The sequence below is a fragment of the Bos mutus genome, chromosome 7 (genome assembly GCF_027580195.1).
Source record: "Bos mutus isolate GX-2022 chromosome 7, NWIPB_WYAK_1.1, whole genome shotgun sequence".
Taxonomy (NCBI): Eukaryota; Metazoa; Chordata; class Mammalia; order Artiodactyla; family Bovidae; genus Bos; species Bos mutus.
In genome coordinates, this window is record NC_091623.1 from 71,468,244 (window position 1) to 71,612,422 (window position 144,179).

A 144,179-nucleotide genomic window follows, 5' to 3' on the forward strand; every position below is an offset into this window, starting at 1 on the left:
TCCCCAGAGAATTCCCAATTTCCTTCATCACATCAAGGAAATCTTATAAATAATGTCATATATATATAGAGTGCTTTGCTCATTAATTACATACGGTTACCTCCAGAAAGAAGATTTGGCTTGTCAAGAGTACTGCTGATTTGGCTCTCACTAGGGAAGTGAAGAGATGATGCAACAGCCATTGCATTAAGGACTTTCAGGTATTGTCTTCCTATCTCTCTCCCTCTGAAACCCTGAACTGGTTCCAGATGTTATGGAAAGTGCAGTCCACAGGTATTTGGGGAGGTATATTCTGTGACTAGTTTAGCAACAAAAGAGTATCTGAATTTTGGAAGACTTTAACAAACTTCAGAAATATAAGTAGATAAAATAAAGCAAAGCAAACAAAAAATTCTTATATGGGATAGAAAAAGGAAAGAAACCAAGACAAAAAAAACAAAAAACTAACTACTTTGAAATTTAAAAACACATACAAAAGCAATAGTAATAATAAATATAGGCTTAAAAGTATTTAATAAGGTAAAATTAAATATAAATGAACTAGTAAATACAAACCAGAAAAAGAACAAAATACACACCCAAAGAAAGTATAAGAGGAGTCAAAAGAAACAATTAAAAGCACAATAGAATATATATTTAATGTCAAATGTCAACTCTCTGAAAATACCAATAAACAACCCTTTTGTAACCAGATCAAGAATTAAAAAAATAGGAAACTGTAATTACAGATTTTTTTTTAATAAGAGAACATTTTTACAAAGTAGCTTTTAAAATTGGAATGAATGGCTTTTCCATAAAAAAAATAAAATTTCAGTGAAGTTAAAAACAGAATAGACCAGCAGCAATGCTGCTAAGTCGCTTCAGTCGTGTCCGACTCTGTGCGACCCCATAGACGGCAGCCCACCAGGCTCCCCGTCCCTGGGATTCTCCAGGCAAGAACACTGGAGTGGGTTGCCATTTCCTCCTTCAATGTATGTAAGTGAAAAGTGAAAGTGAAGTCGCTCAGTCGTCTCCGACTCTTCGCGACCCCGTGGACTGCAGCCCACCAGGCTCCTCCGTCTGTGGGATTTTCCAGGCAAGAGTACTGGAGTGGGGTGCCATTGCCTTCTCTGACCAGCAGCAATAGACAAATGTAAAATATAGACAAAATCCAGGACCAAAACATTTTATAGATAGATTCTACAAAATCAGACCAGACTATTGAGAGACTGCCAAAGTGGAACTCTTATAAAGCTAGATGAAAAAATCCTTCAATATAATATCAGCATTTTTTTGAGGTACAATTCACATAGAATATTGTTTAGTTTCAGATGTACAACATGATTTAATATTTGTATATATTGCAAAATGGTCACCACAATAAGTGACGTTTGTCACCCTACGTGCATGCATGCTTAGTCGCTTCAGTTGCATTCGGCTCTTTGCAATCCTATGGACTGTAGACCTCCAGGCTCCTCTGTCCATGGGGATTCTCCAGGCAAGAATACTGGAGTGGGTTGCCATGCCCTCCTCCAGGGGATCTTCCTGACCCAGGGATCGAAACCACATCTCTTATGTCTCTTGCATTGGCAGGCGGATTCTTTACCACTAGCACCACCCGGGAAGCCCATCTGTCACCACCTACAATTGTAAAAGGAATCAGCACTCTTAGTAAAGAATTTCATTAAAATAATAATATATATCATGATCAAAAAGGGTTTAACACAGTATTGCTAAATATTGGAAAAGTGATAGATAAACGCATCAATGGAACAGTATAAGGAATCCAGAATCCAGAAATGCATTTATTTGTGTATGCCTACAATGGAGTAGGCAAAAAGTGGTGTTGGGACAACTGACTGTCCTTAAAAAAAGGTTAGATTCATACTTCAGACAATTTTTGAAAATTCAATTTGAATAACAAGTATAAAACAAGAATAATATATATTATGACCAAAAAATATTAAAGTAATAATGCCAGATATTGGAAAATTAATAATCAAATTGATTGATAGAAAAAAATGGGCAATTCAGAAACAAATTCTTATGAAAAATGATGTACTATATACATCATGATGTAATATACATCAAATATGTATATATATATCAAATATGTACTATCTAATAAATGGTGCTTAAATAATTAAACATCCTGGAGTGTGAAGTCAAGTGGACCTTAGGAAGCATTACTATGAACAAAGCTAGTGGAGGTGATGAAGTTTCCACTGACCTATTTCAAATCCCAAAAGGTGATGCTGTGAAAGTGCTGCACTCAATATGCCAACAAATTTGAAAAACTCAGCAGTGGCCACAGGACTGGAAAAGGTCTATTTTCATTCCAATCTCAAAAATGGGCAATGACAAAGAATATGCAAACTACCACACAACTGTTCTCATTTCACATGCCAGCAAGGTCATACTCAAAATCTTCCAAGCTAGGCTTTAACAGTACCTGACCTGAGAACTTCCAGATGTACAAACTGGATTTAAAAAAGGCAGAGGAACCAGAGATCAAATTGCCAACATCTGTTGGATCATAGACAAAGCAAGAGAATTCCAGAAAAACATCTACTTCTGCTTCATTGACTACACTAAAGCCTTTGACTGTGGATTTCAACAAACTGGAAAATTCTTCAAGAGATGGGAATACCAGATCACCTTGCCTGCCTCCTGAGGAAATGTGTATGCAGGGCAAGAAGCAACAGTTACAACTAGACATGGAACAATGGACTGGTTCCGAACTGGGAAAGGAGTTCATCAAAGCTGTATATTGTTACCTGTTTTCTTGACTTATATACAGAGGACATCATGAGAAATGCCAGGCTGGATGAAGCACAAGCTGGCATCAAGATTGTCGGGAGAAATATCAACAGCCTCAGATATTCAGATGACACCACCCTTACGGTGGAAAGTGATGAGGAACTAGAGCCTCTTGATGAAAGTGAAAGAGGAGAGTGAAAAAGTTGGCTTAAAGCTCAACATTCAAAAAACTAAGATCATGGCATCTGGTCCCATCACTTCATGCAAATAGGAGAAAAATGGAAAAAGTGACAGACTATTTTCTTGGGCTCCAAAATCACTATGGATGGTGACTACAGCCATGTAATTAAAAGACGCTTGCTCTTTGGGAAAAAAGCTATGACAAACCTAGACAGCATATTAAAAAGAAAAGACATCACTTTGCCGACAATGGTACTATGCTGTGCTTAATCGCTCAGTTGTGTCCAACTCTTTGCAACCCTGTGGACTGCAGCCCATCAGGTGCCTCTGTCCATGGGGATTCTCCAGGCAAGAATACTGAAGTGGGTTGCCATGCCCTCTTCCTGGGGATCTTCCTGACAAAGAGATCGAACCCAGGTTTCCCACATTGCTGGCACATTCTTTAACATCTGAGCCACCAGGGAAGCCCTGTTGACAAAGGTTCATATAGTCAAAGCTATGATTTTTCCAGTAGTCATGTAAGGATGTGAGAGCTGGACCATAAGAAGACTGAGCACCGAAGAACTGATGCTTTCAAATTCTTGTGCTGGAGAAGACTCTTGAGAGTTCCTTGGACAGCAAGTAGATCAAACCAGTCAATCCTAAAGGAAATCAACCTTAAATATTCATTGGGAGGACTGATGCTGAAGTTGAAGCTCCAATACTTAGGCTACCTAGTGTGAAGAACTGACTCATTGGAAAAGACCCTGATGCTGGGAAAGACTGAAGGCAGGAGGAGAAGGGGATGACAGAGGTTGAGATGGTTGGATGGCATCATCGACTCAATGGAAATGAGCTTGAGCAAACTCTAGAAGATAGTGAAGGACAGGGAAGCCTGGCAATGCTGCAGTCCATGGGGTCGAAAGAGTCAGACATGACTGAGCGACTGAACAACAATATTTAAAGTAGAAAAAAAAGTAAAGTTAGATCTCTATTTTATCCAATGCTAAAAAAAAATAAAAAATGAATTTTAGTTTGCTTAATAAGTAAGGTTAAAACAAAACAAAAAGACAAACAAAAGAACTTTGAAAGTCCAACTCTTTTCAACCCCATGGACTGTAGCTTGCCAGGCTCCTCTGTCCATGGGATTCTCCAGCCAAGAATACTGGAGCAGGTTGCCATTTCCTTCTCCAGGGGATCTTCCTGACCCAGGGATCAAACCCAAGTCTCCTGCATTATAGGCAGATTCTTTACCTTCTGAGCCATTTTATATGTATATAATCTTTCGATAAAGAATACTTCTTTAAAAAAAAAAACACACAAAAAATCAGAATTCCTGATGAAAAGACAAAAGTTTTTCTATATAAAACTTATGAACCTTTTTGGATGTTTTGTTATTGGCATGACACAAAAGCTCCATCCACATATACCCCATTTCTCTCACTGACTGAAAATTCTGGGCAAAATACAAAACAACTTGAAGACTGAAAAGTAGACAAAAATAGGCAGATTGTAGAAAGGAGTCATAACTTGGAGAAGTGACTGCACAGGGATAAGATTCTCATTGTTTTGCTTTTGTCCCTCTTTTCTCTTGTGGCTTTGCCCCCTCCGCAAAGTCTTAGAGTGCTGCAGGAGCGGCAATACTGTAAGTGGCTAAAACTCCAAGGAACATCCTGTATTTCTGGCCAGAGGAATGAGGAAAATGAGTGTCCAGGGACTGGAGAGTGAAAGGAGAATCCCAGAGGGACGACCTAGAGAGGAACGTGCCCGGATTCTCAGTGCGAACCGGCACTGTACAACGTCAGGTTCAGCCCTGACGGATGGAAGATGTTAATACCCGTCTCTCACCACATGATAGGACAAGGAGAGAAAACCCCTGTACAGATGCAGACAGTCTGAACAACACTCTCAGCCATCTTGATCTAATTTATAGAACACTGCATTCAAAAACTAGAGAATTCTACACATTTTCCCCCCAAGTGTTCATAGAACACTGACGATGATAGACTGTATGGTGCTGCTGCTGCTAAGCCGCTTCAGTCGTGTCGGACTCTGTGCGACCCTATAGACGGCAGCCCACCAGGCTCCCGGTCCCTGGGATTCTCTAGGCAAGAACACTGGAGTGGGTTGCCATTTCCTTCAGGGCCATATATAACATGTTTTTATCAAATTTAAAGGATGAACATTATACAAAGTGAATTTGCTGACCACAGTGGAAATTAGAAATCAAGATTAATAATGTATCTTAGGAAAACACTAAATATTTGGAAATTAAGTAATAGTCACAGGTTAAAGATGAAATCAGAAGGATAGTTAGAAAATATTTTGAATCGAATGACAATGAAAATACAACATATCAAAATCTGTGGGATGCTGCTAGAGCAGTGGTGAGAGGAAAACATTGCTTTAAACAGTTATATTAGAAAGAAGGAAGATCTAATAGCAAAGACCAGAGTCTCACTTCAAGAAAATGAAGAGCAAAATAAACCCAAAGTAGGGAGAAGGAAAGAAATAATAATGAACAGAAATCAATGAAAGGAAAATGAACAATAGAGAAACTGCTTAGCAAAGCAAAAACTGGTTCTATGAAAAAATCAACAAAATGGACAAAGCTCTAGCTAGACTGATCATAAAGAAAAAAAGAGGAAGAGAAATAATGTCATCCATATGAGCAATGAAAAGGTGTTATCAACACTGCAGATATTAAAGAACAATAATAATGCTAGGAATAACTTTATGCCAAAATAGGAATATTGAAATGAATACATTTCCTAAAAAATACAACATATCAAAATTGACTTAAGAAAAAAAATGATATAAATAGCTCTATATTTATTAAAGCAATTAACTTTGTTATCAAAACCTTCTTAAGAAGAACAAGTTCAGGTCTAGATAAATTTACTGGTGAATTCTATAAAACACTGAAGAAAGAAATAACATGCCAATCTTATTCAAATATAGTGAAAATTAGAGGAGGAGGAATCACTTCCCAACAGTTTAGTAAAGAGAGTTTGTATGTTCAATTGCTCTTTGGCAACATTGCCAATGCAATTCAATGGGAAAAAGAATTTTTTTTTAAACTAACAGTGCTGAATCAAATGGATATCCACAGGGGGAAAAACAAGCATCAGTCCTCACATCATATGACACCCAACATGTAACTCCAAAAGGGCCACAGATACAAATACAATATACAAAAGGACAAACTAGAAGAAAATATCTTTGCAATATTAGGGTAGTTTTCTATCCTAGATAGAATATTGAAAGCATGATATGTGAGGGAAAAATTGATTAGTCAAAAGTCTTCAAAAATTGAAAACCTTTTCTTATTGACAGATGCCAATGAGACAACAAAAAGGCAAGTCATGGATGATGAAAGAAACTATTGGCAAACTAGATATCAGACAAAGGACATGTATCCAGAAGACATAAATCACTTGTAACTCAACCATAAAGACTAAAACCTAAAAAGAAAATGGAAAATTTGAAGAGCTACTTTACAAAAGAGGCTATACAAACATCTAATAAGGGCATGAAATGATGATCAATAACATCATTAATCATCAAGCAAATATTACAATGAGATATAACTATATATTCATTAGAATGACTAAAATTTTTTAAAAAACTGGCCATACCAAGAGTTAGTAAAAATGTGGCAAAACTAGAACTCTTATAGTACTGCTGCCAAGAACAAAAATGGTGTAATTACAGGGAGAAAAAAAAACCACAAAGCAGTGATCCCTAGCCACCTGTTCTCATTCACAGTGAAACCACTTAAAAGAGTCTATATCTGCTTTCCAAATTCTCTGGTGAAATATAAACATCTTATATATGTTGTTTATAAGGCACTCATTATATGGTATTCTGTCTTAGCTTGAATGGACTAAGAGAGAAATTGGTAGCAAAAGTTAGGTGTTGCTATAACAAAGGCCCAAAACTCATTGGAAAAGACCCTGATGCTGGGAAAGACTGAAGATGGGAGGAGAAGTGGGCAACAGAGGATGCGATGGTTGGATGGCATCACCAACTTGATATACATGAGTCTGAGCAAGCTCTAAGAGTTGGTGATGGACAGGGCAGCCTGGCGTGCTAAAGTCCATGGGGTCGCAAAGAGTCAGACACAACTGACTGACTAAACTTAAAAGTATAGAAGTAGTTTTAGAACTTGGTAATGAGTGAAGGTTGGAAGAGTTTTGAGGTGCATGCTAGAAAAGTCTTACATGCTAGAAAAGTCTTACATTGCTATGAACAGACCATTAAGGGTGATTCTGGTAAGAGCTGTTCTGGGAAGGGTGATTCAGGAGAGGAGAGCCTCATTTTTCTTAGAGAATACCTGAGTAATCCTGACCAGGACACTGGTAGAAATGTGAACCATAAAGGTCATTCTGATGAGGTCTCAGACAGAAATGAAGAGCTTGCTACTAAAAACTGGAGAAAAGATAATCCTTGTAATAAAGTGTCTAATACCTTAACTGAACTGTGCTCCTGTTCTGGTGTTTCGTGGAAGGTAGAATTTGCAAACCATGAAATAGAATATTTAGCTGAAGCAATTTCTAAGCAGAGCACTGAAGATGACGCTTGGATCCTTCTGAATGCCCATAGGACAATGTGAGAAGAGAGAAATGACTTGAAGATGGAATTGTCCTGCCAAAAGGAAGCAGAACTTAGAGAATGGACACATTCTCAGCCTACCCATATTGCAAAAATTGAAAAAGTGTGTTCGGGAGAGAGCACTAAGGATGTGGTCAAGCATCTCTTTGATAAGGAGATTGGTGTGTATTTGCACCATGGATTTCATCAGCAACCTTGGCAGGAAAGCTACCAGTTTGAGCTGAGGAGGAAGGAGAGGAAGGATGAAGGAAGATCAGATGGCCGGACTTCTGGAATTTTACAGGATGAAACACTAGAAATATTTGATCATGAACGTGCATTGTTCTTTGAGACAAGGGAATAATAACCCTGAAGACAATTCAGAGATCAACAGGGTCACCCTCTTGGTTTCAAAAGGAGACAATCACCTCACTTTTGAAAGGACAGATAGCCTCTGCTCAAAGCCCTGGGGGTGGGGTTTCCCAGAGCAACCTGGGGGTCCCACCCAGCCCTGGCAAAGCTTCAGGGGCAAGACCATCCCCCCCCACCCCCAAAGTGGGGCTACGAGATGGAACTTCTGCCCTAGTGTCTGGAAGGTGAGACCTTTGTTCCACCTAGACCTGGAGGGCAGAGCATCAAGCCAAAGAGGATTGTACTCAAGCCTTAGATCTCATGGAACATGTCTTAGAGTTTGGACTTATTTGGGGCCTTTTATCCCTTTTTGTCTTTCCTATTTCTCCCCTTTGAGATGGAAGCATCTGTTTACTCTGACCTTCTTGTGGTGCCTGTCAGGCCACACATGTTCCTACCATTGGCCCTTCGCAATCGCTGCCCCTACTGTGTCAGTAGTCTCCATCCCCAGGCCTTGGAAAGGACCGCAGTCACTTCTCAATTTTATGCTCAAATATCTCACAAGACACTTCCCTGATGACCTTGTCTAAATAGAACTCCCAACATGCTCATCATTCTTAGTCTCCTATTCTGTCTTGTTCTTCTTCAAAGAAAAATGTTTATTTTATTCCCCCTTCCACTCTGTCAATGAAAGACCCAGGAGTTCCAGGATTTTATGTTTCCCATTTACTGTTATGGTCTCAGTGCCTGGAACATGGTAGGTACTCAATAAACACTTGCTCTCTGCTCGTTTATTTATTTCAGCACTAGTTGTTTTCTAACGAGAATTGTGTGGTTCACTCTAATTCTCAAATGTTTGCTATCCCCTCCTACTTCTCCATCTTCCCTGCGGGATTCAGACATGGCTGAGGCACCCTCCCTGGACAGAAGCTTTAAGAGCCGGCACACAGCTCAGCATGCCTTGTTTGCTGCTCCACCACAATCACCAGTGATGTTCTAGACAGAGGCGGCTCTGTCAGCCTGAGCCCCAGAGAAAATGCTGTGGAGCAAAGCCACCATCGATCATGTGGATCTGTGGCATGTATAGTAAATAAACTTTGCTATATTAAGCCACTGAGATTTGGGGGCTGTTCGTTTCTACAGTATAACCTAATTTATCCTGACTGGTACAGACACCTATGCAACCATAGGGCCCAAGAGGATTTAAAACATGTTTGACACATTGTGTAAGCTTGCCCGAGTTGGCTCTTCCTGAACAACCTAGTGTTTTGCCATCACAACATTTTCTTTAAAAAGAGAGAGTCAAACAAAGAAAAGCACTGGGACATTTAGTTTGGCATCATCAGAAGTTATTTTCTTTCTTCACGCTTTCATGAAAAAGCATTACAGGAAAAAGCGAAGTAGCTTATGGATTTAAAAACTGTTTCCCACACATGGCATAACTTAAAATTGAATAAGAAACTTATAAATAAAACTGATTCTAAAGCTTTGCTTCAGGCCAATTGAATAAGAATCCCTGGGACTGGTGTCTTCAAATCTGCATTATTTTTAAAGTTATCTAACTGATGATGATGTAGCTAGTCCAAAAACCAGTTCTCAGGGTAAATGTCTCTATACTTACAACCCTAGGACATACAGGGAAATGTACAGATCAGCAAGAGTCCCTAGTCTATCCAACTTAAAAATACAACCATGGAGAAGGAGATGACAACCCACTCCAGCATTCTTGCCTGGAGAATTTCATGGACAGAGAAGCCTGGCGGGCTACAGTCTATACAGTCCGTGGGGTCACAAAGAGTCGGACATGACTGAGCGACTAACACACTTGAAACTATATGACATTTGAATTTGTTTTAAAAGAACCAAGCAAGAGAACACAAGTGGAGGTGAAGAAAAGACTGACCATAAATTGATAACTGTTGGATCTGAATAGGGGTTCAAAGGAATTCACTATACTATTCTCTGAACTTTCTCATGTTTGAAATTTCTATAACAAATTTTTAACGTTTAGAAAAAGGAAAAAATCCAGCATCTTGCAGATGAATGGATAAAGAAGATCGGTACATTATATACAAGGAAATATTACTAAGCCATTAAAAAGAATGAAATAATGCCATTTGTAGCACATGGATGGACTTAGAGATTGTTATGCTGAGTGTAAGCCAAACAGAAAAGGAGAAATATCAAATGACATCCCTTATATGCTGAATCTAAAAAGAATTGATACAAATGAACTTATTTACAAAACAGGAAAGACTTAGAGAATGAACTTATAGATATAGCGGGAGAAGGATGAGGGAAAGAGATAGGAAGTTTGGGATGGACATGTACACTCTGCTATATTTAAAATGGATAACCAACAAGGACCTACTGTATAGCACAGGGAACTCTGCTCAATGGTATGTGGCAGCCTGGATGCGAGGGGAGTTTGGGGGAGAATGGATACATGTATATGTGTTGCTGAGTCCCTTCCCTGTTCACCTGAAACTGTCACAATATTGTTTGTTAATTGGCTACACTCCAATATAAAATTAAAAGCTTAAATACACACACACACACACAAACATCCCAAGATATGGCTTCTATAATCCCTCATTGAATTGCTATGCTTCAAATTGTCAGTGGGAATTTCTGGAAGATAACTTTCTAAAAAGGAAAATATTTGTTTTAGCTTCAGTGGTCATTAAATGGAAATGGCTTACACTGAGCAAAATTTTCAAGACAGCGTCACTTGGATTGTCTCATAGAAGTAGACAGAACTAAGAATTCCATTTATAAACTCACTACAGTTGTTTTCTATTTAGATATTGTAAGATTGACTTGGATCTAGCAGGAGAATTTCCTTTATGAATACAATATGAGTTTGTTTCTTCTATTATTTTATAAGCTATAATTCAGATAAAATAGAACCAGTTACCAGGAGTCTTTCAGGAAACACCAAAATGTTACTGTTAGATGCCAGAAACTGCCAGAGTCAGATGTGAAGAAATAAATTGAACTCCATGTGGATATTTCCATGTTGGTATTTCCAAATACAGGCAATATAATAAGATCTTGAATCTTACACAAAACGGCTTTTTACCCCCATCCATACCTCATCCCAGGAGTCCCTCCTCCTCACAGGGATGAAGAAATGAAAGAAAGGGTTGCAGCTTTTGAACTTTTGTTTGATGGCAGGGTTGTGCTAAGTCAATTCAGTCGTGTCCGACTCTGTGATCCCCTGGACTGTAGCCCACCAGGCTCCTCTGTCCATGGGGATTCTCTAGGCAAAATGCTGGAGTGGGTTGCCATTCCCCTCTCCAGGAGATCTTCCTGACTCAGGGATCAAACCCACGTCTCTTACATCTCACTGCATTGGCAGGAAGGTTCTTTACCACTAGTGCCACAGGGTTGAAGTTGTCATAAAATTAAAACATTGAAGGAGTGGGCATTTGTGCTACCAACAGAGTTGGAGAAAACACACTCACTCTCCAATGCCCTGAAACGAAACAAGGCGTCTGACACCAGTTTGTAATGTATTTGCTTTTAGGAGCAAGGGGCAATCGCACTAAACAATCCCTGTGCAAAATGAGCTGGTAGTGTAGTGAAGGTCACTAAGCCAGAAGCAATATCTGGGAGCCATGTGGTTTGCTGGATTCAAGGATCATCTCTGCCTGGTATGGCAGAAACTCAGCCTCATCCAGGTATCCATGCATCATTCAGTGAAAACAGAAATAAACAACTGCCATTGCTGATAGACGAAGAGAACTGGTCTACCACATCTTGGCTTCTTTGCCTTCATGTTTAGCAATGCAAACACAAATGAGCTTTTTCTTTCCCACGAAGTAACTCATTAGTAGGTAAGTTATTTCAAGTCCTAGTATTACTACAAAGAAAAATAAATTCCTTTCTGGCACCACCTTAAAAGAAAAATTTCAATGGGATTACATTCCTTTAATCTATATGAACATAATAATACCTTCTTTTTTTAACCATTCCTCAGTCAAATCCCTATCACATGCTTTCTTCATTCCCACTTAAAAATAGCTTTTATATCTTGGATTTTATGATTTCACCTTGCCAAGACTAGGCAAAAGTACAGACTTTGGTCAATTATCTGCATTATTTGGCATAAGTTACAAATTAAAACACAATGTTTGAATTATTCTGAAAACTGGGGAGATAAATATAAATCACATGCATGCAAAGAGAAAGAGACAGAGACAGACAGATATGAAACACACACTATTCCATATAGCTCCAGAGTGCTGGGTGATCCTGCCATTGTGCAATTTTTCTGCTCAAATCAACCTGTGAATTGAATGAAGGTGAGCATCGCCTAGAACCTTGTGAAAGTTTCTGCTTTTCCAAAATTTTAATTGAAAATGTTTTTAACTAAGAATTCTTTTGTATGTGTCTCCCTTCTCCTCATAATTTCAAAAAACTTATTTTAAAATTTAACAGATTAGGTGCTTATCATCACAGGCTGTAGTCACCTATGCATGGAGGCATGCTCAGTCGCTTAGTCGTGTCTCTTTCTGACCCTGTGGACTATAGCCAACCCGGCTCCTCTGTCCTTGGGATTTTCCAGGTAAGAATACTGGAGGGGGTTGCCATTTCCTACTTCAGGGCAACTTCCCAGCCCAGGGACCAAACTTGCATCTCCTGCATTAGTAGGTGGGTTCTTTACCACTGAGCCACCCGGGAAGAAAACATTTCTGGGTAAAGTGAAAATGTTCTTTCAGGTCTTTGGTCTGCCTGTCGGTTTGAGACGTGAAATGTGCCTTTTTAGTCTCACGCTCCCTTCAGCTTCTAATTTCCACATAATTGTCAGCAAATTTTGAGTTATCCTCCAAGATTGTCAATAGAGCAACATCTTTCTTAAAATAAATCATGGAACCTATCCCAAATTCACTTTATCCAGGGGGAAATGTTACTTTATTTGTGTAAAATTTTAAAGAATATATACATTTTAGTTCTTATTTCTTACTTATCTGTAAGTTCCAGCACACAAAAAAAGGAAAAAAGATCTCAATCGTTTAAAAAAATTTGTACTTTTGTAGCAGTTATTTGCTAATCTATACTACATTTAAAATTTGAGAGAACAAAAAAGATCTTTATTAAATCCTTTATTGTACTTTATAGTTCTTCAGTGTTTATTTCATTTATGTTACTTATTATTTATCAAATAATTTTATGTAAATATTTGTAATACGTTATTTCTCATTAACCTACAAGTTCCAAGAAGGCAGGAGAATTTGCCTGTCTTACTTGCCTCTGTGAAATGTAAGTTAATGCATAAATTTAATTGGAAAAATGAATGTGTCTGAAAAACTGAGCCATCTATACAGTAGGGACAGAGACAGTGTTTGCATTTTAGCTAATCACAAACTGTCCAGGCCATTTACAGGAAGTCAATCCTTAGTGCATAGATCAAAGATCTGATAATATTTAGAAAATGGTCTGAGAGCTAAATGCTGTTTTGTCACTTCGTAAAATGCTGCCAAAATAATGAAGGAGAACAGTGATTGAGTGAAGCTATGTCGCACGTACAAAGCATGAGTCTCTGAGAATTTGAGGAAGCAGCGAGACACTGAGCAGTTTCGTGTAGTGTCATAGTGGTTAACACACTGGAATCCTTGTCAGAATACTGTATGCCATCACTTACATGTGGAATCTAAAACGCAAAGCAAACTAGCAAGTAGCAGACGCACAGATACAGAGAACAAAGCAGTGGGTACCAGTGGGGGGGAGGGGCAACATATGGGTAAAGGGAAGCATAAACTACGGGGTGTAAGATAAGCTCAAGGATGTGTTTACAACACAGGGAATATAGCCAACATTGCGGAAGCACTATAGAGGGAAAGTAACCTTTAAAATTGTACAAAAATAAATAAATAATTAAAAAAATTTTTTAAAGAATCCTTATCAGAAGTTTTGTACATCAGTAAATCTCTCAGAACCATTTTAAATTTCGAACTATGTATCAAGAACTGAGAAAAGGACTGAGATTTTAACTTATATACAGATGAATTAGTTTGCAGTTTCATGTGCTTAGTCGCTCAGTTATGTCTGACTGACTCTTAGCGACCCCACAGACTGCAGCCCACCAGGCTTCTCTGTCTATGGGGATTCTCCAGGCAAGAATACTGGAGTGGGTTGCCATGCCCTCCTCAAGGGGATCTTCCCAACCCAGGGATCAAACCCAGGTCTCCCACATTCGAAGCGGATTTTTAACCATCTGCGCTACTAGGGAAGCCCAGTTTCATAGAGGACCTCTGGATCAGAGACACAGAACAGTTTGTTATACACAGCAAGAGCAGTAACATTTCTATGCTAGTCACTGAACCCTAGGGCACTGGGAGGAAAACCATACTAAACCCATGCAGGAAATAGTTGCACCCCAGGAGGGGAGCCCCAAGCTTAGGGAACCTGAATCTTTTATGACGGGCAGGGAGCAGGGAGATGCTGTTTCCCAAGGCTGTCCACTGGTACACATCCTCAGAAAACAGTCAAGAAGAAAGAACAGTCAGTATGTCCATTTTAAGATGTGCATGTGAGACTCATGGACAATTGTCAACTAACACCATGCCTCTGAAAGATTTCCCCCCACCCCTGGGCCTTCAGTATATTAATAAATATACAGGGGTGGGCACAAAGATACACACAAAAATATCCTCCAGCACTCTATATGGCTCTCTCTCTCTCTCATACACACACACACACACACACACACACACACACACACTACTGTCAGAAGGTGGAACAAAAACGAGTGAAGGTCTACAAAACCACATGGTCAACTAAGAAAGAGGGCAGGAGACGAGCACCCAATCTATCAACTGGCTTTAGGGTATCAGACGCGAGTCACGAGTTGATGCAGAGAACAGAGATGAGGAAAAACTCCAATAAGCTATTCTGCTCTCCTGTCAGAACCTATTGTCTTGGGTGCAAGTTACATCATTTCTCCTTATTTTATTATGACGTAGAGTTTATGAAAGCCAGACTAGCCCTTTAAAGGCTGTTTTAGCTCCACTTAACACACAGCGGCTTTGTTATCCTCAAAGGCCAGAAGAGACCCAAGGATGAGAGTTCAGATATTCCAGGAGTTGCCAGGGTGAAAGAAAAAGAAGAAAAGCCATTTGTCACCTGTCACACAAGGACCCAACACTGCTGACATAGAAATCCTGAGAATCTAGCCTAGTCCTGCTCCTACTGGAGCATTTAGGTTAAAAACAAACAGGATTTCCAAGGTTTGGAATTGGAGGAAGCCTTAGCTGTGCAGGACAATATGTTTGTTCTGTAAAAAATAAATAAATAAATAAATGCCTGCTTTTGTTCTTTAGAAAGTCCTTCAAGCCCTCAGGGCACGCAGATAGTAAGTGTAAAGGTTTTTTCAAGGATAATAAAAAGCTCTTGAGGATTTATAAACTGTTTCATCTGTCAGAAACTATTTATGCAGACCTTGGCACGTAGAGTGAATTACTCTTATTAAACAAAAATTGAGAAAATTGCTTAAGTCTCACCAGAAGGTACCTGTAGTCCATCAGAAGCTAAGACACTCCATAAGCTATAAACTTAAGAGAAGAGAAATTGCGTGTCTCTGTGGATGTCTGTGGTGAGATGAATGACTCCACAGAGAATGTATCCCAGCTTTATTCCTCAAGCTGCTTGCTGCGTTGGCTGATTTGTCCATCCTCATCCCCCAGGGAGCTCAGAGAGGGAGGGTGTTTGCAAGGACCACATCCCAAGGGCAGGTGCCCTTTCCATTTCTCAAGTTGCCTCTCTGCCCACACACAGTATGTACGCTGTCGCAGAGCAGGAGCAAACCTATTCAAGCATCATGACAGAGTGCAAGGCCCTGTGCAGAGTGCCCTCCACGGATTATCAACTTCTAGCAACAATCCCACGAGGTCCTGTTATTAACTTCATTGTACAGATGGAGGGATGGAGGCTAGAGGAGGGGGAGGATAGAGGATTGAGGATGGAGAGATTAAAGAATTAGCCAAATCCCATAGCTGTGGTGCTAGATCTGAGATGGCACCTCAGGTAGCCTGCCTCCGGAACAGACTTGTCCTCTCCCTAACGCCACAGACACCTCTGCTTCCAGAAGTCACAGGATCACAGATCCAGCTGGTGATTCCATGGACACACGTGGGAATCTGACTGAGCAGTCGTTTCTCACAGTGGCCACTCAGTCCAGACTTAGCTCTCCTCATTTACCTAATTCCAAGCTCCAGTCCTTTCCTCAACCCTTTGTCTCTTTTACCTTTTCCCTCCTCTTTCTGACTTCAGAAGGCCTTAACGGTTCTGATTTTTCATCAGTTTGCCAAATACATTCCCATGAAGTGCTTGGCCCAGGTAGAGGCTCGAGAAATATTTGTTGAGGAAAATTAGAAAGCAGGTAATTCCCATTCTACTGGGCTCATTAGCATCAAAACCACTCATTGCACATGTCCTGCCTCAGGATGTCCCATCTTTGTTCTGTCATCTGAATCCATAAATCCTCACATTTTTACCTTCCAACAACTGCTCCATCCATCTAGGATGACCAGGACAGGATGCCAAACTCACTTGAACTAATGGCCCCATTATACAAACATTTTACAAGTTTTTTTTTTTTTACCCCCAAGTTCTTATTTAAATATTCCATCAACACTTCTAGAACTTCTCCAATCAAAATAATAGTTTTCTAAGACTCCATTGATACCACATATTAGAGCTGCACATGGTTTCTGTGAAATGAGCATCATCCTAGTAGCGATCAGAATAGAGAAAAATGTACACAATCACTAAATGTTACATAACTTGTGTCTGAAAATGTTACCACATCAAACAATTAACGATATTCATTTATCACTATTTTCCATAGCTTTTTAAGTGGACTTAGCTCCTCTTGGCTGTCTGCCCTGGCTTCTCTCTCTGTCCTGACAGAATACTCCTATGAGCTCTTTTTTTTTTCAGTCCTATTGCCAGTCCTACTGCAGAACGCTAAGGTCTGAGCAGTAAGAATGAGGCAGCTGGGGTCAGCTTTCTCACATAAGGATGCTGTCTACCTTTCAGTTGCTCACTCCCTCACAATCCCAATTCTATATTGAGAAAGGTCACAATATGCTGACATTTTCTTCAAGAAACTGAGAATTCACCTTTAACTTTGGCTCTTTCTCACACTCACTCTAGTCACGTAATCCTACTTCAAGTGGACCTAAGGAAGGAATTCCACTCCCTTTTATTCAGTCTTGGAGCTCAGAGTCCTAAATGAACTTCAAAATTCTAGACAAATACCAAGGAAATATTCTGGGGTCTAGACAATGGAATTTCACTGAAGGGTTGCATAGACCATGGAGCAGAATCTGTCCAAGTGAATTCTGCCTTTGCAAACACAGGATCTTCTCCTCCACCAACCCTCCATCTCATCACCAGCCAAATCCTTCCTAGACGTTTATCCCCCTCTTCAGACGTCATTAGAGACTCTTCATCAACTCCAACAAGTCTAAGCTCTTCCTGGCTTGTGGGACACTCCATCACTTTGTGCTACCCTTATAAACTGTCCCTGAGCAGATTTTTGAGGTGGAGATCTGCAGGCAGGAAATATAGGGCCTACTTTGGTAAGTGATACCCATGGGGAAGGAGGGAATGCAAGATTGGGCAGAGAGAGAGATGCCAGGCTATGATACAATCACAAGAGAGGCCTTTGTATCCCACTGGAGGCCTGGAGCCAGGACGCCCTGCAGAAACCTTCACTGCGGCCATAAGGCCCAGCCTTTGCATCAATAAATGACTGGACACACATTGTGCTGGGAAAGAGAATGGGATCTTGTCCCTCAGCTCTCCTCTGAGGGCTCTCAGCTGAGAGACATCATCCATCAACAGTCCCAGCAGCGAGAGGAATGAGTGGCAAGTCCGGAGCGGGGGTCTGAGGGCCTATTATGGCATCTACCATCCATGGTTTTTCTTTCTCCTCTCCATGCCCATTTTTCTCCCAGATCAGCTCTGTCTCATCAACATCTGTAGTCTCATATCCAGAACCCTGGGCTTTTCCTCCCAATAAGCCACTAACCTCTGTTTCACGCATCTGAGTCTCTCTTTCTCTCCTGAGATATTATCTCTTCTTCAGGTCCCAGTTGTTTGCTGCTCTTGCTGAGCACTCTGCTGAACTCCTTCCACCTGTGGCATAAATTAGCACTTAAATAGTGTCTTCAGTGGAACATTACTCAGCCATGAAAAGGAACACATTTGACCAGTTCTAACGAGGTGGATGAACCTAGAGCCTATTATAAAGAGTGAAGTAAGTCAGAAAGAGAAAGACAAATATTGTATATTAATGCATATGTATGGAATCTAGAAAGACAGTACTGCTGAACCTGTTTGCAGGGCAGCAATGGAGACACGGACATAGAGAAGATGTGTGGACGGAGTGGCGGGGAGGGGGAAAGGAGAGGGTGGGACAAACTGAGAGAGTAGCACTGAAACATAGACTTTATCATATATAAAATTAGATAGCCAGTGGGAATTTGCTGTATGATGCTGGGAGCTCTGTGACAGCCTAGAGCGGTGGGATGGGGTGGGAAGGAGGTTCAAGAGGGAGGGGACATACGTATACCTATGGCTGATTCATGTTGATGTACGGCAGAATCCAACACAATATTGCAAAGCAATCATCCTCCAATTAAACATAAATTTCAAAATATATACAGTGTCTTTTAGTTGAAGCACCAATGTCATTGGTTCATGTGCCTGGGGGTGAGGGGGCAGGAAGCAAGGGAAGAAAATGTATATTTTCTCCTCACTTGGATGATGTACTCCTTGAGGGTAAATACCACAGTTTAACTTCTTGTGTACTATACAACATATGAAGAGTGCTGTGCATATTGAAAATTCACAGTACCTCCACAAAAAGTATATATTTAGCACCTAATTATGTGCCAAGCAAGCAGCACTCTATGCACTGGGGTTTCGATTGTAGATAAGATAAAGGTAATCTCAAGGAGATTGCATTCTGCTTGTTAAGAACTGGAGGGGCTTTCCAAGTGACTCAGTGGCAAAGAATTCGCCTGTCCGTGCAGGAGACTCGGGTTTGACCCCTGGGTCGGAAAGATCTCCTGAGGAGGAAATGGCAACAACCCACTCCAGTAGTCTTGGCTGGAGAATCCCATGAACAGAGGAGCCGGGCGGGCTACAGTCCATGGAGTCACAAGGAGTCAGACATGACTGAGCATGCATGCTGACCTGACACTGATTAAGAACTGGAAGTCAGTTACTTATTTTAACATTTTATCAATCATTATCTAGAATTAATACTTGTAAAAAAACTCTAACATTAAAGTCATATGTCTTCCTTACCTAGTGAAGACATCTTGAGGCAATGAATTAACCTGGAAATGTCAGTGATATAGCATAAATTTGTACTCTTACTGCACTCTGATGAGGATGGGGTGGCACCCCATCATGAAGCTCTGCCAGCTTGAACTCACGGCCTCCCAGTCCTCTTCAACAGGAAAGAGACCTCTCAAGGCACTGGTTCTTTACTGCCTCATCCCTTCTGCTCTAGTTCATGAAGTATAATTAGGCACCTGGCCTTTAACTAACTGCAAGGGAGACCGAGGAGTGTAATGGAAGGAATAAATAAGCACCAAGCACCGTCTCTGTCATAATAGCCAGGGTCTGTTGAGAACTTCTTTGCGACAGTGCTGTTCTAAGTGCTGAGAGAGTTTTATCCAATTATTCCACTGTGGAGGAGGGTCCACATCAAGAATTGTTCTCAGACCCCAGCTGGGTGTCCTGCAATTCAACCACATTCTGACACTGTCTACCTGAACAAAGCATCCGATTTCCCAGGTTAAGGGCTCAGTCCTACAAGACTGCTCCCCCCTCCGCCCCCCCTCCAACTCAGAGGCCAATTGCAAAGCCAGATAATCACCTGTGCTCCTGTTACAGATTGGAGTTTCCAATAACCCCTTCCCTGGGTCAGTTAATTCGCTGGAGCAGCTCAGGGAACTCAGAGAAACATTTTACTTACTAGATTACTAGGTTTTTTGTTTGTTTGTTTGTTTTTACATCAGAATGTATACAAAACTCAGGAACAGCCAGATAGAAGAGATGCATAGGGCAAGGAGGCCGTGGAGCTGTTGCCTAGCTGCCCTAGGTCTCTGCTCCAATTGTCCAACATCCCCCTACTCCTCACCTAGGCCACTTAGCAGGAGTTAACAGAAATCTCTTGAGTTAAAGCTGGAGAAGAAAATGGCAACCCACTCCAGTATTCTTGCCTGGAAAATCTCATGGATGGAGGAGCCTGGCGGACTACAGTCTGTGGGGTTGAGTTCAACACGTCTCAGAAACTAACACTTTCCCTTTCCCTTTCCTTTTAAGTTAAAGGGTGTAGAGATAATAAAGGAAGCTACAAACAAACAAACAAAAAAAAACAACAGATGGAACCAGCTGGGACCTAGAGGGTGACAGATTTGACCTCCAACAGTCTCATTATACACTGATTTCACTATATTAGCATATTAAATGACACACCATCAACCACAACCAGACATTAAAGGCCAAAGGTCTTCCCTTGTGGCTCATTTGGTAAAGAATCTGCCTTCAATGTTGATGAGCAGTTACTTGAAAATAAAGATATATAATGAATTCGCATTCTTTGTGCTTCCTAGTTTAATGGCTAGTGTGTGATGACAAGCCCTGGTGGCTCAGATGGTAAAGAATGCAATGTGGGAGAGCCAGGTTCCATCCCTGGGCCAGGAATATCCCCTGGAGAAGGGAGTGGCAACTCACTCCAGTATTCTGGCCTGGAGAATCCCATGGACTGTCCATGGGGTCACAAAGAGTCAGACACGACTGAGTGACTTTCACTTTCATTTTAAGGGCCAAAAACCAGTAAATAGAGGGTGGCACCCTACTCCCTGGGAAAAAGCTACTCCTTCCCTAGCTAACTAGTGCATATGCCACCCCATCATTAGCAACCCCCCCGGCTTTGTCTTTACTCTTCAAAATTAAATTCTTCTCACCACGTGGACAAGAAGTTGATATAAGAACTTAGTTCCCCTCTTCCATTCTTTGGCCACTGAGTAAAGCTTGTGCTGTGTCCAAATTAGCTTTGATTTCCTTATTTGGGGGCTCAAACCAACTCTAATGGTAAAGGAACCCTCCCCCCACCAAGGCAGAGGCTAAAACCATTCTCCCCATTTCTTCATGCATTCACCAACCTGATAGCTCCCTGAATGCCATCTTGGGGTTTTTCTGGGAGGCTCCATTACACAGACATGATTGATAAAATCCTTTAAGTCTCCAAGGTCTCTCCCCTCCCCTGAGGTCAGGGATTGGGGCTGAAAGTGTGTGCTTAATCGCTCAGTGGTGTCCTACTCTTTTCAACTCCATGGTCTGTAGCCCCCCAGGCTCCTCCATCCATGGGATTTTTCAGGCAAGCATACTGAAGTGGGTTGCCATTTCCTTCTCCAGGGAATCAGGGATTGAACCTGGGTCTCCTGTGTCTTCTGCATTGCAGGCGGGTTCTTTACCCCCTGAGCCACTGGGGAAAGTTCCAGCCCTCTAATCACAGTTTGGTTCTTCTGGTTACCAGTTAGCATCCTTGGACGCTTTCCAAAGGTCATCTCACTAACATGACAAAAGGCTCCTTTGACCTTCCAGCTCCGCTTGTGACATCTCACTCCTCTATAAGCAAGTGTTAGTCTGTCAGCAGTGTCCGAGTCTTTGCGACCCCATGGACTGTAGCCCACCAGGCTACCGGAGTGGGTTGCCATTCCCTTCTCCAGGGGATCTTCTTGACCCAGGGATTGAACTCAGGTCTCCTGCATTGCAGGCAGACTTTTTATTGTCTGAGCCACCAGGGAAGCCTAGTCCTCTATGTGCTGTGCTTGAAAACACTTTTTAAATTGTTGCTGTTTATAACCATCATTAGTAGTTCAACCCTTTCAAAAAGCTCCCTTTGAACTAAAAAGTCATACCAAAGTCTGTCAAGAACCTTACTATTAAGCTGAAACCATTGATGATTAAAATTTTATTGTCTGTTCCTCCCAAAATCCTTACGATGGTAACAGACTATAGAAACAGACATGTTTTATGAATAGGAGTCTTCAGTGACAGAGCTTCCCAGGTGGTGCTAGTGGTAAAGAACTCACCTGCCAATGCAGGAGATGTAAGAGACGCGGGTTCGATCCCTGGGTGGGAAAGATACCCTGGAGGCGGGCATGGCAACCCACTCCAGTATTCTTGCCTGGAGAATCCCTTGAACAGAGGAGCCTGGCAGGCTACAATCCATAGGTTTGCAGAGTTGGACATGACTGAAGCAAGTGAGCATGCACTTCAAGTGACAGGAAAGCAAAGTCCTTCGCCAGGGCTTAGGTTTATATACAAGTTTTCTCGTTCCTCCTATACTACCCTGACTCCTCTTATTCTTGTTTGCATGAGAACCAAGAGACCATAGATAATTGAAATTAGGTCTGCCTTAATGACTTGATGGACATGAGTTTGGGTAAACTCCGGGAGTTGGTGATGGACAGGGAGGCCTGGCCTGCTGCGGTTCATGGGATCGCAAAGAGTCGGACACGACTGAGCGACTGAACTGAACTGAACTGAACGATGGGTTAACAAGCTGAAACAGCTTGAGATGCCCACACTAGGTGAGAGAAGAGCCTCTATCGCCACCTGCTGGGCTCCACGGTTTGTATCCGACTACCCAGTCCCACCACTATCAGTCCCTGATACCAAATCTCTAGCTTCTGGCTTCTTTTGCAAACTAAATGCCCTCTGACGTTTGTCAATCTCTCTGTTTCAGTTTGGATGGAACATTGTTACGAAAAATAAATACAAACTTTAGCTTTAAGCATCAACTACTCTTTCAGTTCAGTTCAGTCGCCTAGTCGTGTCCGACTCTTTGCGACCCCATGAATCGCAGCACGCCAGACCTCCCTGTCCATCACCAACTCCCGGAGTTCACCCAGACTCACGTCCATTGAATCGGTGATGCAAGGATAATAACTAACCATGTCTCCACAGCATTCAGTTGCTTCCAAGACCTTTTCATTAAATCTAACTGAAAACACTTCCCAGGATGCAATTTAAAGGGATTATTAACTACATGCCTTGATTAGCCTTGGTTGGTAGAATAAATAAATTGGCTGAATAAAAATAACTTTCTTCTTTGTGAATATCCTCATTTTACAAGGTGGGTATTGCTGAAGGTTTTGGTTTCCTGAAAAATATAGTGAGCTGTTAGAGTGCTTTTCCAGTTGTATATTGATTTGTAATGATTTTTGGCATTTAATTTCATACAGCTTTGTATTTTAGCTATCTGATTATAGAGAAACTATTGATATGGACATCTTCAGGGTCTAAAGCTAAATTTTCTAAGTCTTTTCTGGAGTGTTTAAGAGAATAAATGTTTCAATTTAATCAGATAGATTTAAGAAATGAACAAAAGTTCCCAGTATTTAGAAATTTTCTGAGTGTGATCTTTTGCTGTCCCCAAATTCTCCATTCCTTATATATTCACTGTCACTCAGAGTTATTTGTAAATACATGGCTGGGAAAATGGAGATGCCAAGGGGTTCACAAATTAGTAGAAAAGATGCAAAATGATTGTTACTGCTGAAACAAATTAGCAAGAGTGGGTGAATGGAATTCAGGACTGAAGATTTATAATTTTTAAACACAAACTACATAGTGTTCCTGAATGGAAAGAGTCCATTTTGTAAAAACTCTAATTCTTCCTAAAAATTTTTATCAATTTGATTCAATACAGATCAAAATCCTAGCAGCATTATTTATTTGACATGCTTGATTGTAGAATTCATCTAAAAAATAGGTAAGAAAAGTCAATTAAAAAAATACCTTTTCCATATCATATAAATGTGTACTCTAAAGATACAGCATGTAAAACATGTGATAATGTTTCAGAGATAGGAAAACAGATCAACAGAACACTAATCTGTTTGATATGGGGAAACTTCAGGGAAGAAAAAAAAAGTTAGATCCTGACTATGCACCATATGTGCATATGTGACTGGTGAAGCAAGTAAAGTCTGATGCTATAAAAACCAGCGTTGTATAGGAACCTGGAATGTTAAGTCCATGAATCAAGCTAAATTGGAAGTGGTCATACAGGATACGGCAAGATTGAACATCAACATTTTAGGAATCAGTGAACTAAAATGGACTGGAACGGGTGAATTTAACACTACTATAGGCAAGAATCCCTTAGAAGAAATGGAGTAGCCCTCACAGTCTACAAAAGAGTTCAAAATCCAGCACGTGGGTGCAGTCTCAAAAATGACAGAATGCTCTGTTTGTTTCGGAGGCAAACTATTCAATATCACAGTGATCCAAGTCTATGCCCTGACCAGAAATGCTGAAGAAGCTGAAGTTGAACAGTTCTATAAAGACCTACAAAATCTTCTAGAACTAACACCAAAAAAAAAAAAAAAAAGATGTCCTTTTCATCATAGGGGATGGGAATGCAAAAGTAGAAAGTCAAGAGATACCTGGAGTAACAGGCAAGTTTGGCCTTGAAGTACAAAATGAAGCAGGGCAAAGGCTAACAGAGTTTTGCCAAGAGAGCCCACTAGTCATAGCAAACACCCTCTTTCAACAACACAAGAGCCAACTCTACACATAGACATCACCAGATGGTCAATACTGAAATCAGATTGATTATATTCTTTGCAGTCAAAGATGGAGAAACTCTATGTAGTCAGCAAAAACAAGACAAGGAGCTGACTATGGCTCAGACCATGAACTCTTTATTGCAAAATGCAAACTCATATTGAAGAAAGTAGGGAAAACCACTAGACCATTCAGGTATGGCCTAAATCAAATCCCTTATGATTATACAGTGGAAGTGACAAATAGATTCAAGGGACTAGATCTGACAGACAGAGTGCCTGAAGAACAATGGATAGAGGTTTGCAATATTATACAGGAGGTGGTGATCAAAACCATCCCCAAGAAGAAGAAATACAAAAAGGTAAAATGGAGGTCTGAGGAGGCCTTACAAGTAGCTGAGAAAAGAAAAGAAGCTAAAGGCAAAGGAGAAAAGGAAAGATATATCCATCTGAATGCAGAGTTCCAAAGATAGAAAGGAGAGGTAAGAAAGCCTTCCTAAGTGATCAATGCAAAGAAATAGAGGAAAATAATAAAATGGGAAAGACTCATCTCTTCAAGAAAATTAGAGATACCAAGGGAACATTTCATGCAAAGATGGGCACAATAAAGTACAGAAACGGTATGGACCTAACAGAAGCAGAAGATATTATAAAGAGGTAGCAAGAAAACACAAAAGAATGATACAGAAAAGATCTTAATGACCCAGACAACCACGATGGTGTGATCACTCACCTAGAGCCAGACATCTTGGAATGTGAAGTCAAGTGGGCCTTAGGAAGCATTGTTACAAACAAAGCTAGTGAAGGTGATGGAATTCCAGCTGAGCTGTTTCAAATCATAAAAGATGATGTTGTTAAAGTGCACACTCAATGTGCCAGCAAATTTGGAAAACTTAGCAGTGGTCACAGGACTGGAAAAGGTCAGTTTTCATTCCAATCCCCAAAAAGGCAATGCCAAAGAATGCTCAAACTACCGCACAATTGCACTCATCTCACACACTAGTAAAGTAATGTTCAAAATTCTCCAAGCCAGGCTTCAACAGTACATGAACCAAAAACTTCCAGATGTACAAGCTGGATTTAGGAAAGGCAGAGGAACCAGAGATCAAATTGCCAACATCGATTGGATCATAGAAAAGGCAGGAGAATTCCAGAAAAACATCTATGTCTGCTTCATTGACTATGCTAAAACCTTTGACTGTGTGGATCACAATAAACTGTGGAAAATTCTGAAAGAGATGGGAATACCAAGACCACCTTAGCTGCCTTCTGAGAGACCTGTATGCAGGTCAAGAAGCAATAGTTACAACCAGACATGGAAGAATGGACTGGTTCCAAATTGGGAAAGGAGTACATCAGGGGTATATATTGTCACCTTGCTAATTTAACTTATATGCAGAGTACATCATGTGAAATGCTGGACTGGATGAAGCATAAGCTGGAATCAAGATTGCAGGGATAACATCAGATACACAGATGACACCACCCTTATGGCAGAAAGTGTGAGGAACTGAAGAGCCTTTTGATGAAAGTGAAAGAGGAGAGTGAAAAAGTTGGCTTAAAACTCAACATTCAAAAAACTAAGATCATGGCATCCGGTCCCATCACTTCATGGCAAATAGATGGGAAAATAATGGAAACAGTGAGAGACTTTATTTTCTTGAGCTCCACAATCACTGCAGTTTGTTACTGCAGCCATGAAATTAAAAGTGCTTGCTCCTTGGAAGAAAAGCTATGACCAATCTAGGCAGCATGTTAAAAAGCAGAGACATTACTTTGCCGACAAAAGTCTGTCTAGTCAAAGCTATGGTTCTTTCCAGTAGTCATGTATGGATGTGAGAGGTGGACCATAAAGAAAACTGAGCACTGAAGAATTGATGCTTCTGAACTGTGGTGTTGGAGAAGACTCTTGAGAGTCCCTTGGACTGAAAGGAGATCCAACCAGTCCATCCTAAAAGAAATCAGTCCTGAATATTCATTGGAAGGACTGATGCTGAAGCTGAAGCTCTAATACTTTGGCCACCTGATGTGAAGAACTGACTCATTGGAAAAGACCCTGATGCTGGGAAATATTGAAAGCAGGAGGAGAAGGGGACAACAGAGGATGAGATGGTTGGATAGCATCACTGATTCAATGGACATGGGTTTGAGCAAGCTCTGGGAGTTGGTGATGGACAAGTAAGCCTGGCATACTGTAGTCCATTGGGTTGCAAGGAGTTGGACATGACTGAGAGACTGAACTGAACCGATGCAACATACAGCTACAAAATTTCAGAGGAATTAAAGGCTAAATGTAGAAACTGGAAATTGTTAGAAGAAATATAAGAAACTATAGAGTCTTGGCAAGGGAAAAGGCTCTTGAAATTACACATCATACTCAGAAAATGTAAGTGAGCAGGACCCTGTGGGGCCTTCCCAGAACAAAAAGCCCCCCTACCACCTCTGTTCCATGCCCTCTGCCTGCCTTTTTTGTCTGCAGAAAAATTTTAGTCAAAGGATAAAATTAATCATAGAAGCAAGAACATGCAGAAAGTAAAACAGTCAAACCAGACCCTTAATAAAAGTTGAGCCATTAAAAAAGTCAAGGACCTTTAGTTCCTTCTCAAGATCTACAGATAACATCCTGACCCAGGTGTCCTTCGAGCTGTTTTGCAGATCCTGAAACCTTCACCAAGTGGAAGAAGTTAACTTTATGCTGCCCACAAGCAGATGGACCCCAGACCAGTTAGAACCAGAAGCTTGATGATGTTGACTCTCAATTGCCTCACTACCAACCAATCAAAAGAACGTCCGTGAGCTGATCACACACCCCACAATACCCTCCCTCACCCTGTCTTTAAAAACCTCTCCCTGAAAGACTTTAGTGAGTTCAGGTCTTTTAAACACTAGTTGCACTGGACTCCTTGTTCGATACCCTCCAATAAACTCTGCACTTTTCTTCACTACAGCCCAGGGTCAGTAGATTGGCCTTACCGTACTTGTGCAAATGGACAAGGTTTTGGTTTGGTATTTAATAATATAGGCACACAGGAAAAGCCTAACCTACTTCACCACACTCAGATGTTTAACTGGCTCTCAGGCTCCTAAAAAGATGTCTTTCTTCCAGATACAGCATTGCCTACAGTGGGATTTAAGGAAGGGCCACAAATCTCACGTATCCCACACCTTACGCTACAGCCTAGCAAGGAAATGACTATGTGCCAGGCACCCGCAAACCTAAGTAAGGCCCCGCGTGCTCTAAGTAGACCCACTTTCCAGACCCACAGAACAAGAAGGCCTCTCAAATCAGTAACTTCAGACATCCCAACTTCATTACAACTGTGACCCATCTCTCCCCAAAAGATCATTAGCACTAATCTCATTGGGAATTACACCCCTGTTTACTTTCAACACCACTAGAAATTCAAGCTTCCCAGGGCATCAGGGAAAACTCTTAGTCACAGGCAGATCTGTAAATTCCCTAGTCGTACTTAATCCAAATTTCCACATACTCCCCCGCACCTCCAAGCTATACAAGTTACAGAGCCTAATGTGAAAAGAAAATGGCGATTCCTGTTCAAAAATTAGTAACAATTTCCTATTGGTAACAAGGCATTAAATCAAGCCTAAGTGTTAGTCACTCAGTTGTGTTTAACTCTTTGAGACTCCGTGGACTGTAGCCTGCCAGGCTCCTCTGTTAATGAAATTCTCCAGGCAAAAATACTCGGTTGGGTAGCCATTTCCTCCTCCAGAAGATCCTCTTGACCCCAGGGATCGAACCTGGGTCTCCTGCACTACATCTTTAACATCTGAGCCACTAAGGAAGCATGCTGCTGCTGCTAAGTCGCTTCAGTCGTGTCCGACTCTGTGCAACCCCACAGATGGCAGCCCACCAGGCTCCTCCTGTCCCTGGGATTCTCCGGGCAAGAACACTGGAGTGGGTTGCCATTTCCTTCTCCAATGCATGAAAGTGAAAAGTGAAAGTGAAGTCGCTCAGTCGTGTCCAACTCTTAGCGACCCCCGGACTGCAGCCCACCAGGCTCCTCCGTCCATGGGATTTTCCAGGTAAGAGTACTGGAGTGGGGTGCCATTGCCTTCTCTGAGGGAAGCATGGGGGCCTTCTAAGTGTTGGGCTCCACGTGATACACAGGTTATATAGCCTGTGTTTCTTATTCCAAACACCTTCTGTATTGCCTAATACTGTTATCAGCAATTTATCTGTATTTACCTGTAGCCCCAATCTCCTCTTTAAATATTCAAAAGAATTCTGCTTATTCTAACTAAATCTAGGCTGTCCCCCGAGGACACTGTCAGGCCCTCATGTCCCGCATATCAGTGCTGGGGATGGGGCACCTGTCATCTGTACTCACTACTGCTTTTGCTTTTTAGAACTTCCCCTTCCTTCTTCAAAAATCCAGTTTCTTTCAATCCCACATCATCCATCTACACCACCTGGGTATCTATGGAACTCCCCTTTGTCCAGACAGATGCTCAAGAAATATGTGTTGAGAAAGTTCATGCATGTCTTGTACAATCATTTGAAAAAAATAAACTGGGTAGAATACAAATTCAACTTGCTAGTTGCATAGTAAGAGTCTATATACTTTAAGCAAAGTGCCTCTTTGGCCCGAATTACTCACAGTATGTAGGTATTTGCATTCTGTATTCTAAATTTTGTCAGAAAATGGACCCAAACATAGCCTGTTAGGTATCTATAGCCTAAATATCTATGATTATTCCTTTAAGAAGCTGGGAGGGAGAGGAGACGAAGGAGTCATGTGATGGGACTTCAGGGATAAATTCATGTTTCTTGTCAGAGATTGCTGCTAGAATAAACAGAAAACCAGACCCTGTCTCTGCCACGTGGTACTTGGGTCTGTGCAGTGAGGGCGCTTCTGCTCATGGCTTCCCAATGCTGCCCTCTCCTGGCAGAGCGTGCTTACTGCTAGAGCTGTGCGAAATGAGCCCCCTCAGGAAGGGAGAAGGAATTGGGAGCCAGAGACACTGATACTGTGAGAGAAACAAAGGGGAAAAACGGTAAGGTGGAAACAAAACAGGAAAGGCAGATTTATACCCCTCCTCGCCTTTGTGTTCACTCACCTCCTTTTTCCTCTGTATATCATCTTGTCCAGTGCCCTCCCGAACAAAAACAGACGATGGTACATTCCTTCTGGTTTGCTTTGACAGGGAAGCCAGGCATACTGCAGTTCACGGGCTCACAAAGAGCCAGACACAACTTGGTGACTGAACAGCAACAACAACCTCAAGTTGCGGGTTTGGAAGAATGAATCCATGACCATCCTGGTCTCTGCCTTGTCATCGCCCCTCACATTTCTTGCACAAAATTCCTCTACCTGCCCCTCGTCCGCACTCACCTCTTCCTCTGACTTGCTGTCCACTGTTGGTCTTCTAGAGAACCCCCAGGCACAATAGGCCTGCTCTTGAACCCACCCCACCACACGGGCCTGCCACGTTTGCCCATCTATAAATAAGGTCTCTTCTAACCCTCTGTGCAAATGTTTCACCACCTCCTGGATCTGGGTTCTTCATTTTTGGAAAATACCCCGTTGGTGACAGAAGCTGGGCAGGAAGCATGTTAAAAAAAAAAAAAGAAAGAAAGAAAGAAAGAGAAAGAGAAATAGCAGCTTTATCCAGAACACATTACTCAGCCATGAACCTTAATAACTTCTTTTATGATCAGTCCCACAGTCTAAAGGCTCTTGTCTTCCCCATGGTCACAATCCCTATCAACATAAAGGGTATAAGGACATTGTAAATCAACTATACTCCAATATAAAATAAAAAATAAATGTGAAAAACATAAAAGATTTAGAACTTCCGCCCATGTTTCACTTGGAAAACGCTGATATTAGTATTACACAGAGTGTGTATCACTGAGGCCACTCACACCTGGAGGTGACCACCACAGGCCCAGGCCGACAGCCAAAGGGCTACAGCCAACGGGACGCAAGCGTTAGCACGTCTGTGCTGTGCTTAGTTACTCAGTTGTGTCCAGCTCTTTGTGACCGCATGGATTAAAGCCTGCCAGACTCCTCACCCACAGGAATCAACAGAGGGCATACCAGTGTCTGGAAAATACAACAGATTAAGGCAAAGTAACATGCCTTATGAAGTTATCAGGAAAATCCTGTGGACACACCGCAGGCAGTGACAAAGAAAACTAATTAGGGTAGAAAACAAACAAACATATCCAACTCTACCATTCCCGGAGTAGACCACAGTTTGTGAGCTTCTTCCCTGGGGCATCCTTTAGTGCCCCCAGCTGCCTCCACTTGTTCATCCTTCCAGCTCTGAATTCTCTCTGCTGTGAGGTCTTCATAATGATGCCTGTCCTCCCATCTGCTTTGGCTGCAGGGGTCAGAGCCTGTGTACCTCCCGTCACCGTACCATGCAGTCTTTCACGTTGTTTGCTGATGCTATGCGCTGTGCTTAGTCACTCAGTCATGTCCGACTCTTTGCAACCCCATGGACTGTAGCCCATCAGGCTCTTCTGTCCGTGGGGATTCTCCAAGCAAGAATACTGGAATGGGTTGCCATGCCTTCCTCCAGCGGATCTTCCCAACCCAGGGATCAAACCCAGGTCTCCCGCACTGCAAGAGGATTGTTTACCATCTGAGCCACCAAGGAAGCCCAAGAATACTGGCCTGGGTAGCCTATCCCTTCTCCAGGGGAACTTCTCGACCCAGGAATTGAACCAGGGTCTCCTGCATTGCATGACTTCTCTGGTGGCTCAGACAGTAAAGCGTCTGTCTACAATGCGGGAGACCTGGGTTTGATCCCTGGGACAGGAAGATCCCCTGGAGAAGGAAATGGCAATCCACTCCAGTACTATTGCCTGGAAAATCCCATGGACAGAGGAGCCTGGTAGGCTACAGTCCATGGGGTCGCAAAGAGTCGGACACGACTGAGCGATTTCACTTACACTTTTTCATTTTCTCCTGCATTGCAGGCAGATTCTTTACCAGCTAAGCTATCCAGGAAGCCCTTGCTGATGCTATATTGAAGCATATTTAACCATATACCCACGTTCCCTGGCCTTTTAAGGTTGCTTGCCCCTTTGCTACCTGAATAACCAGGCTCTAAAGTCACTATTCATACTGTTCATGGGTTCTCAAGGCAAGAATACTGAAGTGGTTTGCCATTCCCTTCTCCAGTGGACCACATTCTGTCAGATCTCTCCACCATGACCCGCCCATTTTGGGTTGCCCCATGGGCATGGCTTAGTTTCATTGAGTTAGACAAGGCTGTGGTCCTAGTGTGATCAGATTGACTAGTTTTCCGCGATTATGGTTTCAGTGTGTCTGCCCTCTGATGCCCCCAGGTCAGTAGGTGCCCAATATGCTACTGGAGATCAGTGGAGAAATAACTCCAGAAAGAATGAAGGGATGGGGCGTAGACGGGGAGGGGGAGCCTGGGGTTCCGACGGCGCCGCTGAGGGAGAGAGCCCGAACCGGATCCCTGACGAGCACCCCAGCTCCGCGCTCTCCCCACTTCTGCCAAGGGAGACTCCGCGGCCTGAGGGAGTTCCGCGGCCCGCACCCCCGGCGCAAAAGCAGCCCCGGCCAGTCGGGCCAAAAAATTAAAAAAAAAAAAAAAAGAATGAAGGGATGGAGCCAAAGCAAAAACAATACCCAGCTGTGGATGTGACTGGTGATAGAAGCAAGGTCTGATGCTGTAAAGAGCAATATTGCATAGGAACCTGGAATGTCAGGTCCATGAATCAAGGCAAATTGGAAGTGGTCAAACAAGAGATGGCAAGAGTGAATGTCGACATTCTAGGAATCAGCGAACTAAAATGGACTGGAATGGGTGAATTTAACTCAGATGACCAGTATATCTACTACTGCGGGCAGGAATCCCTCAGAAGAAATGGAGTAGCCATCATGGTCAACAAAAGAGTCCAAAATGCAGTACTTGGATGCAATCTCAAAAACAACAGAATGATCTCTGTTCGTTTCCAAGGCAAACCATTCAATATCACAGTAATCCAAGTCTATGCCCCAACCAGTAATGCTGAAGAAGCTGAAGTTGAATGGTTCTATGAAGACCTACAAGACCTTTTAGAACTAACACCCAAAAAAGATGTCCTTTTCACTCTAGGGGACTGGAATGCAAAAGTAGGAAGTCAAGAAACACCTGGAGTAACAGGCAAATTTGGCCTTGGAATACGGAATGAAGCAGGGCAAAGACTAATAGAGTTTTGAAAGAAAATGCACTGATCATAACAAACACCCTCTTCCAAAAACACAAGAGAAGACTCTACACATGGACATCACCAGATGGTCAACACCGAAATCAGATTGATTATATTCTTTGCAGCCAAAGATGGAGAAGCTCTATACAGTCAGCAAAAACAAGACCAGGAGCTGACTGTGGCTCAGATCATGAACTCCTTATTGCCAAATTCAGACTTAAATTGAAGAAAGTAGGGAAAACCACTAGACCATACAGGTATGACCTAAATCAAATCCCTTATGATTATACAGTGGAAGTGAGAAATAGATTTAAGGACCCAGATCTGATAGACAGAGTGCCTGATGAACTATGGACTGAGGTTCATGACATTGTACAGGAGACAGGGATCAAGACCATCCCCATGGAAAAGAAATGCAAAACAGCAAAATGGCTGTCTGGGGAAGCCTTACAAATAGCTGTAAAAAAAAAGAGAAGCAAAAAGCAAAGGAGCAAAGGAAAGATATAAGCATCTGAATGCAGAGTTCCAAAGAATAGCAAGAAGAGATAAGAAAGCCTTCCTCAGCAATCAGTGCAAAGAAATAGAGGAAAACAACAGAATGGGAAAGACTAGAGATCTCTTCAAGAAAATTAGAGATACCAAGGGAACATTTCATGCAAAGATGGGCACAATAAAGGACAGAAATGGTATGGACCTAACAGAAGCAGAAGATATTAAGAAGAGATGGCAAGAATACACAGAGAACTGTACAAAAAAGATCTTCACAACCCAAATAATCATGATGGTGTGATCACTGACCTAGAGCCAGACATCCTGGAATGTGAAGTCAAGTGGGCCTTAGAAAGCATCACTACGAACAAAGCTAGTGGAGGTGATGGAATTCCAGTTGAGCTATTTCAAATCCTGAAAGATGATGCTGTGAAAGTGCTGCACTCAATATGCCAGCAAATTTGGAAAACTCAGCAGTGGCCACAGGACTGGAAAAGGTCACTTTTCATTCCAATCCCAAAGAAAGGCAATGCCAAAGAATGCTCAAACTACCGCACAATTGCACTCATCTCACATGCTAGTAAAGTAATGCTCAAAATTCTCCAAGCCAGGCTTCAGCAATATGTGAACCATGAACTTGCTGATGTTCAAGCTGGTTTTAGAAAAGGCAGAGGAACCAGAGATCAAATTGCCAACATCCACTGGATCATGGAAAAAGCAAGAGAGTTCCAGAAAAACATCTATTTCTGCTTTATTGACTATGCCAAAGTCTTTGACTGTGTGGATCACAATAAACTGTGGAAAATTCTGAAAGAGATGGGAATACCAGACCACCTGATCTGCCTATTGAGAAATTTGTATGCAGGTCAGGAAGCAACAGTTACAACTGGACATGGAACAACAGACTGGTTCCAAATAGGAAAAGGAGTTCGTCAAGGCTGTATATTGTCACCCTGTTTATTTAACTTATATGCAGAGTACATCATGAGAAAAGCTGGACTGGAAGAAGCACAAGCTGAAATCAAGATTTCTGGGAGAAATATCAATAACCTCAGATATGCAGATGACACCACCCTTATGGCAGAAAGTGAAGAGGAACTAAAAAGCCTCTTGATGAAGGTGAAAGTGGAGAGTGAAAAAGTTGGCTTAAAGCTCAACATTCAGAAAACGACGATCATGGCATCCTGTCCCACCACTTCATGGGAAATAGATGGGGAAACAGTGGAAACAGTGTCAGACTTTATTTTTTGGGGTCCCAAATCACTGCAGATGGTGACTGCAGCCGTGAAATTAAAAGACGCTTACTCCTTGGAAGGAAAGTTATGACCAACCTAGATGGCATATTCAAAAGCAGAGACATTACTTTGCCAACAAAGGTTAGTCTAGTCAAGGCTATGGTTTTTCCTGTGGTCATGTATGGATGTGAGATTTGGACTGTGAAGAAGGCTGAGCGCCGAAGAATTGATGCTTTTGAACTGTGGTGTTGGAGAAGACTCTTGAGAGTCCCTTGGACTGCAAGGAGATCCAACCAGTCCATTCTGAAGTTCAGCCCTGGGATTTCTTTGGAAGGAATGATGCTAAGGCTGAAACTCCAGTACTTTGGCCACCTCATGCAAAGAGTTGACTCATTGGAAAAGACTGATGCTGGGAGGGATTGGGGGCAGGAGGAGAAGGGGACAACAGAGGATGAGATGGCTGGATGGCATCACTGACTCGATGGACATGAGTTTGGGTAAACTCCGGGAGTTGGTGATGGACAGGGAGGCCTGGCGTGCTGCGATTCATGGGATTGCAAAGAGTCGGATATGACTGAGCAACTGAACTGAATTGAAAGTCACTATTAAATGTTGTCAGGCATCCTGGTCCTCTCCTCTGGTGATTTTAGGATTAAAGAAGACTACACACCTGTCTTGGCTGTTGCTTGCCATCTGTGGCTCCTTACTGCTCCCTGGGTGCTCCTTGAAGCTCCATGGTTGTCCGTGTGTAGACACTGGCTCCCCTTTCATTTCACAACTCCACCCAGCACCCCAGCACAGCTGAGGTGAGACAAAGTGAAGGCTTCAAGATAACATACAGAATTAGAGTGCAGGAAAGGGACATTTCAAATTCAGTAGCAGTGATCACTGCACCTCCGTCCACCAGCCTTGTCTCCATGTAGGGTGACCCCTACCTGCTGTCTGGCAGAGGTGTTGCTGTGGTTCAGAACTCCCAACAGGTGGGAGTTCCTCTCAACTTGGTTCTGAGCCCAAAATTCCAATTTTTTTTTTTTTTTTTTTGGTCAAGGAGAATGAAAAATCAGTGTACTCAATAATACTTCCTCAAAGTTTGAGCTCTGTCCACTGTAAAAATGGCCATTGATATTCTTTAGCAAAATTTTCTTTGCCCCAACTACCCATATGAGAATAATATTTTCATATCAAGAATGCCTTTTAAATTGTTTCCTCAAATATTAAAAAAAGAGCAATGTTTTCTTCAAATATTAAATGATGCTGCTATTTCTGGTCTGTGAAAAAGGCTATAATTTTTTAAGTTCTTTTTTTTTTTTTGGCCTTATTTACCAACCTTGTCTGCCTTGATGGTAAGAACAACTTCTTGTCCCACAATTTCAGCCCAAATACTGTCAGTTTCCCACAAGAGGGAATGTGGTTCCCTAACAAGAAGCCAGGAAGGGATTTATGCTTGAGCTCATGACAGAAACTCCTAATTACTCCCCTCCAGTCCCTGGTCACTCTTCCTCCTGCTGTGCAGTGAGAACACAGTGTCCAGACCTCCTTGCACTTAGCTGCAGCCATGTGGCCGAGAGTCAGACGCTGAGGACTTCTTCCAGGCTGATTGGGTAACTCCTCGCTTTTTCTCCTCATGTGCGTGCTTGCAGGTTAAGTCGCTTCACTCGTGCCAACTCTTTGCAAGCCTATGGACCTGCCAGGCTCCTCTGTCCCTGGAATTCTCTGGGCAAGAATAATGGAGTGGATTGCCATGCCCTCCTCTAGGGGATCTTCCCTACCCAGGGATCGAACTAGGGTCTCTTACGTCTCCTGCATTGGTAGGCAGGTTCTGCAGCACCTGGGAAGCCCCTTTCTCGCCATGGCTGAGCTGAAAAGAGAGGACCTCCCACGGCAACTTGTATGTCACATGTTGAAAGTGGCAGAGATTTCATCAGCCTGGGATCCTGAATGATGTCATGAAGGAGGGACACCCCACTAAACTGCTCACTTGCCCAGGGCTCTTTTTAAAGCACAAAATAAACTTATCTTATTCTAGCTATTAGAATATTTTGGTCTGTTTGTTACAGCACTTAGCCTACCTTAATACCAGCTCTAAGCAGAAATCTAATTAGAGGTGCCTCTACCCAGGTGTGGAGTTAACAGAGGTCTGTGTGGTTGGGAAGGGTCATTATGGGTCAAGGAGCAGCCCGCCCAACCCCCATGCCCTTTTGACTTCCATTCCAACATTTTGTCTAAAATTTCACCACATGGATTTCATTACTTTGGATAAAGACATACTTCTAGGAAACGTCTTTTAAAATAACCACGTCATCTGAAGGAGATAGCACATTAAACCATCAGCCTCCGTGAATCCCTTAGTATGGACGACTTTCTCAAGTTTCTTTCCAGTGAAATAGCTGGTGAAAAGTCGAGAAGGGGATACGGGAGAGGAATGTGGAAAGGTAGACCGGGAGAAATGGAGGGATATCTGGAGGGTGGAGCACCTGGGTTTTTTTTCCTCTAACAGAAACAGAAGTCCCAGCAGTCACGGGTGGGAGATTAGACAGCAAGATCCAGGAGAAAACGTGAAAGGATTAGGAGGAAAGAGTTCAAGATGTTCCAAGACAGGACATGAAGGCACTTAAGGCAAACCTCTTGCTTGACGATTTGGCTGAATGCCGGTCCTCGAATCGGGTACTTGGAGCACACTCCTTTGACAGTTCAGCCTGCTCTTAAGATCTGCCCATGGCCCCTCAGAAAAGTCCCGGTAAAGATCATAAGAGAACGTTGAGATTTAAGCCATACATGCACTTTTAGCATTTGAACATTTTGACTGTTCTTCAGTTAGTGCCTTATTTAGAGATTCCCATAACTATAAACTTCTATCATTTCAGATTATACAAGTATTTTCTTTTCATGTTCATGGAAAGGACAAGGTCATAGGGTTATTGGCGTGAAAAGTCAATTGTCAAATAATTCAACTGCATTTGTCCATTTATTATTTTTTGAACAAGTGTGTACATATACCAGAGTCACTTTTATGATTTAAAATATTGACAGAACATTAAAAATTGGCATCCAGTTTTTGAGCATGTTGTGAAATAGCTGTGTATTTCAGGAGTGACAAATCTTGGAGCCAGTTTTCACTGGGCTCTGACCCTACTGGCTTTGGTTACGGTGCCCTCTCACGAATGCACGTAGTGGAGATGGCCAGTGTCCTGCATGAATTTACGGACTCTACTTCTCAATAGGAGGTTTGGGAGTCCTACCCTATGTCACATACAGGAACACCTCATTTTAGTGTGCTTCGCATATTTTACTTCTCAGATATTGCATTTTTGTTTTGTTTTACAAGTTAAGAGCTTGTGTCAACCCTGTGTCAAGTGAGTCTATTGCTGCCATTTTTCCAACAGCGTTTGCTCACTTTGTGTCTCTGTGTCGTGTTCTGGTAATTTTTGCAATATTTCAAACTTTTAAAAATTATTACTTTAAAAAATTATTGTTCTAGTGATCTGTGGCCAATGACCTTTGATGTTTTTATTGTGATTGTTTTGGCATTTGGGTATTTTAAAAATATCGAATATGTACATTGCTTTTTTAGATATACTACTGTACACTTATAGACTACAATGTAAACAAATTTTTCTATGCATGAAAAAACCAAAAAACTTCTGTAATTTGCTTTATTGTGATAGTCACTTTATTGTGGTGGTCTGGAACCAAAATGCACAATATCTCTGAGATCTCCCTGTAGATGTTTCTATTAGTTGTCTGTTGCTGCCATAATAGATTACAAGCTTAATGTATTAAGCCGCACACCTTTATTTTCTTACACTTTTGTAGGTCAGACGTTCAACCCTGGACTCACCAGATAAAAACACATTGTTGGTGGGGCTGTGTTTCTTGCTGAAGGTTCCAGATTCAGGTTGTTGGCAGACTCCAGTTCCTGCGGTTATAGGACAGAGGTTCCAGTTTCTTTGCTGGCTGCCTGCTGGGACTACCCTTAACTTGGAGAAGCTTCTCTCTGGTCGCTGCACATAGCTTGCCACATCTCAGAACAAGCCACAGGGTTTTGGATACTTCTTATGCTGTCATCTCTCTTATCGTCTTTCTTTCTTATCCTACTATTAATGACATGATAATATTGGGCCCATCCGGATGATCCGAGATACTCTCCCCATGACGAGGTGCGTAACCTTAACTACATCTGCAAAGGTAACATGTAATATATTCATAAGTTTGGAGGACTAGGGGCCAACATCTTTGGGGCCATTACTTTGCTGAACACACACTCAGTTAAGTATCACCTGAAAAACATTGGTCTATAGCTGATCAATGTGAATCAATGATGGAACCTAGCCTGCATGATGTCTAGGCCAGTTTTCACTTTTTCACTGTAGTTGTTTATAGCCATGTGGGTTTAATCTCATATTTCCGGAAGTAGAATTAAAAGGCATCAGAGGTACTCTGGAATCTTGTGTTCCCAGCACCTCTCCCCATCACATATCCAAAAGAACAGTAGTTGAAACATAGACCATTAGGATTCAATCTTAGCAGGTTTTCAACTAAGTTTACCTGGGTGTGGAGGATAGAAGACTTCATTATACTTTTCCCTGCAAGTGTTATCTATTGAATATTTTCATAATAAAAATTTAAAAGAACTAAGCATAAAACTGTACCATCCTATGCTAAATTAGCAGTGCTTTTCCTGGTGTAATTTTTTCTACCCAATTTGACCCCCGCTGGAACCTCAACTGCTTCTCATGTGTGCTGTTTCTTCCAAGTGCAGGAAAACCTCATTTCCATCTCTGGCCACAGTACTCACAGAGAGCGGGCAGGGCCAGCAGAAACAGGCACGGCCTCTCATGTGGGCCAGACAGAGAGTCAGGAGGGAAGTAATAAATGATAAAGGAGGGTGGACCATCGCCAGAGCAAGGGAAGGGCCCCCTCAGGGTTGAGGAAGGAAAGGGCTGAACTTCCTGTCCTGGCCTGGTATGGGATTAAAGCCATATGAATTGGTTTAGATGGGGTGTAAAGAAGAAACACCGCTAATGTCAGAAGCAGACAAGTTCAGAGAAACCAAGGGCTGTTTTCAGGTTTTTAGGAGAAGGAAGACTTTGGATATTTGCCCTCTTTCTCTTCCCTGCTCACAAATGGATCTGCCTGTTGGTCGCAGCTTCTTTTTCTGAGACTCAGGCCAGTATTCCCCAGGCTGATGTCATCTGGTGTCATCTGGGAGCTTCCTTGGAGATTCTGGGACTCCAATTGGAAATACTTCCAAGGTTGCCTGAAGAGGAGGTCCCACAATGGAGCTCTAACAGATCTCCATGTTTACTCACCGGAGGAGCATCGCCCCCTCCAAACCCCTTACTAGGACAGGCTTGTTCCACCTCCAGGGTTCCCTTCTGATAATACATGCCCTGCAACACTAATGTGGGTTCAATGTGCAAGTGAGCATCAAGAAATCTTGGAATTCTTCCCATAATCTCAACTAGAGGGGAATTCAATTAGAGATTGTGCAGCACCAGTTGCCAGAGCTGAAAGGGAACTGTATTGTTATTGATGCCCGGAATACCATCACATCCCAGCATCCCAGACCAATAACTGCCTGAGCCAGTGTAAGAGCTCCAAGGACCTTCATCTAGTATGTTTTTTCATCAGCTAGGAGACTGTCTATGGGAACCATTTCAAGGGTCAAATTCACAGCTCACAGATGCACCAACCATTGTTAAAGAGATCATTTCTCTTTGAGTACAAGTACCTGCACAGCTGTGAATGAGTTGAGGGGAGGGCCAATGGCAAAGAGTAGGTGAGCTCTTTCCTGTTGATGGCGAGACTTCAATGATGTGACTTGGTGAAAGACAGGAACCCTTGGATTGATGTCAACTTTCTCCACATTTGATACCCTGCAACATTTGCAGGCCAGCTCAGGTGGAGCAGGTGGAAGCCCCTCGGTCAGCATTTTGATGTTCCTCAAGCTTTTCCTTGTGGGAGCAGTGCTTTCTATAAGAGCTCATTTCTTTCAACCACTTCAAGAACTCAGTTTAATAATTCCTACAGATGAAGTAGTTTTATTTTTCTCAAGCTTTTGAAAGCAAAGGGCCCAAGAACCTTTATGACCCCAATGGCCACTCATTTTAAAGTTGAGGCCAAAACTTGTCCTTTATTTCCCTTGCTATCTGACTTCTGAACATGATTAGCAGAATGCAATTGGAATACAATGCAATTGAAACTGCACTCTGAATTCTGCAAACTGTTTTCACCTCAGTTTAAGATAAATTCAGACTAGCAGCTAAACTGCAAACATCCTAATTCCCTTAGTTCCTAAGCATTGTACAAACTTTCTCCATGTGTCAGATCATTTGTGTTGGAATAGTTCATCTTATTAATGGTGGCACGTGGCACTCAAATGGCAATGGATAAGATTTGGGGTTTGGAAGTCCAGCAGTCTCAAGTCTGCTTCCTGACTCCAACCCTTAACTCAAGTTCAGTGTGACCTTGAGTTGGCTCTTTTAGTCTAAGTATCAATTTTCTCATGTGTAAAATAAGGATTATATCTACCTGAAGGGTTGCTGTGAGATTTATATAAAGTGATATACAGAAAGCACTAGACACACTGCCTGATCCACAGTACATGCTCTACATATTAGATGTTATTGTCATTTTTGTTAACAAAATGAACTAAAGCATCAACTACAAGTCATTGAAGGGTCTCTTTTACAAGATGCTAATCTTTGGGGGATATCTAAATGCCTTAAAAAAAAGTTTATCTCTTGCTTCCTTCAGAACAGGCAGGAAAAACAGAATAATTAGCACAATTTTCCTAACCTAGCCTTTTACAATAGGCAGATGTATGACCAAATTATTAGGTGAAATAAACGTGCCTGTATAATTTGGAATTAACTGTGCTGTGTAAGGTCATGAATGCAAGGGTTGCAGGAACCTGGTGGATCCGGAATGGCCCTGAAATTCAGCCATTAAATGAACAAAGAGATCAAGCAAAACTGCTGGGAGTCCAAGCAAAGCCGCGCTGCCCGGGGGAGCAGAATTTCCTGGGCAGAGCCCCTCCCGGGCACTGGCCTCCTCCCAGGAGAGCTCCGCCTCTCTAAATACACGTTCAAGGACTCAAATCCAGAGCAGCTGCACAAGCCACTTTCTGTGCATGGACCCTGGGTGGAGAGGCACAGAACTTGCTGGCAGGCTTTTAGACCTCAACAATAAAGCACCTATGAGGCCCGAGGAGGGCAGAGGAAAGGAACTCTTGCTGGACTTTTTCGCTAGGTGGAGGGAGCCGGTTTCCACCAGGTGATTAATCACACACAGCGGTCTCGCAGCATACGAGGCCGGTGTTGATCCTGAATCTTCTTTGTAGCATTTCTCACCGAGGGAGTAACAGTACTGTACGGTTCTAGTGTTTTAAGCCCTTAGCTCTTTTTTGATATATCTCTCCTGTTGAACAATTTTGTACAGAAAAGAAGAATTCCAGTCACTGAGTCGATTAAAAACATTTCCCTGGATCAGAAAAAGCAGGGAGGGGCACGTTACTTCAGAAAGCACAGGGATGGGAGGGAAGCCAGTTTTTCTCGGGACCGAAGAGTTGCCTGAAGTCACCCCCCACTAAAATCTCTGTTCACTGAATAATAGTCCTAAGCGGTGAGGTTCAGAATCCTGTTCAGGGAAAACAGACCAGATGAAAAAATGGCAACAGCTGGCTCAGAGATTTCCTGGAGATAAAAATGCCAGCTCTGAAGAGGCGCGGCCACGTGTCATTCTGTCCGATCACCGTGTCTCATGAGAGGCGCGCGGCGTGTCTAGGCACACGCACGCGGCTGCTTGTTAAAAGCGGTGACACAGCGGTCAAGGCAGGCCACCAGAGCACTGAGCTGGGCGTCCTGTGCTCCATGGCCTTTGGTCAATTCCAGTTCTCCTTCCCCAACTCCACCCCCACTTTTCCTCCTTCCCACCATAACCCAACTCTTTCCCAAGGATTTAATGCAGTAACTCTTTCGTAGGAAGAAAGGGCTTTACTTGGCGACTTTTGGTTTACAGGATCGTTGGTGAACAATCAGTCTGTCTGGCAGGAAGGTACGCCCACAAATATTACAGGGAACCAACTGGCTCTGGGCGCTTGTCCAAGCAGCTTCGTTTAAGGCATCGAGATCATAGAAACCCTTGGCTGAAAAGTTAAAGAAAAACAGAGGGGAAAAAAAAGAACAAAGAAAGAAAAGAAAAAGAAAATGGGAAAATGGATCAGTTTTCATTCTGGAGAACCATACTCTACTTTTTATGGAAAGTATTTTCAGGAAATACCTGTTGACTGAGGCTTTTAAACAAATTATATTACTTTTGCCAAAAAAAAAAAAAGTGCTGCTCAATCTTTTAAGGGCTGAGAACCGTTAGCTCTGAATCAGAGGTTTTTCAGTCCTTGAATTTTAAAAAGGGGAAGACATTGTTTTATGTGTTGTGATATGCATTCTTCACTAATTATTAACATCTTTGTTTACACATTATCTTGAAAATATGACTTTTGGCTTTCTTTCAGTTGACTCTATAAGCTTTCAAAAGAAAAAGAACATGTCTCTATTTTCCTCTTCTGTAATCTTTCAGAATGTATTTAGAGGCCACAACTGACAATTGAGAGTGAATTTAAGACAAATTATATCCTAAAAATTTATCATCTCTTTATGGCCATAAACTCAGAGATTCTTTAAGTAATTAAAGTGAAGAATGCAAACAGGATAGTTAAGCTGACAAAAAGAAGTGTCCTTAAGAAAGCAACAAAGACAGCTGAGAGATGTATAATTTTCATTGACAGAGCATAGGAAAAAGGGCATATGGGTTTATTTTAGAGAAACAGTGTGGGATTTAACTTTAATAAAACTTATTTAAATAGAATGGCTTTGGTACACTAAATTGACTGTCTTAGAATTTCCCCAAAAAAGCACCCCCCCACCCCCCACAAATATAGCCAGGTACTCAAAAATATATCACATAGTTTTTAGAAAATTATTTTCACAGCATATATTGTTTTCATTAAAGCCCAGGTAGTTCTCATATATGATTTTTCTATCTAGTGGCTCATACAAACGTAGCCAATGTTGGATTCTTTAACAAGTCTACTAATGTTCTTTTTCTTTTTATCCTCCATGGGAAATTAAACTCTAGCACAACAGGACCATCTAGTATTTCTCCCTTGGATAAAGGGAGTGTCACTATATATGCAGGATATGAATGTATATTTTGAGTGCTTTAAACCAGTTAAAAAAAGAATGGTACTGACTTTCACCTTACTCATGAGTTTTAATATGGGCTCAAAAATTCCCAAGTATTCATGGAGAGTTGAAGATGAGTCATTACATTTCTAAAAGTTTTAGTGCCTTTACTTTAAAGTGGGAAGTGTCTTCACCCAGAGAGGAAGGGCACCCTCAGAAAGAACAGTACCATGGAGCCAAGAGGAAAACTGCAGCAAGTGCAATGACAGGACCTGGCTTTTCCATCTGTAGCCAATCAAGACTGGTGAACCCTCCAGGGCTTTCAAACCAGTAGTTTCTCTTCTCTTCTATAATTGTGATAACTCTGCTCAAGCAGGGAAAATGATGGAGATAAGGAGTGAAGGAAACAGATTTTTTATCAGTTGAGAAATGACGGGAAGAGAGTCTCAAAGAGGGAAACAATCTCTTTGTGAGCAAATGCTCTAATTTCAATAGATGGGTATTTTCATCTCGAGCTCTCTTCCCATCTGCATGCAGAGTTCTCCATTTGGCAAGGGCTTTGAATAGTTGAGTTCTGGTAGCCTAGAACTTTATCATGACAACCTAGATTCCACTCTGTGGGCTATTAGAAAACTCTCTTTGGGTCACATGTCTAAAAGAGTGTTCTGAGATAATTGGTACTAAATGGCTTCCAAGATACCTTCTGGATATGTAAATCTATGATTCTCTTACATAAAGAGAATCAATTAACTGAATGATACTTCTCTTAAAACCAAGAATGGTTTTCCTTTGAGAGGAATCATGGGATCAACTGATAAAATGACAATGACCAAGTGTGAGCTGGCATGGCAAATTCTCTGAACTACTTCATTCTCTCCCTGAATGAGTAAGTATAAGGCTCTGAAATGAGGCCGCACACGACAGTTTATGAAGTTCAGGTTTCATATGGCCTGTGCAGTGCTTTACAAAGTATTCACTGCAAAATTTTAAAAATCTGGACATTTCATATAGAAGTCAAGATTTCCAATTTCTTTTGTATTATTGGAAGATACATCACAGTGAAGTTAAGGCTAAGTTTCTTAAGGATAACACCAGCTGGAATTGGGTAGCAGCCGTATCCTTGGAGAGAGGCAGTGCTCTCAGTTCCCCATGGTTCCCACCTTCCCTTTTTCCACACGTGGACAAATGTGCTCAATTGTGGAATCTGACCAGTGGACCTTGTAAGCATTTCACTTAGGAACCCCTGCTCTTTGAACACTAAGACACATTCATATTTGAAAACATGTTTCTAGATGTCCCCAAAGGTTAAGCTTCACATTTTTACAGTATTGTGTTTGATAACATATGAATGTAACTTTTGGGAAATACAGCAGTTTTCAGTGAGTCCCTCTCCTTGCACAGTTTGCCAGGATACAGTGTCTTTGTGTCTCAGCATCTGAAAACAACCCTTTGGTCAGGCATTTTGGAACTGTTTTTTCTATTGGCCACTGTTTTGTGGCCAAGACAGTAAATGTTGCTGATGTCAGTTGCTTGAGCAAGTAATAAAAGAATACCTCTACTCTTTTAAGTTTAGAGAGAAACTGCTAACTGCTAAGTCACTTCAGTCATGTCCGACTCTGTGCGACCCCATAGACGGCAGCCCACCAGGATCCCCCGTCCCTGGGATTCTCCAGGCAAGAACACTGGAGTGGGTTGCCATTTCCTTCTCCAATGCATGAAAGTGAAAAGTGAAAGTGAAGTCATTTAGTCATATCTGACTCTTAGTGACCCCATGGACTGCAACCTACCAGGCTCCTCCATCCATGGGATTTTCCGGGCAAGAGTACTGGAGTGGGTTGCCATTGCGTTCTCCATTAGAGAGAAGAGTCTTCCCTTATACAATCAAGTCTTTTGTTTTCCAAAAACTTACCAGTAATGGTCCTGACTTCTGGTTTCTTTGGTTCTGGTCTCCTTAGCTCTTTAGGCAACAAGTTGTTTTCATTGTGCCATTTTTTCAGACATTGTGGCTCATGAATGGCAATCGATTTTGTTCCATATTCACGACCACAAATATAGCAAACAATGGTTGGTGGACGTCTTATCATTGTTGGCTGCAAGTAATACAAAATGCCTGTTAGCAGGTTTTGAAATTATACCTTTACATTATACTACATTTAAATTAACTAGAAAAATCAATAAATTTAAAAAAATCTAAACATTCTGGTGAGATTAACCTTTTTAGCAGTTGAGATAAAAATATATTGTCTGAGTGATTGAGGTGGGGGTGAGGATGTTGCTTTGGGAGGAGAATAGGAAATGAAGAACTAGCCAGAATTTTACATATTGGTACTTTATAAAAGGTATTTTCTCATTTAATAAATACTGATTGATTGTCTTCTGACTATTCTCCATGCTGGGAGAATACAAAGATAAATCAGGTATGAATCGTCTTCTCAGTACATCAATATGCCTGAGAAATAAAGTAATAAATGTCCTTACAGGCACAGAGAGAGTTTTTAACAGACACTGTTGTAGCCTCTCTCTCGTTCCTTCATGTAAAATGCTTCTGCTGCACCTGTGACTCTCTGCCTTTTTGGATCTGGCATAGACTTCACCTAGAGACAGGACAACTAATCAATTACAGATGGGAGTTGGTGGATAAAGACCCAGCTTGCCCACTTAGGCTGTCTCCTCCAGAAGTCCTCAGTGGGATTGCACCATAGTTACTCATTAACTCACTTCCTTCTCTTCCCTGTTTCTTCTTTCACTACTTGACTGAGGTTCCTAGGATCACCTGCCCTCTCTTAACCTTTGTTTCTGGAAGAACCAAATCTAAGGAAGATATACGTATATAACTCAATAGGGAGTTTCTGCTTCTGTCTAGGATATAGAACATTACAAGAAACACTTCTGCCACTTCAACAATGAGAACAAATCAGAAATTTTTGAGCCATTAGATACTCAAAGTTGCAAGGTAAACTAATGAACCAAAAAACACTGCCTCAGTTTGAGAGTGGATCAGCAGAAAGAAAAGAAAACCTCCCACACTCCAACTTGACAGGAATTAGAAACAACAGTCCTCTGCCACAGAAATAAGGGCAGGACAGCTGTATGAGCTCTTCTGATGTGCAGCATACGGGTACCATCTATATAAACTTTCCCACCCACTGGGTCTTACACCTAGTAATGGGGTGACAGTCCAACACCAGAGAGAGCCAGGAGCATTGAGAGAAACCCTCACCAATTCAGGAAATGGGGCCTGCCTCACTGTGATGGTAAAGCTAGAGAATTAGGCCATGTACTAATCCCAGATAAAAGCAGTGTACTATACATATACATCACAAAATACATATATATGATACATATGTGTGTGTATTTTTGTACATATATATGACAAAATTGCTTTCGACCACGGCCTCTTTAAAGAAAAATAATAAAAGAATATGGAATTTATATTCTCTTTTGTATAAAGTCAGAGTAAACAAGAACACAAATTATAGGGACTAAAATTGGAAATAGATTGTCGTAGAATTCTTAGATATTTTTCTTAATTTTTTAAATCATAGAATGTGCTGTGCTAAAGATGCATGTTTTAGTGTCTATAATAACCACTAAAGTACAAAATCATGCTAAGAGGCATAAGTAAAAAAATCAATGAGACGAGAGAATATATTTTTTAAGGATTGATGGGTTAACCATGACCAAAACAAAGATAAGAAGAGAGGAACAGAGGATCTAAAAATAAAAATAGAAAAAAAAGAAGGAAAGAAAAAAGGCGGACCAAAGAACACAGGTATAAAAGGCACGAGTTGACAGACTAGATAAAACAAAGCAACATTCAATTATATGTTGTTTATAAGAAACACATTTTATAAACATAAAGACACAAACAGATTACAAGTAAAAGGAAGGGAAACTTTTTCATATAAACACTAAGCCAATGAAAAGAGTATGATTATATTATTAAAATGTACTAAATTCCGAGTTTGGAAATGTTGGAACTCTTCTTCTAGTTGTGAAGATCAGGAAAAGCTTTAAGGAGGTACCATTTGAAGAATGAGCAAAATTTAGATCATAACGACTGGGAAGGGTCTTCCCTGGTGGTACAGTGTATAGGAGTCTGCCTACCAGTGCAAGGGATATAGGTTTGATCTCTGGTCCAGGAAGACTCCACATGCTGTGGAGCAGCTAGGCTCATGTGCCACAAGTACTGAGTCTGTGCTCTAGAGCCCATGAGCTGTAACTACTGAGCCCTAATGCTGCAACAGTGGAGCCTGTGTGCCTAAAGCCTATGCTCCACAACAAGAAAAGAGACGGCAACAAGAAGCCTGTACACTGCAGCAAAGAGTAGCCACAGCTCGCCACAACTAGAGAAAGCCTGGGCAGCAACAAGGACTCAGTGCAACCAAAAATAAATAAAGTTAAAAAAAGAAAAAAGACTGGAAAGGATGGAGAAAACTTTTGGATGCTGAGCAAAGACAGCATGAGCAAAGCCCCATGGACAGAAATCTGGAAGTGATTACAGAGAATAGCGAATAATTCAGTTTGCCTGATGCTCAGTCTAGCACTGAGAACTAGAACCAAACAAGTAGGCTGCAGCCACGCTGTGAACAACTTTGAATGCCATGATAAGATCTGGATTTTGTTTTGTAAGTGATAGGAAGCAGAGAGGCAGGGAAATAGCCTGTAATTTCAATTCAGGAAAGTTTGTGTGTCTGTAAAGTATCTAAAAGAACTAACAGGGCAGCGTATCTATGAGAGCTTGAGCATTCATTGCTCTGTGAAGTGAAAGTTGCTCAGTCATGTCTGACTCTTTGTGACCCCATGAAATAGTCCATGGAATTCTCCAAGCCAGAATACTGTCGTGGGTAGCCTGTTCCCTTCTTCAGGGGATCTTCCCAACCTAGGGACTGAACCCAGGTCTCCCGCATTGCAGGTTGATTCTTTACCAACTGAGTCACCAAGGAAGCCCAAATAAATCATGGGTCCAAGAAAACACCAATGTTTTATTCTAGATGACAGGGAAGATGGTGATGTCAGTTACAGAAAGGGATAAATTGGAAAAGACAGGTTGGGGAAGGAGAGAAAAGAGATGCTGTCTTGGAACTGTTGAGTTAGACATATTAGTGGAATTTAAACACGAATAAGCCCAGCCAAAATAAGAAACAGAAGCCTATACTTTGGCATTAGTGGGATTCAGAACTATTTGCACAGAGAAGAGGTTTAAAACCATAAAAATTCCAGAAGAGGAATATATAGATAGTAAGTAGAGAAAAATTCCTGGGAGAATATCTACAATAAGGAGATTGAGCAGGGGAAATTGAAGCCTAAAGAGATAAAGGTTCAAGTTCAAAGTTAAAGAAGCAGGGTATGGAGACAAAAGACTCCATTCACAATTCTGGAACGCTTCTGGTTCCAGAAGTTGGTATCATTGAGTCTGTCAAATGCTCCAGAAGTAATGGATGGTTGAGGAAGGCAGTTAAATGTGGTGGCCAGTAGGTTATGAGCCAGTGACTTTTGATAATTTAGTTCCAATGGGGTGATAAAGGATAAAAACTAAACTGTTAGGAGTTAAAGATTAGGTCAAGAAGAAAAGTACACGTTCAAAAGGTTTGCAGAAAGGATATTTGAAAAAGAAATAGAGTTAAAGATCAGCTTTGTTGTTGTTGTTAGGACAGGAGTATTTGGAGAGGAGAGCAAGAAACTGTGGTCCTAAGAGAAAAGAGATAACCAATAGAAAAAGTCTCTGAGGAGATAGGAGGAGATGGGATCAAGGGTGTGGAGATGGGATCAAGGGTGTAGAAATGGGAAAGGGAAAAAGGAAGAAAAATAAAATAGATGGATTTAGAGAAAGGTTATTGTAGAGAAGGGAGGCACTAGTGGAGCTAATATAAAATGAATGTACTCTTCTAAGTATGAGGCAAAGCAATCTTCAGAGAATGAAGCGATTCCAATCCTGGGAAATGGGATAGTGAAAAATACTATGGGATTAAGCACTGTGGGAAATGTTATAGTGACTCAGTTAGGGAAGAGTACTCACTGAATAATGGAAAAGGGCCAGATAAGTTGAGCTGCAAGAAATTTCAGTGAATTTAATGGCTTTTTTCAATATTTCTCAAGTAGCACTGGGTAGCATGAAAGCAGAACCAAATTAAGTTGGTGGTGTGGTCTCCATGGGGAAATAAAATGTGGTAGAGTGTGTGCGTGTTTTACAATCAGCTTGCTTTTAACAAGATTGTTGGGGGTTACACCTGCAGTGGAAAAAGCACAGGGCGAGATCAACATCAGAAGGAAACACATTTATATTTCTGAATGCTCAAGCAGAAATAACAGATTTGAGATGAGTAAATCTGTAGTGAATACAGACCAAGCGAAATGGAAAGTGGAGTTACTTCCTGGATGATCCGAGTCTTTAAAAAAGCACATTATTTGAGGAAATATATTTTTATTCTATCTTTCTATACTGACCTATGTGAAAATACTATGTTAATCAAAATAATAAAATAGTTCTTTATCCTTCTCTTATTAGCCATGTAGCAAAGCCTAACACTTGAAAAGTGACTTTAAAAATATTTGAAGAATTCAAGACCTAAGAGAAAGAATAAAGCAGAAAAAACAGCCAAAACTTCCTTACTATTTGTATATATTTACTTGAAAGACAAATGCAGTTTTTTAAAGTTTTAAAATGAGAGTTATTCTTTTGACTTTGAGAATAATGAATTTATTAAAATTACATATGTAAAGTATGAACCTTAACCAAGCATGTAAGCAAAATAAATGGTATGGGTCATAAATGAGACATTCATGTCACATTGTCATAAGATTTCTTCTGTAAGGAAAAATTAAAAGAAAACAGGCAGACACAGAGGCTAGAAGACATGCATAAAATAACTTACAGGGATGTGGGAGAAAATTAATACCATAACAAGGCTAAGATGTCCTGTATTGTATTTTCCAAAGCCTGCCCCATGCTCTATATTTGCGGTTGAACTGCAGTTGAACTTGCAACATACTCCATATTCTTAAGTTTCGAGAATTTTACTCTTAAAGCAATGCTCCAGGGAAGTGCAAGCGACCCAGACATACAGCTGAAGAGAAAAATCCATCCCCATGGGTCTGAATGGAGATAAGAGACCCTCTTACTGTTCATTAATTTCACAACTGTCAGTCTGAAATTTCAGAGAAAGCTGAAAAATCAACTTGTGGTTACTGCCGCTGCCCTATTTGCTAAGGTTTTACTCTCCAACCTCCTTATGTTTTCAGATGGAAGTCCATGTGTGGGGGATTAAGAAGAGACGAAGAAAAGACCAAATCATAGGTGGAAAGAGTAGAAGGCCCCTTCTTGGCTAGTGTGCTACTGTGACTGGCATAGCTGAGCGAGGTAAGGGTGTGGGAAGGTGTGCCCAGGGGGCTTGTATACATGGGTACTGCCAGGGCCAGCCAATTCTACGAAGTGTCATGAAAGGGGGAGTGTGGTAAAGAGGAAGCCAAGCTGTCTAAATTTTCTGCAAAGCAAAGGATTAGATTAACAGTTTTCCTGTCAACATCTCAGATCGTATTTTGGGGATAAGGCACTATTTTTTTTAACAGCAGGGTAAAAAGATACTTTAAAAAGTTAATCTCTGAATCGATCTGAATTGATGAATCTGATGTGAACTGTTTTAGGGGGGGCAACTACTGATAAATGCCCCTACACAGCAAGTTTATTAGGGCTCATTGCATTTTGTTCTTGTTGTTTAAGTGTCCTGGGAAAGTCTATTTAGGTTGGATGTAGCCAGAAGCAATTGAACACTTCAGGGGAAGTTTTCATATGTGTATATTTCTTTCAACTAACTTTCATATGTTTTTAATCATTTTGCTGGCCACTATTGGAATTATTATTCTATTTTCCATGCAGCATTTTTTTTCTCTTTAGTTAATGTCTTTTCTCTGTCAGGAATGCCTCATGTTCCATCTTTTAAGCCAAGACTATGCAATGCAAAGGGAAGTGGACATTTAATAGCTTTCCTCCTAATCAGTGTAGATGACCTGTCATCCATCCACTTGTTTTTAGTTTGCAATATCACCATTGAGTCAAAAAGGAAAGAATAAGGATCTAGAAAAGAGAGTGGTTTAGTGGATAACCTTGAGAGGTGTTGATAGAAGAGGAATGGACATAGTTTCAGAAAACCTAGACTAGAATACCTATTTCAAATAATTTCAAATAGCTTTCAATGACCTCCCTAAGTGTTCAGGCAGAAAGAAAACCACAGTGAACCACACAACTAAATAGCTAATAGAGCTTATAAAAGGACATATAATTACTGGTCAGAAGGAAAAAATAGTCCTAACATTAAATACTATTGCATGAACCTTAATGAAAGAGATATTAAAAACTAAAGTGGAAGTTATTATTGAGGCTTTCCAGGTGGCACAGTGGTAAAGAGTCCACCTGCCAATGCAGGAGATGCGAGCGATGCTGGTTTGATCCCTGGGTTGGGAAGATCCCTTGGGGTAGGAAATGGCAACCCACTCTAGTATTCTCGCCTGGGAAATTCCATGGACAGAGGAGCCTGGCGGGCTACAGTCCGGGGTCGCAAAGAGTTGGACACGACTGAGCACACAGCACACACACAAATTTATTACTAGCAGTTTTACAGAGGATCAGAAACACTCTATACTCGGTCATTTCTTATATTAATCGCACAATAAATACTAAGTAGTAATAAGTGAAATTATAGTTGTGTGGTGTTATTTATAGGAAAGTTTGGAGAACGTTCTCCAATGATGTAACTTTGGGGAGATATGTTGTGAAATATCAATTAGTAACATATATGGAGCCATTGCTGCTGCTGCTGCTGCTAAGTCGCTTCAGTTGTGTCCGACTCTGTGCAACCCCATAGATGGCAGCCCACCAGGATCCCCCGTCCCTGGGATTCTCCAGGCAAGAACACTGGAGTGGGTTGCCTTTCCTTCTCCAATGCATGGAAGTGAAAAGTGAAAGTGAAGTTGCTCAGTCGTGTCCGACTCTCAGCGACCCCATAGACTGCAGCCTACCAGGCTCCTCCATCCATGGGATTTTCCAGGCATTAGCCCCTTTGAAAATCTAATGGTGGAATGGCCATCTCCCAGAAATTGTACATGCATGGAGAACCATGGATATGACTTAGAATGACTGGTGGACTCCCTAGAGCCCATGCATTAGTCCCATGAAGGGAACTGTTGGGCCTTTAGTCAGAGCCAAACTTTTCCTTTCAAATAGATGCTCCTTTGTGCAAGGCATCATTTGGCACCATTTAAATGCCTCAAAGCCTTTGACTGTGTGGATCACAATAAACTGTGGAAAATTCTGAAAGAGATGGGAATACCAGACCACCTGATCTGCCTATTGAGAAATTTGTATGCAGGTCAGGAAGCAACAGTTACAACTGGACATGGAACAACAGACTGGTTCCAAATAGGAAAAGGAGTTCGTCAAGGCTGTATATTGTCACCCTGTTTATTTAACTTATATGCAGAGTACATCATGAGAAACGCTGGACTGGAAGAAACACAAGCTGGAATCAAGATTGCTGGGAGAAATATCAATAACCTCAGATATGCAGATGACACCACCCTTATGGCAGAAAGTGAAGAGGAACTCAAAAGCCTCTTGATGAAAGTGAAAGTGGAGAGTGAAAAAGTTGGCTTAAAGCTCAACATTCAGAAAACGATGATCATGGCATCTGGTCCCATCACTTCATGGAAATAGATGGGAAACAGTGGAAACAGTATCAGACTTTATTTTTCTGGGGTCCAAAATCACTGCAGATGGTGACTGCAGCCATGAAATTAAAAGACGCTTACTCCTTGGAAGGAAAGTTATGACCAACCTAGATAGTATATTCAAAAGCAGAGACATTACTTTGCCAACAAAGGTCCGTCTAGTCAAGGCTATGGTTTTTCCTGTGGTCATGTATGGATGTGAGAGTTGGACTGTGAAGAAAGCTGAGCACCGAAGAATTGGTGCTTTTGAACTGTGGTGTTGGAGAAGACTCTTGAGAGTCCCTTGGACTGCAAGGAGATCCAACCAGTCCATTCTGAAGGAGATCAGCCCTGGGATTTCTTTGGAAGGAATGATGCTAAGGCTGAAACTCCAGTACTTTGGCCACCTGATGCGAAGAGTTGACTCATTGGAAAAGACTCTGATGCTGGGAGGGATTGGGGGCAGGAGGAGAAGGGGACGACAGAGGATGAGATGGCTGGATGGCATCACTGACTCGATGGACGTGAGTCTGAACTCTGGGAGTTGGTGATGGACAGGGAGGCCTGGTGTGCTGCAATTCATGGGGTCGCAAAAAGTTGGACATGACTGAGTGACTGATTTGATCTGATCTGAAATGCCTCAAAAAGTACTGAGTGGAAGCCTTCAAGAACTTGTGAAATATACCACCTCTGGCTTTAGGAAGATCTTAAGTTCTGCTTTGTATAAAACAGTCCCTACTGTATCTGTTGTCTTGACTAATATTAATAGTGTCCTCTTTTACTCTCTGAAATGTCCCTGTTTGGTCAATAAACTACACAGACACTTTTGAAAAACATCAATTCATAAAATATAAGCAATCAAGAGATGAAACCAAAACAGCAAAAATAAACTTAGAAATATTGAAACTGTGAAACCATATTGAGAAATATGAATTTATAAGACTGGCAATGAATCCATTTAAACACAGAACTAAGGTAAAATGACTACAGAAACTATGGTTAGAAAAGAGAATAGAAAAGCAACATGTCTTGACAAAAATACCTTACAAAAATTGATGACGGAGGGAAGGGTGAAAGGATGCTAATGATACTAAATTCTCCAACTTTCATGGCAAACAGTCAATTAAATCAGTGTAACATTAAAATATGGAGTGAAAACTTAAATTCTTTAATAATTTATCTTTGTTTTTTAACGTTGGTGGGTCCTTTAAAAACTAACACTCTTTTAGTGAAGAAATATTTTTCTGAATTTCAGCAATGAACTTCAGCCAAATGAAGTTTCATTTGGCTCCTATTGTCGAATTCAAGTAAAATTAAATATATTATCTTCATCAATAATAACTTTGATAAGATGACCTCATTTCAATGAAAATATGCATGTCAATATGTTATTTACATAGATGTTTGGAACAATATTCACTAAGGTCAACCTAAATTGTGGTTGACAATTTTTATGCTAATTTTATACTTTTATAACAGCTTGAATTTTTATAATGAACTTGTGTCATTTTTATAAGAATAATAAAGCAATAAAAAATATCAACTTCAGAGTCAAAACTTAGGCCGAGATTAGGTAATAAAATCAGTTCTAAAAGGAAAAATCAAGTGGAGTCCAAATTACTTTCTGAAACGACTGATGATGATGATATTTAAGGTGTTGTATATAATACAGTTTAGTAATAGAACCAATTAGTAATTGGCATTAAAATTAACATTAGGAATGAATTCAGCTTTGCATAGAATAAAATCAATATACAATACAAAATGAAAGTATTGACTATCTTAAATTACATTATCCCAATAATGCTATCTTATTTTGTCAATTGTTTATCATTGAATGTATTAGCTAAATGCTTGCCTGATGCAACTTAACTGAAATCCTAGAATTCAGCTACAAAGGCCTGGAAAAATAATCTGAACACAGGATTTAGCACAAGTCTGTTTCCACCATAACATAAGATAGCTCTTCCTGATAGTTTTATTTTATTCAGACTTGTTTCCCTGGCTTGCTTGCAGTCACCAAAAAATGAATTCACAAATAACTGGATGAGACTTGTAAGGTATGAAGCATCTTGTGTTGAAAAGTGACAGCTAAAAAGTTGGTTTGGGGGATGCATGGACTGAACCATTCCTTGGGGCCTATGTTGCCGACTGTGGCTGGACTGAGAAATCATTGTCTAACATTCAGCCTCCCAAATGCTTCCCCACCCTGTGCCTCTAAAAGGTCACAGGTATAATTATCTACCTGTTACCAGGGAACAAAGTAAGCCTCCCACGTTTGCACATGGGAAGGCTGCAGTTAGCTGGATTTATTTGCTGTCACTGAAGTATCTGGCTTGCTGGTTTTGGAGAGGCTATTTTAGTGGGGCTAGGCCAAAGCAGCCATATCGAAATGTAAAAGATGTCTTTATTACCAAATATGTATGTAAATAAAAGGCCTGGCTCTTTCCCCCAGGTAACATGTTTCATACATTACTTAGAAACAAACACTACTGCAACTTGAATGGCCCTTTTTTCCCCTTTTAGGTTGTATGATAACATCCCTGTAACAACACAGCCTCATGCCGTGTTCATTTGTGGACACTGATTAACCTGAGTCAAAAAGAGATCAGGGAAACCAGAAGTGTGGGAACGTCCTGAAAAGGAAACAGTCCTTGTGCCCCGAACCACCACTTTGAGTCAAATAGGAAAAAGTGCCCCACCTGAAGACACTTTCAAACCATCTTAGTTGTGATCATTAATCTGTAATGATGCAAATCACGAGATATAATATTTTAAAATGGTGACCATGGGAAAGCATACAGGACAATCCTTGCCCTCCTGTGTCAGGACATGGCCTAGAATCGGCCCTGTCTGTTGGTGGTCATGAGCATAGTATGGTCATTTCTGCACACATCTGGGTTGAATCACAGACATTTCAATTTCATGAAAGCCAATAAAGCAATTGTTCTAAATATCGATATTGAAGTTGCACTGTGAGCAGAAAGAAACCAGAGACCTCTGCTGAAAACACGGATGAGACTCAGTCAGCAGATGAGACTGACTAACTGGAAATGCACTGGGAGGAAAGGGCCACTCAGGAGGTGGTTCCACCTCCTCAGGAGTGGTTCCACCACTCAGGAGGTGGTTCAAGTGTAGCCCAGATGCTGCTGTTCAGGAAGAACACTCCGATTACAGGCCATGTGCCAGGCACCGTGCTAGGGACAGAAGCAGAACTAGCCCTAACGGTGGGGATGATTGTACTTAAATTCACCACCTTTATTTGGGAAATATTTTTAATTTTTTTCCTAAGCTCTTTGCCTGAGGCAGTAAGTCAGGTTGACAGACCCCTAAGTGGGGTGTACAGAGCCCATTCCCCTTGAAATTAGTCAAGAAACAAGGGAAGAAAGGGACTTGCCATGTGGAGTAAGCCTTCTTGACCTCTCTGCCCATTGATGTGTTTGAACTCACACTGATTAGTTCTGGTGATTGTTTTCCAGATGGGAAACTGTTCTAGGATCCTGGACTTTTTTGTGGTCCTTAAAAATTTTAGAAGCTTTGGCTCCCAGATATCTGACCCACAAGAAAGGCCTCACTGTTCTGGAGTCTCCCACAGGTGATCCAGATGGTGTTTGGCAGCTGGCATGAGTTACCCTCAGCCCTGGCATGAAGCCTGTGCGCCTGGTCCCTGTGTTCGACTACTACACAACTCTGTGGGTCATATCATGGGTCCTTCGTGACCAGGCTATCCTCTTTACAGCATCTTACCCAGGCTACACCATAGAACTACCTCCTCTCTGCTTCATATTCTGGATTTCAGACTGCAAACTGATGGACTCAGCACAATTTCAGCCAATGGACATTCATGTTTTATTTGACTGGCATGATGCTCTTAGAAGTTTCAAATGTGAATATCCTTAGGTGGGACTTACTCTTACGGATACTGTACTCTCCACCACTCCCTATGGCCCTACATGCAGCTGCCAAACTCTGAAAGTATATGAGCTTGTGACTGAGCAGCCTATTTTTCCCACTCTCTCTTCAACTTTGTTGTGTTCAGTCACTCAGTCGTGTCCAACTCTTTGCAAACCCATGGACTGCAGCACACCAGGCTTCCCTGTCCTTTACCATTTCCGGAGTTTGCTCAAACTCATGTCCATTGAGTTGGTGACGCCATCCAACCATCTCAGCCTCTGTCGCCCCCTTCTCCTCCTGCCCTCAATCTTCCCCAGCATCAGAGTCTTTTCCAATAAGTCGGCTCTTTGCATCAGGTGGCCAAAGTATTGGAACTTCAGCTTCAGCATCAGTCCTTTCAGTGAATACTCAGGGTGCCCCACTTATCTCCTCAACAAAAGGTATTTGCCTTATATTTAATTTCTAAGAAATGAGCTAAACTTAGTTAATTTGCATGAATGTGCCAGTGGCTAGACATGGTTTGCTCCGTATCTAGGGGATCTTTGCATTTTAGCTGGGATTTCCTATGGAATCAGTGCTTTGAGTCAAAGGAATGAACCTCTGGCTCTGGAATTTAAGAAGTAGGGCAGGCACTTTAGAAAACAAGTAGGCAGCAATATATTAGTGATTGTCACACTGAAATGTCCCTGCTCTCTTTGATTATAAGCACTTAGGCAATTTGAACAGAGCTTGACAGGAGGCTAGAAACCTATCCATAGGCAAAAGAAGCCCCTCTGTGAAGGGAGGAGAGTCCAAGAGCACAAGAGCACCCAGTAACTGTGCACAACCCTCAAGTCATTTACTTGCTGGAGGATTTTTCACAGTGTTCCTCTTTCTGCTTGACAAAATGAACATAAAGAATTTGGGCCATAGCTTCTGTTTTAGATTTTCCACACTCCTTATCCCTTCTATTAGGCCAAATAATTGAAATGTTTGTGGTGAGTGCAGAAGACATATCATAGCATGCAGTAAGGTCAGATGGGGAAATAAGAGGGAAAGTTTTTCTTCCCTATACTTGAGGAAAAAAGAGCAAAACCTCTTAGAAATTCTTGTGTAAGACATGGAGAACAGAAGTATGGATGAGGGGTTGGGATGGATTGGGAGACTGAGACTGGCATATATGCATACTATGTATAAAATAGATAACTGAGGACGGATTGTACAGCACGAGGACCTCTGCTCAATGTTCTGTGGTGAACTAAAGGGGAAGGAAAACCAAGGAAGAGGGGATGTATGTATACATATAGCTGATTCACTTTGCTGTATAGCAGAAATTAACACAATATTGTAAAGCAACTATGCTTGTTGAGGGCTCAGTCGCTCAGTAGTGTCTGACTCTCTGCGGCCCCATGCACGGTAGCCAGTCAAGCTCCTCTGTCCACGGGATTCTCCAGTCAAGAATACTAGACTGTGTTGCCATGCCCTCCTCCCGGGGATTGCCCCATCCCAGGGATAGAATCCGCAACTCTCGTGTCTCCTGCATTGGCAGGTGGATTCTTTACCACTAGTGCCACTGGGAAAGCAACCATACTCCAATATAAAATAGAAAGAAATCCTTGTGTATATTCCAATATCAAAAATGTCCGACCAAGAGGCAGCTAACAATTACGAGGCACTTTCTAAGTGCCAGTCCCTGCAGTAAGCACTTAAGATGCTTTATCTTAATACTTCTCACAATAATCCTCTGGATAAAATGCAGTATTCCCATTTTACAAACCAGGAGACTGAGGTACTGAGCTGTTAGTAAATGGTAGAGTTGCTTTTCACCCAGACATTAGGTCTTCAGGCTGCCTGCACTGCCACTGCGAAGCAAATAGGGACGTACTGACATGTGGTTGTTTGTCAGACATGATCCCGGGTTCTTTGCAGGTATTCTCATGTTTAACTCTGACTGTGTGGATCACAATAAACTGGACAATTCTTAAAGAGATGGGAATACCAGACTACCTGATCTGCCTCTTGAGAAATCTATATGCAGGTCAGGAAGCAACAGTTAGAACTGAACATGGAACAACAGACTGGTTCCAAATGGGAAAAGGAGTACACCAAGGCTGTATACTGTCACCCTGCTTATTTAACTTCTATGCAGAGTACATCATGAGAAACGCTGGGCTGGAAGAAGCACAAGCTGGAATCAAGATTGCTGGGAAAAATATCAATAACCTCAGATATGCAGATGACACCACCCTTATGGCAGAAAGTGAAGAGGAACTAAAGAGCCTCTTGATGAAAGTGAAAGAGGAGAGTGAAAAAGTTGGCTTAAAGCTCAACGTTCAGAAAACTAAGATCATGGGATCTGGTCCCATCACTTCATGGGAAACAGATGGGGAAACAGTGGAAACAGTGGCTGACTTTATTTTTCTGGGCTCCAAAATCACTGCAGATGGTGACTGCAGCCATGAAAATAAAAGACGCTTACTCCTTGGAAGGAAAGTTATGACCAACCTAGACAGCATATTAAAAAGCAGAGACATTACTTTGCCAACAAAGGTACATCTAGTCAAGGCTATGGTTTTTCCAGTAGTCATGTATGGATGTGAGAGGTGGACTATAAAGAAAGCTGAGCACAGAAGAATTGATGTGTTGAACTGTGGTGTTGAAAAAGACTCTTGAGAGTCCCTTGGACTGCAAGGAGATCCAACCAGTCCATCCTAAAGGAGATGAGTCCTGAGTGTTCATTGGAAGGACTGATGTTGAAGCTGAAATTCCAATACTTTGGCCACCTGATTCAAAGAGCTGACTCGTTGGAAAAAACCCTGATGCTGGGAAAGATTGAAGGCAGGAGGAGAAGGGGACGACAGAGGATGAGATGGTTGGATGGCATCACTGACTCAATGGACATGGGTTTGGGTGGAGTCTGGGAGTTGGTGATGAACAGGGAGGCCTGGCGTGCTGCGGTTTATGGGGTCACAAAGAGTCGGACATGACCGAGTGACTGAACTGAATCTCTTGCTGTGAGGAACTGAGGTAGGGAGAAATCATTTGTTCAGAGAGATGTGATTTCACTGTGCATTTGTCATCTGATTCCAGATCTGTTTGATTTCAGCAGCTTCTAGAAACATGAAGGGGAAGGTCATCTGTGGTCAGCTGACTATCATGCTCTGCATTATGGGTTCACAGAGTCAGCCATTGTATGGGATTTGAGAGAAATCCACAAAATTCCTACTTCTGTTCTCTGGACTACCTCAAAAATTCATTCCTTTGGATTAAACTGCTTTGTCCCAGATCCTCTTTCAAAATGCAAATAGTCCTATGAGAGTTTTCTATGAAGGATTTTATCATATTTCCCCAACCCCCTTCCAACAATATCAAGGGACGGGGGTTGTGACGGGGAGAAGGGGATGCTGAAAGTGATGAAAGGGAAAGGAGATCCAGGTGACCCAAAGCCGTTCCCAAAGTCAGAACTTTGCCTGTGGCCATTTAAAACAATTTCAAGCAAACTGACTGAGCTTGAAAGTGTATAATCAAGTTTCCATTCCCCCCAGGCATGTCCTACATATGCAGAAAAAGTATCAATAGCATTTTACTATATAGGAGTAACTGTGTAGTTCAGTCTCAAACCTCAACAATTGCAGTTTGATTGTCTCAAAACCACTGGTATTTCACGTTTACTTCTAGTGTTTTCAAACAATTCTACCCAAATGTCACATCTGGAAGGATCGTTGTTTGAAATTAAATTGTTTTTGGAAATCACTGGATGCCACGTAAAGGAATTTTCCAATCCAGCCTGTCTATTGGCCAACTATTAAAGACTCTGCTACATGTGATCTGGGGATTTGTTTTGCTCCTTTTAACAATAAGAAAGACTTGGCCATTCACTTGGAAATGCTGTTAACATTAGAGGATTTTCATGTACCTGATTTTTAAAAACAAACTATTGGTATTTTGAATATATGCTTGGCATTTTAGTTATTTACTTGCTAGTCCTGAGATAACAAAGGCTGAAAAACAGAAGTCAAAGAATGAAATCCAAATGAAAGTGTCTGTTTATGAAAGGAATACAGTTTCTTAGCTAAGGTTTTTCCTTTTCTTTTTTCTTTTCACATTTGGAGATGAAAGTTTTTTTTTTTTTCTGATCCCTTGGAAAGCTATTGGTTGGAAAGTGAGGTGTTTTTGGTATGGATTCAACCTCTTGGCAAATTCTGGTAAGAACAACTTTCCCTGAATAAAATGGGTGTGGCCCTGGTGTGTGTTCCTGTGCTCTTCAGTTTGGCTCCAGGCCTGACCTTCATATTCAGATAGCTTCCGGGTCACGGGTAAAATGAAGCAATGGGGGAAGACAGGAAAAACCTAATAATTGTGGCAGGCACTCAGTTTTTCCAGCTTCTAGAGAGAAAAAAAAAAGGACAGCAGGGGCACTATGTGACCTGGAACATGGGAGCAGGGCCTGCTTTGATACAGCTTGTATACTAGAGGGCCCCCAGCTCTGGGAAAGGCCCAGGAAAGAAGTTTTCCAATGAAAAGAAGAAAAATTTCATCTTGGATATAAGACAGAAAGGATTCTATCCTTAAGAAACAATTTTGTTATTTGTTTGTCATCTTCTCCTTTCTTATCAGAGTTTTTGGTTCCCATTTTTCCCTTTCCTCTCTCTTCCCTCAACCTCTAATTTCCTGAAGCTTTAGTTTGGGACAAGTGATCTCTCTGTTTTTACCTTCTCTGCTTAAACAAAGGTAGATGTGAAAGCTGCTTAGGGACTTTTAATGACAGGATCATGGCATCAGAGTTGATGCTTGGAGTAGGATTATTGGAAATTTGTTGAGACCCTTCTTTAATTTGCAGGACCTCTTTTTCCCTATAGGGCTTCCCTGGTAGCTTAGTGGTAAAGAATCTGCCTGCCAATGCAAGAGACACAGGTTTGATACCTATGTTGGGAAGATGCTCTGGAGAAGGAGATGGCAACCCACTCCAGTAACTCTTGCCTGGGAAATCCCATGGACAGAAGAGCATGGCAGGCTATAGTCCATGAAGTCACAAAAGAGTCAGACATGACTTAGTGACTAAACAATAAAGCTTCTCTGCCTATAAGACCCTCAGAGAGGTAAAGATGTGAAAAAGGCAATGGATTGTAAGAAGGAGATGAGTTACAGAATAAAAAGGGAAAGTAAAAGAATTAGCCTTATGTCAAATTCTGTCAATGATCTCGCTCTTCATAAAGTTGCATTTGTCCTCACATCTAGCATTGAGGGCCTGTTCATAGGACAATTGCCTCCATTTCAATGGGACTTTTTCAAGGTTGTGTCACACTGTTTTTGGTGGAGTTCTAAGAATTTGGGGAGAGATTTTAATTGTTGACCTTGGAATGTGGATTTCTAAGAACTATGTATATCTGTTCAGTCATTACGTAAAGGTTTCCTAAGCATCTATCACTAGAAAATGTGGATGTGTGTGTTTGGGACTGGAAGAAGGGAGATGAGGGTAACATGGAGAGGAGGCTTAGGAAGGCACATGAAATTGTTTAAGCTAGATAAATTCCTTGAGAGTACAGCATATGGTAGTTCTGTTCATTTTAGGCTTTAAATAATATTTGAACTTGTAATATGTATCCTCTCCTTTCACAGAGGTTACAATTGGTATTTTTATTTTCAGAGAAGCAGAAAGATACATACTGGAGCAGAAAGGTGCCTACTGGAGCACCAAGGCAGGACCATCTATTGTTGCGTTCATCTTTGGGCTCTGAGAGAGGTAGCTATTATGGTCTCTCTATGGATATATGATATATAATTATAATTTGAGGCTTACTTTTAGAAATGAATATGTTTGGCAGAAACCAAAACAATTCTGTAAAGCAATTATCCTTCAATTAAAAATAAATATAATAAAAAATAAAATTAAATTTAAAAAATGAATATGTTAAGAGTATAATTTGTATAGGTGAGTATTGTTTTCCAATTTCTATGTCAGGAAGCTATATATCAACTTTCATTGATGATGCTGTTGCTCTAAAATGTGTAACTCTCACCCTCAACACATATTTCACACACACTATATACACACGTAAGAGTCCTTTGGTTTGGCTTCAAGAGCCATTAGTGCAGAAGAGAATGGTCTTGTTACCTTAAAGTTGTGCTTAGTTCACCTGAGAGCCGTGGGATCCTAGAATGCTGCCCTGATACGCAGGCATGGTTGGCACCAAGAAAAGATGAGGAAATGACATGTGGAGCTGGTTATTAGTGGCCCAGCTGGCAGCATCATCAAGGGGTGGTTTGTGAGGTTGAGCCTAGTTTTCATGACATCAGCACTGATGAGTCTGAGTAGGTGAACTAGGGTCACTGAAGATGAATATATGAGTAGGAACCACCAGAAGGATCACACTGAACTTTTTCCTACCACTTCCAAAGAGTTCCAAGTCATTCTTGTGTTTAGGAACCGGAGGCAAATGGTTCTAGGAGCCTTAGTCTTGATTTCAGAAACTTAGTTTAACCGAAGGCATGAACAGACAAAGGACTAAGATGACCCTTAAGATTCACTTTTCTCTCTCTCTTTATACATCTCTCCTCCTCATCTGATAGTCCTCATAAGCCTACTGGGTATTTCACTGAGAAAATATAAGCTAACAGACTGTAGCTTTGCATTCATTTGCATTCAACCTCCTCCTGAAATAGAGAAACATCCCCTGGTACTAAACCCCTCCACTTCACAGCATGGAACCCCAGTCCTGGTTCCCGTTGCTCCTTCAGGTTTTACATTTGCTCTTATCACTTCTCCTGCTTTTTTTAACCTTCCTCTCTCTACTGGCTCCTCATCCAAAATAATCAAATATAGTCTACAAGCTCCCATCTTTTAAGGGAGCCTCTCTTAACCGAAAATCTCTATTTCTAGCCTACCTATTATCTCTCTCCCGATCTCTAAGCCAAATTTCTCAAAACATGTCCAATATCACCCATACACTCTGCAGCCCCCATCATGACTCTGAATGTGTTCTCTCCAAGTTTGTCAAACTAAATCCACATGGCCAAATCAAATAGATTTTCTGGCATTCACCTCGTTCCATCCTTCATCCTACCTCTGAATTGCGTACTGTTCCCCACACCCTTATTCTCCACATTTTCTCCTGTCACAGTGCTCAGGGCACCATACTCTCAAGTCATTTATCCAGCATTTCCAGTCAGTCATTCTCCAGCTTCTTCTTCTCTAACCCCTAAATACTGTGATGCTTCATGGTCAGTCCTGGGTTGATTTTTCGAGTCCTACACTCATTCTGATGACTTTAAATATATATTAACCATGCACAAATATATTTCCCAGCCCAATTCCTCTTTTGAGATTCAAACTTATATATTTAGCCTGACTTATCTAATTAGATGTCTCACAAGCATTTTTTTGCCAGTCTTATAGAAATTTTATTTTCTATTTGGGAAGAAAAGAATAAAGTCTTATAGTTACAAATGACCATAACCAAGAATGATTTTCAATGAATGATATAGTATAAATAGATCTCCATCTGCTTGCACTGTCTTAAGATATTATCTTGGCTCAAATCTTCCTCTGTCAATGTCTGTTGTGTTTAATAACTTAAGACATATACAGTCATCACAAATAAAACTGTCCTTCTACTGCTCACTGGTTACACATATGTTCTGTGCTTACCCAATCCCACCCACTGTAGAAATTTCACCATTCTTTCAGATCTATTTAAAATGTCTCTCACAAGTGTTGTGAACTCAGTTATGTCCAGAATGGAACAATTGGTCTTCATCCACAACAGCCTTCTTAAGTTTTTCCCATCTTAGAAAGTGATAGAACTGGTACAGTTGCTCAGTTTAGAAATCTGGGAGTCATCCTCAACCCTCTTCCTTACTCTTCCACACCCTTCCACATCCCAACTATTACCAGGTTCTGCCCACTGTCCCTTTTTTTCTATCTCTGATACCAAACTAGGCTAGGCTTTCATCCACTTTCACCTGGATTCCTGCAACAGCCAAATAACGGGTGTCCCTATGTCCACTGGGCAACTGTGCTGTTTCCACAGCTTTATCATGTGTACCTGCCCCTTCCTTCATTCGATTCTAACTACTTGTGGACTTTTTAGTTCCATTTTAAGATCTTTCTTACCTCAAGGCCTTCGCACAGAATGTCTCCTCCTTCTGCCCTTCTCTTCCCCCAACATCCTCTTGGCTAATGTTTTCACACCTTCCATGTCTCAGCTGAAATGTCACTTCCTCCCAGAGGTTTTCTCTAACCAAGAACCTGAATGTCCACCTCCCACCATTAGACACTGTCACATTACAACTTGAAATTTTATATTTATTTTTATTTACTTCATGTCATTTCTTCCATATGGCTAAAAACCACAAGATCAAGAACTGTGTCTTTTTAATGATTCTACATTTAGTACTTAGTGCAAAGTAAGTGAAGTCGTTTAGTCATGTCCAATTCTTTGCGACCCAATGGACTGTAGCCCACCAGGCTCCACTGTCCAGGATTTTCCAGGCAAGAGTACTGGAGTGGGTTGCCATTTCTTTCTCCAGGGGATCTTCCCGACCCAGGGATCAAACCCAGATCTCTCACATTGCAGGCAGATGCTTTACCGTCTGAGCCACTATGGAAGCTCAAGAATGCCTAACTAGAATGATCTGTTGAATGAACAAACTTTGGTCCTCTTAACCCTGCTTAACTAACACTCATAAGCCTGGCAGCATAGCCCTACCCTTTTTGTATAACACATATGCTTCTCTCTTTAGCAACATAAAAAGGTGTGGGTCTCTGGAGTTAGACACATCTGGCTCTGACACCCACAACTGAACCCACTGTGTGACTCTGGGTTAGGTGCTTAACCTCAGTTTTTCCACTTGGAAAGTAGGGAGATAGTATCTGTCTTATAGTAATATTATGAAGATTAAAATGAGGACATGGACATAAAGCACTGGCCATAGATGCATTCAGTACAGGTTATCTCCCTGTATTGCATGCCTCCTAATAAGCTCCAAACACTTTTTACCTGGGTTGGGAAGTTGGCACCCACTCCTGTGTTCTTGCCTGGAAAATTCCATGGACAGAGGAACCTGGTGGGCTACCGTCCACGGGGTCACCAAGAATTGGACACTACTGAGCGACTAAGCACAGAGCACAAGCACTTTTTACCACACACACACCTTAACAGTGTTTCACGACGTGAGCCCATTCACTCTGCCCTTCTGAGTCTTTCTGAGTCTCTGATTGTGACCTTCTAACTAGGAGGTTTGCTTTTGGAGAATGAGATACTTAGCAATGGAACAGCACTGATGATATTAAACCAAATACATAATGGTAGTCCTAAATAAATAGAATTTGTATTATAAGGGCACATTCTCAAATATATTTGGAGGTAACACAAAGAGAAAGGCAGTAAATAATATTTTTGAGTGTAGAAGGCATTACTCTAAAAGAAAACACCAGATGGCAGCACCAGATGCTAGAGATGTGCCTTATGGGATTGTAGCTCAGAACTCTAGGATGCTGCTGCTGCTGCTGTTGCTAAGTCACTTCAGTTGTGTCCGACTGTGCGACTCCATAGATGGCAGCCCACCAGGCTCCCCCATCCCTGGGATTCTCTAGGCAAGAATACTGGAGTGGGTTGCCATTTCCTTCTCCAATGCATGAAAGTGAAAAGTGAAAGTGAAGTATAGCTTAAAACTACATTCAGAGAGACAAACCTTTGTTAAAAAAAGAAAAAGACAGATCTCCCTGAAGAAAAATAATGCCTATTTTATAACATAGTATCAGATTTTTAGAAATAGTGTTTCACATGTTATCATCAAAATACTAAGAAAATAACCCCAAGCATTATGTAATTAATAAAAGATAGTTAAACAAAGCGTTCATTCTGGGTTGTAGTTATACTTAATTAACTGTCAATCTGTGTTTCAGTTAGCCAGAAAGGCCTTAAGTCAAAGACTGAAATACTATCAGCTTATGGAAAAGGGCAAACTTTTTCCCAAATATTAAAGGCAAATATTAAAATGTGTTCACTCATATTAAAATAAGGGTCAATAGTGACCTCCATTCTTGCACTTCCAGCATCACTTAGGACACTGCTTGCTAAAATAGAAATCAAAGGATCACATTAAGCTCCAAATTAAACTTTAAACTGATAATCTCTAGTTTCCCACATTATGCATCAAATTTCATCTGCAAGTAACATGACTTTTAAAATCTTGCTAAACTGGATATTGCTTGCTCAGGCTTTCCTTCTTCTAGAGGGAAAAGGGGGAGTGCGGTGCTGCTCTGAAATCACATAACAGTAGAACAAACCCTTTTAAATAAAAATCTGCTTTGTGGATGTCATTCTTCTTTCATACTGCTTGGGGTCTTTCACAATGTCACTGTGAAATCAGAGAGAGTGAATTCAGTCTTAGATTTTGGATGACAAGCAATGGGACAAGTTCAAACCCATCCTGTGGTGAGCGGCAAAGCAGAGCTGGTGCAGAATGCCCATTGATGACTTGGGTTGGGGGGATTGTCTTAGGGATCTCAGCATTGTTTCTTTGTTTAGATTTGACTGAAGGGTAACAGGAGCATTTGTCATCAGAGAACGGAGCCAAGTCTATGCAGGAGGAACACTCTGAGCGGAGGGTAACTCACTCTGCCAGCGACACAGTCATTGTTGCCCAACTGCAGTGAACTGTTTCCAAGTTCTGTGGTCATAATTCTGAAAATGTTTTTCTCACCTGAGTTCGCTTCGAGATTGAGCCCCCTGAAAACACTGGGCAAGGTCGCTGATTCTAACATGAGTTCAGATCAAGGATTCTAGGGGGAAATTGTTCTAACTGGCATAAGGGAAAAGGAAGCAAACATCTGAACTGAAAAAACCGTGCGTGTGTCTCACAGTCAGCCAAAAGTCGGCCGCCACAGGCAGACAAAATTCTGAAATCCAATAATGCACAGGGCGTTTTCTTTATGGAAATGAACGATTCACTGCACTATCTAAATCTTACATAATACAAAGAAAAGAAAAACAGCAATAGACAGAGTCTAATAACAACTGCAACAGAAAACTACGTTCCCCAGGAGAGGCTTTCTGCCGAAAGCGCAACGCAGTGGCAAATGTCTTTTCAAGGGAAGGAATAAAGTCTGTTGGTTCAAGAGGTCTTATTCCTCTTGGAAGCCTAGGAGTTTTCTCCATTTTAATGAACCCTAGCTTGCTCCAGATCTGGCAGCTGAAGGGACCCTAGGTTGGATGACCTTACCATGCCCTCCACTAAAGCCTGTGTGGTCCCCAAACAGGCCAAGGCACATCTGACGGTGGTGGGTGCCAGTTCCTCACTGACACGTGCCTTTTCAGGTCAGGAGCAGAGTTGGCTGTGCTCTGACATAGCTGTCGTGTCCTCTTGATGCCTTTGTTTTGACGGACTCCCTCTGATCTAAACGTGAAAGTCACTGACAGCCATCACTGGCCTCCTGTCCTGACAGTCTCCTCTCCAGATGACTCAGTGAGTCAGGAGGTGTCCTCCTGTGAAGCCGGAGGCCCCGGCCAGCCTCTTTTAGCAGTTGTGACTGAGAACATGCTATGCTCAGCCTGCTGGCTCCACTCTTGGAAGCACAAAGTCTGGGTTACAACAACAAGCATGAGCATTCTGACCACACTCTCCCCTATCTCAAGTTCTGTACTGAGAACATTTAAAGAAAATGCATACAATCAGGAAACAGTGCTGAATGTCAGAACACTAACGGGAGTTCTTGATTTGTGGCTCTAAGACATGGATTCTTTTGCTCGCTGAATCCAGACCCCACACGTTTTGGAAGAAAAGCAACAGCCAAAAGATGAGAAAAACAGTTCATGTTTATGAGACCAGCCTGAAGCCCATGCCACACTTACGAGTTTGGGTTTTCATTCGGCAAAGAAACTAGCTGTTCTTTCTTCAAGTTCATCGGAAAATATGCCCATTAGTCTGACTCTTCGGCTTTAGGATCATTGTTTTGGAATCTCTAAGCCAGCAAGTGAAAGATCATTTCATTTTAAACATGGAAGTTTGGAAAAAGTACCTGACTTTTGCCCAAGTAATGCAATAAAAAAATAAAAAAGTAATGAAGAACAACTGGATTAAAAATAAAAGATGTCTTCCCACCCCCCAGTCAGTCTGGTTTAACTGTTTACATTAGCTTGGGTTACCTTGCTTCTGCTGCTGCTAAGTCGCTTCATTCGTGTCCGACTCTGTGTGACCCCAGAGATGGCAGCCCATGAGGCCCACCCCCCCCCCTCTCCCGTCCCTGGGATTCTCCAGGCAAGAACACTGGAGTGAGTTGCCATTTCCTTCTCAATGCACGAAAGTGAAAAGTGAAAGTGAAGTTGCTCAGTCGTGTCCGACTCTTCACGACCCCATGGACTGCAGCCTTCCAGGCTCCTCCATCCATGGGATTTTCCAGGCAAGAGTGCTGGAGTGGGGTGCCATTGCCTTCTCCGTTGGGTTACCTTAGTTTCCTGAAAATAGTTCACTTAAAGAACCTCTACAGGTGGGGTGTTTCAAGCAGCAAGTCATAGAGAAAAGACCTTGACCTCCTCCTATCTCTCATGATTTGATGTTCTGTAAAGTGTGACACGTGGCAGGACAACCACTATCCTGGCTTCACAGCAGAATGAAGCACATGGACCACACTTTATCTTGCAGGTAGCCACCCTCATAAGCAACCTTCCCCAATCCTGGTTGATGATGAAATTTCAGGTCAAGACCCAGTGACACTTCACTATATAGGCTGGGGACCCCTAGGGTCATGCTTATTTACAACTGCCCAAATCAGGGGTCACAGCCTGGTGTCTGACCCAAACATGGGGTACAGAGCAGCAGCAGGAACTGAGTATTTCCCAGATCCATGAACACACCTAGGTGACTCTTGGTCTGTGTGGGAGTTAATTCCCCATATACTATAGCCATGTAAGCATTAAAAGAAACCATGCTGCACTTTAGAGCGTGTTTAGTTCTACAAGTGCTCCAGTGTTTAATTACTGCTAAAGTCATTTGGGGTTTTTGACACAGATTCTATTTTAGTACGATAAACTCAGCATAACCCAGTGTTGCCAAAAGTGAATTCCTAAGGTAGATTACTAAAATAAACCAGTAATAAATATTGGCTGTTGGAATGGGAATTATATCTCTGTAATGTAGACACAGCATTACTGACTCATTTTCAAATAACAATCTCTCCCAAGGATTATTGGTATGAGGGATTCAGAGAAGAAAGAAGTCCATCTCTCTTTTAGGCAGCAGAATGAAAGAGGACCAGGGACCCACTGGGCAAGGATGTTTTTATATCTGCTGTGCCAATGGAGATATAGCCCCAGAGTCCAAGAGGGGGTCAACTTAGGTTTCACTGAGGCAGAAATGGGCATTGAAAGAACACCATCCTAGGGGATGAGGCAGCTGATTCTGGGGGCATTTTTCTCTCATTCCCCTGGAGGTAGAATGCATCCCCAGGCTACCCAATGCATATCATGTGGCACAAATTACCTTATCAGTCACAGGGGGTGCTGCCATGTTCCTCTGAGGCTTGGGATTAGTGGACTCTTTCAGGCCACCTCTACTCCCTAATGTCAAATCCTGAACTTTTGGCCCACTAGGTTGAGCTTTACAACTTCTCTGGTGTACTGGAAGGCGGTCGGGGGCAAAGGTCTGACTACAGTTTGGGCAGGACACGAGCTGGCCTTGACGTGGCCCTGCGTGTTTGGGCTGTCCAGTGAGAACGGGCTGAGGCTTCTGTGGGAGTGGCTGGCGGAACTCCCTGGGGAGTCGGTCATTCTCTACTTTCCACTTTTCCAGGCATTTGGGCTCATGGATAGGAAGGGACAGGGTACCAAATTCCCTCCCACAGATGTAGCAGATGACAGTCCTTGGTCGCGTTGTGATGCCACTGGAAACTTTCTTGAGACCGGCAAGATCATCAGATCTGTCCAGGCTTGGTGCCCTGGGCCCCTCAACCTTCTGCTTGCAGCTTCTCTGATGAACAAGAAGCCGGTCTGGCAAGAATGTGCGGCCGCAGGTCTCACAGGGCAGCAGCTGAGCCTGGGAACTCTGGAAGGCGGCCTCATTCGCTGCCTGAAGACTGTAGGACCCACTTCCGCTGAAAGGAGGTGGTTTGGAAGGTTCTGGCCTCCTCAGGTGCTTGGGCAACTTGCTGTTTTCAACACGCCACTTCTCCAGGCACTGGGGTTCGTGAATGCCAAGGGATTGGGACCCAAATTCTCGGCCACAGATATAGCATACCCGGAACCCGGGCCTGCGGGATGGGATCACGGGGGGCCTGGGCTGACTTCCAGACATAATCCTCCTACTGGACTGCTTTGAGAGAATTACAGTTCCAGGTCTGTTTTTCCGAGGGTTCGTCTTTATTTTTTCACCCCGATTGTCACGCTCTATTTCTGGCAAGAAGCTAGGATGGGACTCACCAAATAGAACAGCTTGGTTTATAAGAAAGGTGGGCTCTTTGGAATGGTGGAAAGACTGTTGCAATGTGGAAACCCTTTTCTCCTCTTCTCTTTCCATTAACAAAGAAGGCTTTCTCTAAGGCTTGCTCTGATTTCAGGCCAGACGCATTTTGGGCTTCTGCTTAGAGTGAAGGTTAGTCAGGTTGGCTGTCTTGGGGTTCCACATCGTAGCCAGTACCTTAGACCCAAAGACTGTGACTCAGAGCTTCATTGCAGGGTAGCAGTCTGGAATGCTGGAAAGTCCCCATGAAACCTCAGATGCCTCCAAGATCTGCAGGGGAAATATAAATCAACAAGTTATTGCATACACACACATTCACACACACACATTCACGTGCGCACACACACATATTTTAAGTTGATAAAGAGCAGTGCTTTTTTTGACTGAGCATCCTCTTTGGCTATCATAATAACTACACATAGGATTTGTTCAGTAAATGTTGGAATAAATATGAAAAACATTTCTGTTATGAACAGCACTGTTACCGTATCAAACGTTCGATACTGCAAAGGAAGATGGACAATTATTGCACATCTCGACACATATGGTATGAACCAAGAGGCATGGTGGTGAGATCATGCAGGAGAGAACCGAGGCTTCTGAAAACTAGATTAATGAAACTGCGGATCAAGTACAAAAGACGTTCCATTACCTTAGGGATTCTTTTTAGTGCCATGGATCCCTTTGTCAGTTCTTTGAAGCCTATGGACCTCTTCCCAGAATAATAATTTTAAAAGAAAAATATAAAATTCTTACTAGTACAAGTGAAATGAATTTTATTGAAATAATTTATCAAATATTTTTAGTTGTGATTTCTCTTTTACTTGAGCTATAGTCACAGGCCAGACTTTTTGAGTGTCCATGAGTCTAAGATTAAGAACCAGCAGAAGTAATTAAAGCTTGAACAGGAAGATTATCAGGAAGCCTTCAGAGTGAGTTAAGCTTCTTGTAACCTACCAGGTATCCACTCTTCTTTATTATGGGACTGGAGTATTAATAAATTATGGCTGTAATTGTCAAGCCAAGAATGCAACCTTGGGCTCTATTCTTCCTGGTGGTCTATCTGTACACCTTCCCTAGGATGAAGATGCTCAGACTTCAGTTGATGTTCCTTTAACAGATGTTGTATTCATGTTCTTGTTTTATACAGATATATCTTCTTATAGACATCAATCTACTTGTCAAACTATCTTTTTTTTAAATAAACACATGGCCAGCAATTTTCCTAAACTAGAAGAAAGGGCTGATAAGATCTCATTACAGTCAGAAGCCAAAGGAGTTTTTACCTTGGGGAAAGGCATGAGTCAGTTTTATCCCGGTCTACAACCCAGCTCAAGAAAGATTATCTTCAAAAGTCTTAGGACCTTCTTCATTTCCTGAAGGATGACCTCACTCTGGATTAGGGGTTCTTTAGCATTGGCTCCCATTCACAGAGGGAGCGGCACCTGATCTGAAGCTAGACCCAACAGCCCACGGCAGGCACTTGAGTTCAAGCGCACCAAGGACGGCTGTGCTGGTTGTATCAGAACACTGTTCAGGCACTGCGGTTGACAAGGGACAAAAAGCTGTGAGATCTGCACTCAGTTCCTGCATTTTGGTGCCAAGAGAAGTGTGAATCTTTGCAATTAAGGCTATCAAATCAGCTCTGGCACAGAAAAGGAAGTTATTCTTCATTTTGACAGATCCTAAGACAGTGATATTAACACATGTGACATAAGAATGTGCTGGCCCCAAACAGAATGACCAACACAGAAAATGAGGCTTGGAGAAACAAAATTTATCACTTGATCATCACCATCCAAAAGAGAAAGTGGCTCTAGAGAACACAAAGAATCCAGTAAAATTATTTCATTAGATTTTAAACAGCACATGGGTAAAATAATCCCCCAAACCATTCTGCTTTGTTGGTTCTGATTTATTATTAATCAAGGACTTCCTGTTTTAGTTTCCCATTTTCCTTGATACCAAGAAGTTGCAGATAGCAAAAGTATTTAAGGAGACCAATAGGAAAAATTACTGCAATCAAATAAACTAAACTTGTGAAACTTCCCTAAACTTGCTTACAATCTTCCCTCTTCACCACGCTGCTCCCCGCAGATGAGAATTCTGAGAAAGCCCCATGACTTGCCCCAATAATTCGTCCATCTCTTTTATGTTAAAGATAACTAATATTTATTTAATGCTAACTATGCATCAGCCATTGTACTAATTTTTATGTACATAATTATAGTTAATTCTCAAATGATTATCAGACAGGTATTATTATTTTAATTTTTACAAATGAATAAACTATGACTCAGAAAAGACAAGTAACTTGCCCAAGACAGTCAGTTTCTAAATGACAGAACTGGGAATCAATTCCAGCTCTCTTTGGCTTCAGTCCTTGACTCTTTCCATTATTCATTCTGTCTAAAATTCCACCGACAGAGCTTCTTAAGTTTTTATCCCTATTTTAATGTACAATTCATATGCCCCATGGGTTTATGAAGGTAACTAAGCTCTCACCCGCTTTTATGCTCCCCTTTAGAAGAAGGAAGGGGTGAGAGAGAGGAGGGGAATAGGGCACAGAAGAAGAGAAATCTTTGAGATGGAAAAAGCAGGTGAGAAATCAGGGTTACTAAAGGAAGACAGCGTTTCTCCTTAAAGCAACAGGGATCATTTTATTTTGCTGTGAATAATTTTCTAGAAGAAGTTATTCTCTGTATGATGTGCAAAACATACCCTTTCCTGATCTCATCAGTATCCTTAAGAAAAATCTGTACTACTAGCCACAGAGGGTGGGTGAGGGGAATTGGGGTGCAATAGTGGGTGCAGAGTGAAAGTGAAGGCTGCCCAAAGAGGTCAGATTGGCATTCAGTCTGCAGCCCTGTCGCTACTTTGATTAGGGATGGATCTTTATGCATGAAGGCATTCACGCATTTTCTCTGCAGCAAAAAATGACAAAGAATCATAACATTTCCATTGAATCTTCATCTTTTCTTTTTTAATCATCCTCATTCCTCCTTCAATGTCCTCCTGAAAACTGTCTTATTGTGATTAAAGGTATCAATGTATGGAAAATGAGGTAGCTAGGACCAAGTGAAATTTGGGGAGACTGAGGTGTTTACTAGAAAAATTTATGATATTTCTGTCAACGATTCTGCTAAGGCAATGCGACAAGGCACAGCATGGTCAGTTGCTCTATCCTATAAGTTCTAAAAGTGAAAGTGCTAGAAAATACTAACTACATATACTTAAATCACTTAAGAATTTGGCCTGTCACCCAGACACATTATAAAGCAACGTTGCTAGTTTATAAAGAGAACCACTTTGCAAAGCCAGCCAATTTCACCCCAAGCATCCATGAAGAAATATTCACTCCAATTGGCCTGAATTATTCATTTTGACCATATTTGCACATAGGCCATTTAAAGAATGTCTTGGAAGGCATCATGTTTTATCAATATGATGCCATTTTTCCATGCCCTTTGGACTTCATGGGAAGGGCGAGACAAACTCACGAGGATGAATATAATAACCATGAAAATCCAAAAACTATCTTAGCATTAGGGGGAATTTCTCTAAAAGAGAGGGGAAAGAACACAAGTAGAAGTATGTGGTCTTCTAAAAAATAATTTAGTTCTTTAAATTATATGGTGATACATGACCCCTTCTAAAAAATAATTTAGTTCTTTGAATTATATGGTGATACATGATCCCTTCTCCGCTAGTATAGAATCCAAATCCTTTAAACGGACAGATGAATAAAAATGAATAAATAAGAAAGGTAGACTTGGGTTTTATGCTGCCTCTGAGAAAAATGATAAAATAGAGAAAGTTTGTCTTCCATGTCCTCCTTCGACCCCATTCAGTAGCCTCCCCTGCTCAGTACCCTCATATACACTCTAGTCTTCTTACTGATGAAATCTTGCTTTCAAAACAGAGCTGATACACTAAGGCTTACAATTGATGAGGTAATATCCCTCCCAGAGTCTGGCAGAGATGGCTAGTTTCCTATTAATAGTTATTCTGCCCAAACTCCCTCAAGTTAATAGAGCCCCACTTTCTAGCTGGCACATGATTTCCTAGTCAAAAGTCTACAGGCTTCTTTGTAGCTAGTGGAAGTACTGTGTGGCACTTGTAAAAACTCTTCTTGAAAAGTAGGGGACCAATCTACTCCTCTTCTTTTCCTTCGTTCTGATGACTGATGGCTGGAGCTCTAGCAGCCGTCTTGGGGCAGATTATATTCATGTAACACTTAACACGACAGAGTAGAGATATGGATGAATTTGGGTCCTTGAAAATGCTACAGCCATCTTAGAAACTCTGGAGTGACTTCCTTGGGCTTTATTTACATAAGAGAAATAAATGTTTTTTGGTGGGTTTTTTTTTTTTTGTATTTTAGTCACTTTTTAAAAGAGTCTTTAACTCATATGAAAATCTAATACTAATTGAGTTATAGTTTAATAGTTAACATGGAGCTAGGCACAAAATGAATTAAAACAGTGGTATTTCAAACTTCAAGATCTTTTTTTTGATGAGAAAAAAAGTTGAAAGGGTTTATAGGGCAAAATTGACTTATTAAGTATATACTTTCCCCTAAAAATCAGAAATGAAAAAGCTTGGAACTGTAAATACTGAGCCAATGGTTCTTAAGAAACTGATTCACGATACTTTTTCAGAATTATTTTTTTAGAAAAAAATTAATGACATTTACCTCAGGAGAATAGAACCTTATTTTCCCCATGAGCTTTTGAAAGACTGAGAAGGCATCATTGTTGTGCCAGCTGTTAATGCACTGTCTCTGTATTCTATACTCTCTCTTCTATATCCAGCTTTGTGATGCTGGCACTGGGACACCGCACGCCCCATTTCTGCTTAGCCAGTCAGCTCTGCATTATGATTTACTAATACCAGTACTGGAGAAAAAAGGTGAGGTTAGAGGAGAGAGAAGACTTGCATCTTTTTAAAGGGTTTCCTGTCTGCTTTTGTTCCTGTATTATCCCAGCAATACTTCTTTATCCCAGCAAAAGCAGTTCTTTCCTGAAGCAGCACCTGAAACCAGTTTACAGTTTTTCCAATATTTGCAAATCAAACTGAATTTCCCCTCCCCCACCAGGCAGCACCATCAGCCAGTCTGTTCTTCCTCTGTGGAAATAAGATTTTTGGCTCCCTAAGGCGCTTCTTCTAAATTTCTAAGTCCTAATAATTCAAACCTCTTCCCTTTGTCCTTCAGCACTAGGAATGGTAGGTAGCTGCTGCTTCCCTTCTATAGCAGTGTTTTTGTTTTTTTTTAACTCTGCTAGTTACCTAGGTAACAACTTCATTCCTGGTCAACAATTCTTTAAATTCTCTCTGTTTAAATGACTAGTATGGTTTCTGTCTCCTGACAGATACAACTACTCTTAGAATATAAGTAATAAAAATCTGTGATGTTTAAGCTTCATATTAGCTTACTATTGCAATAAATATAAACTAATTATTTCATAGTGTCTCAGAAACCATGATGCTTAATATTCAACTCTCAACTCATTCAGACCACTGAAAACATACCTGTATAATGTTTACATAACCACTAGCTTCCAAAAGCTAGAAAATGTTGTTCCTCCATTTGTGATCAACTGAATAAAATCATAAGGGGAAATCTGCCATTTTAAGCATATTTGTGTTTTTCTTAAGTTTATATTATACTTTTCCTCCACTGACTACCTAGCCATGAGGCCCCCACTGCCATAGAGGGAGTTACAGAGTATATCAATCCCAGTCATAGATCAAGGATGACTGAGAAGTGTTGAGGGGAGATCAATAACTTTTCAGTCTGGCTGGTTCCCTACACTCCCTTCTGGATGAAGCACCTGGGCCAGCAGCATTTGCAGTTCCCAGTAATTTTGATGTACGTGGACAGCAACTGGGAACTGGAGGTGGTATGGTTTGGGAAAGACAGGAGCAGTGTCTGAAAGGTAAAAAATGGAAACACTTTCAGAAAAGCCATTTAGTCTGAGGCATGATTTTGATGGAATCTGGCTGTCCATATTGATATTCCCAGGCTGATTTTGAATAATTAATGAAAAATTTCCCCTTCCTTGTCTCTCCTTCACTATGAAGAACTTTAAACCAAGATATAAGTTCTTTCACTTTTATTCCATCTAATTGTCAGGTGTAGACATAGTCTATGGTGTTAGGAAAGCTATGAAAACCAAAAATGGGAGAAATGCATTCTTTATGCCTCTAAGTAGAAACTTCTGCAAAGACATTTTATGTTAAGGCTCATAATACCACCCCATGAAAGCTATTGTTAGACCAAGCCTGCAATTTTCACTCTATATTGAGTATTCAAATCACAGAGTACTCAAGAGTCATAAATGCCACACAGGTATGACCGTGTAATTGCAATATTGACATTTGGAGTGGTGGAGAACTGGTTCTGGAAACCACCAGGACAGTTGCATTAGAGGCCTATACTGTACAGAAATTCAAAGGCTAGACAGTGGGAGAGTCAGGCCACTGAATAACAAACAAATCCACATAACATTTTTTTCTGACACCTAGGATAGTTCTATCCCAATAACATAACTATTCCAATAGTTTTTTTCAAGACTTTAAAGAAATAGTTCATAGGCCATCTATGGCTCACAGATATGCTCTTTTTGGCCTGGATAGAGTTTAAAATGTTTGAGCTAGTTGCCATTATTTTAAAATTTACAAATGTCACACAAAATTGTTACTGGGAGTTTCTCTTGAAAAAGCGGAAGATCTGGCCCAGAGGCCATCTACCAGTGTGGCAACATTGCTGGGATACGGAGCAAGGTTGAAACTGTAGATCAGACAGCCAAGCTTTACTCTTGAAAAGTTGCTCATCAGCCGCTTGTTCAATTCACAATTCATGCTTGATTCTCAGACTCATTTCAGTTTGTGACCTTTTGTGATTCTCACTTTAACATGTCCCTTTCCTCCATTTTTCTTCTCAATTGAATATTTGAAAATCATTTTAAGGAGCACTTGCTCCCAGAAAACTGAGAACCCAGCTGAAGTCTTTTCTAATGGAGATAATTACTAAAAACATGACATATTTATTGGTAAAAATTCAGAAGGGAAACTTCCTAGTAAAAATTGAATCAGGATGAAATACTTGGTTCAAGGAGGTAGGGAAATATCCAGGGCAAAAAAGAAAGAATCAGTGACCTGAGAAGGAATTTTCATACATTATTAAAGGGCCACAGGAAATGATGAACCTAGTTTTGGAAAAAAAAAAAAAAAATCAAGAAGCCTGTGTTTGGATCAACCACAAGGGAGATGATAAAAAAGGGGGAAAAAAGAAAGAAAGGAAAAAGAAAAACACAAACAGGCAAGAAATGTGTATGTGGAGACCATCGGAATTTCTTGGAAACATTCCCATAATTGTTTAGTTATTCATTGATATAATAAGAGCTACTCTTCTGCTTTAGACAGCAGCCCCTGATTTACCATTAAATGATTCCCCAGATGGAGAATGTTGGATATCTTAAGTTATTAGATACAGAAAGAATCAGTCAATAAGAAGAACCATAAGTAAGCTACTAATAATAAAGACTATTGTTGCCTTTCCAAGATTTGGGCTGGAAATACTTCCTAAGAGACTTATACTTCCTTGTAGGGATTTTAGAATTTGATGACTTTTTTCTTTCTGCCAAGTTGACCACTTCATCAAGTACCATCTATGTTAGTTTAAACTGAAAATGGTTAAGAACAGCACAGTAATTCCTTTTCAATAAAGAATGACATATTCAATATCCATGAAGTGTTTAAATCTGATCTATTGATAAAAACATGGAGGGGGGGGAGAACTACGGATACTCTTGTTTTAGTATTAAATTTTAAAGAGACTTAGAAATAGATTCATTGTTTACTAGTTCCCGTCATGTGATATGCTTGCACACAGTTCCCACTGCCTTCACGCTCTTGATTTACTGTCTCAGAGGGCTAACTCAGTGCAGTATCTTTGGCAAAGACTTCCAAGCCACAGTGTTAGTGTCAGAAGTACAGTCACTAGACTAGTGTCTCCAGGTTGAAACAAACACAACGAAGAATACAGCTGCCCTTGATGGGACATTCCTGGCCGAGACAGATGGGCCTCACAGTATTCCAGAGGAAACTTTTTTAACCACATCACCCTCTTACCCTCCAAAAGCCTCAAAGTTGTGCCTTAGCTCTACCCGCCTCCAGGAGGTCGGTGCCTCCCAAAGCCTGGCTAATGCTTAAATTGATCATCATTACCGTTCATTACAGACATCAACACCCTTTGTTAATAATGCTCTCTCCACCCAAAGCTGTTTCTGAGGAAAGTCACTGGGAAGGAAGTCAAAAACAGGGCAGAGCCCATAAGGCGGGCTGAGTTTCTGCTGTGTGTGAATGAATGCGCTTCTATTTTCTGATACGTGTAGCATGTCTTCTCTGGAGGTGACTCTGGAGACTGGGTCATTTAGGTACATCCACCAGCTGAAGACTGTTTCTGAATAGGGGCTTTTTGTTGCTCTGCTCCCTGCATCGCTCATCCTCCTATGTATACAGAAGTCATTAAAAAGCTATTGTTATTCATTTGACATCTCTGAGTGTTGTGAACAAGAAACTCTTTCACAGACCAGATGGTTTGAGCTTGTTGATGGGTAGAATCCTCCACTCCAACCTCTTATTGCCCAGGAAATCTTACCGAGCCGATCCCCGGCTGGAGAAAACCACTAAAAAGAGGCTGCTGGTGTCTACGAGAAATGTGTTCCTTCTCCGTGTCCCCAGAGCCCAGGCCAAACATAAAATGTGGTTGACAGCTCTTTACTTGCAAACGTTCTTAGCTTGTAGTTTAAATATTTTGCGGTTTCAAGTTTACTGAGAGCCTCCTTCCACCCCACGCCCAATAACTATCAAATAGCAAGGAAGTCAGTGAGAGTGTCAACTGCTTTGTTCTCTTTTCCTTTAGTAAACAAAAAGAAGACCTGTATGTATTTTAAGTTACACCTAGGATGGAAAGATTGGAATATTTGATTAAAATAATTCAATTTAAAATCAACTCTTTGAATGCTATTTTCTCCTCTTGCTTGTGTTTCTAGTGGGCTTTTTCTCCTTCCACTGCCTGTGCTTTCTCTTTGTTTCATTATTTCAAATGTTGGTCTGTCTCCACTTTAAGTCTAGAAAAACAACCCAATGGCATTAAGGACAAGGTGCCATCTGCAAGGGAGTGAAGGATGTGGCATCCTGTGGTTGACCCCACTGCTAATTTGCTCTAGACGGGTAAGACAACACAGACTGACTCAACACTAGTCAAGCATGTCTTACATTTCAACTCCACTATATTCTGGAGAAAACAGGATGAGAAGTGATAGGCCCCGCCTAATCACGCGAGTTCTCAAAAGTGGAGAACCTATCCATCTGGTGACAGAGACAGGACAATGGAAGGAAAAAGGGACGCAAGGAGCCATTGCTGATGCAAAAGTGGAGGACTGGGGCTATGTGTAAGCAATGTGGGTGGCTCTAGAAACTGGGGAGGGCAAGGAAACACCCACAGGGTTTCCGAACGGACATCATCTGCTGACACCTTGATTTTACCCCAGGGCACCCATGTTGGGCTTCTGACTTATAAAATGATAAGATGAGCTGGCTTTCTTTAAAGCTGCTTATTTTATGGTATTTGCTATAGCAGTAATAGAAGACTAAAACACCCCAAGAGAAAAATATCAGCACTGTGAATGCAGCCTTCTGAAAACTATTGCTCACCTAAGTTTTGGCCATCCTATGACCCAGAAAATTAATAGTCAGCTCAGGGTCACACCCAGCTTTAGTCTCCACTGGAAATACCACCAGAATGACTCCTTTCCAGGGGCCTTGTTGAGAAGCCCCAGTTACCTCTCTATAATGAGAATTACAGTACAATTCATTCTAGAGTAACAAAACATAAATATTCACATAACGTTATAGAGTGGGTTCAAGGATCTCTGTCTAACTCTTATGAGAACCCTCAACCAGTGTGGCTAAAGAAATAATCCTTCAGATTTTGCATTCTCTTCAGTGTGGTCTGGCTTTTCTGACCACAAGTCAAGCTTGCTCTTCCCTGTCCTCTTTGACTGTATTCTTTGTTTTGGTATCTGCACATTTGCAACTGGTAGTTCAGTTCAGTTCAGTCATGTCCAACTCTTTGTGACCCCATGAACCGCAGCATGCCAGGCCTCCCTGTCCATCACCAGCCCAAGTCTACCCAAACCCATGTCCATCAAGTCGGTGATGCCATCCAGCCATCTCATCCTCTGTCGTCCCCTTCTCCTCCTGCCCTCAATCTTTCCCAGCATCAGGGTCTTTTCAAATGAGTCAGCTCTTCGCATCAGGTGGCCAAAGTATTGGAATTTCAGCTTTAGCATCAGTCCTTCCAACGAACACCCAGGACTGATCTCCTTTAGGATGGAGTGGTTGGATCTCTTTGCAGTCCAAGGGACTCTCGAGAGTCTTTTCCAACACTACAGTTCAAGAGCATCAATTCTTCAGTGCTCAGCTTTCTTCACAGTCCAACTCTCACATCCATACATGACCACTGGAAAAACCATAGCCTTGACTAGACGGACCTTTGTTGCCAAAGTAATGTCTCTGCTTTTTAATATGCTGTCTAGGTTGATCATAACTTTCCTTCCAAGGAGTAAGCATCTTTTAATTTCATGGCTGCAATCACCATCTGCAGTGATTTTGGAACCCCAAAAAATAAGGCAGCCAGTTTCCACTGTTTCCCCATCTATTTGCCAGGAAGCAATGGGACTGGATGCCATGATCTTAGTTTTCTGAATGTTGAGCTTTAAGCCAACATTTTCACTCTCCTTTCACTTTCATCAAGAGGCTCTTCAGTTCTTCTTCACTTTCTGCCATAAGGGTGGTGTCATCTGCATATCTGAGGTTATTGATATTTCTCCCAGGAATCTTGATTCCAGCTTGTGCTTCCTCCAGCCCAGTGTTTAGAAACCTGATTTTACTACATTCTGCTCCAGGTTAATTGACTACATTTCTTGTCAAAGTGCCACATGCATAAGCTTTCCCTTCAAATCATGAAAAGCCTTATAACTAGTCTCAAGAATGTTGAGATTTGTTCCCAGTGTACCTTCACAATTATCTATATCAATTATTCACCATTATTTTTCCTTTCTCATTTCACCCACATCTATCTTACCACATACATGCACACACATACAACCACTCACATCCATCTACAAAGTCATACATACACATCTATTTACATACTCAAATTTATCTACTCACTCACACCCACACACCTTCACACTAACATGCATCCACTCACACCTATATATACACACCCAATCACTGACACCCATGTACACCTACCCATTCACTTACATCCATACTCATACCACATCTAACAATTCATACATCTATCTATACACTCACCCCACACCCATCCACTCACATTCATGTACATGCCCACACCTATCCTTTGACCATCCTCAGTCCTAAAGGAAATCAACCCCAAATATTCATTGGAAGGACTGATGTTAAAGCTGAAGCTCTAATACTTTGGTCACCTGATACAAAGAGTTGGAAAAGACCCTGATGCTGGGAAAGTTAGAAGACAAAAGGGGAAGGAGGCAGCAGAGGATGAGGTGGTAGGATGGTATCAACAACTCAATGGACATAAATTTGAGCCAACTCTGGGAGATAGCAAAGATCAAGGCAGCCTGGCATGCTGCAGTCCATGGGGTTGCAAAGAGTCAGACATGACTTAGCGACTGAACAACAACAAGAATGTTGATTTCCCTATAGAAAATGGGGAAATTTTATATTTTCTTATAACATGTATAACATACAATTGAAAAAAGATGACAAGTGAAGAAATGTTGAGAACATCAACATTTAACATTCAGAGACTAGGGAAAGGAAGTTCTTTGGTTTCCTAACAGGATCCATTACAGAGTTTACTCTAAAAGCACACTTTTAGTAGGAAAATAGATCCCTCTGATTTACAAAATGTACTTTATACCTAACTTCTTGAGACTATGTATACTACACACTGCCAGACTTGTCTATTCCTTCCAATTCTGAATTTCTGTTTAATGTTGCTTCAAACAGTTGCCACCATGTCCCATCTTATGTTGCTAGTAGCTGACATACGTCTAAACATTTTTGCTGAAAATCTTGACAAATACTTCTGGCCTAGATAGCAAACTTCTGCTATAAAATTTTGCTGCATTTAGACAGAGCTTCAAGAATGAAAGAATTTATCTCCAACAGTATCTTCCCTCTAAATGCTAAATCAATTCCCACTCCTCTTTCTGTGTGTGATAGGCTCAGGTTATTCAGATATTAATCAAGGTTTCACTTACACATCTGGGAAACAAAGTTAAAGTTCAAGCAAATTCTGAAATACACTGGTACAGTCTAATTTGCTAAGTAAGAGCAGAAAAAGCAACTCAGCCAAGAATTCAGTAATACTCTTTTAGTTTCCACTTTAAAGTACTTTTGCAACAAATTCAGGTCTATTTTAAACACTGGCTCCAAAATGTCTATCAGCTATGGAATCTTGGGATATGTAACTTCTCTATGCCTCAGTTTCACTTACATTTTGAAAGAATGATTGATACCTTGCAGAGTTATTGTGAGGATTAAAAGTAAGATAAAATGCTTAGCACAGAGTCTGGTAGGGGATAAATATGATATCATAATTGTTACTATATGGTTTTAATAGGTCTTCTTTCCCATATTTTCAATAATAACACTGCAGGCTTAAAAATGTAATTAGGTGACTATAGATTTTTAAAATTATTCTTCCTGTTTAAAAATAGTCTGAGGAAGTCCTAAGTTTTTATTCTGTAGCTAATTCAAAGAACATTTTATTCATTTTTCATTAAAAGACACTCCAACCTGTAGTCCTGAAAAGGAAAAAAATACTGAAAAATTTTGAGAAACATCACTACATTTTCTAAAGTTATCAGATCAAAGCAGTATGAAATATTTCAATTATGGTGCTTGTCATACTGATAGCCCCTGCTAAAGAAACCTGCCCCTTCTCCTCTGGACCAATGGCCCTGGGTGGTCACATTTGGTAGCATATTATTCAACTCCCAATCCCCAAGCTGATTATATCAGAGCTTGGGCACTGGACAAACCTATCCATCATAGGCTCATCAGCAGTAGTCTATGACATGGCTGGACATGAACAGATGAACTGATTTAATCACACTTAGTCTCTTCGGAAGGATAACAGCAATGGCTGCTAAAGCAGAAAAGAAAATAAGAAAGAGTTGTGAAGTTGGAGAACAGAAGCATGAAACATCACAGAAAGTAAATTATGCTTAAGAAGACAGAATATGTAGAAGAGCTAAATATTTCTCTGCTGCTGCTAAGTCGCTTCAGTTGTGTCTGACTCTGTGTGATCCCACAGATGGCAGCCCACCAGGCTCCCCCGTCCCTGGGATTCTCCAGGCAAGAACACTGGAGTGGGTTGCCATTTCATTCTCCAATGCATGAAAGTGAAAAGTGAAAGTGAAGTCGCTCAGTTGTGTCCGACCCTCAGTGACCCCATGGACTGCAGCCTTCTAGGCTCCTCCATCCATGGGGTTTTCCAGGCAAGAGTACTGCAGTGGGGTGCCACTGTCTTCTCCGTCACTAATTACTAGAGAAATGTAAATCGAATCTACAGTGAGATAGCACTCACACCAGTAAGAATGGCCATCATCAAAAAGACTATAAATAATAAAAGCTGAAGAGCGTGTAGAGAAAGGGGAACCCTCCTACACTGTTGGTAGGGATGTAAACTAGTACATCCACTGTGGAGAACAGTATGGAGGATCTCTAACCAAATAAAAATAGAGTTACATATGATCCTGCAATGGGCTTCCCAGGTGGCACCAGTGGTAAAGAATCTGCCTTTATAGATCCTGCCAATGCAGGAGACATGGATTCTATCCTTGGGTCAGAAAGATCCCCTGGAGAAGGCAATGGCAACCCCCTCCAGTATTCTTGCCTAGAGAATCCCATGGACAGAGGAGCCTGATGACCTGTGGTCCAGAGGGTTGTAAAGAGTTGGATGTGATTGAAGCGCCTTATCACACAAACATGAATGATCCTGCAATACCATTCCCGAGCATATACCCAGAGAAAACTCTAATATGAAAAGATATATGCACCCCAATGTTCACAGAAGCAATATTTACAATAGCAAGCAACCTAAATGTCCATGGACAGATGAATAGATGAAGAAGCTGTGGAATATATATACAATGGAATATTACTCAGTCATAAAAAATGAAATAATGTCATTTATAGCAACATGGATGGACCTAGAGATTATTATACAAAGTAAGTCAGGTAAAGACAAATATCATATGATATAACTTATATATGGAATCTTTAAAAATGATACAAATGAAACTATTTACAAAACAGAAAGAGATCCACAGATATAGAAAACAAAATTATGGTTACCAAAGGGAAAATGGGGGAGGGGAGTGGCAGATAAAGTAGGAATCTGGGATTAACAGATACATACCACTCTATATAAAATAAACAATAAGGATATATTGTATGGGATAGGAAACTATATTCAATATCTTATAATAACCTATAATGGAAAGTATCTGAAAAAGAATATGTGTATGTATAATACACACACACACACACACACGAATCACCTTGCTGCACACCTGAAACTAACACAACTATTGTAATACAACTGTAAATCAACTACATTTCAATTTTTAAAGATTAAAATAAAGAAGAAAAAGACAGAAAAGAAGGAGATGGAATGACTGTGGATGAAACAGGGTAGAGCATGGGAATTGGCTAATGATGGAGCACTCAGGTGAGCAGCCACGAGGGCTGCCACTGCTACCTGGGTGCAGAAGACGCACGATATTCTTTCGTCTTTATGTCTCGCAGTATGTCTGGAAAATATGTGCACTCCTGGAACTTTATAATTCTATTGGAGAATGGAAGAAACCTCTGTCACAATGTCCCAAAGAAGAAATGAGAGATTATGTTCAGATATGACTAAAGTATAAAGAGAAAGCAGGCCACCTCACAAGTGGGAAAGTAGTGACCAGGTCAGGGTTGCAGAGTTTGACTGTGGATAGGGCTCTTTCTTCATCTCTCCTAAAAAGGAAAACAGGGTGGGGCTTTAGTTCTACTCAGAAAGAGGCCTACTATAGGGCTGAATAGAGGCATAGTATAGGGCTGAAAGGTGATTGTAGCCATGAAATTAAAAGATGCTTACTCCTTGGAAGGAAAGTTATGACCAATAACTTTCCAATAACTTTTTAATATGACAGCATATTAAAAAGCCGAGACATTACTTTGTCAACAAAGGTCCGTCTAGTCAAGGCTGTGGTTTTTCCAGTAGTCATGTATGGATGTGAGAGTTGGACTGTGAAGAAAGCTAAGTGCCGAAGAATTGATGCTTCTGAACTGTGGTGTTGGAGAAAACTCTTGAGAGTCCCTTGGACTGCAAGGAGATCCGACCACTCCATCCTAAAGGAGATCAGTCCTGGGTGTTCATTGGAAGGACTGATGTTGAAGCTGAAACTCCAACACTTTGGCCACCTGATGCGAAGAGCTGACTCATTTGAAAAGACCCTGATGCTGGGAAAGATTGAGGGCAGGAGGAGAAGGGGACAACAGAGGATGAGATGGTTGGATGGCATCACCAACTCAATGGACATGGGTTTGGGTAGACTCTGGCAGTTGGTGATGGTCAGGGAGGCCTGGTGTGCTGTGGTTCATGGGGTCACAGAGTCGGACACAACTGAGTGACTGAACTCAACTGAACTGATAGGGCTGAAAAGCCAATGGGGATAATATCTGACTGTTAATGCTGAATAATCAGCATAAATAAAAAAGAACTTAGTTGAGAAACTCTTTTGACTTTCCTCTATAATTCTGAAGCTTTTATAAAAATTACTTACTAATTATTTTGGTGTTTGGCCTGGAGAACAGAATCCACTTAACTCTTTGGCTAGGAATTTCTCTGGAACAGGTAGTTCTTGCCCTTTGTGAGGTCTGGGAACCTTATAATAAATGCCCTGTCTAAGTACACTTGAGTCCCCTAAGAAGGCCTGGGTGGAGTTGGATTTATTTAATAATTCATTCAGCCCAGAATGCTGCCTCTGGCAGAAGAGCCTAGAACAGATATTTTGTGATATAATTTTTGAGTTCCCATTACCACAACCACGGTTATACATATTTCCAAATAATCCAACCCTTCCATCTATGAGTTAACTAACAGACTACTACAATACATTTACTTCATCTATATACCTGTTAGGATTGTGTGTTGTGAATCTGAGTCAGTTGAACTGAGGTGGGCAAATCTACAGCCTGTTATACAAAGTGAAATATTATAAGTCATAAAAAGATAAACAAATATTGTATATTAACACATATATAGAGAGTCTAGGGACTTACCTGGTGGCTCAGATGGTAAAGAATCAGCCTGCAATGAGGGAGACCTGGGTTCAATCCATGGGCTGTAAAGATCCCCTGGAGGAAGGCATGGCAACCCACTCCAGTATTCTTGCTTGGAGAATCCCCATGGACAGAGAAGCCTGGCAGACTACAGTCCTGCTGCTGCTGCTGCTAAGTCGCGTCAGTCATGTCCGACTCTGTGCAACCCCATAGACGGCAGCCCACCAGGCTCCCCCGTCCCTGGAATTTTCCAGGCAAGAACACTGGAGTGGGTTGCCATTTCCTTCTCCAATGCATGAAAGTGGAAAGTGAAAGTGAAGTCGCTCAGTCGTGTCCGACTCTTCGAGACCCCATGGACTGTAGGCTCCTCCATCCATGGGATTCTCCAGGCAAGAGTACTGGAGTGGGGTGCCATTGCCTTCTCCTAGACTACAGTCCATGGGGTCACAAAGAGTCAGACATGACTGAGCGACTAGAAAGATGGTACTGATGAACCTATTTGCAGGGCAGGAATAGAGATGCAGACAGAGAGAACTGACTTGTGGATACAGTGAGGGAAGAAGAAGGTGGGAAGAACTGAGAGAGCAGCAATGAAATATATACATTACCACATGTAAAATCGATAGCTAGTGGGAAGTTGCTATATAACACAAGAAGTGCAGTCTGGTGCTCTGTGACAACCTAAAGGGGTGGGATGGGGTGGAGGTGGGAGGGAGGTTCAAGGTAGGTGGGGATATGTGTATACTTATGGCTGATTCACATTGTTGTACAGCAGAAACCAACACAACCTTGTAAAGCAATTATCCTCCAATTAAAAATCAATTAAAGAAAAAGAAAAAAAGGTTTGTGTATCACTTTTAATAAAAAGACTCCTATTCTAATCACTTAAAGAAACAGAGGCATAACTTTTTACCTAAGTAAGAAGGATTTTTTGAAAAAAGCAATCAGATTCTCAATAATACCAAGGCTTCAGTGATAGTCTTGGCCTTTCCTTCACGGATGCAACTACTACACTATTACGATGAAATTATTTGCATTATATGATTCTAAATACTATCTTCGTATAGGACAGATGGACCATTCCTAGGGTCTAGCGGAACTCTTTTTTCTATGTGGTTTTTCTGTGAAGGTTGGTGGTTAACCCAACCTCCAGGGGAACTTATTAGAGACTGCCATCAGCCAAGGTCCATGGGACACTAACAAGAGTCATCATGAACATCTTCCTTTTGTTCTCCTCTTTTACCTTTCCTGCTCTTTGAGGCCCAGAAGTCTCATCAGCAAAGGCCACTCCACTCAAAGACATATATGGCAATTCACTCCTATGGTGACTAAACAGGCTTTTCCTTCCTCCATATCTTGAGAATTATTTCATTATTCTGGACCCTAGGGTGGAAAGGTACAGATGAGATGCACTTAGTCCTCATTTGCTTTCAGTGGGCTTTATAAATTTCTTGGTTTTTACTTTTTCTGTTCATTGTTCTTTTCTCCCTGTAGCCTCCTGAAGCTTCCACTTAAGTGTTGTAGCTGTTTGTTCATAGTTTTTCACTTTTCTGATTTTTTGAATCTTATAATACCACAATTATATGGGAAGATTAAATAGGCTGAAATATCTCAAGACATTATGAAATCAGTATTTGAAAATGTATAGATTTTAAATCTGTTTCATAAATACCATGTGGAAGGATGACACAATTTCAGGCTACAGATTTTTCTCTATTGATTAATTATAAAATTCCAGTCACAAAATTAAGACTAACACTAAAAGTTATTAAACTGTTGGTGAATCACAACATTACCTATTTTATTTAGACACACAACGGATAGTGTCCATTTCAGAAATTACAGCTAGAACAGTGTTCTTGTGCTACTTACCAGTAAGCTTTTCCTGGGAGTCTCTGTTGAAAAGTTTATTTGGAAACTTTTTGTTACTCATAAACACCCCAACAGCTAAAATAATTAAACTCCACTTGACACAGTATTCGACATAGGAAAGAGGCTAACTGAAGAGGAAAATGTGGTCTTAATTTTTGCTGACTGAAATGTCATGTGTTTCATATATACTATGGTTCACTTGGAACTGAACAGATAGAGCAGTCCAAGATTTATCATTATTTTAATATTGCACAATCATTTGGTATTTTTGAGAGGAAATGCCACAAAGTGATTCAAATAATGTAAAAACTAATTTCTTACTACACATTTTGCAAAGAGCTACAATATAAATAATTTTTCACAAACTAAATGTATGTATTTCCATCCTTTCAGTGAATATATACACTTGGCAAGAGGCTGGAATCTTATTAGCTCTATTTATCATAACTACGCTGAACACTCTCTTTCTAACTGGTCACACACACATACACACATCCCCCTCTATACATTTTCCTCCATATCCCTTCTAGGTCAAGAGAACAGACTGATAACCCTTGTCATAATCTTCATTTGACAACGAATCCATGCCAGGATTCCAGTCCATGTAGCATGTAATTGGTAATGATATGCTGGATTGTAACTAGGTCAGATGATACTAATAAGAACAACAGTTGGCTAAACATTGAATTCTGAGTCTTTCTCCAACCATGGATTTCTTCTATTTCCAATCCTCACTACTTTCACTTTGTACATTTCACAATAATTTTACTGAAATAACCTTTGACCACATCTTTTGACCTGGGAGAGGTCCTACTTAGTGGTGAAGGCAGGGGAAATGATCATGAGGAAACCTTCCTTTGCCCCAGCTCTACAACTAACTTCTTGATCTTCTTGTGGGCTTGTACGGGAGATGTGGGGTTGGGAGAGGAGAACAAGAAAAAAGGTAAAAGGAACTAGTAGACACTCTAAATATTCATCTGCAATGTGTGAGACCTGGGTTCAGTCCCTGGGTCGGGAAGATCTCCTGGAGGAGGGCATGGCAACTTACTCCAGTATTCTTGTCTGGATAGAGGAGCCTTGAGGGCTATAGTCCACAAGGTCTCAAAGAGTTGGACACGACTGAACAATTAGGCACGGATACTCTAAAAATAGATTTAGCATTTTTTATCCCCATGTAAGTGCCTTTGAATGATTCCACAGGAAAGTAAACATCTCATTTTACACCAGTCACCTTATATTTTCTTTCTGCTCACTTTCTCCCCTCCTGTCCTCAGCTTTTGTGTGTGTTAGTGTCTCTTCTTTCCCTATTCTTTCACTCCTGTCTCCATTCTTCTAGTGATGCTGGATAACCTCATGATACTATATTAATTCACATACAAACATTCTTCACATCTGTCTCTAATGTAGCCAGTTTATCCCATTTGGATGTTTTGCGCACTCTCTTAAGTTTACTGCCTTGCAGGTAAAGGGATGGGCCTTGTTGTCCACATGCTCTTTCAGGCACAGCAGGAGAAAAATTACTCCTACTGTCTAATCCTTCTTTTTCAGAGCAGACATAGTCATCTACTAAAGTTCTAAAACAAATCCTCAACCTCCCCCAACTAAACGTACCACGGTTGTGGCACTGTTCTCAAAATAAAGGCCAAACGCTGGAACTTCTATAACTGGTGCCTCCCTAAGCCTCTACTCTGGGCTCCCTTAACTCTCTCCCGTCTGTGCTGTGCTGCATCCTTGTTCACCTCTCGGTTCCTCAAATAAACCACTCATTCTTGGTCCAGGTTAGGGGAGAGATGGAAAAGGAGCTTTGCACATGCTCTTGCTACTGCCTAGAATCTTCCCCCAGCGCTTTGGGTAGCTTTCTTATTTTATTTTCCAGATCTCTGTTGAAATGTCAACTCCAACAGACAGACCCTTCCTGACTACTCTTTCTCAGGTAACTTCTTTGTCTCTTCCTAAAACACACACACACACACAGAGAAACACACAAGGGCACATAGACACTCATGCACCTACACAGACGCATGTGCACACATGCACATACACATGAACATACCTGTGTATGTGCACCATACAGACACGTGAACACACTCATGTACGTGTGTACCACGCCACCACCACTCTCACAGTTATGTGCACACTTATGACAGTGCTATTTATTTTTTTCCCAGCTCTTACAGCATATATTATCATTGTTTGTCTGTTTACATGTGCAGTATTGGTTTCCTTTACTTGAACGTAACCTCTGTGAACATTAGGGTCTTATTTGCTCTCCGCATAGTCACATCCCAAGCAACTAGTCCAGTGCCAAGCACATTGCGGGCACTAACAAAAAACTGCTGCATGTTGAATGAGCCGAGTAAGATTAGCTTGATTTTAAACAGATTTTGAAAACAAAAATCAAGCCCATTAATTAAACAGAAGAATAAAAACAGAAAAGGACTTTTGTAGAAAAAGGATTAAAAACTACTTTTGTGGTGTTTTCTCAAGTATTAGGGATATCTGAGCATCTAACCCTTGTTTAATCTTCCTAATAATACTAACTCAAGGGATTAGTATTTTGCAGAAATCTTTTTGAATCTAACTCCTAGAGTAACGAAAATTTTAAAAAAAGTAAACAAATGAGGCCTAATGAAACTTAAAAGCTTTTGTACAGCAAAAGAAACCATAAACAAAATGAAAAGACAACAAACAGAATGGGAGAAAATATTTGCAAAGAAAGCGAATGACAAGGGATTAATCTCCAAAATATACAAATAGCTTATGCAGCTCAATATTAATAAAACAAACAAACTAATCAAAAAAGGGCTGATCTAAATAGAAATTTCTCTAAAGAAGACATACAGGTGGCCAGAAAAGCACATGAAAAGATGCTCAGCATTACTAATTATAGGAGAAATGCAAGTTAAAACTGCAATGAGCTATCACCTCACACTGATCAGAATGGCTATCATCAAAAAGTCTACAAACAATAAATGCTGGAGAGGGTGTGGAGGGAACCCACATACTTTGCTGATGGGAATGTAAACTGGTACAACCACTATGGAGAACAGTATGGAGGTTTTTTAAAATCTAAAACCAGAACCACCATATGATTCGTCAATCCCACTCCTGGGTATACATCTGCAGAAAGCAATGCTTCGAAAAAATACATGCACCCCAGTGTTCACAGCAGCACTATTAACAATAGCCAAGACATGCAAACACTCTATTAATAAATGTCTATCAACAGATGAATGGATAACGAAGATGTGATACATAAATGGATAAAGAAGATGTGATACATATATACAAAGGCATATTATTCAGTCATAAAAAAGAATGAAACAATGCCATTTGCAGCAACGTGAATGAACCTAGAGAGTGTAATAGTAAGTGACAGACAAAAAGGGACAAATACCATATGATATCATTCATATGTGGAATCTAATTTTTAAAAATGATACAAATGAACTTATTTATAAAACAGTGTCACAGATTTTGAAAACAAACTTACGGTTACCATAGGGGAAATGTGAGGATGGGGGGAGGAATAAATCAGGAGCTTTGGGTTAATATACTATATATAAAATATATAACCAACAAGGATCACCTGTATAACACAGGGAACTCTACTCAGTATTCTGTGATAACCTATAAGGGTAAAGGAACAATAAAAGAAGGAATACATGTATAATTGAGTTGTACACCTGAAACTAGCACAGTGTTGTAAATCACCTATATTTCAATAGCTTTTTAAAGGAATTATCATTCTGGACTTCCAAGTGTAACTGTAGTCAGTCACTTGTATCTTCAGGTTTTGCATCTGCAGAATCAACCAACATCAGATCAAAAATATTTTTTAAAAGTCCAGAAAGTTCTAGAAAAACATAACTCGAATTTGCCATACACTGGCAACTATTTACACAGCATTTACTTTGTATTAGGTATTACAAGCAATCCAGAGAGGATTTAAAACTATACTGGAGGATGAGTGTAGGTCATATGTAAATACTATACCATTTTGTGGCAAGAATACACAGAAGAACTGTACAAAAAAGATCTTCATGACCCAGATAATCACGATGGTGTGATCACTGACCTAGAGCCAGACATCCTGGAATGTGAAGTGGGTCTTAGAAAGCATCACTACGAACAAAGCTAGTGGAGGTGATGGAATTCCAGTTGAGCTGTTCCAGGTCCTGAAAGATGATGCTGTGAAAGTGCTGCACTCAATATGCCAGCAAACTGGAAAACTCAGCAGTGGCACAGGACTGGAGAAGGTCAGTTTTCATTCCAATCCCAAAGAAAGGCAATGCCAAAGAATGCTCAAACTACCGCACAATTGCACTCATCTCACACGCTAGTAAAGTAATGCTTAAAATTCTCCAAGCCAGGCTTCAGCAATATGTGAACTGTGAACTTCCTGATGTTCAAGCTGGTTTTAGAAAAGGCAGAGGAACCAGAGATCAAATTGCCAACATCCGCTGGATCATGGAAAAAGCAAGAGAGTTCCAGAAAAACATCTATTTCTGCTTTATTGACTATGCCAAAGCCTTTGACAGTGTGGACCACAATAAACTGTGGAAAATTCTTCAAGACATGGGAATACCAGACTACCTGATCTGCCTCTTGAGAAATTTTTATGCAGGTCAGGAAGCAACATTTAGAACTGGACATGAAACAACAGACTGGTTCCAAATAGGAAAGGGAGTACGTCAAGGCTGTACATTGTCATCCTGCTTATTTAACTTATATGCAGAGTACATCATGAGAAACGCTGGACTGGAAGAAACACAAGCTGGAATCAAGATTGCTGGGAGAAATATCAATAACCTCAGATATGCAGATGACACCACCCTTATGGCAGAAAGTGAAGAGGAACTAAAAAGCCTCTTGATGAAGGTGAAAGTGGAGAGTGAAAAAGTTGGCTTAAAGCTCAACATTCAGGAAACGAAGATCATGGCACCCAGTCCCACCACTTCATGGGAAATAGATGGGGAAACAGTGTCAGACTTTATTTTTTTGGGCTCCAAAATCACTGCAGATGGTGACTGCAGCTATGAAATTAAAAGACGCTTACTCCTTGGAAGGAAAGTTATGACCAACCTAGATAGCATATTCTAAAGCAGAGACATTACTTTGCCAACAAAGGTTCGTCTAGTCAAGGCTATGGTTTTCCTGTGGTCATGTATGGATGTGAGAGTTGGACTGTGAAGAAAGCTGAGCACCGAAGAATTGATGCTTTTGAACTGTGGTGTTGGAGAAGACTCTTGAAAGTCCTTGGACTGCAAGGAGATCCAACCAGTCTATTCTAAAGGAGATCAGCCCTGGGATTTCTTTGGAAGGAATGATGCTAAAGCTGAAACTCCAGTACTTTGGCCACCTCATGCGAAGAGTTGACTCACTGGAAAAGACTCTGATGCTGGGAGGGATTGTGGGCAAGAGGAGAAGGGGACGACAGAGGATGAGATGCCTGGATGGCATCACTGACTCGATGGACATGAGTCTGAGTGAACCCCGGGAGTTGGTGATGGACAGGGAGGCCTGGTGTGCTGCGATTCATGGGGTTGCAAAGAGTCGGACATGACTGAGCAACTGATCTGATCTGATCTGATGTGATGCCATTTTGTATAAGAGACTTGAGGATCCACAGATTTTGGTTTCAGTAGGCAGTCCTGGACCCAACTGCCCAAGGATCTTGAGGCTGGATTACCTATATACCAAATCCAATAGAAATGAGAATCCAGCCAAGGACTGTGTACTGAACCAAGCCCTATACCCCATGGTAAAGACTATTCAACAAGAAATGAGCTACCTGCATCTATGGCATGAAGCTCCTCCCAAGAACAGAGCTAGACAAGCACATCAGAGGTGGCTTTATGACTAGGTAGACACATGTATTAGGTGCTGTAGGACTAGGAAAAAAACTGAAGGAGAAACAAAGTTAGGTTTTCCTTAACTGATTTAATTCGTATATTGTTTCTTTTGACCACATGCATTCTGAATGCAGATGACTTTCAAAGCTTAATTCTCCTTGGAAGTCATATTTTCTTTGAACATAGCCCTATAGTACCGGGCACTCAGAGGAAGAATAGTTTCAAGGCCATGGTTCTTTATATGTCAATATACAATTTTGCAAAGTATTTCATTAGAATTCCTTGAAGATTAGAACAAGGGTCGACAGTCTAGGGTTCCCTGGTCAAACCTGGCCAGCTGTCCATCTTTTTATTTTTCTTGTAAATAAGGTTTTACTGGCACAGAGCCATGCTTGTTCATTGGTGTATTTGTCTTGATTGTTTTTGTCTTAACCACTGCAGAGCAGACAGACTACGAGGCCTAAATTATTTATTATATGGCCATTTATAGGAAAAGTTTCCTAACCTCTGAATTAGAGCACACAAACGAGAACACTCCATTTTAACAGTGAAACATCCAATTATTCATCAATGTGAATGTACAAAATAGCACTCGGTGCAACCACAATCCTAACAAGTTTTGTTTGCGAGAACTCCATAGGCCTCCTTTTAGAATTCTCTGAAATAAATGTTTGGCTGCACTGACTCTGGACATTCTATTTGCGTTGTCGTCACTTTTAACCTGCTAACAATGTGCCTCCTTTACATTTCCCTTCCTGTTGCCCCCAACACCGTGTGTGCATTCTGCTGTACTTGTATGCTGTAATTTAGAAAAAGTTTCTCTACGGCTTTAAGACTCCACAGGAATCTCCTCTGCTGCCTCAGGAAGGGTGCTCTGGAATTGCTCACATTCTTCACCACTTACGACTTATCTCTTGAACTGCAAAATGCCTAAAAATGTTTCATTCACCAGGGAGTCTGGGGAAATTTTTTAAAATAATAATATTAGAATAAAATAATATTCATTTAAATTATACAAATCCAGAGAAGAAATGGTCATATTAAAGTCCAGTTTCTGAACAAATTTCTCTTAGAAATAATATATAAGATTCAACTTCCAAAACAGGTTGGAAAATTCAAATGGATAGAAGGGATAGTTTACATTCTCGGGCTTAAAAGAAATGGATGTTTTATGACAGGGATAGCAAACTTGAAAAGCCTGAGGAAGTATTTTTCTTTAGTAAACTTCTGAGTGCTGATAATTTTCTGTAAATTCATAGGAATGCGTAAAAACATTCTATCCAATGTTTATTTTATCAGGCATAGGTTTTTTTTCTCTATAATTGTGAGGTATACGCTGTTAAATAGGCAAGAGAGTAGAGATTATAAGTATTGTTTCCTTGTAGAAATTATGAACAAATATTTTTCTCCCCTCTTTCCTTGTTTAGACCAGTGTCTGAAAAACAGTAGACAATAAATTATTGAATGAATGAATGAATGAAAATTAAGTTCAAGCCACATTTTGTACAAATGGGTTTGAAAAATGCATCCCTTTTACTGGGATTATCATTCTTGATTAAATTTATAACCGTATATTTTTGGTTTTTGCTTACCACAGAAAAGCTTAAGATCAGATTACTGTCTAGGAGGAGATTTGGAAAACATAAGAGACAGAATGCCCAACCTGCTTTAAACTCTTATGCATGGTTCCACTGGCAAACAGTCATGGAAGCACTCAACGTGTATATCTGTTTTGAAGTTGGATGCAACAGCGATGAACACTTTTCATACACACAAGCCAAGATAACTGGCTTATTAAAAATTAATGATGCCAATAAAGACATCAGTGCAACTATAATCCTATCAAGTTTTGTTTAGATTGATGTAATGGAATAGAGTCTAGAAATAAATGGTCGATCCACATATGTGGTCAATTCATATTGACAAAGATGCCAAGATAATTCAATAAAGAGAGGAAAATCTTTTAAACAAATAATGGTGGAACAACTGGATTCATGTGGCAGAAAAATTAGTATCAACTATCTACTGTCACCAAACGCAGAAACTAACTCAAGGTGAATCACAGAACTACATATAAAAACTAAAACTATAAAGCTTCTAGAAGAAAGTATAGGAAAATACTTTATGATCTCAATATTTGCAAAGATTTCTTAGACAAAGAAACCAAATGGCACTAAACATAAAAGAATTTAAAATTGTACTTCATGTAAATTAGAAACATCTATCCTTTAAAAAATATCATTAAGAAAACTAAAAGATAAGCCACAGACTGGGAAGAATTTTTTGCAATGCATGTATTTGACACATATGTGGCAAGCAACCCAACATGGGTTGCCCAAGACAGGCAAGAGCTTTGAATAGACTATTCACAACAACAAGAAAATGTATAAAATATCAATAAGCTCATGAAATAATAGTGAAAGAAAGTGAAGTCGCTCAGTCGTGTCCGACTCTTTGTGACCCCATGGACTGTAGCCTACCAGGCTCCTCCATCCGTGGGATTCTCCAGGCAAGTGTACTGGAGTGGGTTGCCATTTCCTTCTCTAGGAGATCTTCCCAACCCAGGGATGGAACCCGGGTCTCCCACATTGCAGGCAGACACTTTACTGTCTGAGCCAACAGGGAAGCTACAAATAATAGTAAATTAAACTAAAAAAATTAATTTGCATTTTCCTGTTATTAGAATGGCTAAAAAACTTTAAATTGTCAATACCAAGTGTTAGGATGTGAAAAAAACAGAAACTCTCATATATGCCTGATAGGAGTATGAAATATTACAACCATTCTGTAGAACCTTTGGGCAGTTTCTCATAAAGTCAAATCTATATCTAGCTGATAACATGGACATTCTGTTCCTAAATAATTACAAATGACATAAACACAGGTTAACAGGTGAATGGATAAATCATCTATGATGCATTCATATAACAGAATATTACTCCACAATACAAATAAACAAATCACATACAATGACATAGATCTCTTTCAAAAATATTATGCCAAATAAAAGATCATATGCAAAAGAGAATGTATGAATTATTTCATTTATATAAAATTCTAAACAGGTAATGCTAATCTGTAGGTGACAGAAAGTAGACCAGTGATTACTTAGTGGCTGGGTGGGCAGAGAATGAACTACAAAGGTTAATGGACATGTTCTTATATTGTATCATTGGTGATAAAATGGATAAAATCACTCTTCAAAACTCATTAAACTGTGTACTTAAAATGAGTGTATTTTATTGTATGTGAATTATATATCAATGAAGATGATATAAAAAGAAGAAACATTTAAACGGGACAAGAAATATGAATAGATAGTTAACAAAAGAGAGATACAAGTCTCTAACAAGCTCGTGTAAAAAATGCTTAACTAATTTTTAGTCATGAAGGAAATATAAATTATAACCACAGTGCCATATCATTTCATATTCCTTATAAAGTTAAGCATACATCTACCCTATCATCCATCAATTTTAGTCCTAGGTTTGAACCCAAGATAAATGAAAACACATGTCCACCAAAAGACTTGTGCGAGAATGTTTAGAGCAGCTTTAGTTATAGGAGCCCCAACCTGGAAACAAACCAAATATCAATTAATAAGAAAATCGATAAACAGCTATATAATAATTCTATAATGCTATAATACTCATCTATACAAGGAATTGAACTGCTTATATACATAGCAACAGGAACCGTTTCAGAAACATTCTTCTGAGCCAATGAAGTCAGATACAAGAATATACACTGAATGATTCTACTCATATAGAACTCATGAACAGCCAAATTATTCTCATAGTAATAGAAATGAGAAGTGTGGTTGCCTATGGAAGGGGGATTGACTGGAAGGCCTGTGAGGAAACTTTCTGGGCTATATAATTCTGATAAATGTTAAAAATGTATTTTATCAACTTTTCTTTGAAGAAAATTTTAAATATCGACCCCTTAAGTGGAATTTGATTCTTTTAGTAATTAAAACATTTAATTCATAGTTCACATTATTGCCAAAATCATCCAGTGAAGTAAAACCGTATTTGTTCATTTGTTTAATAGTACTTGAGGGTTATTTTTTTAACTCAAGAATGGATTACTTTTCTTTGGATTCCTTTTCTATAGCAAGCAAGTATCCCTACATAGTGGTGAGAAGGAAGTGGAAGAGATTAAGGTCATTATTGCTAGTTGAAAGATAAGACTTGAGACTGATTAGCTACCAGACAACAGAGAAAGAACACACCTTCTGGGAGCCTCACCTTGTAATACTCGTTCTTTATTTTTCTATTTCGGCTTTTGTCATGGCTTGCTGAATCCCTTGGTGGGGTAGCTGGTGGAAACAGGAGTAGAACAGCTGGGAGCTCCAGAATTCACATCCCCTCTTGCAGGAGTTCTTTTAGGAGGTGAGGCTGGCTGCCAGGAGCAGGAACCCCTGCCTTTGTCGCCTGGATGTATCCTGGCAACCTGTCAACAAAACGAACAGGACTGAGTTCTATAGTAACAGATTGGAAACTCCAAAACAAGGGGAGAAGAAACTCAGAAACGGATGGCAAAATAGGTATGGACCTCAGCTTTCTTTGAAGTTGACTCTGGGAGTTTTACCAGTGGACTAAGCATCACAAAAAGGGATGCAGATTGATTTAAGCCATTCTTGGCAATGGAATGGAGAAACACTTCTTTTTTCCTAAAGAAGAAAAAAAAATACTGATTATTCTATTGATCTTTTCTAGAATGTTTAAAAATAGGAGACCTTGACCTCTTCTAAAAGGAAATGGATATTCTCCATGGTTCTCAAAGGATGTGTTGGTGTGAAATATAACAAAAATGCAAGAGATAGAAGATAATTATTTTCTAATGTGTCTTAAGATATAGAAACCATTGCTAAAAACTAAGGTCAACATTTAAAAAATGTCTCTAAAATATTTTTTAAAACCCTACATTTAAAAATACTCTGAGATATTAGGCTAATCATGGTACAATTCTAAGAAATTATTTTCTAATTCTGTAAATATTAAAAACTCATAAGGTCAAACAGTTTACTAACTTAGGAAGAAGTCCATAATATGTTTCTAAGTGAAAAAGAGAAACTACAAAGCAGAATAAATATGATCTCATTAAACTCTGTGTATGTGTGTATGCACACATGTCCACATACATGTGCTTCAAGAACATATACAAAAATGTTAACAGCAGTTATCACTGGATAATGACCTTAAGAAACATTTTATTAAATCTTCCTTAGGGCTAGGAATTAGCGAGAAAATTCTAACCTTCTAGATTCCAAAATCCTATCCTTCACCCCCAGATAACTTTTGGGATATACAGGTAATTCACAGGACTACTAATTCTGTTGAAATAACTTCAGACCACACAGTCTAAAGACCTCACTGGATAATGAAGTTCCATATTCTAACACTAGATAATGCTCTAGAGATGAGCAGATGTGTCCTCGACAGAGATTTAAAGATATTTCAATTATACTATCACATAAAATAGTTCTAATTTGGATGCTTTTCTACCAAAACCGTTCAAAAGAGACCATACATAGATGATAAAGCATACCTAAAATAACTAAACAGCTGCTATGACAGTGACTATTGAGATGGGGAAAGAAAACTTAGTCTTACATTTGGCTTCTTACAAACTTGTAGGTCTCTAGTTAACATATTTTGTACTTTATACAAACTGCATGCCTTCTTGGCCCTATTGTGAGCTAAATGAGATATTTCTCATTTAGCCCAATAAGTAAACACCACCCCAAGTGCACACACAGTATTCAGTCCAGTGGCCAGCTATTTGAGCCAGATGGCAGAAGAACAAACAGGAAATGCTGGCGTGGGACAGGACAACCCCGGGAAAACACCAGGAGAGCAGATATTTCCATGCTAAAATAGGGCAAAGAGTTCTTTATCTGGACGGGAGGGACTGCTCTCAGGAGGCCCGAGAACAACAGCTCTCGGGGCAGTGGGCACATGAGTTAGCTGGGTCACTGACAGCGCAGTCACAGCCCTCCCTTCCCTCAGCGCAGCTGCTGAGTGGCCAGCTGCTTTTCTGCATTCGTTGGAGACGCGTCGGAAAGTGAGAGAAGAGGAACCTTTGTATTTTCCCCAGTTCTGGACCCACTTGAAATTCTTCGGTTTGTAGTTTCAGCTTAAATTGAACTTCCTGGTGTTCAAATTTATTTAATCTTGGCTAAATAGGCCTTCCTAGGTATCTCTCTTTCTCTTCTCCCTCTCTAACTTTTAAAGGAACAAAAACTCTGAAGCAGCTTATTTTTTTAAAAATCAAGCTCAAAAGCTATCTTGGACATCACACAGCTTTACAACACAATCTTTTGATGATTTAAGTGTAAATGAAGCAGAAACATATGGATTCCATTTCCCATAAATCATACACAATCCTCAAAAAATCAAGGGAGAATGTGCTCAGCACAATGTATTCTGTTTGGTTGAACCCAAAACATCTGAAGAATACTTGGAGGCTGATAGATCCAAAATATTTATCCATCTCTATTTATAACCTTGGGAGTGGGGGAAGCCCTTGATTCATGGCGACAGTTAAACTGCTCACATGTGCTAAGTGGGCAACCAGAAACCAGTGCAAGCTTAAAAATAATGGTGTTAGCCTTCTCCTGTTCCCGCTCCAGACATTCAAGTCGACCTCAGATCAATAATACTGAAGCCCTTACTTAAACGGAGCTAGTCAAGTCTGGTACTGCTTGAGCTTTCCTCGCCTAAAACAACTGCAAGTTATTTCAAGCTATTGGATGTACAGTCAAGTTTGTGTCGCTGTAGGATGATGCCAGCCTACACCAATAATCCAGAACTGACCCCTTGTGGCAACAGACCCCCCAAAAGGAATTCTGGATTACTTTCCCCTCATAAAACCACAGCTGTTGTGCCTCAGCAAGCCCCCCGCCCCCCCCCTTTTTTTTTTTCATTAAAAGGATAAATCACCGTAATTTTATAGACCAAGAGAAACGCTGTTCCTTGCTGGTATCTCTGACTGTCCTGATGTCTCTTGATTGATGCAAAGCCCAAATCTTAACTCTGAAAGTTACTAATAGTCCTTTTGAGTTTATTTAAATTGGGCAGGGCCACATGCTGTGTGGAAGAAAATTTTTTTTTTTATAACAGCAGCAGAAAGAACTCAAACAGGATGTTTGTGAAGTTTCACAAAATAGGTAAACTGGGCATCATGTCCTCTTCTTGCCAGTTACTGTCTTCTTCTGCCCCTTGCCTTACTGCCTAACTCAGAAACGGCCAGCACCAAACCACCTATCAGTTGTCTCAAAACCTTCAAGAACGCTGCAGCAGGAAGCATTAGCAGCCTTTTTTTTTTTTTTTAAACAGATGAGGAAACTGGGCTTCCAGGGCTTTCCTGGGCTTTCCCCTAATTGCAAGGCTAACCCAAAGCAAATCTGGGATCGAAACATGTGTCTTTCTCTTACTCAGCAACTCTCCTTCCTCTGCCTCCTGCACAGCCTCTCTGCTAGACTGCCAGACAGAACAGTCCGACCTCAAAAGAGACAGTCGTTTTTCAAGATGTGGCTTTTGTCACAAGAAAAGTCTTTATGTAAAGTAAATTTGAAAATGTCTAAATTTAAACCATTGCAAAATTTGTCCTGTAGGAGATTAGAAAGAAAGGGGGAAGATAGACTTTAAATACAGACTTCAAAAACTTTTAAAAAAATAAAAAAATGTGTTGTATGTGATGGGATCCTAACCCAACAGATCTTATAACCCTACCCTCCCTCAGGACTCTTTGCCCAGGGCAGTATTTCTCAACACTTTTAAAATTTATTATTATTATTGCTCCCCCTCCAAGTATTTTTGGCTTTCCTGGTGGCTCAGATGGTAAAGAATCTGCCACAATGTGGGAGACCTGGGTTCGATCACTGGGTTGGAAAGATTCCCCAGAGAAGGGAATGGCTACCCACTCCAGTATTCTTGCCTGGAGAGTTCCATGAACAGAGGAGCCTGGCGGGCTACAGTCCATGGGGTTATAAAGAGTCGGACACAACTGAGCGACTAACACTTTCACTTTCCAAGTATTTTTATATTTTTTTTTCCTAATTCTCCTGGATTTCATCACCATCAAATTTTAATACCATAGATATGCCTTATATCTGATTATGTATTGCAGCCCTTTGGTGGCCTACAAACCAACATATTATCTAAGATTACATCACCCTCCAAGCCAATTTTTACTGCCCCTTGGGGGAATACATGCCTGGGAGACATTCATCCAAAGAGCTGACAATGTTGGCCTCAGATAATCTATCGTCAAGCTGATGCACAGAAAAACTGACCAGGAGACCACAGAAACCATGGAAACCCTTCCTAAATTACCAGAACTAAAAAGCACAGTAAATTGTCCCTAACTGTGTTCAAGAGAAAAATGGACTTTTTGAAAAGGGGCAATAAACACACTATATTTTCTATGCATCTGAGTGGCTTTGTCATAGAAATAGAACTCTTAGAGCTCAAGTGGGCTTTAAAATAGCATCCAGCGCAGCCAACTGTCTGCAGGCAAGAAGATATTATTGGTCTATTTTAAACTGATGAGGCATCTAAGCTGAGGACATTAAGTTATTTGTTTATGGGCCACAGATTAAAACTCAGACTCCAATAAAAAAATTAGTCAAAGGACTCCCCTGCTTTATCTCTGACACAGTGAAAACATTGGCAGGCCAAAGAGAAGGGTTTCTTTCTTTTGATCCCCTTTCCTAAGGACAGAGGATATTTCTTCAGTACTGATATCTAGTACTCTACCAATAATAAAATATTTTGTATATACTGTGCTGTAAAACCTCCTTGTTTCAAGGGCCTGAGATTCTAGCTGTGAGTCTGGAGGAGTCATCACAGCTCTGGCCCTCCAGGCGTCCTGGCTCAGCTCCCCACCCTGCTACTCCACCTTCTTCCCAACAGCCACCAAGCCAGGTCTGAAACACAGTACTTGTGAATTGCAGGCACTCAGTCAACATTAGCCCACTAAACTGGGCACACACCTTTTTTGTTATGAGAGATAACAGTGACCAGTTTGGCTGAAGATGACAAGAAGTTACAAGATGTTAAGTCCAGATTAATAGTCAAAGTTTTCTATGTAATATAATGTAAACATTTTGAAATAAGTTTGCCTTTCCAGAGAACTGGCAGAAGTCCAAATCCTTAGGGCATGTGAATGATAAATGTTTAATAAATATTTAATCATTAGTGTTATTACCCACAGATTTCTAAAGCTGGTTTAAATTAGAGTGTTCCCAGCTGATAACAGTCTAATACTTTACCTTTTCATGTGTATTTTATGAAGGGCATTTTAGCCTCTTAATTGAAAACAGTAAATTATAAGGGGATTCCCTCTAATTCTTTCCATAGGTCTCCAGGGGATGCATGTTTCTTCTCTGAAATTTTGCTCCCCTGGTTGGTGTCTCCTTTCTACAACATCTAATTTCTTTTGTTCTTCTGGCTTCTTACCCTCCACTGTCAGAGTCTCAGGTATCCTCTGTCTTAAAAACATTGAGAGAATAGCAATGAAATGTATACATTACCACATGTAAAATAGATGACCAGTGCGAGTTTGATGCATGAAGCAGGGCACCCAAAGCTGGTGCTCTGGGACAACCTAGAGGGGTAAGATGGGAAGAGAGGTGGGAGGGGGGTTCAGGATCGGCGGGGGGACAAATGTATACCTGTGGCTGATTCATGTTGATGTATGGCAAGAAACCATCACAATATTGTAAAGTAATTATCCTCCTATTAAAATAAATTAATTAAAAGAAACCAATCTATGTTGTGGGCACCTACCTTCTTCTTGATAAAGATGAGTCTAAGCCACTGCCCCCATTCTCCTCATATCTCCTTTCATTTTAAACACTTTCTCTAGCCTATCGTCTGGTTCCTACCCTCTTTTCTCACTGGAGCATCATCTTAGAACATCATGAGTGCCATCTTGATCAACTCGTCTAGAAGGGTTCCTTGGTTCCCATCGCCCACAATGACTTTGATGCACTTAACACTGTTACCCTCCCACCATAGAAATGTTCTCCTCTCTCAACCATCCCATTGAGAGTACAAATTCCTCAGACTGACTTCAAGACCTGATGACTATAATCAATCCAAGCAGAGTCCAAAACCTAAGTCACAGCCTATAGATTTTGATGTGGATGCTGTTGGTCACCAGTCTGATTGAGTGGGGAGAGAGATGGCAGCTGGTTGGCAGGAAGCACTGTATTCTGAATCCTAGAAAGAAAGAATGAAAGAAAGAGGAGAGATGACTCTTGGAATTTTCTGTCTGTCCTTATTCCCTGCTTTCCTGCTGAGCTTCACCAAGATAGAAACTTGGTTACAGTAAAAACATGTGGAAGCTTTACCTAAGAGTTGGTCAATATCAGCAAGACCAAGTTTGTTTGCCTTGTCAAGGCTCTCCCTGAATTCTGAAAGCCTTAAGTGAACTCTTGAGGCAACCAAGTCCCCACTGCCCTAGAGAGCTGCCTAATGAAGCTGGATTGAAGACACAAAGAAGGGAACGTCAGAAAAAGACAGTATTGTTCAGACACCCACCCTAGTCTGACTCTGTACAAACCAAAATGAAACTTGATAGGAAGATAATCCTCTGAATCAGTAGTGTTCAACTTGTAGTGATTACTAAATGTCCACCCCCAGAGACACTACATTTGGCAATGTCTAGTTGCTTACTGGTTGTCACATATGGATTTGGGGCACTGCTACCAGCATCTAGTGGGTACAGGCTAGGGATGCTGCTAAAAATCCTACAACATACACCAGCCCTCCACAGCGAAGAATGATCTGGTTCAAAAAGTTGACAGTGCCAAGGTTGAGGCTTGTGCTCTAGATTCTCCACGTGTTCAAATAAGGGTGCTTTTATCCAGAAGAGCCTGTGTTAATGGATCTTTCCAGATTCATGGTGCATAACTAAGGGATTACATTACAAATGAAGCAGCAGGCATGGAGATTTTAAGCAGCTGAGTCATATTTCTATGGCCAAGTGAGGACACCTTTAAAATGTGAATGTAAGTCTGGCCTGACGGGCTTTGAAGCTTAGGCTCTTTTCCACATGCTCTGGCCCAAGTTAGGTGGCAGACATTCAGTCTTACATGACTAAGGGTGAAATCACTTCTGCCATTCAAAAACCAGCTAAAGAAAGTGCAGGGCCAGAGACGTGAGCTGAGTCTTCACTGGTGAAAGCTGTAATGGAATTAGAGTGGGCGAGAATAAAGCTAGGAGATGTCTGAAGCGTGGGCAAGCAAAGACCCTGAGGGATGAGTATAGAGCCTAGTTACAGGAAACCTATAAGACACCATCAACTGGGCTGGTCAAAGGCAGACACACCATAGTTTGCTCCTAGATAAAGAAAGGACAGACAGAGGCTCTTGTGAAGTCATAATTGCAGTTAGGTGACCATGGTCTTAGGCCATTATGCCCATGAACATGCTGTTTTGTACTGCCCTTTGGGCTACTAGATATTTTGCCCTCTAGTCCCCCACAGCGTCCACCCAATAAGAAGCAATTTCTCCCTTCCCCTCTTACTTCCTGAGTGCTCCTTCTCAGAGCAGCTGCTCAGTATATAACCACTGAATTTTGAACTTCATGGCTAGCAAGATATGGCTTTTGATTCATATTGCTATTATTAACTACATATGTTATCTCTCTCCACTGTCAGAATCAGATGAAGATTTTTATTTTCTATAATTGTGGAGTCCCTGATTTAACAAATATTAACTATGTCTCTAGTCTAAACTCTTTTTATTGTTCTGTTGCTAAGGTGTGTCGCTAACCCTAACCCAACTCTTTGTGACCCCATGGACTGCAGCATGCCAGGCCTCCCTGTCCCTCACTATCTCCCAGAGCCAAGTTCATGTCCATTGAATCTGTGATGCTATCTAACCATCTAACCTCTAGCCCACTTCAGTTTAGAAAAGAGGCTTCTAAGGTCTGGAGGGAGAAAATGATCCACCTAATTTAATGAAGAGTCAAACACACACATTCATATGTATTCTTCCTCACTCTGTCTTTGGACACTATTATTCATTTTCTTAAAGGGGTATATAGATATGCATATATATAAAATTTTTAAATTTAAGAAAGGGTATACACACACAAAATATTTTTTCCCCACCCTGACTCACCAGGTTTCCACTTCAGGACCTACCGCAGCAGCAGCCTCTGTTACAGTTTCTTGTGGATTCTTTCAGAGTGTCTGTGCATTTACAGAAGTACACTTATGCATGCATGTCACCTTCTGACCTGCAGGCTGGTGTCCTTCCCATTCCTCTCTACGGCCACTGCAGCTTCTATTGCTCAAGACCAGCTGTGACAAAACAGATGACACATTTGTCCTGTTGAAGGAAAACTTGGTGACTCAGACACAAATTGTTCCATACACCTTTCATCCTCATTACCAGGTAACTCTGCCAAGGTCAAGTGGTGACATTCTGATTTACTACTAAGCAGACTGACTACGACTCACATTTGACGAGAATCTGAAATTCAAATACCAAAAAGAAAAAAAATATATATTTCCTTAAGGCTTCCAGTTTCGTAATCAAACTTGCTTTTTTGGCTTTGTTGAAAATATTATTTTCCTCTTGGTTCAATGAACACAGTCTGTCTGAAGGAACAAAAACAAGACTTCCCCTGAACCTCCAATTAATCACCAAATCTTTAAATTTAAGATTCAATTTCACTCCATTCCTAAAATCTCTATTTAGTGGCTCAGAGGGACGAAGGAGCCTCACTGTTTTCACTGGCAAAATGAGGCTGAGCCAAATCCAGGCTCCAGGTATGAAATACAAATTTGGCTGACTGTAGATATGCCATTTACTAGAACCTGTATTCGAATAAATCAAGGATACATTTCTCTTGGCTCTTATAGAGAGCCTTTCAAATGGTGACTCCAGCCCTCCTAAGGATTTTGTCCAGATCGCCTGAAAGTGAACAATTTTCACAAGTTTGTTTTGGCATCCACAGCATAAATTTTTATTGAAAGTCACAGTTGTTTTAGTGGGCACCACAGTCTCCCAAGAGACCTCTATTGGGGCCTCCCAGCCAATTTGATGAGAACTATGTGCACCTAAAACATGCCAAGTGTTGTAAGAACTGACCTGCCCTCCAACTCCTTGCTCGTCGGTGCACGACCACTGACTCATTTGTACTTTGCATTTAAGGACGTGCTCTCGAGTGTGTCTGCAGCATTTCTGAAATCAAGCAGCCATCTCCATATTGAAGATTCTTTTTTTTTTTTTTCTTCAAGGTTTCTGTTTCTCTGGAGTTACATCCAATTTATTCTATCATATCAAACAGGTAAGGCAATAGGAGAATGGGTTCACTAGGAATATACATTTTCCATGGAATGAAACAAAATAAAGATGTGCTTGGGAAGGAAAGGAATGTAGCCCAACCCGATTCTCAGAATGTCCTTTAAATAACCAGTGGGGGAAGATCACAGATTTAGGAGGCTTCAAAAGAGTATGTAGAGGTATTCTGAGACAAAAAAGGACATCTTTCATTTCTATACTACCATACATAAATCATCACATAATCACTAGGAAGGCAAACCAAAATGGGCTGAAATTTGAGTTTACAAGGTCCTTGTCCCATGATTGAGAGGTCTTTCACATTTTTCCTTTATTACTTTTTCTATGGGCCATTTTATCCTTGTGTTTTATTACTTGGAATGATGGGAAAACTTAGAATTTTACTTTATGAAATAATTAAGAAGAGTTAAATTATTAATGGGTCAACACTGAAACAGCACAATTCTCATTTAAAAAAATTAAACTAAAACCCTCTAAGCCATCTTTTTCATATTTATAAACAGCTTTCTTAACAAATTTTCATTAAGGCCAGAAAACTAATATAACAAAGAAAAAAGTACATGAAATAAATTTTATTAGCTTCTCTCAGTGAAGAAAATGTCTCATGCCAACCAGAAGAGAAAAGAAACCTGCTATTTTACAATTTTCACCTTCCCTTCAATCATGCTAGCTTTAATATTTTTCCCTTGAATTCCCATGGGTTGTACAGAACTCTTAAACCTCAAGAATAAAAACAAGAAGCCTTTTCAAAATCACATGAGTAAAGTCTCAACTTGCTGTTAAAAATAACTACTGATGAGGCCAGTGCTTCCTTCTCTGGGAAGGTTTCATGGGTTACGTGAACTCAGAGAGCCACTGTGGGTCACGCTGAATGACAGAGGGTGTGGCATTCTGTATCACCACTTCTCCAGAAAAATATCATGGCAGATTCTAGGAGCGATCCCACCAAAAGTTATTCCCTGCTTCATTTCCACTTTCCCACTAAAGAGGCTTAAAAAAGGAAGATTACTTTCCCATCCTCCCTTGCACCTGGGGATAGCTATATCACTAAGTTGTGGTTAAAATGACATTAGAAAAAGTTGATAAAGGGCAGTGCTGCTAAAACTTTACTATGGGTAAGAATTATCTGGGGATCTTGGTAAAATGCAGAATCCAAATCAGTAATCAGGATGGGACCTGGAATGTTTGGGTACCAAGGTGTTAGAGGGCATCTGGCAAGGACTTTCCTCCTTGATTTGGAGAGAGGTGTGCAAAGAGAAAGCTACTTCCTGTCCTTCCCTTCAGCTTCCTGCTTTGAATAGAATTGAAGGAGGAGGTAGGTGTGGGGCTGTATGAGCTATCGTGTATTCAAGAAGGATGGAATTCCACAGAGCAGTGCAAAGTAGAAGAATGGAAAGTGTCCAGGTATTGTTAATTATTTTCTTGGTCTCCATTTAACTCTAACTCAATTTTAGTTCAGAATCTTTTTATATCCACATCCTTGTCAATACAATCAAAGAAACTCCTCAAGCTTGAAAAGTATTTGTAGGTGAATGCTGAAGCTGAAACTCCAATACTTTGGCTACATCATGTGAAGAGTTGACTCACTGGAAAAGACCCTGATGCTGGGAGGGATTGGGGGCAGGAGGAGAAGGGGATGACAGAGGATGAGATGGCTGGATGGCATCACCGACTCAATGGACATGAGTTTGGGTAAACTCCGGGAGTTGGTGATGGACAGGGAGGCCTAGTGTGCTGTGATCCCTGGGGTCACAAAGAATCGGACACGACTGAGCGACTGAACTGAACTGAACTGAACTGACACATCTTGGGCTTAATCAATGATCACCTTAAGATAAATGTGGAGGATGGCAGGCTGAGTCTATAAATCATTGTGTTCTAAAGGGCCTATGGAAACTCCCAGGAAAGAAATTTTCTGAAGAGAAGAAGCAATCTTTTAGATGTATTGCTTTGTTTGGGGGTACTCAGTGCCAGGACAGAAGGATAAGGATGATTCTAAGCATAACCCCATTTATGTCTGTAACTGTGGTCTAGCCACCATGATCTCATACTTGAGCTCAAGACAAAGAGGACTGTAATAGAAAAAAAATGCAGAAAAAAAAATAACACAAACAGTATTGTTGAGAGTTTGTGGCATTGCTATAAGATGTTAGAAGTTTACGTGACAATGTGAGGGGTCATTTGTATTAACTGCAAGAGTCAGAGCTTTGGTTTAGGTGGCATTGTCATTGGCTTATGACACTGCCATCTTGGCTCAGCAACTGCTGTACAGTAGAAACAGCTCCGCTGTGCATTGTTAAAAGAGCGGCTGCTGTGTTCATTGCCATAGTGATTTGGGGCTAAAGAGAAGATCACAGATGGCACACTGCAGTCAAAGGATGCGGCTGCAGACTACTTGGGAAGCATTTGAATGCTACTAGCATTTCCACATGGAGAAGGAAATGGCAACCCACTCCAGTGTTCTTGCCTGGAGAATCCCAGGGACTGGGGAGCCTGGTGGGCTGCCATCTATTGGGTTGCACAGAGTCGGATACAACTGGAGCAACTTGGCAGCAGCAGCAGCAGCAGCATTTCCACATGGAGAAGGCAATGGCACCCCACTCCAGTACTCTTGCCTGGAAAATCCCATGGATGGAGGAGGCTGGTGGGCTGCAGTCCATGGGGTCGCAAAGAGTCGGACACGACTGAGTGACTTCACTTTCACTTTTCACTTTCATGCATTGGAGAAGGAAATGGCAACCCACTCCAGTGTTCTTGCCTGGAGAATCCCAGGGACAGGGGAGCCTGGTGGGCTGCCGTCTATGGGGTCGCACAGAGTCGGACACGACTGAAGCGACTTAGCAGCAGCAGCAGCCTTTCCACAAAGCAGGTAACATGTAGCTAGAAAAAACTGATTTGTAGTTGTCTGTTTTCCTCTTGCTATGATTATGAAAGTTAATTCTTCATTCAATACTTCTCACAATTCCACATTTCCCAATGGCTATTGTATGGATATGGTTCAAAGCATGCCTGTTTGATTCCATCTTCCACCAGCTACTGCTCCCATCTGAAAGAGATGCACATCACTTTCATTCCCATTCTACTGCCCAAAGTGAGTTACAGCTTTAAGGAGGACAAGGAATGAAAATAACGACCGTGTTCCAAGAAGGAGGAGAATCAGAATATAACAGTCAACTGACTGCCACAGTACTTAAACAGTGAATTACAGATGTCATATAATAATAGAGAAATTAGTGATGCTTGTTATAAGCAAATCAAAATTAAATTATTCCACCTAATTTTGGAGCTAATAATTTCATTATTATTCTCCTCACTTAGCAGAACTCTGCATGACTCCCTAAGTACAGGTTGTGCCTACTAACGTATGACCTAACAGCCAAACAGTATTTTTATTTCCTTTATTTTCCTTTAGGAAGCCATGATTCTTTTGGTCTACATTACATTGGAAAGTTGGCCATGCAACAAAAAAGGTTTCATATCTGATGTTTAAAATACGTTACATTTTAAAAGTATTTCCAACTTTCCTCTTGAATGGTTACAGTGGACAGGGTTCAGAGTAGGAAAATTTGTGAATGGGGTATGATTTGGAGCCATTTCATTATTGTTTGGGGATATACTTTCTTTCTACTCCCTACTCCTATATTCCAAGTCTTCTACAAGTCCATGATTCACACTTAAGTTTTCAGTTTTCTAAAGAGAAACCCTTATTAGGAACTGTTCAAATCATTCACAATTAAAATTTGACTCTACTGTGACCCATTTCTTTAATGACACACATCTTTGCTAATCAATATGAAAAAAATAATGTATTATAAAGTGTTCATGGTCAAAAGGAACAGAATATGTGACCCTTTACATTAGAAAATTTACAAATTAACATGGGCTTTCAATATTTGAAGCCGAAGGAAAGAGAAGCACTAGGAATTTCAGTGTTTAGGAAAAGAATTATGGCATAACTTGTTGAATAGAGCTTCCCTTGAGGGTTTCCCTCAACTCACTCCATCGACCTTGAAATGATACTAAAAACATAATATCTTTTTCATTCTCCTTCTACTAAAATAACCCAAATGATACCATCTGATGCTGGCAAGTGTGCAGTATACTGGGCCCTCTAATACAATGCTTTGTATCAGAATAGGATGACTTTGGCTGGAAAGGAAACTTGGATGATCAACTCAACAGATATTTCAAGGTTTGAATCTGATTGCTAATGAATGTTAAGCAAAATGCAAAAGAAACATTCAAATATTCCTACACGTGAGCCCTTCTGCAGGCATGCTGCTTTCTTTCAGGGAGTTGTTCACCACGTACATTCCCTTGTTTCTGCGGGTTTTCACATGCCATTAGCAGAGCTTGGAGTGTATCACCCTCTTTCTCTATCCCACCTGACATTTTTGCTGATTAGGCCTGTATTCTTTATTTAAATGTTACTTCTTCTAGGAAGCCCTATAAGGCTCTGGAATGAGAGGACTGAACCTCATCTATGTGTTTTTATAGTATGTCTGTGTCCCTGTCAAAGCACTGTCTCTTCTATAGATCTGTCTGCAGCATCCATAATAAAGAAAGCTTTATTAGGACAGGGGTGGTGTCTCTCTAATGTATCAGGAATAGTACTTGACATACTGTTCAAAAAGGATATTTTGAGTAAATTAATATATTTAAATTGCAGAAAATGATCTCTTCCTAATACACTGATTGGTTGTACCCATGCCTGATAGTAGGGCTACAACATTTAACTATTGTAGTAAATCAGTAATAAATAGAGACAGATACACTCTTTAGATATAGACTTAGGCAAATTAATAGTCTGCTGCTGCTGCTGCTAAGTCGCTTCAGTCGTGTCCGACTCTGTGCGACCCCATAGACGGCAGCCCACCAGGCTCCCCCGTCCCTGGGATTCTCCAGGCAAGAACACGGGAGTGGGTTGCCATTTCCTTCTCCAATGCATGAAAGTGAAAAGTGAGTGAAGTCGCTCGGTCGTGTCTGACTCTTAGCGACCCCATGGACTGCAGCCCACCAGGTTCCTCCACCTATGCAAGAGTACTGGAGTGGGTTGCCATTAGGAATAGATAAATAATACCCCATTAGGTTAAGCAAAATATTTTAAAAAGTATAAGCTCAAAGATGCTCTTAAGATCCTTGTTTATCAAACTTAAATATCAGATTTATTTCATATGGTCACCAATAGGGGATTATTCAAATAAATTATAGTGTGCTGTTGAATGGAATATTATACAACCACTGAAATGATGATTATAAAAGAAAGGTTTGAGCAGACTATGTCATAACATGGAAAAGCCTCACGATAAAGTGTTAAATGATTATAAATTAAGACACTAAATTGTTATGGACATTATTATCATAGCTATGTGAAAACATGCATGGGGAAATAAGGAGATTAATGATTGTATTAAAGTGGTGGATTGTAGGAAAATGCTATCTTTTCCTTCAGTTCATATTTTAATTCACATGACTATGTTACTTTTATAACTAAACTATGTAATAAAGATACATGTGACTTTCAAAGCAAATCAATATACATAATGGGTGACAAAATAACAGTTTGGCTGATCATTGTGATTCAAAGTTTGAAAGACAAGATGCTAATGATGGAAATTAATACTGACTGGGAAAATGTAGAGAGTTTACTTAGTTTGACAAATTAAAAGAAAATAAATTCCAAATTTGATAACAGATGTTCCTGTGGCAGAACTTTTTACCCAGTAGAATGAAGGCAGCTGCATCGCTTTGCCAAGCAGGGAGGAAGGCACCGCTGGAAGGAGGCAATGCTAATCATAACAGGAAGTGCTCGTGTATAATTCTTGTCTGATCTTTGTAAATAGAAATGCTAAATTTTTACGTGCAACACCTGAACAATTGGGCGCCAAAAGCAGAAGAAATGGAAAGGTGGAACAAGCAAATAGCTAAGCAAGGGAGTGTTTCAGAGAGGAAATATCCTGTCAGTCTTTGGCTCAAAAGTAAATGGTTTTCTTGTGGAGAGAAGTGTTCACAGCATCTATTAAATGCATACTCAATCCACTCTATCACAAAACAAAGCCATCTGTTTAAAATCAACATTTGCAATAAACATGTTAAAGAAAAGACTATAGAAGGCATATATACTCGAAAATGAAATCTACACTCTTGGGATAAGTAATACTTCCTTCAAAAGAACTGCGGTGCTCCAGAGCTTATTCTTTATACCAAAAGAAATAACAATTAGATGCACAATGTTAACAGAGGCATATTTAGTTCTCTGAGAGGAAAGTCTATTAAGCTGCGAATCAAACACATGATCCCACTGTTTAGTATGCCAAACTTCCTTAGATGCAAATGACTAAAGCAAAAACATGTAACTGGAGTGCATTCTAAAAATTAGAAACACAAATTGCACATCTTAAAGCCATGACTTAGATATATTACACTGTTTGGCTACCCTAAGAAGCTATTTGTTAGGAACTTCAACACAGAATCACGATTTATCAATTTATATTTGGACACTAGCACTGAATGGATACATGAGCGTTTTTTAAAGGGATGTATTTAAGAGAGCAAGACTGGGGCAATAGAATCATAAGGCTTAAATTGACGTTTTTTTCCACCTTTTCCAGTATTTTTATGGCTAGGTTTCATGCACATGGACACAGACCATATTAGATACTTAGCAAGTGGAAAGAAAAAAATCCTGTTTTTTATATTCCTGTTTTAAAATATCTGTGTTGAGAAACACTTTAATAAGTCTGTCCAGTTCTAAAATAGTGGCCTCTTGCTCAATATTGAATGATTGGGAGCTGTGGTATCCAATTTAATAACCATTATAATAGACACATGTAGCTGTTGAATGTTAACATAAATTAATTAAAATTAAATGTGATACTTAATTCATTTCAAGTGCTCGGTAGGCACTTGTGACTAACAGATTGTATAGCACAGATTATAGAACGTTTCCATCACCAGGGTTGGATAGTGCTGATTTAGGGGAAGTTTAAGAGAGAAACTATTCTATAGGAATATTAGATTTGAGGGACCAGGAAATTTCTAAAGAGGGGACAAGGAGATCTGAAGAGTGGGAGTGGAAGCTGCAGTGTGGGAGAGGCAAGGTCCTTATTTGAAAAGAGGTCCTGTTGGCTATTGTCTGGAGTATTTTTACAAACACAGCTAACATTCAGTATTAAGTACTCCACTTGATCCCACCCTTACCCTTTGTTCCAAATCTTCAGGACATTCTCTGCCCTGTACCCACCTCGCCAGCAGTATTATTTAGGGGAAGATAAGTTAGTGTCACAGAGTTAAGGTGAAATGAAAACGTGGAGATTAGAAATTCAATAGAAGTAGGAACTTAAGAAGAAAGACAAAAAAAAAAAAAAAAAAGACATTCCCTTCCTCTTATTCCAAACTATCCCCAAGAACGCTTAGAGTGGGGGCTTCTGTCAACTTTTATTGAAACTAATCAAAGGACAGCTAATTCCAACTGACCCTAGAATTACTTCAGTTTGCCAAATGACACAGGTTATAACACACGTGTGAAAAAAACCATAAACTATCATTGTTTGTCTTTATCTTCTGAGACAATAAGCCTTTTCTTAGGCAATAAGAGGGATAAAACAAAGAATCCCAATGCATTTTTATCCATTTATCCAGCTGAGAAAGGCTTAAGTTAAAAAGAAAAAAATACTTTTTTTTTCAAGGTGGGAATTCCTTGCTTGTTGATGAGGGGTCAACTTTGGAAACTTCCTCTTAGCTTTATTCTGTCTCTGTCTACTCTTTGCTACCAGCTTTAGAAACATTAAGAATAGAAAGGGCCTTCGTGCAGGGCCTACTCTCTGGGTGACGTTCCAACTCAGAAATAAAATAAGGCTTATGTCATGAGGTTTCTGGGTTGCCAACACCAGAAAGTCCGCTAGCTTTTGGGCTGGGTGCAAGAGTGACTGACTGTTCTTTTGTTTTTCAAAAACCAATAACATTCACCATATTAAACAGGAATTTGATGTTTATTTGTGGATTTTTTAAAAAGTCTTTTGGTCAGCCCTGCAAATAATGCAGACTTCCAAAATTAAAGGAATACCAAAATAACTGTGGTATTTCCTCAGTTGAACAGAATGGTTTCTTCAGAGCAGATTTGCTGCATAAACACTAAACATTTTCTTTCCCTCCAGTAACATCTGTGAACAAGTTTACCACTTGGGAAAATGAAGGACTAATAACTACATCCAGACATGGGTGGGTACAGGTGCTTCCACACAGTTCCACAAACACATCCCAGTTCCGACAAGAGGGCTATTTCTGACTGCCCTCTTCCCTTTTAGACTTCAGTCACACTGTGTGTTTGGCCTGGGAAAAAGGTGACCTGCTGGCAGGGTCGTCAGCATCTAAAGGGACAGGCTTTTTACTGGCAGAGTGCATTCCCTGAACATATTGACTCTCTGAACAGAGGACAACAGCCCAACAATTTATTAAAAGCAATTGTGTGCTTCTTAGGTCTAGCCAAACATTTGGTGCATGTTATACAACCCTCCAAGACCAAACTTCAGTCATACTTCTTTCAAGAAAAGCTTCTCCAAGTATCCCAGATTTTGATGAACTTCTGATTTCCCATGGCAACCATTGTCTGGAAGGTTCATTGGACACTTAACTATGCACTGCCTTAGAAGAGGTACCTCTTCCACTTTTAATAAAAAGTTATTTAAAATTTTTATTCTTTGTAATTTCTCTCATTTAGAACTTCATAATATTTACTGGAAAAGTTAGATTTTTACATTTATTTGTTTGCTAAACAATTCTTAGTATGATAGATTGGACGTGAGTCTGAGTGAACTCCGGGAGTTGGTGATGGATAGTGAGGCCTGGCATGCTGTGATTCATGGGGTCGCAAAGAGTCAGACACGACTGAGCGACTGATCTGATCTGATCTGATGATAGATTGTACCTAACAGGCCTTAATACATTTTTGTTGATTTTTTATCATAATGATGCATCAAACATAAATATATATATACACACATGAAATCAATGCCATAATTGCAATAGTGAACATGTCATCACTTCTAATAATTTCCTTGTCCCCTTTGTATGGTTCCCTCCTGCCCCCCACTCACCCTGAATTACTATCCCCAGACAATTAGTGCTAATCTTCTGACACTATGGTCTTCATTTGCTGGAATTTTATGTAAATGGAATCATATAGAACATATGCTCTTGTGTTTACCTTCTTTCATTCAACAGAACAATTTTGAGATTCACTCATGTTGTGTGTTCACAAATGGCTCAGTTTTTTTTAATTGCTGAGTAGTATTCCATTCTATGGATACACCAAATTTTGTTCATCCACTCATGTTTCACAGATATTTGGGTTGTTTCCAGTTTTTTTTACCATTACAAATAAAGCCGCTATGAATGTTTATCTATTTATCTGTCTTTGTATGGACATATGCTTTCACTCCTCTTGAGTAAATGTCTAAAGTATAGAAGTTGGATTGTAATTGGTGTGTATTTAACTTTTTAAGGGACTTCCAAATTGCTTTCTAAAGCAGTTGTATCATTTTATATAGCAAACAGCAATATATGAGTCTTTAAGGTCCTCTACATCCTCGCCAACCCATTATATGACGAGTCCCTTAATTCCAGCTACTCTAATAAGTGTAGAGTTGTATCTTGTATTTGTGGTGTTGCTTGCATTTCCTAATGACTAAGGATTTTTAACATCTGTTCAGGTGCTCATTTGCTATTCATAGGTCTTTTTAGTGAAGAGTCTGTTAAAATATTTTCCAAGTTAAATTTTTTGACTGTTCACCCATTTTTTCATTTTTGAGAGTTCCTTATACAATTTGCATATAAGCCCTTTATCAGATATATGATTTACAAATAGTTTTCCTCATCTCTGACTTGTCTTAATTCTCAGAAGTTTTAATTTTGATAGAGTCCAATTTATCATTTTTGTGTATGTGTGCAGGTCCTGCTTTTGTTATTGTACTTATGATCTCTGCATAAACCAAGGCAAAACACACACACACTTTTATCCTGTGCTTTCTTCTGGAAATTTTACAGTTTTAGATTCTCTATTTGAGTTCATTTTTGTATGTGGTGTGAGATATGGATTGAAATTTGTCTGCATATGAATAGCCATTTGTTCTAGAACCATCTGTGGAAAAGGCATCCTTTCTTCACCCAGTTGCCTTTGCATATTATTGAAAATCAATTGACCATATACGTGTGGGTCTGCTTCTGGACTCTGTACTCACTTACATTGGTAAACTGGTCAGTCTTTAAAGCAGTATCATATTGCCTTGCTTTCTGTAGCTTTAGAAGTCTTCAAGTCAGGTAGTGTTTGATCTCTTGACTTGTTCTATTTTTTCAAAAGTGTTGTGACTATATTGTCTTTTTTTCATTTCTGCATGAATTTTAGCATCAGCTTGTCAATTTCTACAAAACAGCCTGTTGAGGTTTTTTTTTTTTTTTTTTTTCCCGATTGAGCTGAACATATAGATCAATTGCAGAGAATCTTCTAACCTATGAACAAGCAATGTTTCCGCATTAATTTCAGTTCAGTTCAGTCGCTCAGTAGTGTCTGACTCTTTGTGACCCTGTGGACTACAGCACGCCAGGCTTCCCAGTCCATCACCAACTCTCGGAATTTGCTCAAATTCATGTCCATTAAGTCAGTGATGCCATCCAACTAACTCATCCTCTGTCGTCCCTGTCTCCTCCTGCCTTCATCATTCCCAGCATCAGGGTCTTTTCCAATGAATCAGTTCTTTGCATCAGGTGGCCAAAGTATTGGCATTCGGCTTCAGCATTAATTTAGGTCCTCTTTAATTTCATTCAACACTGTTTTATAGTTTCTAGTGAATGGGACTTGTATATATGTTGTTAGATTTACCCCTAAGTATCTCATATTATCTAAGGATATTAGAAATAATATTGTTTTTTACTTTCAGTTGCTTAGTGATTGTTGCTAGCATAGAAATACAGCTGATTTCTGTCTACTGATTCAGAATCCTACAGCCTGGTTAAACTCACTTATTAGCTCTTGAACTTTTTTGTGTATTCCAATAAATCTTCTACAAAGATAATCATGTTGTCTGTGAATGCAGTTTCCTTCATTCCTTTCCAAACTGGATGCTTTTGTTTTTTCCTGCTTTATTGAATTAGCTAGATCTTCTAGTATAATGGTGAATAGACATGGTGAGAGCAGACTTCCTTCTTTGTTGCTGATCTTTGAAAATTCAGTATTTCACCATTAAAATATTAGCTATAGTTTTTGTTTTCTTTTTTTTTAATTTTATTTTATTTTTAAACTTTACATAATTGTATTAGTTTTGCCAAATATCAAAATGAATCCACCACAGGTATACATGTGTTCCCCATCCTGAACCCTCCTCCCTCCTCCCTCCCCATACCATCCCTCTGGGTCGTCCCAGTGCACTAGCCCCAAGCATCCAGTATCATGCATCGAATAGATACCCTTTCTCAGGTTGAATAAGTCTCCTTCTCTACCTGCCTGCTAAAGTTTTGGAGACTTGTTTGCTTTTAACCAGGAATGGATGCTGAATTTTGTAAATGATTGCTCTGTGTCTACTGACCTGATGCTGAAGCTGAAACTCCAATACTTTGGCCACCTGATGCGAAGAACTGACTCATTGGAAAAGACCCTGATGCGGGAAAGATTGAAGGCAGGAGGAGAAGGGGATGACAGAGGATGAGACGGTTGGACGGCATCACTGACTCGATGGACCTGAGTTTAAGTAAACCCTGGGAGTTGGTGACGGACAGGGAAGCCTGGCGTGCTGCAGTCCATGGGGCCGCAAAGAGCTGGACACGACTGAGTGATTCAACTGAACTGACCTGATCATATATTGCTTGCTTTGCAGTCATATTTAATATTTCTCTGCCTTCTTTAGAATTAAATATTTTTATGGTTCCAATTTCATCTTTTTTTTTGCTTATATCTTTTGCTTTGATCCTTTAGTGGTTTCAGGTTTACAGCATAACACCTTTACTTGTCACAGTCTGTCAAGTGATATTATACTACTTTGTATGTAATTTAATAACACTAAAATAATATACTTCTTTTTTCCCCAGGGACTTTATACTATGGTTTTCATACATTTTTATTACACATATATTCTTTAAAAAATAATGATAATTATCTTGTAAATAAATTCAAATCATAAGGAAAAATCATATAATAATATTTGTCCATATATACTTGCATCTTTTTGGTGCTCTTCTTTTGTGTATTCTATATTTCCACTACTGTTATTTTCTTTCTGAGAGGCTTCCTTTAAAATTTTATATTATGTAGGGCTATTGGTGAGGAGGGCATGGCAATCCACTCCAGTATCATTGCCTGGAGAATCCCAGGGACAGAGGAGCCTGGTGAGTTACATATCTGTATGAATGTTTATATCTGTATGTTTCCTTTATATCTGTGCTTTAATGGGTAAAGGAGACCAAGAAGAGATTATTAAAGCTACTCTGTGCTTTACACTTGGAAGAGATGCATGAGGTTAGTGTGGCAGAGTGAGGGGGACATGCTGAGAATCAAGGGTAAATAATGTTAGCCTGTTTTCCCAATCTTTTAACTAGAAAGATTATGTGAGTTCTATTTCTTTCATAATCAATGGGCTGGATCAGATTTGGATATATGCTTCTTTTTGGAGTTTTTATTACTCAATTTTCTAAATACCTTTAGTTCACCCAGGAACCCAGCTTCCCAGAGGTCTTTGATTGCTATTCCTTGGATAAGAACATGGAATGTCTTTGGGAAGGTATGTACCCAGACAGAAACAACAGGGCTGGAAGAAGGCAGGAGGTAATATTTTACCTGGGAAGAATAAGCATTTAAAAAATACTACCTAATATATTTTTTTCTCACAGTAATCCAGTTTTTCACCTTCCACTATTGCCCTTGAGCAATTAAAACTAGACCCAGAGTTTTACTGTCCCATGGAAGGAGTAATAGACAGATATTCCCTAGACCAAAAATGCCATTGTTCAGATTTGAGTATAAAAACTGACTGTTTTGACTTCTTTCTGAAATCCAGACCTCACTGAAACAAAGTCTTTAAAAAAACAGATTCTAAACTTCCCTTTATATATCAAGAACAAAACATGAGGGTCTGAGAATATTTATTGTAAGCCACAGTAAAGAGAAAAATGAAGATAATTGTAAAGGAAGACTCCATCCAACAGAAATAAGAAAAGATTTTTCTAATTTCTATGGAGTGGAGCCTAGAAGGATGGGTGTGGGGCAAGTGGTCCTATGCAAGGATATCTAGCTCCTCTCCCGGGGTCAATGTCCCTGGGGTGAGAGGAACGTTAGTCACTCAGTCATGTCCTGACTCTTTGCATCCCCATGGACTGTAACCTGCCAGGCTCCTCTGTCCATGGGATTCTCCAGGGAAGAATACTGGCGTGAGTTGCCATTCCCTTCTCCAGGGGATCTTCTTGATCCAGGCATCAAACTTGGGTCTCCTGGATTACAGGCAGGTTCTTTACCATCTGAAACACCAGGGAAGTCCCAGGGTGAGAGGAGGGAAGATATCAAACAGGTTGAGGGATACTTCAAAAGCATGGGAGCTAGTGGTCTATGTTTCTAAAACGAGACAGCAAAATCCCATATCCAGTTTGGTGTTGCAGCAACAGGGCTCATATGGGCAGAATAGCAATGGCTAAGTGAGGGGTCTTGAGCTGTCCCACAGAATCCTGTATCCCACAGTCAGGCATGGCGAAGCAGTCAAAGGTCCTGGCGCTTCCTGGTGGGGCACTCATGTATAGGACCAATAGACCAAGGAGGCCTAGAGCATAGGTCATTGTACATAAAGGCAGTGGCTAAATCTATGACCACTGACCTGCGAATGCCAGCACAGTACTACAGAATCAGTCTAGGTAAGACCAGCCACAACTCACCGGGCACCAGGCACAGCCCTCACAGGCTCAAGGCAAAATGAGAGCATCTCATTAAAGGCTAGAGAGAAAGAGACTGCTTCCCTCAAAGCTCTAAGGCCGCTAGAGCTTCCCCTAATACCTGAACACCAATTTGAGCAGAAAGAAAGGGAGTAAAAACCTTGAAAATAATAAATCAGAATTTATAATCTTCAAAATAAATTTGAATTTTAAGAGAATAACTTGCCTTTCATTCAGTTCAGTTCAGTTGCTCAGTCGTGTCTGACTCTTTGCGACCCCATGAATCGCAGCACGCCAGGCCTCCCCGTCCATCACCAACTCCCGGAGTTCACTCAGACTCACGTCCATCGAGTCAGTGATGCCATCCAGCCATCTCATCCTCTGTCGTCCCCTTCTCCTCCTGCCCCCAATCCCTCCCAGCATCAGAGTCTTTTCCAATGAGTCAACTCTTCCCATGAGGTGGCCAAAGTACTGGAATTTCAGCTTTAGCATCATTCCTTCCAAAGAAATCCCAGGGCTGATCTCCTTCAGAATGGACTGGCTGGATCTCCTTGCAGTCCAAGGGACTCTCAAGAGTCTTCTCCAACACCACAGTTCAAAAGCATCAATTCTTCAGTGCTCAGCTTTCTTCACATTCCAACTCTCACATCCATACATGACTACTGGAAAAACCATAGCCTTGACTAGACGGACCTTTGTTGGCAAAGTAATGTCTCTGCTTTTCAATATGCTATAGAAAGTGATTATTTTTTTGCCATCAGCAGGAACAGGGTTTCTGAGGCAGGATGAGATCTGTTTTAGAAAATTAAGATATTACAATCTGTTGCAGATTTGAATCTTGGTGTATATAGTTCAACCACTCCCCTCGCTGCACTACACATTCCTAAGTTTTAGCAGTCACTCCTAAAGCAGAATTATGCAGAGAGAGAGCTCCAGAGTGATACAGATGCCTGCAATCTCCCGGGGTCAGACTTACTCCCTTCTCTGAGCAAATGATGCTCTGCCTTCTGCACAAGAAGAATCTCCTGGAACAAGTAAACACAGATGGTGAGGCTTTGTTGAATTAGTTCACCTTCTCACACTTTCACATAAGGGAAAGGACAAGAGAATTAGAAACTTGTTCTATTTTTCAAACATGAAAGGATACATGAAAGAGAAACCCTAAGAAAGTTTATGCAAGTCTTTCATATCACTGTTAGTCTTAAAAAGTAGTGCTATTTATTCATTTAAAAATATTAATTGAGCACCTTCTGCATACACATGAGCAGTGCAGAGGGCTCTAGGGTTTTCTGTGGTGACTGAATGTATATTCAGTCAAAATCTTGGTGAGGAAAACAGACAATTATCAACTTTGTGCTGGATTTAGCTATATTTTCCTGTTTTGGGGAACAAGGTATACAGCATGCCTCATTAAAATTTTGCTAAAGTTTTGCTTTCTAATAAAAAAATACTATTTGTAAGAATAATATAATTTTATATTCTGATTATTTTTTTCTTATACTGAAGTATATTTGACTTACAATACTATATTAGTTCCAGGTGTACAGCATAGTGATAAAATACTCTCACAGATTATACTCTATTTAAAATTATTACAAAATAATGGCTATATGTCCCTGTGCTGTACAATTTATTCTCATTGCTTATTTATTTTGCACATAGCAGTTTCTATCTCTTAATCCCCTCCCCCTACCTTGCCCCTCCCCCTTCCTCTCCTCACAGTAGCCGCTAGTTTGTTATTTATATCTGTAAGTATGTTTCTGCTTTGTTATATTAATTTTTTTCAGATTCCACATATAAGTGATGACATACAGTATTTGTCTTTCTGTTTCTGACATTTCCCTCAGTATAATATGCTCTGTGCTGTGTTTAGTCACTCAGTTATGTCCAACTCTTTGCGATCCATGGACTGTAGCTCTCCAGGCTCCTCTGTCCATGGAGATTCTCCAGGCAAGAATACCGGAATGGGTTTCCATGCCCTCCTCCAGGGAATCTTCCCATCCCAGGGATCAAACCCAGGTCTCCCACATTGCAGGTGGATTCTTTACCATTTGAGCCACCAGGGAAGCCCATAATATGCTCTAGGTCCATCTATATTGTTATAAATGGCAAACTTTCACTCTTTCTTATGGCTGAATAATATTCCATTGTATATATGTGTCTGTATGTCTACACATACATATATACAATATTCCATTGTATATATGTATGTGTATACTGCAGCCATGAAATTAAAAGACGCTTACTCCTTGGAAGAAAAGTTATGACTAACCTAGATAGCATATTGAAAAGCAGAGACATTACTTTGCCAACAAAGGTCCGTCTAGTCAAGGCTATGGTTTTTCCTGTGGTCATGTATGGATGTGAGAGTTGGAATGTAAAGAAAGCTGAGCACCGAAGAATTGATGCTTTTGAACTGTGGTGTTGGAGAAGACTCTTGAGAGTCCCTTGGACTGCAAGGAGATCCAACCAGTCCATTCTGAAGGAGATCAGCCCTGGGATTTCTTTGGAAGGAATGATGCTAAAGCTGAAACTCCAGTACTTTGGCCACCTCATGGGAAGAGTTGACTCATTGGAAAAGACTCTGATGCTGGGAGGGATTGGGGGCAGGAGGAGAAGGGGGTGACAGAGGATGAGATGGCTGGATGGCATCACTGACTCGATGGACGTGAGTCTGAGTGAACTCCGGGAGTTGGTGATGGACAGGGAGGCCTGGCGTGCTGCGATTCATGGGGTTACAAAGAGTCGGACACGACTGAGCGACTGAACTGAACTGAACTGATACATATATGTGTATGTGTCACCACTTTATCCATTCATTTATTGAAATACACTTAAAGTTGCTTCCATATTATGGCAATTGTAAATAATGCTGCTATGATCATTAGGATATATGTACCGTTTTGAAATAGTGTTTTCATTTTCTTCAGATATATACCAAGAAATGAAATTACTCAGTCATATGGTAGTTCTATTTTTAGTTTCTCGAGGAACCTGCAGATTGTTTTCCACAGTGGCTGCACCAATTTACATTCCAGCAACAGTGTGCCAGGATTCCCTTTCCTTCACATCCTCGCCAACATATAAGTTGTTTATAGCCTTTTTGATGATAGCCATTCTGACAGGTATGAGGTGATACATCATTGTGGTTTTGATCTACATTTCTCTGATGATTAGTGATGTTGAACATCTTTCCATATGCCTGTAAACCATCTTATACTTTCTTTGGAAAAATGTCTATTCAGGTCTACTTCCCATTTTTAATTAAGTTGTTCATATTTTGATACTGAGCTGTATAAAATTTTTATATATTTTGGATAGTAACCCCTCATTGATCAGAGTATTTTTAAAATTTATTGATTTCTATAAATAGTTTATTATCACACTGTGATAGATGAATAAGATAAATGAATTAGTTTTTGGAACTGGTTTAAAATATTAATTATAGAATGCTACAGTCCAAAAAAAAAAAAAAAATACTTTCAGCTGGGTGGGAGGCTACTGTCAGGTCTGGGATTTGATTTTGCTCTACTTACAAACTAATAAATTAGCCTGTTACTGTTTCATGGATTCTGGCTGAAGACACAAGACTCTTTGATTAGAAACACAGAACTCTATTACTCATGGAACAGCAAGGAGTATGAGTGTCAGCATATTTACCAATCCCTGGGTTTCCCTTGTCCCCAAAGCCAATCAACATATAACCAATATGCTCAGACTGATCTGATGCACATGGTGGGTTTGCATCACAGCTAAAGTACACTGACCTTGAGGAATCTATTGTTTTTTGAACAAACAATAAGCAAGCCTATTCTTTATCTGGGGAAATATACTTACCTCTTCTCACAGAAGAGATCAAAAGTCTAATTATATCTTAAACTAGAAACTAGGTTAGGTGACATTTCTGGTCACACCCAACTCTGATATGCTTGTCTCTCTGATTGAAAATCAGTCACCCAGTTGTGTCTGACTCTTTGCGACTCCATGGATTGCAGCACACCAGGCTTCCCTGTCCATTACCAAGTCCCGGAGCTTACTCAAAGTCACGTACACTGAGTTGGTGATGCCATCCAACCATCTCATTCTCTGTCATCCCCTTCTCCCACCCTCAATCTTTCCCAGCATCAGGGTCTCTTCCAATGAGTCAGTTCTTTGCATCAGGTAGCCAAAGTATTGGAGTTTCAGCTTTAGCATCAGTCCTTCCAGTGAACATTCAGGACTGATTTCCTTTAGGATGGACTGGTTGGATCTCCTTACAGTCCAAGGGACTCTCAAGATTCTTCTCTAACACCACAGTTTAAAAGCATCAATTCTTTGGCACTCAGCTTTCCTTATAGTCCAAATCTCACATCCATACATGACTACTGGAAAAACCAAAGCTTTGACTAGACAGACCTTTGTTGGCAATGTAATGTCTCTGCTTTTTAATATGCTGTCTAGGTTGGTCATAACTTTTCTTCCAAAGAGTAAGTGTCTTTTAATTTCAAGGCTGCAGTCGCCATCTGCAGTGATTTTGGAGCCCCCAAAATAAAGTCTCTCACTGTTTGCACTGTTTCCCCATCTATTTGCCATGAAGTGATGAGACCAGATGCCATGATCTTAGTTTTCTGAATGCTGAGTTTTAAGCTGACTTTTTCATTCTCCTCTTTCATTTTCATCAAGAGGCTCTTTAGATCTTCTTCGCTTTATGCCATAAGGATGGTGTCATCTGCATATCTGAGGTCATTGATATTTCTCCCAGAAATCTTGATTCCAGTTTGTGCTTCATACAGCCCAGCATGTCTCTTGATGTAATCTGCATAGAAGTTAAATAAGCAGGGTGACAATATACAGCCTTGATGTACACCTTTCCCTATTTGGAAGCAGTCTGTTGTTCCATGTCCAGTTCTAACTGTTGCTTCTTGACCTGCATACAGGTTTCTCAGGATGCAGGTCAGGTGCTCTGGTACCTCCATCTCTTTAAGAAAGTTAAAGTCATTAGGCCAAAGAATTCCTACTTCAATCACAATTTTTAAACAGATAAATAGGATTCCTGATGGCTTCATATTAAAGACTCTGCCTGCCAAGGCAGGAGACATGGGTTTGATCCTTGGGTTGGGAAGATTCCCTGGAGAAGGGAATGGCTACCTCTCTAGTATTCTTGCCTGGGAAATCCCATGGACAGAGGAGCCTGGAAGGCTACAGTCCATGGGGATGTGAAGAGTCAGACACGAATGAGTGACTAAACAACAACAGTAGAAGATAAAATTTTTCAGTAATATGTTTCATATAATTTCTCATTCTGAGATTCCCCCCACCCCCCACATTCTCTGTGTGTGTGCTTAGTCACTCAGTCATGCCCAACTCTTTTCGAGCCTGCCAGGCTCCTCTGTCCATGGGGATTCTCCAGGCAAGAATGCTGGAGTGGGTTGCCATACCCTCCTCCAGGGGATCTTCCCTACCCAGGGATTTTTTTTTTTTACTGTCTGAGCCACCAGGGAAGCCCCTGTGCATTCTACCTGATGGCAAAAACTGAAAGTAAAACTCAGTGATTTCACAGCTATTTAACACTCAATGACATTGGGCTGCCCCCTTTCTCTGAGGTCTGATGCTTGTAGGGCTTACACAAAGGCTGCTGTTGTAGGAGTGAGCACGGGAGGGAGGAGGGTGTTCATTTCCTCACCTGCTTAGGCTCGAGGCTGCCTTCCTGTTTCACACATCATTCCTGTCATGTGCAATCAGGCCATATGCAGGATTCCTTGGGATTGATGGTGAAGTCATGAGAAAAAGAGAAGAGCACACCGGGTAATAAAAGTATTATTCTCCCATCCAAGGCTAGTTAAATATTGTTTGATGGTCAAAGGTACTAGGGTGAGTGAGGGAAAGAAGACTCTAACTCCTGTAAGGTCGAGAGTCACTTTTCTTAAGATTTCTTTCCTCATATAGGAAGCCCAGCACGGAGTTCATGTATAATTGCACAATGTTGTTGTTTAGTTGCTAAGCCATATCTGTCTCTTTCACGACCCATGAACTGCAGACGGTCAGGCTCCTCTGTCCATTAGATTTTTCAGGCAAGAATACTGAGTGGGTTGCCATTCCCTTCTCCAGGGGGATCTTCCCAACCCAGGGATCAAACCATGTCTCCTGCCTTCGCAGGCGGATTCTCTTCCACTGAGCCACCAGGGAAGCACAGTTGCACAAACCATGTTTCATAGAAGAGCAGGTCTAGAGAAAGAATAAGCTTCTGCAAGTTACCCACAGTGACCAGGAGAGGGCACTTAGCACAAATGAATGAAATAATTCTGCCAACACCTGGTTTTAAAAGTTCCTCTCTGACTTTACCATCTGTACCTAACAAGTCAATTTATTTTATGTGTGTCCATGGCAAACTGTTTTTGATCTAAGGATAATTGCAATTCTGCCTTCCTCTTGATGAGAGTCCCCAAATTTATAATACCCCAGGTGGCTGAGATACTCATTTTTCCATAGAAGACATAGAAACAAGTTCATATGAATATGAAAAAATGTCAAAGAAAGGAATTTACTTTTGTAGATAATTTCTCAAAATGAAGACTTTAGAGGAGCCAAAATGTGAGCAATTTTTTTCAGAAGAAGGAAAACATATACTTATTGAAACCCTTTAAGGAAAGACTTCTGATATATATTCTCTTTCCTCTGTCTCTTACATGTATAGGTGGTTCGGTTCAGATTTTGAGCCCAAAGAATTCACCATTGAAGACACCAAAACAAGGGAAAGAATACTATTCTATCATAAAACAAAATGAAACGCTGTTTCCTGAGGGGGGAAAAAAGACTTGAATTCTATGTATTTACTTTTAGGCTACCACAGACAAACAACAATAAATTGGCCAACCATGCTCTTCAGGCATATAATTTTCTTTCTTCCCAAAGTGGACACTCCCTGGGAAAATACAAATAACTTCTAATTTCAAAATCCTTCAACACAAAAAGAAAGTAGGCCACCTTGACCAGAGCACAAAATAATCTTTTCCAAGAGGACTTGAATGAGTACCTCATTATCCAAGGAAAAAATACATACCAAGATATTTTTAATACTTTGTTTCATTTCATTTTCAAATACTTTTTATAGCCATGGAAAAATATTGATGAATTTATTTCTCCAAAACAAAGCCATTATATATCTTTTAATTTTAGCCTGAAAGTGGCTCCTCATCACAAGTATTTTAGAAATAATAACACTGGCTGAGAGTAGCTGAGAGATTTGCTCATGGACATACAGTGTTTCCAACTTTGGGGTAATATTTCCACCCACGAGACATTAATTTTTATACTATAAAGTTGCCTAGAAATTTCAAACTGTTCCTGTCCTACTAGAAATAAAGAAATGTTTATAATCCAAAGAGATTATGGTTTAATTTACATTTAGTAACTGTAACCGATTTCAGTTTGGGAACCTAATTCTGAGTCAAAGGAAGTACATTTTGCTCTTGATTGACAATTCACTCCCTATGTCTTTAATAATAAACGATACCATTACTGAGCAAATACTTTGTGCCATTATCCTTGCAGCTACCTTCTAAGATAGTATTTATCGTCCCCATTTTACAAAAGAAAAGACAGTGGGAGCTCATAGATGTTGTTGCTGCCGTTTAGGTGCTCAGTGCTGTCTGATTCTTTGCGAACTAGGGACTGAAGCCCACGAGGCTCCTCTGTTCATGGGATTCTCCAGGCAAGAATACTGGAGTGGGTGGCCATTTTCTTCTCCAGGGGCTCTTCACCACACAGGGACTGAACTCGCTTGGCAGGTGGGTTCTCTACCACTGGGCCATCTGGGAAGCCCCCTCAGAGGCGTCCCTAAATATAGAGCCTTAGAGGCAGAGGCAGAACTGGTGCAATGGTGTTGACTCCTAACCCTTGCTGTCTCTACCATGCCTCATTTTTCTAAATTGCATACATTATTTTACCAAATTGAAACATAAATGTCATTTTCGCTTTCTAGTAACACTAACTACTTTCTTGAGTTTTTATTTTTCAATTTTTGGCAGAAAGGGATTACACAGTGAAATAATTTTGTATTGCATCTGGCAAGAATCCAAAAAGACTAAGAATTCTTCCTATAAAAAGTATACCTCTATTACTAGGCTGAGAACATGCTGCTACATATATTTTCTAAGAGATCTTGTTATTAATCAATATTAAGGCACTTTGTCGACTTATTTATTTCATTGTAAACCAAGGTTAAAATCTTGTTGTTGGATATAATACTTAATGATCTAACAATCAAGTTCTTGAAACAACAATATACAGTAATCTGAATAAAAGTATAGATTTCAGAAGGATACTCTGATGCTGGGAGGGATTGGGGGCAGGAGGAGAAGGGGACAACAGAGGATGAGATGGCTGGATGGCATCACCGACTCGATGGACGTGAGTCTGAGTGAACTCTGGGAGTTAGTGATGGACACGGAGGCCTGGTGTGCTGCAATTCACGGGGTCACAGAGAGTCGGACACGACTGAGTGACTGAACTGAACTGAACTGAACTGAAGCAGATTCTCTCAAATATCCTGTATGCACTCACATTCAGAGACCCACATGGTTTTTTAAAATCACTTTCACATACTTTGCCAAGTTTCAACTAGGTGATATAACAAGCTTTAAAAAATCTAGGGCTTCTTTTTAAAAGATCAGGTACATAGAACCTCAGAAGGGCATACAATCCTTTAACGTAGCTGCCATCTTCCTGAGAGCCATCAGCTTCAAAACAACAGGCAAGGTTTTCCACGTGGTCACTGGTAGCCTAAGCCATTCCTTGGCAGGAGTATTCAAGACCAGCTGAGCTTTGGGGAAAATACCCAGAGGATAGATTTCTGGGAGCCCTAAACCATCTCAGACTAACCCCTCTGCCTGGTTCTGTCCCTTTCGCATGGATTGTAGCCGAGAGACCTGTAATCTGATCCATGTGTTGAAAGAGCCTGCATACAAGGCTGCTGTGTGTGTCAGAGTGCTTGTGTGCCCAAGCAGAGGCATGACCCAGCCTTCCCTGAATGTCTCCCTGCCTCCTTGTGGACCCTGGATTAGGTCCTGGTATTTCAGCCGGAGATGGTGCAGGCACTGCCTAGCTGGTGGGAACTTGCATTCCCCCTCTGGCCAGGCAGTCTACGTGTTCTCTCCAATGACTATCCCAGTGTCTTTAGGGAAGGAATCTACCACATTCTGTGCCACTCACACCCCAGCTCTGTCCTCTATACTGGGGTTGCTTGTGGGGTGGAAAAGAGAGAGAGCTTTCTGTGGGGAGATATGCCCAGCGAGGACTCAGCCCAAGTCACCTGAGTGGCAGGGCTCCCTCAGTCCTCTCATCCCGCTTGCTCACCTCTGAGACCTATGACTTCTGAAGCCCCAACCACTACCTTCGGGCTTCACCCCTGCTGTCAATCAGCATCAAATATCAATCAGTAGAGCTGTTTCAACCCCAGCTTCTGTATTTACTCTCTGTGACAGCGGAAATGACTTTGCCTCTTGGCTGAGCTTCATACTTTATGCAATATAGAAGTGAGATGTAGCATTGTATAAGTTTAAGTTATACAACAAAGCAAATCAATACAAATAATACATTAATTAATAATAAGAGAATAATAAAGCTTGACTCTGAGGAAGCAGCTTGAAAGGCACTGATAAATTACTGGACTGTGAGAGACACAAGGCAGACAGAACTCTTAAATTATTATCTTCTCAAGAAAGCAACACTGCATATTTGCTGAAATGGGAAGTTTTTTTTTTTTTTTTTTGTTAATCTAGAAAGGAAAGGAAAGTGGGAGTCCTAATCTCACTCTTTACACCAAAAAGTCCACCATGTTTTAAAATGCAGCAATAGAAACTATAAGTGAACTGAAAACAAGATTCTGCCTCGAATAACAGTTTTGTAAACAAATACTGAGGGATTCCCTGGTGGCTCGGACGGTAAGAGTCTGCCTGCAATGCGGTAGACCTGGGTTCAATCCCTGGGTCAGAAAGATCCTCTGGAGAAGGAAATGGCAACCCACTCCAGTATTCTTGTGTGGAAAATCCCATGGATGGAGGAGCCCTTCAGGCTATGTCCATGGGGTCGTAAAGAGTCAGACACGACTGAGCAACTTCACTTCAAACAAATGAGGATAGTATTAGTAACAGAACAAAATAAAGCTTATTTCATGAATCTTTAATTAACTAGCATAAATCAAAGTGAAAGGATTAACAACTCAGGAGATAAAGGATATGCACACACTTATGACTGGAAATATTACTTTTAGACTTCAGATGTTCAAAATCACCTATAATAAAAGAAAAGCAAATTAGGACTTCCCTGGTGCACAGCGGACAAGAATTTGCCTGCCAATGCAAGGGACATAGGTCTGATCCCTGGTCCAGAAAGATCCCACATGCTGCACAGCAGCGAAGCCCACTGGCCACAGCTACCAAAGACTGCCGGCTCTCGAGCCTGTGCTCTGCAGCAAGGGCAGCCGTTGCAGTGAGAAGCCTGCACCACAACAAAGAGTAGCCCCCACTCTGCAACCAGAGAAAGCCTGCACACAGCAAGCAAGACTCAGTGCAACCAAAAATCAAATGGATAGTTTTTTAACAACAAAAAAAGAAAAGCAAATGAAACCTATAAGGAAAATAAGAATTTTCATTTATCAGGTTGATAAAGATTAAAATGATAAAACCCTGAGTTGAGCAGGATAGTACAAGAAAATAAGTGCTTTCATACATGGCTGATAGTAATAAAACCCAAAATTATACTTTTGGAAGGCAATTTGGCAGTAACTAACACATTAAAAGCACGCATATCCTTTTATTCAAAAAATTCTCTTTTTAGGACTATATCCTGCATATATAATCCAATATGAGCAAAAAGCTTTCTATACGAGGGTATTTATTCATTGCAGCATTTTTAAAGTTGGAAAGAACTTAAAGATGTATAAGTAAGGCTAGTTACACAAATAAAGCTCTATATGACAATAAACACTATACAGGTAACAGCAAGGCTTTCCTGATAGCTCAGTTGGTAAAGAATCTACCTGCAATGCAGGAGACCCCGGTTCAATTCCTGGGTCGGGAAGATCCGCTGGAGAAGGGACAGGCTACCCACTCGATTATTCTTGGGCTTCCCTTGTGGCCCAGCTGGTAAAAATCTGCCTGCAATGTGGGAGACCTGGGTTCAATCCCTGGGTTGGGAAGATCCCCTAGAGAAAGGATACCCATTCCAGTATTCTGGCATGGAGAATTCCTTGGACTGTATAGTCCATGGGGGATGCAAAGAGTCAGACATGACTGAGTGACTTTCACTTTCAGATAAGAGCAAAATCAACAAGACCACACTACTTTACAAATATGTAATGGTTGCCAAAACAGTCAAATGGATATATTTTTTAAAAAGCATAAAATAATCTTATGACAATATCTTTTTGTGTTTTTAGGATAAATATTTGTGTATGCTTGTATATATATGTACATATACACAGGGGGAGGAGGGCATGGCAACCCACTATATTCTTGCCTGGAGAATCCCATGAACAGAGGAGCCTGGGGGCCGGGGGCGAGGAGCTACAGTCCACGGGGTCGCATGGGGTTGGACACGACTGAAGCAACTGAGTACAGATCCATACATAAGGGATTAAATAAGAAACTGGTACAGTAACAGACACCCCAAGTAAACTGGTATTTGAGGGGCAGGGATGAGAGGGAAATTTACTTTTTACTATATATTCCTTAACTGTACCTTTTAAATGTTATATAGCATATGCATAATTTGCTTACTTCATTTTCTTTAAGAGTAGGGGCTTTATGGTCAAACAGCTCTATATGAAGTCCCATTTCTACCACTATAGACAGATTACTTAATCTTTCATCATCTTTACAATGAAGATAATTCCCTGAGTAGAAAACATTTGCCATTTTTAAAAGGGCAAATTTTAAATAATGGTAATTATTTGTTTGTGGTGGATTTTTAGGCTTTATGATGGGGCAGTAGCTTCCTAGATGACAGCAAAAGAACATGACAGTTCTTTTGCTACCCAGATTTCCCTTCCCTTCCTCTGGCAATCATATTCAGATATTCCTTTGGAGAACTACCATCTGCCCACTTCTCAAACCATTTGCTTTGAGTGGACCTGATACTTGACACTGAGGGTTGACGTTTAACTTAGACCTGGCCACGGAGATCTTGGTATCCCTAAACGTATAAGGCAGAAGCAACAGTTTGGCAAAACTGATACCAGCATACCATGAAGAGTGATATTCCTAGTTGCACCTCTTCCTGCCCAGACCCATATACACACTACTCACTGGTTGAAAACAGATTCCATGTTCTCTGTGGACCCCAACTTACAAGAAGCTGACTTCTACCTAGCATCATAAGTGCTGTCTTTAATATGTCATTTCATTATTTGACGAGGCTGGCTGCTTTTGTGCAATGAGGTACACAGTAAGAACTACAAACCTTGTGAGAATCAGCACCTTTCTTTACTTCTTTTTGCAATATTTTTCAATGTTTTGAAGTACAACATATTTGCCTTTCATGTGTGTCTTCGTAATTGGGTCCCAGCAGGATCAGATTCTTTTTTTTTTGGATCAGATTCTTTTTTGGGGCTCCAAAATCACTGCAGATGGTGACTGCAGCCATGAAATTAAAAGATGCTTACTCTTTGGAAGGAAAGTTATGACCAACCTAGATAGCATATTCAAAAGCAGAGACATTACTTTGCCAATAAAGGTCCGTCTAGTCAAGGCTATGGTTTTTCCAGTGGTCATGTATGGATGTGAGAGTTGGACTGTGAAGAAAGCTGAGTGCCAAAGAATTGATGCTTTTGAACTGTGGTGTTGGAGAAGACTCTTGAGAGTCCCTTGGACTGCAAGGAGATCCAACCAGTCCATTCTAAAGGAGATCAGCCCTGGGATTTCTTTGGAAGGAATGATGCTAAAGCTGAAACTCCAGTACTTTGGCCACCTGATGCAAAGAGTTGACTCATTGGAAAAGACTCCAATGCTGGGAGGGATTGGGGGCAGGAGGAAAAGGGGATGACAGAGGATGAGATGGCTGGAAGGCATCACCGACTCAATGGATGTGAGTTTGAGTGAACTCCGGGATTTGGTGATGGACAGGGAGGCCTGGCGTGCTGCAGTTCATGGGGTTGCAAAGAGTTGGACACAACTGAGTGACTGAACTGAACTGAACTGAACTGAAGATCAGATTCTACTTATAGGTCAAAAAGAAATGCTTTAAGTAGGATGAAACATGAGGCAAATTAGTATCCCTAGGTTAGGTGACAACTTCACTAAAAGTCACCATGGCTTTTTAAAGAAAAGGAAAGACTAGAACACAGGATAGAAGGGGCTATCTTTGCTCTCAACGGAAGTTCAATGGGTTTAGTTTTGCTGTAAACAGAATTATCCAAATCCTTCGCAGGATCACCTCTCCAAATTCCAAAATCTTACTTTTCCCCAAGATATGTATTTTCATGCACTTTCACATAAGAAACCTGACAAGTCTTTGAATTCATCTATGTTGTAATTTAACAAGCTATAGGGTCAGACTCTGGTTTCTCGCTACCAACAGCCACAAGCAAGAAGACTCTTTTAAAGCTAAAAATCTTCTGGTTTTCTAACCACATTGAGTGGATAATTTAAAGCACTGAGTTTTTCATGTTTCTTCTTAATCTCTCTAGCACAACATGCAGCAACCAGTTTATGCCTACTCATCAAGTCTTCATACTGTGCCACCTTATCACTCAGTTAACAAAGCCAAGTTTCCTATAGACACCTCAAGCCAGGTGAATACAGGTAACAAATTAAGTAACTATTTCACCACCAGCCACCATAGGTTATTATTATTCCATTATTTAATGGTAGGTCAATCCTACATCCTTCAAACCTAACCCAGTGCCTCAAACATTATCATCAGTCAGAATTCAGACACAGATAACAGAAAACAGTCTATTTCAACCAGGAAGTCACAAATCTGGGAATTAGGTACTTATAAAATCATTTAAAGAAATGGGGAACTGGATTCTAGAAACAGTTTCAGACTTATTCTGGCTCACTAACGGAGCTGTTACCTTGACCATGTTTAGGGAAGCTGGAAATCTGGAAGCTGTCCCTGGAACTATTGCTCTGGGAACACTTACCTTAGCTGTAATCCAGGGATATGGAAGATGGAGCTGTCAGCTCTAGAGCCAGCCTGTACCTGCTTGGCTCTGTACTATACCCTGGCCCTGCAGAACTACTGAATAGACCTCTAACTTTTCTTGAAGCAGGGAATCCGAACTGGTGAGCAATCATGCTTACCAGCAAAGGCAGCAGAAATTGAAGGAGAACCGCCGCCTCACTTAAGTTTCTATTTTGTGCCTCCCATCTGATCTCAGAACCTAATCCTTCAACCTTGGCTTCAACAGACTCTGAGAGGTTCAGATTTTAGCTTTCTCACCTCTGCCATTCAGGAAGTCACATGAGGCGGACCACATCCCCATAAAGTCTTGAAGCAAAGTTCTAACAAGCTTGAAACAGATGACCTCACTTATTCTTGGATTTGTAATAAATGTGGTTCTTGGATGCATCATATTTACAAAATGTTAATGAGCTACATTCTGAGCCTAAAATCACTTAGGCACAGTGTTTTTCCCAGCTAACCTCCAATGAGTTGGGACTATACTACTTGAACTTCCTTCCCTCATGTGGTTGGGGGTTGAATTCTAAGCAATGCAAACTAACTTCTAGGGATTTATGAACTGAAAGGTTCTATAAATATCCTATTAAACAATGTTTAAATTTGTTTAAAGAAGTTCTGGGGTAAAGTTTCATATGTATCCGTGGAAGGGGTAGGGAAACATTTCAGATACTATAGGTATAACAGAGGAATATTGTCTCCTTGAGTAGCTTTTTTTTCCTTAGAAAATTCAGTTATCTTTTTACTTACATTAACTGACAGAGAAGGCAAATTATATCCTGATAAGGTACTGCTAAGTCACTTCAGTCATGTCCGACTCTGTGCGACCCCACAGACAGCAGCCCACCAGGCTTTCCTGTCCCTGGGATTCTCCAGGCAAGAACACTGGAGTGGGTTGCCATTTCCTTCTCCAGTTGATAAGGTACAGTAACTTTCTAAAATAAAGACTATGAAAATGACTTGTGTGCAAGGTGAAAACAATGAATGAGAACCCTGAGCACACAGACATCCCTATGCAGCAGGTGTGTGTGTGTGTGTGTGTGCATGTGTGTGTGTGTGTGTGTGTGTGTATTAGTCACTCAGTCGTGTATGGCACTTTGCGGCCCAAGGACTGAAGCCCGCCAGGCTCCTCTGTCCATGGGATCCTCCAGGCAAAAATACTGGAGTGGGTTTCCATGCTCTCCTCCAGGGGATTTTCTCGACCCAGGGATTGAACTCGAGTCTCTTACTTCTCCTGAATTGGTAGGCGGGTTCTTTATCTCTAGGGCCACCTGGGAAGCCCATACAACAGGAGGCCCACGGCAAATAGAACCACACACGTGCAAAGTCTCAGATGAGATCTGCACAGCCACCTTATGATTTAGTGTTTTTAACACATGGACAAATCAAAGAGTAGAACAATTTTATACTATGTAACTGTTTATGCTAATGGTTTGAAGTTTAAAAGCAAAAATGAACTGTGTACAAATATGTTCAACTGAAATAAAATGCTTATATTTATATTCTAAGTAAGTTTCCATATATTCGCTCCACACATTGTCAACTTGGATAGAACAACATGGAAATTCAGTCTCTACTCAAATTCAGTGAAAGAAGAATGTGAAAATCCAGACCTGGACCTCATGGCTGGGAACTGAGCGTTCTGTGTTGCTTGGCTGAGCAGTGGTGCAGTTGTCCTCTGGTTCCTATTTTGCTCTAGTTCCTCATACTTTGTGGTTGTTTCCAGTCAATATGTGCTCTGAAATAGACGAACCCACCCTTCTTAACATGACCTAAGTGTGGCCTTTGTACTTATATATCCAAAAAGAGTAGAATTTAATAAATGATTTATTAGTGTGGTATAAAAAACAAAAAAGGCAAGAAGAGTAGGAAAAAGGATGCAATCTGTTAAAAGAGGAACCAATAGCCCAGGTTACCGAAATTCAGTGTTAGCTTTGCAGAAAACATACACCATGTATTTCTTGGATCTCCTGTGTGAATCCATCGATAAATCTCTTCTTCCAGCATATGGGCTTGAACTAACCCCCCAACTTTCCAACAGACTAATGCCTCCACCCAGCTACTCATTCCAGAGTTATAGTTATTGAGTCAAATGCCTTGGCCATTCTAAGAAAATTCCACAAGTAACAATTACTGTACTTGGCAGGAAGCCTGGTAATACCCAGCTAGAACGTTTTTTGTGTGTTGTTGATTTTAAAATACATTTTTAAAATATTTTTCAGATTTATGGCTGCTTAGGAAAGTGTGTTATCAAAATATAAAGTGAAAAAAGAGCTAAAAAGAAGTAACTTAGGTTAATAAATACATAATGATATTCCAAATCTATATACTATTTAATTGTAACCTAAATATAATTGAATCCTTGTCCCCAGATGGCCTATTCTCAAGTAGTAAATAAAAGCAATTGGAATCTGTGCTAAGTCTCTTGGTGGGGGAAAAATGCCTGAAAACGGATGGTGTTCTTAATATAAGCCACATGACTTTACTTTTTTTTTTGTTTTGGATAGTTTTCTTGTTCCTCATCTCTTTACAATATTCAGCTCAGTCCCTTAACATGGTCCTCCCATTTCTACTTTCTCTCTCATCCTCCTCCTTCCAGAGGAGCGATCTGCCTATCAGTTCCCTATTACCAATAGCTTCAGCTGCCTACAGAGACTTTCCCTATTACATGCAGCCCTCTGTCAAGTTTATTCCCAACCTAGGCTTTGCCTGCTTTTCTCCTAAGAACTATCTCATCACTAAAATTCTGCATACAAAATGAGATCCAGCTAGTAGCATTTTTTTCTTCTTGGGAGAAAACAAAGGGGTGAGAGAAGTGATTGATACTTGCAAAGTAATTCTATTCCTCTGTTACTCTTCCTCAGAAGATCATAACCAAAAGGAGAATGCCATGTGTGTTTGTACAACTCACCACCACACCACCACTCATATTCCAAAATGCCTTTCTCCTTCTTCAGTATGGTCAGACATGCTTTCCATCAGGCACTCTGCAAAGTGTACCATACCTGTGTCTATCTAACTTTCTTCTAGAAAATTAGAAAGGAAATGGATCAGCATTAGGATTTTAATGCCTACCTACTCTCCTGGCATCCTTGTTTTCATAACAAGAGGATGAAGGTAATTTCACAGAATTCCTTCCATTACCTAGGCAGTTGACTATTAGATGACATGCACAAACATAACTGAGGAAGGATGGGACCAAGCTGAATAATCAGAGTTTGGGGAAATCAGAAGCAGTCCAGAAAAAATTTCCTCCTATCTTGGGTACTATAAAATGTAGAGAGTTAGCTGAAAAAAAAATCATACTGGAGTTAAATAAAGGGGGACACTTCCCACCCCAGCACTCCTTTGGCAAAACAGGTGCTACTCAGGGTCAGAAACCTCACTGTAGTTCATCGCACTTCAAGAGACTGAGTCAGTCTTGCTCCTTCCCTTCCTCTTCAAGTATTCTGCAGATCTCAGGTTTGGGGTTCATTCATCTACAATTCTCCTGCAGGGCAGTTTCATTCATCAGTTGGTCCACCTCAGTACTGTTTAGCTTCACTAGCCACAAAAATCTGAGGAGATTCAGGGGCACTAAAATAAAGTGAAAGCCTATTTAAGGTTTTCTCAAGTCTAAGAGTAATTAGTCTTCACTATCAATCATTGCCTCAGGAACTTGATCCAGAAAATGATGAGTCTGTATCATACTCTATTGCCCCCTAGAGGATGACTCATTTTAGTGGTTTTCTGTAGGAATGCAAAAGCAGAGTTTTTTACCCATTCATAGTTCTGAACCTGACACATGAATTCCATAAAACTCCATCCTTCCATATACTCATTCTGGAGCAGAAAGTTCACTACAAAAAGGAAAAAAACTGTGTGGCTTTGAGTCCACCAGACCTATAGACAATATTTTTTCTATCTCCAGGGAGGTCTACTAAAGTAGATTTAAGTCATTTGCTAACCACACCTAAAATTCCACTTCTTGGGTTCTTGGTGAGACACCTCCCATGAATTTCTCAAATTCCTAGTAGCAAGTGGCCTGTATCAGTAAATCCAGAAACTGATTTCAAGTCTCTCGATGGAAGCCATATTCAGAGGACATGAGGTTTTGGGACTAGGAGTGGAGACACTAAACTAATAAGCACATGTTTGCTATCATCTTTTTTCCCCCCCTTTTAGGAATTACAACCAAAAACCCAGAAAAATTCCAAGAAATTGAGAGTCTGTTGAGAACAGATTATAAATCAAGCTCATAGATACCCGCAGTACAATTCTGCATAAATCAAGTCCTATTTTTAAAACATCCAGTTCCCAAAATTGACGTTTTTGCTTCAGTGCATCTTCACAACCTTTCACTGGTTTTTAGTATTATTCTAAAACCCACTGGCACTTGTTCTCAGACCATCCTCTTCTTTATATCTATTCTGTTAATAGTTTGGTAAGTGTTTAGTTCTAGCAATTATTATACTCTAGGCTCAAAATCACAAAAAGTAGTCCCTAACTCAATGTAACTCAAATGTAATTCATACCAACCCACCAGGATGTCAATTCAATAAACAATGGTCAATCATCCTAATAGTAATTAAGCAATTAGAAACTTCACTCAGTCTCCAAGGAAAACACCAAAATAGAGAGCACATACTTAAGACAGTCAGTTTTCTTAAAACAAAACAAAAAAGTCTTCAGACCTCACATTTAGTCTCAATATCTAGCCAGTGTGAAATAAACATTGAATATTTAAGATATATCTCCATTCTCTTACAAAGTGCTGTAGAGCCATGCAGAAATTAAGTTGGAGTACCATCACTATTGGCTTTATTGACTATGGCAAAGCCTTTGACTGTGTGGATCACAACAAACTGTGGACATTCTTCAAGAGATAGGAATACCAGACCACCTGACCTGCCTCTTGAGAAACCTGTATGCAGGTCAGGAAGCAACAGTTAGAACTGGACATGGAACAGACTGGTTCCAAATAGGAAAAGGAGTATGTCAAGGCTGTATACTATCACCCTGCTTATTTAACTTATATGCAGAGTACATCATGAGAAACGCTGGGATAGAGAAAGCACAAGCTGGAATCAAGATTGCCGTGAGAAATATCAACAACCTTAGATATGCAGACGACACGACCCTTATGGCAGAAAGTGAAGAAGAACTAAAGAGCCTCTTGATGAAAGTGAAAGTGGAGAGTGAAAAAGTTGGCTTAAAGCTCAACATTCAGAAAACTAAGATCATGGCATCCAGTCCCATCACTTCATGGCAAATAGATGGGGAAACAGTGGAAACAGTGTCAGACTTTATTTTTCTGGGCTCCAAAATCACTGCAGATGGTGATTGCAGATAAAATTAAAAGACACTTACTCCTTGGAAGGAAAATTATGACCAACCTAGACAGCATATTCAAAAGCAGAGACAATACTTTGTCAACAAAGGTCTGTCTAGTCAAGGCTATGGTTTTTCCAGTAGTCATGTATGGATGTGAGAGTTGGACTATAAAGAAAGCTGAGTGCTAAAGAATTGATGCTTTTGAACTGTGGTGTTGGAGAAGACTCTCGAGAGTCCCTTGGACTGCAAGGAGATCCAATCAGTCCATCCTAAAGGAGATGAGTCCTAATGGACTTATGTTGAAGCTGAAACTCCAATACTTTGGCCACCTGATGCGAAGAGCTGACTCATTTGAAAAGACCCTGATGCTGGGAAAGATTGAGGGCAGGAGGAGAAGGGGACGACAGAGGATGAGATGGTTGGATGGCATCACCGACTAAATGGACATGAGTTTGGGTAAACTTCGGGAGTTGGTGATTGACAGGGAGGCCTGGTGTGCTATGGTTCATGGGGTTGCAAAGAGTCAGACACAACTGAGCGACTGAACTGAACTAAACCATCATGAAGGATGTACCTTTTGTGAAAGATAAATATAATTAAATATAATGAAATCAATGTGAAATATGATTAAATATATGCAGTATATTTAGCAGTAGTTTATTAGTGGTTGCCTAATATCACACACAAAAATATGTTATTTACTTCCAGAAATAATCAATTTGATAATATCCATTTATTCATAAGGGAATGAGTAAACTGTGCTAATTTTCTCACTAATCACTTAGACAGCTAACTATTAGTACAGCTGATTAATAGTATAGAGCTATAGCATAGTAAAAATGTATTGATAAATAAAACAGTAACTTCTGTTTCTTTGTTCTTTGTTCCTATAGCTAGTTGCAGGGAATATTTTCTTTTGTGAAAGTAAGCCTTTAATGGAGACACTTAGAGAAAAGACTATTTGACTGTGTACTTAAGTGTCAATATAAGCAAAGTGTGGTATAGTAATTTGTGAATTTCCTCTGTGGTTTGCTTTAAAAAATCACTAAATGATCATTTACAGCAGCACATAAAAATATTACTATTTGGATTGCAGCTGGAGTTCCTCTTACCTGGAACCCTGTTATTTCTAAGAACAAGTCAGAATTTTTAAGAACTCTATTTCAATGCTCATGCACGCATTCTGCCACATTAACCTTGTAATTCAGTGTTAGATCACCTTAAAGTATTTCTTCTAATCTCATCCACAGTTCACTATGCATTCATTGTTGAGATGCCGAAACACCATTCTCAACAAAAGACAGCTCATAAAAACCAGAGTCCTAATAAAATGTGAATAACTGCTCAGTTAAATGAATTATTCAATTTACAAATGAAAATTTAAATGGGATAACTCTAAAACTATTTAGTCTACTATAAAACTACTTTGTCTACAATTATGTTACCCTTACCCTTTTAAAATTAAGAAACAAGTAGATTTTGGTACATGAAATGTGAGGGCCTGACTAAAGCCAGTTTGGTGTGGTCAAGTATTGGGCAAGATTCCCCATTCACCTCCGCCAAGACCTTGTCATTTTAGCGAGATTAAGGTTCCAACTGCTTAGGCCCAAGACCTCTCTGGAGCAGACGCTCTGCTATTCTGGTTAAGTTAAGCCCATTTCTCTCCCAAGTGAATAAATACTTAAGTTCCCATGCTGAGACAGCTGAAGTGACTTTTCATTTGGCACACTGCTTCCAGGAGTCTAATACGTATTTGTTGAAACCATGCTAA

General features: G+C 40.5%; 1 protein-coding gene and 1 long non-coding RNA gene across 4 annotated transcripts; both read right to left on the reverse strand.

Moving 5' to 3' along the window:
- Window positions 1–792: 792 nt before the first annotated feature.
- On the reverse strand, window positions 793–29,743 carry LOC138988639 (uncharacterized). Its single transcript, XR_011464910.1, has 3 exons — window positions 29,526–29,743; window positions 17,882–17,988; window positions 793–1,620 (listed from the first exon to the last, which is right to left on the reverse strand). It is a non-coding gene; the product is annotated as an uncharacterized lncRNA (long non-coding RNA).
- A 7,587-nt stretch (window positions 29,744–37,330) lies between these two features.
- LOC102277109 (zinc finger protein 474) lies at window positions 37,331–108,014 on the reverse strand. 3 transcript variants are annotated; one of them, XM_070374088.1, is made up of 6 exons: window positions 107,843–108,007; window positions 100,261–100,378; window positions 99,954–100,158; window positions 70,604–71,848; window positions 45,456–45,636; window positions 37,331–42,510 (listed from the first exon to the last, which is right to left on the reverse strand). In XM_070374088.1, exons 4-6 carry the CDS (start codon window positions 71,633–71,635, stop codon window positions 42,359–42,361), a joined length of 1,365 nt encoding a protein of 454 aa, XP_070230189.1. In that variant the 5' UTR covers window positions 71,636–71,848; window positions 99,954–100,158; window positions 100,261–100,378; window positions 107,843–108,007; the 3' UTR covers window positions 37,331–42,358. The 3 variants fall into 3 exon arrangements, with proteins under 3 accessions (XP_070230189.1, XP_070230190.1, XP_005894634.1); XM_070374089.1 differs by lacking the exon at window positions 100,261–100,378 and having other exon boundaries at window positions 107,866–108,014; XM_005894572.2 differs by lacking the exon at window positions 100,261–100,378.
- Between the last annotated feature and the right edge of the window lie 36,165 nt (window positions 108,015–144,179).

What these genes read in the sequence shown, in the direction of transcription:
- LOC102277109 (XM_070374089.1), bottom strand. Translation starts at nt 71,635, where the DNA reads ATGGAAAGAGAAGAGGAGAAAAGGGTTTCCACATTGCAACAGTCTTTC. An exon ending in CACCCCCTGTGACTGATAAG is followed by an intron (nt 45,637 to 70,603) that starts GTAATTTGTGCC and finishes TATTACTTGCAG; the next exon opens with CCAACAATGATAAGACGTCC. An exon ending in AGAAGTCAGGACCATTACTG is followed by an intron (nt 42,511 to 45,455) that starts GTAAGTTTTTGG and finishes TTAACTTTTCAG; the next exon opens with CCAAGGGTTTCTATGATCTC.